The 110,763-nt window shown below is 47.0% G+C and overlaps 2 protein-coding genes, 1 long non-coding RNA gene, 1 other non-coding gene and 1 pseudogene across 33 annotated transcripts, besides 22 other annotated features; 1 reads left to right on the top strand and 4 right to left on the bottom strand.

Moving 5' to 3' along the window:
* Positions 3,860-4,159: an enhancer, noted in NCBI's record as "active region_2932". NCBI's record gives its function as "activates an Ori minimal core promoter by ATAC-STARR-seq in GM12878 lymphoblastoid cells {active_cell/tissue: GM12878}" and the evidence as "EXISTENCE:reporter gene assay evidence [ECO:0000049][PMID:35858748]".
* Positions 4,370-4,549: an enhancer, noted in NCBI's record as "active region_2933". NCBI's record gives its function as "activates an Ori minimal core promoter by ATAC-STARR-seq in GM12878 lymphoblastoid cells {active_cell/tissue: GM12878}" and the evidence as "EXISTENCE:reporter gene assay evidence [ECO:0000049][PMID:35858748]".
* Positions 4,830-4,879: an enhancer, noted in NCBI's record as "active region_2934". NCBI's record gives its function as "activates an Ori minimal core promoter by ATAC-STARR-seq in GM12878 lymphoblastoid cells {active_cell/tissue: GM12878}" and the evidence as "EXISTENCE:reporter gene assay evidence [ECO:0000049][PMID:35858748]".
* Positions 7,826-8,125: an enhancer, noted in NCBI's record as "active region_2935". NCBI's record gives its function as "activates an Ori minimal core promoter by ATAC-STARR-seq in GM12878 lymphoblastoid cells {active_cell/tissue: GM12878}" and the evidence as "EXISTENCE:reporter gene assay evidence [ECO:0000049][PMID:35858748]".
* Positions 9,740-9,789: an enhancer, noted in NCBI's record as "active region_2936". NCBI's record gives its function as "activates an Ori minimal core promoter by ATAC-STARR-seq in GM12878 lymphoblastoid cells {active_cell/tissue: GM12878}" and the evidence as "EXISTENCE:reporter gene assay evidence [ECO:0000049][PMID:35858748]".
* Positions 9,940-10,039: an enhancer, noted in NCBI's record as "active region_2937". NCBI's record gives its function as "activates an Ori minimal core promoter by ATAC-STARR-seq in GM12878 lymphoblastoid cells {active_cell/tissue: GM12878}" and the evidence as "EXISTENCE:reporter gene assay evidence [ECO:0000049][PMID:35858748]".
* Positions 16,138-16,187: an enhancer, noted in NCBI's record as "active region_2938". NCBI's record gives its function as "activates an Ori minimal core promoter by ATAC-STARR-seq in GM12878 lymphoblastoid cells {active_cell/tissue: GM12878}" and the evidence as "EXISTENCE:reporter gene assay evidence [ECO:0000049][PMID:35858748]".
* Positions 16,318-16,407: an enhancer, noted in NCBI's record as "active region_2939". NCBI's record gives its function as "activates an Ori minimal core promoter by ATAC-STARR-seq in GM12878 lymphoblastoid cells {active_cell/tissue: GM12878}" and the evidence as "EXISTENCE:reporter gene assay evidence [ECO:0000049][PMID:35858748]".
* Positions 16,502-16,671: an enhancer, noted in NCBI's record as "experimental_13451 CRE fragment used in MPRA reporter constructs". NCBI's record gives its function as "activates a minimal promoter by MPRAs in K562 erythroleukemia cells, with activity observed for both the introgressed and non-introgressed 10:5894714 or rs146468944 variant alleles {active_cell/tissue: K562}" and the evidence as "EXISTENCE:reporter gene assay evidence [ECO:0000049][PMID:34662402]".
* Position 16,587: a transcriptional cis regulatory region, noted in NCBI's record as "Neanderthal adaptively introgressed variant 10:5894714 (GRCh37/hg19 assembly coordinates) or rs146468944 in the experimental_13451 CRE". NCBI's record gives its function as "modulates activity of the experimental_13451 enhancer by MPRAs in K562 erythroleukemia cells {active_cell/tissue: K562}" and the evidence as "EXISTENCE:reporter gene assay evidence [ECO:0000049][PMID:34662402]".
* Positions 16,928-16,987: an enhancer, noted in NCBI's record as "active region_2940". NCBI's record gives its function as "activates an Ori minimal core promoter by ATAC-STARR-seq in GM12878 lymphoblastoid cells {active_cell/tissue: GM12878}" and the evidence as "EXISTENCE:reporter gene assay evidence [ECO:0000049][PMID:35858748]".
* Positions 17,468-17,668: a silencer, noted in NCBI's record as "peak856 fragment used in MPRA reporter construct". NCBI's record gives its function as "represses an SCP1 promoter by STARR-seq MPRAs in K562 erythroleukemia cells {active_cell/tissue: K562}" and the evidence as "EXISTENCE:reporter gene assay evidence [ECO:0000049][PMID:32103011]".
* TRV-TAC3-1 (tRNA-Val (anticodon TAC) 3-1) lies at positions 17,547-17,619 on the bottom strand. The gene has a single exon. It is a non-coding gene; the product is annotated as a tRNA-Val (tRNA).
* Positions 25,452-53,729, bottom strand: ANKRD16 (ankyrin repeat domain 16). Of its 3 annotated transcripts, NM_019046.3 has the most exons (8): positions 52,877-53,729; positions 51,683-51,903; positions 49,559-49,601; positions 47,805-47,913; positions 46,842-47,003; positions 44,134-44,212; positions 41,933-42,123; positions 25,452-26,527 (listed from the first exon to the last, which is right to left on the bottom strand). In NM_019046.3, the coding sequence occupies exons 1-7, from the start codon at positions 53,188-53,190 to the stop codon at positions 41,966-41,968; spliced, it is 1,086 nt and encodes a 361-aa protein (NP_061919.1). In that variant the 5' UTR covers positions 53,191-53,729; the 3' UTR covers positions 25,452-26,527; positions 41,933-41,965. The 3 variants fall into 3 exon arrangements, with proteins under 3 accessions (NP_061919.1, NP_001009941.1, NP_001009943.1); NM_001009941.3 differs by lacking the exon at positions 25,452-26,527 and having other exon boundaries at positions 41,925-42,123; NM_001009943.3 differs by lacking the exons at positions 25,452-26,527; positions 44,134-44,212 and having other exon boundaries at positions 41,925-42,123.
* Positions 26,034-26,507, bottom strand: RPL12P28 (ribosomal protein L12 pseudogene 28; annotated as a pseudogene).
* Positions 26,273-26,322: an enhancer, noted in NCBI's record as "active region_2941". NCBI's record gives its function as "activates an Ori minimal core promoter by ATAC-STARR-seq in GM12878 lymphoblastoid cells {active_cell/tissue: GM12878}" and the evidence as "EXISTENCE:reporter gene assay evidence [ECO:0000049][PMID:35858748]".
* Positions 26,623-26,692: an enhancer, noted in NCBI's record as "active region_2942". NCBI's record gives its function as "activates an Ori minimal core promoter by ATAC-STARR-seq in GM12878 lymphoblastoid cells {active_cell/tissue: GM12878}" and the evidence as "EXISTENCE:reporter gene assay evidence [ECO:0000049][PMID:35858748]".
* Positions 26,893-27,022: an enhancer, noted in NCBI's record as "active region_2943". NCBI's record gives its function as "activates an Ori minimal core promoter by ATAC-STARR-seq in GM12878 lymphoblastoid cells {active_cell/tissue: GM12878}" and the evidence as "EXISTENCE:reporter gene assay evidence [ECO:0000049][PMID:35858748]".
* Positions 53,012-53,291: a silencer, noted in NCBI's record as "silent region_2089". NCBI's record gives its function as "represses an Ori minimal core promoter by ATAC-STARR-seq in GM12878 lymphoblastoid cells {active_cell/tissue: GM12878}" and the evidence as "EXISTENCE:reporter gene assay evidence [ECO:0000049][PMID:35858748]".
* Positions 53,302-53,411: a silencer, noted in NCBI's record as "silent region_2090". NCBI's record gives its function as "represses an Ori minimal core promoter by ATAC-STARR-seq in GM12878 lymphoblastoid cells {active_cell/tissue: GM12878}" and the evidence as "EXISTENCE:reporter gene assay evidence [ECO:0000049][PMID:35858748]".
* Positions 53,408-101,429, top strand: FBH1 (F-box DNA helicase 1). 26 transcript variants are annotated; one of them, XM_047425900.1, is made up of 24 exons: positions 54,079-54,182; positions 57,813-57,888; positions 58,892-59,023; positions 66,856-67,011; positions 69,873-70,468; positions 72,761-72,891; positions 72,995-73,130; positions 74,774-74,964; positions 77,583-77,675; positions 78,014-78,105; positions 79,239-79,407; positions 80,070-80,292; positions 81,256-81,343; positions 81,426-81,512; positions 82,178-82,314; positions 85,094-85,193; positions 85,284-85,405; positions 87,457-87,532; positions 88,147-88,344; positions 88,587-88,637; positions 89,203-89,328; positions 91,271-91,377; positions 100,292-100,423; positions 100,946-101,429. In XM_047425900.1, coding segments are annotated over exons 3-24 (3,183 nt in total). In that variant the 5' UTR covers positions 54,079-54,182; positions 57,813-57,888; positions 58,892-59,022; the 3' UTR covers positions 101,117-101,429. The 26 variants fall into 26 exon arrangements, 25 of the variants coding, with proteins under 25 accessions (NP_001245381.1, XP_047281856.1, XP_047281848.1 ...); XM_047425892.1 differs by having other exon boundaries at positions 57,813-61,306; XM_047425896.1 differs by lacking the exon at positions 88,587-88,637.
* Positions 53,552-54,271: a silencer, noted in NCBI's record as "silent region_2091". NCBI's record gives its function as "represses an Ori minimal core promoter by ATAC-STARR-seq in GM12878 lymphoblastoid cells {active_cell/tissue: GM12878}" and the evidence as "EXISTENCE:reporter gene assay evidence [ECO:0000049][PMID:35858748]".
* Positions 54,462-54,511: a silencer, noted in NCBI's record as "silent region_2092". NCBI's record gives its function as "represses an Ori minimal core promoter by ATAC-STARR-seq in GM12878 lymphoblastoid cells {active_cell/tissue: GM12878}" and the evidence as "EXISTENCE:reporter gene assay evidence [ECO:0000049][PMID:35858748]".
* Positions 80,727-81,926: an enhancer, noted in NCBI's record as "BRD4-independent group 4 enhancer chr10:5958854-5960053 (GRCh37/hg19 assembly coordinates)". NCBI's record gives its function as "activates an origin of replication core promoter dependent on BRD2, P300/CBP, MED14 and CDK7 cofactors, and independent of BRD4, by STARR-seq in HCT116 cells {active_cell/tissue: HCT116}" and the evidence as "EXISTENCE:reporter gene assay evidence [ECO:0000049][PMID:35650434]".
* Positions 82,708-82,908: a silencer, noted in NCBI's record as "peak859 fragment used in MPRA reporter construct". NCBI's record gives its function as "represses an SCP1 promoter by STARR-seq MPRAs in K562 erythroleukemia cells {active_cell/tissue: K562}" and the evidence as "EXISTENCE:reporter gene assay evidence [ECO:0000049][PMID:32103011]".
* Positions 100,887-109,750, bottom strand: LOC105376384 (uncharacterized). Of its 3 annotated transcripts, none has more exons than NR_188180.1 (2): positions 109,491-109,750; positions 100,887-101,345 (listed from the first exon to the last, which is right to left on the bottom strand). It is a non-coding gene; the product is annotated as an uncharacterized LOC105376384 (long non-coding RNA). The 3 variants fall into 3 exon arrangements; NR_188179.1 differs by lacking the exon at positions 100,887-101,345 and adding an exon at positions 107,326-107,625; NR_188178.1 differs by lacking the exon at positions 100,887-101,345 and adding an exon at positions 107,326-107,751.
* Positions 108,951-109,509: an enhancer, noted in NCBI's record as "H3K4me1 hESC enhancer chr10:5987078-5987636 (GRCh37/hg19 assembly coordinates)". NCBI's record gives its function as "activates a minimal SCP1, AML or CMV promoter by ChIP-STARR-seq in primed H9 embryonic stem cells {active_cell/tissue: H9 hESC(primed)}" and the evidence as "EXISTENCE:reporter gene assay evidence [ECO:0000049][PMID:30033119]".
* Positions 109,751-110,763: the final 1,013 nt, after the last annotated feature.

Below are 110,763 nucleotides of genomic sequence, written 5' to 3' on the forward strand. Positions count from 1 at the left end.
CTCAAATTATCCTCCTGCCTCAGCCCCCTGAGTATCTGGCACCACAAGTGTGCACCACCATGCCCGGCTAATTTTTAAATTTTGTGTGGAAACGGAGTCTCACCATGTTGCCCAAGGTGGTCTCAAACTCCTGGGTTTACCCAATCCTCCCACCTCAGCCTCTGGAGTAGTTGGGATTACAGGCACACACCCCTATGCCCAGGTAATTTTTAAAATATTTTGCAGAGACAGGGTTGGTCTGGTCTAGTCTGGTCTGGAACTCCTGGGCTCAAGCAATCCTCCTGCCTCAGCCTCTCAAAGTGCTGGGATTACAGGTATGAGCCACCACACCCAGCCTCTAGAGGTTTTTGTTGTTGTTGTTTGTTTGTTTTTGAGATGGAGTCTTGCTCTGTCACCCAGGCTGGAGTGCAGTGGTGCAGTCTTGGCTCACTGCAACCTCCACCTCCCAGGTTCAAGTAATTCTCTGCCTTAGCCTCCCAAGTAGCTGGGATTACAGGCACCCACCACCATGCCTGGCTAATTTTTTTTTCTTTTCGTATTTTTAGTAGAGATGGGGTTTCGCCATCTTGGCCAGACTGGTCTTGAACTCCTGACCTCGTGATCCACCCAGCTCGGCCTCCCAAAGTGCTGGGATTACAGGCGTGAGCCACCGTGCCTGGCTTTTTTTTGTTGTTTTGTTTTAATAACAAGACTTTATTTATTTAGGGATTATTTATATTCAATAAAATGCATAAATCTCGAATATTCATTTTGATGAGTTTTGATAATTTTTTTTTTTTTTGAGACAGAGTCTTGCTCTGTCACCCAGGCTGGAGTGCAGTAGTGTGATCTTGGCCTACTGCAACCTCTGCCTCCCAGGTTCAAGCGATTCTCTTGCCTCAGCCTCCTGAGTAGCTGGGATTACAGGCATGCGCCACTACATCTGGCTATTTTTTGTATTTTTAGTAGAGATGGGGTTTCACCGTGTTAGCCAGGCTGGTCTCGAACTCCTGTCCTCAGGCAATCTGCCCGCCTCAGCCTCCCAACGTGCTGGGATTACAGGAGTGAGAGTTTTGATCATTATTGTATACACCCTTGTATCCTGCAGCCTAAACAAGATACAGAGCATTTCTACCACCCCAGAGAATTCCTTATCTTTTTATAATATGTCGCTTTTGGCATCTGGCTTCTTCCACTTAATTTTTTTTTTTTTTTTTTGAGACAGAGTGTCACTCTGTCACCCAGCCTGAAGTGCAGTGGTAGGATCTCGGCTCACTGCAACCTCTGCCTCCCAGGTTCAAGTGATTCTCCTGCCTCAGCCTCCCGAGTAGCTGGGATTACAGGCATGCACCACCATGCCCAGCTAAATTTTTGTATTTTTAGTAGAGACAGGGTTTCACCATGTTGGCCAGGCTGGTCTCCAACTCCTGACCTCAGGTGATCCACCTTGGCTTCCCAAAATGCTGGGATTACAGGCGTGAGCCACTGAGCCTGGTCTGTTTTTTGTTGTTGTTGTTGTTTGTTTGTTTGTTTGTTTAACAAAGGCCCAGGCCCTGCTCTTAAGGAACTCCCTGTCTAGTGGAGGAGGGAAGCATTTGAAAAATCAGAATGTGGTAAAAACAGCTGAAGCCTATGAGCTCATTCATATATAAAGAGCTCCTACAGGCCAGGCGCAGTGGCTCACACTGTAATCCCAGCACTTTGGGAGGCCGAGGCGGGCAGATCACTTGAGGTCAGGAGTTCAAGACCAACCTGGCTGACATGGTGAAAAAAAAAAAATACAAAAAAATTAGCCAGATGTGGTGGTAGGCACCTGTAGTCCCAGCTACTCGGGAGGCTGAGGCAGGAGAATCACTTGACCCCAGGAGGTGGAGGTTGCAGTGAGCTGAGATCACGCCACTACACTCCAGCCTGGGCCACAGAGTGACTCCGTCTCAAAAAAAAAAAGCTCTTACAACTCAACAACAAAAAAACGAACAATCCAACTAAAAACTGCGCAAAGAACTTGAGTGGACATTTCTCAAAAAAGATATACCAATGGCCAACAAGCACATGAAAAGATGCTCAGGCTGGCTGCAGTGGCTCACACCTGTAATCCCAGCACTGAGAGGATGGGGTGGCAGATGGCTAGAGCCCAGGAGTTTGAGACCAGCCTGGGCAACATGATGAAACCCTGTTTCTACAAAAATTACAAAAAATTAGCCAGGCATGGTGGCATATGCCTGCAGTCCCAACTACTTGTGGGGCTGAGGTGAGAGGATCCCCAGAGCTCGGGAGGTCAAGGCTGCAGTGAACCGTGATCACACCGCTGCACTCCAGCTTGGGGGACAGAGCAAGACCCTGTCTCAAAACAAACAAACAAACAAACAAAATCATCCTATGATCCAGCATCCCACTCCTAAAGAATTAAAAGCAGGGACTCAAACAGATACTGTGCACCAATGTTCATAGCAACACTGTCAACAGAAACCAAAAGGAAAACAAGCCAAATGTGCATCCGCAGATGAGCGAAGAAACAAAGTGTGTCCATCCATACAATGAAATAGGATTCAGTTATAAAAGGGAATCGAGGCTGGGCGCGGTGGCTCACACCTGTAATCCCAGCACTTTGGGAGGCCGAGGTGGCCGGATCACGGGGTCAGAGATCAAGGCCATCCTGGCTAACAGAGTGAAACCCCGTCTCTATTAAAAATACAAAAAATTAGCCGGGCATGGTGGCGGGCGCCTGTAGTCCCAGCTACTCGGGAGGCTGAGGCAGAAGAATGGCGTGAACCCGGGAGGCGGAGCTTGCAGTGAGCCAAGATCGCGCCACTGCACTCTAGCCTGGGTGACAGAGCGAGACTCTGATAAAAAAAGAAAAAAAGGGAATCGAGCATTAAAGTATGCTACATCATGGATGAACCTTTGCAATATTAAAATAACAGAAGCCAGACACAAAAGGTCACATATTGTGTGATTCCATTGATATGAAATGTACGGGATAATTAAATCCATAGAGACAGAAAGCAACTTGGTGGATGTCACAGGGACCTTTGTTTGAATCCCAACTTTGCCATTTATTGGTGGTCTAACCTTGAGCAGGGCATTTAACCTCTCAAGATTCCAGTTTGTTCATCTGGAGAATGGGGATGACCGTCAAGCCCACCTCAGCAGGGCATCGTATGGGAACTCTGAGCTTGGACCCGCTCAGCAGTGTTTTTTTTTTTCTTTTTGAGACGGAGTCTCGCTTTGTCACCCAAGCTGGAGTGCAGTGGCACAATCTCGGCTCACTGCAACCTCTGCCTCCTGGGTTCAAGTGATTCTCCTGCCTCAGCCTCCTGAGTAGCTGGGATTAAAGGCGTGCACCACCACGCCTGGCTAATTTTTGTATTTTTAGTACCGACTGAGTTTCACCATGTTGGCCAGGCTGGTCTTGAACCCCTGACCCTCCTCGGCCTCCTAAAGTGTTGGGATTACAGGCGTGAGCCACGGCGCCCGGCCCCTGCTTAGCACTTCTGTCATAGGCTCCTGTAACACGTGCCATTTCCAGTTGTTTTGTATCTGGATGTCACGTTAGACTGGACCCCATGTTGGCAGGGACTGCAACCGCTGTGTTGACCACTGTGCTTCTGCCCTGAGCACAGTCCCTGGCACGTTGCCGTCACAGTCTGGGAGGGGAGAATGAAGAGTGACTGCACATGGGTGCGGGGTTGTATTTGGGGTGAGGAGAACACTTTGGAGCTAGATAGCGGTGGTGCCTGCAGAACAGTGAATGTTTTAAATGCCACTGAATTATTCCTTTTATTTATTTATTTATTTTAGTTTTTTTTTGAGACAGGGCCTCTCTCTGTCACCCAGGCTGGGAGTGCAGTGGGACAATCATAGCTCATTGCAGCCTCAACCCCCACCAGGCTTAAGCCATCCTCCCACCTCAGCCTCCGGAGTAGCTGGGAACACAGGTGCACACTACCATGCCCGGCTAATTTTGTTTTTCTTTTTTCGGGGACAGGGTCTCACTATGTTGTCCAGGCTGGTCTCGAACTCCTGGGCTCAAACGATCCTCCCACCTCGGTCTCCCAAAGTGCTGGGATTACAGGTGTGAGCCACTGCACCCGGCCCGAATTTTTCACTTTAAATGGTTCATTTTACGTTACTTGAATTTCACCTCGATAAAAAAACAACAAGGCATCTGAAGTTGTCCACAGGCTTCACACAGCACGTGGAAAGGCGGGCCGGGGTGACTCACCCCTCTGGGGGTCAGGAACGCCGTTCTGGATAACTCGCATCCCCCTGGGGATGTGAGTCTGAGCTGCCCCGGCGAGCGCAGCTGTGTGCAGGGCCCGCAGTTCCTGTTTCCGTCGAGCCTACAGCCCAGAGAAGCGTGTGCTTCTCCCCACGGAGGTGGGTCTCCGTTTCAGGGTCAGACCTGAAAGCATCGGTTGCGTTTGCTGGAGTTGTTGTCAGCATGTTTGCCGCTTTGATTTAGAGGCCGGGATAAAGGGCGATTATCAAAGGACTGCATGTTCCCGGCATGGCCACGATGGGCCCCGGCAGTGTCCCTGGAGGCAGCAAGCTCACTGGACAGGAACAGAGGTGCCATTGTGTGTGGCTAAAGCAGCTAGAAAGTCAGTGCTTCTCTGCTGCACTGTGAGGCGGGAAGAAGATGTATTTCCACCTCGCGGGGCACCTCGTGTCCTGTCTGGGGGGTCTGTGGGCACCAGTGTCCACCCAGGTCCTGCTGCAGAAAGTGGGGAGGCCAGTGGCTCTGGGGCCCTCATTTGGATTTTTTGAGAATTCGTGCCTCCACGCTTTGTCCAAAGCTCTCCTGAAAACCCCTTCGAAAGTCAGGCACAGCCTAGTGAAGGTGCTGTTCCCACGGTTCATGTCATGTGGCCCTGGAAGGTCTCACTCGCTGCAGGTGACCGGGGGGCAGGAGGACATACAGAAAGGCTTCAGCCCACGACTGCCCTGGTGACGCGGGTCATGTCCTCACCCTCACGCCCCCTCATTGCCCCTTTATTTCTGGCATTTCCTTCCTCGGTGGGAGGCCCCCTCTCTGGTGCTGCAAATAAACACCAGACCCCGCCCATCAATCACACCTCTTCAGTGACACAATGACACCCTTTCTGTGCATCAGTGCCCTGTGCTGTCAGAGTCTCGTGACACAGATTCAAACTATTTGGGGATTCTATTTTGGCCAAGCACTGGCCAGTTATTTAACAGGTATGGATTATTTTAACCTTTGTAATTACTGCATAAAGCAGGTGTTACTAAATCCATTGTACGAATAAGGGTACTGACTCAGGTTGGGATTGGCCAAGGCAAGAAGCTGATTAGTGGTGGGGCAGGATTCAAATGTCTGAGTTACTGTTTTTTATACTGTAAGTTCAAAAAACAACAATAACAAAACAAAAACCAAAACAAACAAATAAAAATAAATAAGTAAACTGTAAGTTTAATAAGCTGGCCCTATAAGTAAACCAGTTACTGGAGGCATTCTCCCTCCAGAGCGAAAACAAGAGATTTCTGTGGCAGCTGTCGTATATTTGTAGAGATGGGAGTGATTTGGATAGATTGTTTAACGGTAGGCGCGGGGTCTTCACACAGCCCCTAAATCACCAAATGTGACTGCCTGGTCTACATGCACCAGAAGCTGCTATTTGACAGCTTTACTTAGCGAATGGCTTAATCACGGCATTTCCCCCTCGAATTGATGTAAAGGTGACTCCAAGAGCACAAATTCATTGAAAGTGTTTCTGCCACCATCCCCTTCATGTATACATCAAAGAAAATCAAGAGTAGGATGCCCCTGAGGCCATGGCGTGAGCTGGAATGCTCTTCTCCAACTCATGGTGTTGTCTTCTATATTAGTCTGTTCTCTCATTGCTATGAAGAAATACCTGAGACTGCATAATTTATAGAAAACAAGGTTCAATTGGCTCACGGTTCTGCAGGCTGTACAGGTCGCATAGCACCGGCAACAGCTTCTGGGGAGGCTTCCGGGGGCTTCCAATCATGGCGGAAGGCGAAGGGGAGCAGGCGACTGACATGGCGGGAGAGGGAGCGGCGGCGGGGGGCGCATTTTTAAACAACCAGATCTCATGACAACTCACTACTGTGAGGGATCCAACCCCACGACCCAAACACTTCCCACCACGGCCCACCTCCAACATTGGGGATTACAATTCAACATGAGATTTGGTGGGGACACAGACCCAAATTATTTCATCTTTTGTGAAGCCCAACCAGATCCCCCATCCCTGACACGAATTGCTCCTTCTCTGGTATTTCTCTCCTCCATTAGACTGTGAGATCCTTGAGCTCCGGCACTATATTTTAGCTATCCTTTTCAGTGCTCTTTCAGCGAGAAAAACATTAAAGAATGAAGAAAGGGAGGAAAGAGGAAAAGCTTCCAGAGGCTTACAATTCATTATTAACAAGATAATGTGGTGCTGGGCGCGGTGGCTCACGCCTGTAATCCCAGCACTTTGGGAGGCCAAGGCGGGCGGATCACGAGGTCAGGAGTTCAAGACCAGCCTGACCAACATGGCGAAACCCCTGTCTCTACTAAAAATACAAAAATTAGCCCAACATTCCTGGCTAACATGGTGAAACCCCGTCTCTACTAAAAATCCAAAAAAAAATTAGCCGGGCGTGGTGGCGAGCGCCTGTAGTCCCAGCTACTCGGGAGGCTGAGGCAGGAGAATGGCGCGAACCCAGGAGGCAGAGCTTGCAGAGAGCCGAGATTGCGCCACTGCACTCCAGCCTGGGCGACAGAGCTAGACTCTGTCTCAAATAAATAAATAAATAAATAAATAAATAAATAAATAAATAACATGGCCGGGCGCAGTGGCCCACACCTGTAATCCCAGCACTTTGGGAGGTTGAGGCAGGCAGATCACTTCAGGTCAGGAGTTCGAGACCAGCTTGGCCAATATAGGGAAACCCCATCCCTACTAAAAATACAAAAATTAGCCTGGCATGTTGGCGAGCACTTGTAGTCCCAGCCTACTTGGGAGGCTGAGGAAGGAGAATCCCTTGACTCCAGGAGGTGGAAGCTGCAGTGAGCCAAGATAGTACCACCGCCCTCTAGCCTGGGTCACAGAGGAAGACTCTGTCTCAAAAACAAACAAAAAAACAAAAAACACAATTAAAAAATAGGCAAAGAATGTGAATAGACATTTCTCCAAGCAAGATATAGAAATGGCCAATGAACTCATGCAGGGATTACAGGCATGAGCTCAGCTGGGCGCAGTGGCTCATGCCTGTAATCCCAGCAATTTGGGAGGCCGAGGTGGGTGGATCACCAGAGGACAGGAGTTCAAGACCAGCCTGGCCAACATGGTGAAACACCCTCTCTACTAAAAATACAAAAGAATTGGCCGGGTATGGCGGTGCGTGCCTGTAGTCTCAGCTACTCAAGAGGCCGAGGCGGGAGAATTGCTTGAACCCAGGAGGCGGAGGCTGCAGTTAGCCAAGATCGCACCACTGCACTCCAGCCTGGGCAACAGAGGGAGACTCTGTCTCAAACAAAACAAAACAAAACAAAAAACTGTAAGTCACTTATTTTAGCTATCTTTTTTGGGTAGTTTTATTTTAAAATCTAAGTCTTGGAACTTGTGATAAAGTTGAGCCTTACATATATTAAATTTTAAACCAGAACTGTATTTAGCTTTGTTTTAGCTTTGAAGAAGTTATCTATCTTTCACCATGGAAAGAGAAGCTGTACTATCAAAATAGCTCCTCCCCGCTCTCTGCTAAGTGAAAATGTGAAATCTCCCAGCTGACTACTTTCACCTGCATAAGTAATAATTTCCTTCTCTCCTTCTCTCTTCTCTCCTTTCTGTGTAGGGGGACAGAAGCCATATATATATATATATATATGCACATACAGTTTAGCTGTGTTTGGTAGTCAGAAAGACTAGTGACTAATTTCAGAGGAGATAAAATAAGAAGCTCTCATATCTTAAAAAAAAAAAGTCAAATGTGAGTCTTGATTGTCCTAGGAAACCCCCATTTTCAGGTCGGTGGTTTCTAATGATCTTCTCATCTTCCACGAAGCTTGGTCCAAAGGAGCCACATCGCTGAGGACTTTTGCTCTTCCCTCTTTGGAGACAGAAGCAAACAAAGAGACTATGATTTCCTTTTTTCTTGAGGGATCACCTTTTACAATATTTGCTCTAAATACATACTCCAAATCATAAACCTGAAACCAGGCACAGTGGCTCATGCCTGTAATCCCCACACTTTGGAAGGCTGAGGCGGGAGGATTCAGTGAGCTCAGGAGTTCAAGACTGTCCTGGGCAACACACGGAAACCCCGTCTCTACTAAAAATCAAAAAAATTAGCCACGTACAGTGGCATGCACCTGTAGTTCCAGCTACTAAGGAGGCTGAAGCAGGTGTATTGCTTGAGCCCCAGAAGTCGAGGATGCAGTGAGCTGTAATTGCACCACTGAACTCCAGCCTGGTCAACAGAGTGAGACACTGTCCCAAAAAAGAAAAATCATACACCTGGTCTAATTTTGATCAAAGGTTTTTTTGAGCCTTACTATAGGAATAGGCATTTCATTTGTTATATAACATATCATCGAAGATCTTTCCTTGCCAATCTGTCCAGGAGGACAATCTGTGTAGTCATTTGCCCTACGGCGACACAGGCAGCCTGAAACGTGCCTGGTGGAAATTCCTACACTACAGAATGGCATTTTGCTGCTTGCTGAAAATAACTTGTAAAGAAGAGCTGGTTCCAGATGTTTGTGGGTGAAACACGTTGAAAGCCATCTCCGAAAGCCTGCAAAATGATTTGCCTGCGAAGTGGACCACTTCGTCTTTGGGTGAAAAGAGGAAATTATTATTTACCCCTAAGGCCTGGGAAGAGTTTTTATTTCAGCTTGTCTCATTTTTGGATGCTGGCAGATGGGAAAAGCCAACAAAATAAATTGGCCGAGGTTGTTGCAATAGGTCACAAAGCTGGGGACATCTGATGGGTGAATTAATGTTACTGTCAGTTGCTTCTCTCTCCCTGACCACTCCTGTCACTTGGAAAAACACGGTAAAGATAAATTAACCCAGGCAGTGCGGAGCTGGCCATGGCCAATTTATAGTCACGTGAGCTCAGGGCCTGCTGCTGGCTCACTGCCATTTCAGCCTCCTTAGTAAGATCTTTTTTTTTTTTTTTTGAGACAGAGTCTCGCTCTGTCACCGAGTCTGGAGTGCACTGGTGTGATCTCGGCTCACTGCAATGTTTGCCTCCCAGGTTCAGGCAATTCTCCCATCTCAGCCTTCTGAGTAGCCGGGACTACAGGTGTGTGCCACCATGCCAGGCTAATTTTTGTATTTTTGATAGAGATGGGGTTACACCATGTTGTCCAGGCTGGTCTTGAACTCCTGAGCTCAGGCCATCCGCCCACCTCGGCCTCCCAAAGTGTTGGGATTATAGGTGTGAGCCACCTCACCCAGACTAGTTCTTTTTTTTTTTTTTTTTCTTTAATGGAGTCTCGCTCTGTGGCCCAGACTGGAGTGCAATGGCGCGATCTCAGCTCACTGCAACCTCCGTCTCCCGGGTTCAAGTGATTCTCCTGCCTCAGCCTCCTGAGTAGCAGGGATTACAGGCACCCATCACCATGCCTGGCTAATTTTTGTATTTTTAGTAGAGACAGGGTTTCACCATGTTGGCCAGGCTGGTCTAGAACTCCTGACCTCAGGTGATCCACCTGTCTCCGCCTCCCAAACTGCTGGGATTACAGGCATGAGCCACCACACCTGGCCTCTTTTTTTTTTTTTTAGACAGGGTCGTGCTCTGTCACTTGGGCTAGAGTGTAGTGACACAGTATCAGCTCAGTGCAACCTCCACCTCCTGGGCTCAAGCAATCCTCCCACCTCAGCCTCCCAAGTAGATGGAACTACAGGCAAGCCCCACACGCCTGGCTAATTTTTGTATTTTTTGCACAGACAGAGTTTCGCCATGTTGTGTAGGCTGGTCTTGAACTCCTGGGCTCAAGCGATCTGCTCGCCTCAGCCTCCCAAAGTGCTGGGATTACAGGTGTGAGCCACCGTGTCTGGCCAGCAAGTTCTTTTGTCATGGCAAAATGAAACCAAGTTGAAAACTGAAAAACAAAGCAGGGGGGAAGTGTGGTCCTTGCTGGTGGATTGTTCATTGTCATTAGCAACCCACTTTTGGTCCAGATTGATATCTGAACAGTAAAAGTGTCTGGTTATTATTGAACGGGTTGCTTTGTGTGCTGGAAAATGTGAGTCAGACCCCGGAGGGGAAATTCAGCCCCACTGAGAAGTCAAGCATGGTGTCAAGCCAATGAGAAAAGGTCAGTAAATTTCTAGACTTTTCTTTCACTGTACTATATTCAGGAAACTGGAATGGGAAGTTAAAATTCCAGCCTAGGCATAATCGTCACTGATATTTAAGAGACAGAAAGAAAATTTCCCAACTCTTTGAAGGAAGCTTTGCAAACACAGCCTGATCTCTTTATGTGGAAATGGTCCAGGTAACAGTGTGGACATTTGGAGAAGGTGACGCTCTGTTTACTAAGAGGGCAGGGGGCCAGGTGTATTTTAGGACCCTCATCTATGTGATCTCAGACAAGTTGCTGAGCTTTGCTGAGCCTCAACTGCATTGGATGGTTTTAGCTCTTAAATCTTTTTTTTTTTTTTTTTTTTTTGAGATGGAGTCTCACTTTGTCATCAAGCTGGAGTGTAGTGGCGCAATCTTGGCTCACTGGAACCTCCGCTTCTGGCCTTTAAGCAATCCTCCTGCCTCAGACTCCTGAGTAGTTGGGACTATAGGCACATGCCACCGCATCTGGCTAATTTTTGTATTTTTAGTAGGGACAGGGTTTCGCCATTTTGGCCAGGCCAGTCTTGAACTCCTGACCTCAGGTGATCCACTCACCTTGGCCTCCCAAAGTGCTGGGATTACAGCCATGAGCCACCTCGCCCGGCCTAGGTCTTAAATCTAAGATATAAAACAATCTGATACTATGGCTCCATGTTCCTATTGGGTAAACCAGGACTCCCCAGAAAGCCACGGAATTACCTTTAATGACAGATTACAAACAAAATAATACTACAGTAACAACTTGTCATCATGTACCTTCTGTGTGTGCCAGGCTTTCCTCTCACAGCCACATGGCAAGGTAGGTATTGTGACCTTTTTACAAGCAAGAAGATTGAAGGTAAGGGGCTAATCCACCTGGGCTGTGATTTATTTATTTATTATTATTTTTTGGATACAGGTTCTCACTCCTGTCGCCCCAGGCTGGAATGCAGTGGCACAATCTCAGCTCACTGCAGCCTTGACTTCCTGGGCTCAGGCAATCCTCCCTCCTTAGCCTCCTGAGTAGCTGGGACTACAAGCACGCACCACCATGCCTGGCAAATTTTTTTTTTTTTTTGAAACGGGGTGTTGCTCTGTCACCCAGGCTGGAGTGCAATGGTGTGATCTTGGCTCACTGCAACCTCTGCCTCCCAGGTTCAAGCAATTCTCCTGCCTCAGCCTCCCGAGTAGTTGGGATTACAGGCGCACACCACCATGCCCAGCTAATTTTTGTATTTTTAGTAGAGACAGGGTTTCACCATTTTGGCCAGACTGGTCTCGAACTCCTGACCTCAGGTGATCCCCCCACCTCAGCCTCCCAAAGTGCTGGGATTACAGGTGTGAGCCACCACACCTGGCCTAATTTAAAAATTTTTTGTAGAGACAGGGTCTCATTGTGTTGCCCAGGCTGATCTCGAGTTCCTGGGCTCAAGTGATCCTCCCTACTAGGCCTCCCATAGGATTATAGGCTTGAGCCACCATGATAGGCCACGCTGTGATTTAAACACAGAGCTCTCTGGTGTGGTCCATCCATTCTACCAACCTGTCCTTTACTGCCCAGAGCCCTGTGGCACACAGGAAAATAACATTTCTTTCTTCTTTCTTTTTTTTTTTTTTGAGACAGAGTCTCCCTCTGTCGCCCACACTGGAGTGCAATGGCGGGATCTCAGCTCACTGCAACCTCCGCCTCCCGGATTCAAGCAATTCTACTGCCTCAGCCTCCTGAGTAGCTGGGAATACAGGTGCATGCCACCACGCCCGGCTAATTTTGGTATTTTTAGTAGAGACGGAGTTTCACCATGTTGATCAGGCTGGTCTCGAACTCCTGACCTCGTGATCTGCCCACCTCGGCCTCCCAAAGTGCTGGGATTACAGGCGTGAGCCACCACGCTCGGCCTAGGAAGATGACATTTCTAGGCCCTCCCAGCATCTGGGTGGAGTCACACACCTAGTGTTGCTAATGGAACATGGCCAGAGTTGAGGCCATTGGCAGGCCTGCCCACAGAAGGGCTGTGTGACAGCTCCTGCTGTCTCTTTCCTCAGTTTGTGTGACTGGAAGCCAAGGAGTCCAAGCTGGTGACACTGCACAGCAGAAGGAGCCTGTGTCCTTGAGTTTACCGCTCAGCGGAAAACCATCTTGGTTCAGGGAAAACCCATGAACCAAGAACATCCACGTCAGACATTTCACAGACGAGAAATAAACATTTACTCTGGTAAGTTCCTGAGATTTTGAGGTTGATTCTTTCAGCAATGATTGAGAATCTGGGCTCCAAATTCAGTTTAACTCATTTTTTTTCCTGTGGTCAGCTAAGAAATAGAGTTCATTTATGCCCTTTCAGAAAGAGCCAAATTGCCACATGGATTAGCATCTCATCTAGGGTTGCCAGACTTAGCAAATAAAAATACAAGACAGGCCAGGTGCAGTGGCTCACACCTGTAATCCCCACACTTTGGGAGGCTGAAGTGGGCAGATCACTTGAGGCCAGGGGTTCGAGACCAGTCTGGCCAACACAGTGAAACCCCCATTTCTACTAAAAAACACAAAAATTAGCCAGGCGTGGTGGTGCACGTCTGTAATCCCAGCTACTCAGGAGGCTGAGGCAGGAGAATTGCTTGAACTCAGGAGGTGGAGGATGCAGTGAGCTGAGATTGTGACACTGCACTCCAGCCTGGGTGACAGAACGAGAGCCTGTCTCAAAAAAACGAAAACAAACAACAACAACAAAAATATAAGCCACCTAGTTCAACATGAATTCAGATAAGCCACAAATACTTTTTTAGAATAAATAGGTTTTGTGCAATTATTTGGGACATTACTGATAACAAGAAATAACTCATTGCTTACCTGAAATTCAAACATAACCAGGGGTCTGGCATCTTACTTGGCCAGCCAAGTTTCATGCTATCACATCCACATCTTGACTCTGCTCAGAAAGAGCTGCCCAACTTCTCCACCAATCAACTTCCTTCCATTCCTCAAGTCTTGGCCCTCATTCCACTTTCTCCAGGAAGACTTCCCTTCCAGCCTCGCCTTTCTAGCTCTCTGGTAGTCCTTATCACACTGCACTTGTCTTATGGTGATGCCAGTCTTGCTCTTCTTGTATTATTATTGTTGTTATTAATATTAGAGATAGAGCCTTGTTCTGTCTTCCAGGCTGGAATGCAGTGGTACAATCACAGCTCACTGCAGCCTCGACCTGGGTTCAAGCGATCCCCCCCGCTTCAGTCTCCTGAAGCTGGGACCACAGGTGTGCACCACCATGCCTGGCTGATTTTTTATTTCTTGTAGAGACAGAGTCTCCCTATGTTGCCCAGGCTGGTCTCAAACTCCTGGGTTCAAATAATCTTCTTTGAGCCTCAGCCTCCCAAATTGCTGGGATTACAGGTGTGAGCCATTGTGCCCAGCCCTGGCTCTTCTTGTTTTTGTTTGTTTGTTTTTTGAGATGGAGTTTTGCTCTTGTCACTGGAGTGCAATGGTGTGATATCGGCTCACTGCAACCTCCGCCCCCTGGGTTCAAGCAATTCTCCTGCCTTAGCCTCCCAAGTAGCTGGGATTACAGGCGCCCGTCACCACGCTCGGCTAATTTTTTTGTACTTTTAGTAGAGATGAGGTTTTGCCATGTTGGCCAGGCAGGTCTCAAACTCCTGACCTCAGGTGATCCACCTGCCTCGGCCTCCCAAAGTGCTGGGTGTGAGCCACCACACCCGGCCCTGGCTCTTCTTTCAGAGGTTGATTCTTGAAGGTGAAGACAGACTCTTTGTTCGCTGCTCCTCCCCTGTATCATTCATTCATTCAGCAAACATCCACAGAGGATCTCCTCCACGCCTGGCACACAGCAGGCATGGACACTGCTCTTGGGGACCTTCCAGTTTTGTAGGAAAGGATGCTATTCAAAAACCATATGAACGAATATTGTCAATACCTGGAAGGAATGTTACAGAGTGCTGAGAGAATTTGTCAGGAAGGGCCTGCTTTTATTTGTTGATATTTATTTACTTATGGTAGACATGGGGTCTTGCTATGTTGCCCAGAATGGTCTTGAACTCCTGGGTTCAAACGATCTTCCCACCTCGACCTCCCAAAGTGCCTGGCCTGATTTTTAGTTTTAATCCTTTATTTTTATTTTTATTTTTTTAGAGACAGGGTCTCATTCTGCTGCCCAGGCTGGAGTGAAATGGTGCAATCATAGCTCACTGCAGTGTCGAATTCCTGGGCTGGAGCAATCTTCCCATCTGAGTCTCGAGTAGCTGGAATTACAAACATGTGCCACTACGCATAGCTTTATTTACTGATTTTCTTTTTTATTTACTGATTTTCTTTTCTTTTTTCTTTTTCGAGACAGAGTCTTGCTCTGTCACCCAGGCTGGAGTGCAGTGGCGCGATCGCAGCTCACGGCAAACTCTGCCTCCCAGGTTCAAGCAATTCTGCCTCAGCCTCCTGAGTAGCTGGGATTACAGGCATCTACCACCACAGCCGGCTAATTTTTGTATCCTTTTTTTTTTTTTTTGGAGATGGAGTCTTGCTCTGTCACCCAGGCTGGAGTGCAGTGGCACAATCTCGGCTCACTGCAAGCTCCGCCTCCCGGGTTCATGCCATTCTCTCGCCTCAGCCTCCGGAGCAGCTGGGACTAAGGGCGCCCGCCACCACGCCCGGCTAATTTTTTTGTTCGTTTGTTTTTTAGCAGAGACGGGGTTTCACCGTGTTGGCCAGGATGGTCTCAAACTCCTGACCTCGTGATCCGCCCACCTTGGCCTCCCACAGTGCTGGGATTACAGGCGTGAGCCACCACACCTGGCCTATTTATTGATTTTTTACAACCACTTTATTGAAGTATGAGTGACATACAAATATGCGCATATTTAGTGTATACAGCTTGATGAGTTTGGGGATAAGTATGCACCCGTGAAACCATCACCAAAATCTATGTTAGAAACATACCCATGACCTCCAAAGGATTTCTCCTGCCATCTTTATTATTATTATTATTATTTTATTTATTTATTTATTTTTTTGAGACGGAGTCTTGGTCTGTCGCCCAGGCTGGAGTGCAGTGGTGCCATCTCGGCTCACTGCAAGCTCCTCCTCCCGGGTTCACATCATTCTCCTGCCTCAGCCTCCCGAGTAGCTGGGACTACAGCCACCCGCCAACATGCCCAGCTAATTTTTTTGTATTTTTAGTAGAGACAGGGTTTCACTGTGTTAGCCAGGATGGTCTTGATCTGCTGACCTCGTGATCCGCCTGCCTCGGCCTCCAAAAGTGCTGGGATTACAGGCGTGAGCCACCGCGCCCGACGTATTTTTTATTATTATTGTGATAAAAATACTGCAATGATCAGAATGTTTGTGTTCACAGGTGGAACAATTCATAGGTGGAAACCCTAACTCCCAAGGTGACGGTATTAAGAGGTGGAGCCTTTGGGAGGTGATGAGGTCATGAGAGTGAGGCCCCCATGAATGGGATTCGTGCTTTTTTTTTTTTTTTTTTTTTTTTTTTGAGACAAAGTCTTGCTGTGTCGCCCAGGCTGGAGTGCAATGGTGCAATCTCAGCTCACTGCAACCTCTGCCTCCCGGGTTCAAGCGATTCTCCTGCCTTAGCCTTCCGAGTAGCTGGGACTACAGGCGTGCATCACCGTGCCCAGCTAATTTTTGTATTTTTAGTAGAGATGGAGTTTCACTATATTGGCCAGACTGGTCTCAAACTCTTGACCTCATGATCCGCCCGCCTCGGCCTCCCAAAGTGCTGAGATTACGGGCGTGAGCCCCTGTGCCCTGCCAGGTTTGCTGTTTTTAGATGCCACATATGAGTGAGATCTTACAGTGTTTGTCTCTCTGAGCCTGGCTTGTCTCACCCTAACATCACGTCCTGCAGCTTCATCCACGTTGGCACAAGTGACGTGACAGGATTTCAGGAAGGATTTTTAGAGTGGAATCAGCGATGGTTCCTGTCCAGGGAGAGACATTCAGGCTGTGGCAAGAAGGGCGAATAGGAATCAAACTCATGACAAGTTGAGAAAAGAAATTTCCAGGAAGACACTGAGGTGGAAGGAAATCGGCTTGGTCCGTTTTGTTTGAGGAACTGAAAGGAGGCCTGGGGCGTGAAGAGAGGGTGAGTGAGAGGCGTCTGCGGTGACAGACTGGGCTGTCCCTCTGGCCTCCTTGGCAGTTCTACCCTGAGAAGTAAGAGGCAGGGAGGGGCACAAGCTAATCTGTTTCTAGCTTTCCCAGGCTGCTCTGTGAGAGTCACAGAAAGGGAAGTACAAAAGTAGAAGTAGGCTGGGCACGGTGGCTCACGCCTGTAATCCCAGCACTTTGGGAGGCTGAAGCGGGCGGATCACTTTAGGTCAGGAGTTAAAGACCAGCCTGGCCAACATTGTGACCCCCACCTCTACTAAAAAAAAAAACAAAAATTAGCTGGGCGTGGTGGCAGGTGCTTGTAGTCCCAGCTACTCAGGAGGCTGAGGCAGAAGAGTCGCTTAAACTCAGGAGGTGGAGGTTGCAGTGAGCCGAAATCACACCCCCTACACTCCAGCCTGGTGACAAAGTGAGACTCTGTCTCAAAAACAAAAACAAAAACAAAAGAAAACAAAAAAGTAGGGCCGGGTGTTGTGGCTCACGCCTGTACTCCCAGCACTTTGGGAGGCCGAGGAGGGCAGATTACCTGAGGTCGGGAGTTGGAGACCAGTCTGACCAACATGAAGAAACCACATCTCTACTAAAAACACAAAATTAGCCGGGTGTGGTGGCACATGCCTGGAATCCCAGCTACTCGGGAGGCTGAGGCAGGAGAATCGCTTGAACCCAGGAGGCGGAGGTTGCGGTGAGCTGAGATCACGCCGTTGTACTCCAGCCTGGGTAACAAGAGCAAAACTCTGTCTCAAAAAAAAAAAAAAAAAAAAAAAGTGGAAGTAGCAAGGCCAGTGATGAGGCCATCCCAGTAACTCAGCCAAGGGAAACATGGCAGAGCCCATGTCTGAAAGGTGCTCCCGCATTTCCACTCCCACCTGTTCTTCCAGAACTTTACCACTCCCATCAAGAGGTGGAGTCTACTTCCCTCACCTTGAACCCGGGCGAGACTTTGACTGCCTTGACAAATGGATGTGGCAAAGCGACGTTGCATGACTTTTTTTTTTTTTTTTGAGATGAGTTTCACGCAGTCTCAGCTCACTGCAACCTCTGCCTCTGGGTTCAAGTGATTCTCCTGCCTCAGCCTCCCGAGGAGCTAGGATTACAGGCAGGAAAACAACAGACCACACCATGGTTCCACTGGGGCTTGAACCCAGGACCTTCTGCGTGTAAAGCAGATGTGATAACCACTACACTATGGAACCACAGGCTAGCTGAGTTTCAAAGCTAGACTATGAGGCCATGAGGCTGGGCACAGTGGCTCACACATGTAATCCGAGCACTTTGGGAGGCCAAGGTGGGTAGATCACCTGAGGTCAGGAGTTCGAGACCAGCCTGGGCAACATGGCAAAACTCCGTCTCTACTAAAAATACAAAAAAAATTAGCCAAGCGTGGTGGCATGTGTCTGTAGTTCCAGCTACTTGGAAGGTTGAGGCAGGAGAATTGCTTGAACCAGGGAGGCAGAGGTTGCAGTGAGCTGAGGTCGTGCCACTGCACTCTAGCCCGGGCAACAGAGCGAGACCCTGTCTCAAAAAAATAAATAAATAAATAAATACATAAATAAAGTTAGGCTATGACAGGCAATATGGCCTTGCCTGGCGCTCCCTCCCTCTCTCTCAGCTCACACCAGCCCACATGGAGAGACCGAGGGAGAGGCCCATGTGAGGAGGAACTGAGGTCGTCAGCCAGCAGCATCTGCCAGACATGGGTGATTTCAGCCTTCAAATCTTCCAGCTGCAATCCCCAGTCCCTGGGAGCAGAGACAAGCCATCGCTGCTGGACCCTGTCTGAATTCCTATACATAGAATCCATGAGCATAACAAAGGGCTGCTTTACACGGCTAGATTTGGGGGTAATTTGCTGTGCAGCCACAGTACCTGGAACAAGAGGACAATGGCTGGAGTTGCCTAGTGGCTGTCGGTGGGCTTGTTGAAAGTGGACCTATTTGAGATGCTGAATAGAAATTGAATTAACAAGATGTAGTCATGAAAGGGACAGAAAATGTCTTAATTATAAAAAAATTATAAAGACCCAGCCAGGCGTGATGGCTCATGCCTGTAATGCACTTTGGGAGGCGGAAGCGGGCGGATCACCTGAGGTAGGGAGTTTGAGATCAGCCTGACCAACATGGTGAAACCCCGTCTCTACTGAAAATACAAAATCAGCTGTGCGTGGTGGCGGGCACCTGTAATCCCAGCTACTCAGGAGGCTGAGGCACGAGAATTGCTTGAACCCAGGAGGCAGAGGTTGCAGTGAGCCGAGATTGTGTCATTGCACTCCAACCTGGGCAACAAGAGTGAAACTCCGTCTCAAAAAAAAAAAAAATAAATAAACAAATATAAAGATACAAACCAGGCACGGTGGCTTACGCCTGTAATTCCAGCACTTTGGAAGCTGAGGTGGGTGGATTGCTTGAAGCCAGGAGTTTGAGACCAGCCTGTCCAACATGGTGAAACCCCGTCTCTACTAAAAATACAAAAATTAGCCAGGTGTGGTGGCACACACCTGAGTGTGTGTGTACCAGCTTCTCAGGAGGCGGAGGCATGAGAATGGCTTGAACCCAGGAGGCGGAGGTTGCAGTGAACCGAGGTCATGCCACTGCACTTCCATCCCCAGGGAGGGAAGGAGCAAAAGAAAACTAGGAAAAGGGGCTAAAAATGGTGCTTGTCTCACTGCTTTCTTCAGTTGAGCTCTTCTTGGTCTTGTGCTGGTAACTTGATGATTTTCATTCGCCTTTGACGACTCAGCCCATTAAGCCAAAGAGGCTCACCTGGTGCTACTCAGCCTGGGTGACAGAGGGAGACTATGTCTCAAAAAAAACAAAAAACAAAAAATACAAATAAAGATATGAAGGAAGGCCCAGTTAGAATACATTTTTGAAAATACTTCTTTACATTTTTAATGACGCATGCATTTCATATTGAGAGCTTCATTCTTTCGGTTTAATAATTTGATCCTTGTTAAAATGCAGACAATTGGCTGGGCATGGTGGCTCATATCTTTGGGAGGCTGAGGTGAGCAGATCACTTGAGCCCAGGAGTTTGAGACCAGCCTGGGCAACATGGTGAAACCCTGTCTCTACTAAAAAAAATACAAAAAAATAATTAGCTAGGTGTGGTGGTGCCTGCCTGTGGTCCCAGCTACTTGGGAGCCTGAGGTAGGAAGATCGCTTGAACTCAGGAGTCAGAGGCTGCAGTAAGCCGGGATCACACCCCTGCACTCCAGCCTGACAGTGAAATCCTGTCTCAAAAAAAAAAAAATGCAGACAACTCAAGGATTGATAAAATTTGAAATTTTTTCATTAACACCTTAGCATGAATGAAGACTGAAACCTAGTTTTCTTTTTGATAAAGACAATGGAGGCGTCCAAGGGCTAAGGACATACATCCCCAGGGAGGGAAAGAGAAAGAGAAAAAGTAGGAAAAGGGGCTAAAAATGGTGTTTGTCTCACTGCTTTCTTCAGTTGAGCTCTTCTTGGTCTTGTGCTGCTAACTTGATGATTTTCATTCGCCTTTGACGACTCAGCCCATTAAGCCAAAGAGGCTCACCTGGTGCGACTGTTACTCACAATGGCTCACACGTGTTGGGTGCACGTGCTGGGCCAAGCATCATGCACGCTGTAAGGTATATAGATGTGATTTGGTCAAGGTAGAGACCGAGGCGGATATACAGGCCTGCACGGCTCAGTGAGTTTGGTGCGCAGGCGCACACCTCCGCTTGTTACATAACCTGTTTGTGTAAGTTCATACTTGGCTCTGAGCCACTATTGTCTGTAAAAGGTATAACTGCCCTGCTGACGCCGTACAGGTGCTTTTGAGGCTCAGCTTGGCTCGACATGGCTTGATGTGGTGGGTGCGCTGGCGCCCAGAGAAAGGGAGACAGCCAAAGCTGTCCATCTTGTAGACAGACAGGAGGGAGCCAGGACACAGCTCTGCTTGCTTGTGCCAGAGAAAGAAAGAGTTAAGCTGCTGACCCTGAAGGCAAGGGAGAGCCGGGGGTCACAGGAGCCACAGAGCCAAAGCAAATAGCAGAGATAAAGGTGGACAGGGTGAGAGAGCTAATGTGAGTAAGCTGCTAATAAAAAGCCATTGATGAGAACTGCTGCTGAATAAAACCATATTCACCTGCCTAGGCCCCCTGCACCAAAGCGTTTCTGCTCATCCACCCCACTCACCTTGGACTTCAGCATGGGCTGGACCTGGACCGGGGTCTGACACACACCAACTCGGTTAATCCTCACAGTAAACCTGGGAAGGAGGTGCCATTTTGCCCATCGTTTACCAGGACACTGAGAGGCAGGGAGTGTGACCTGCATGAGGTCACTTGGAGCATCACTGTAGGGGACTAACACCCTACACGGCTATGCGGCCTTGTTCTCTGCTCCGAATGCCATCTTCACAGATTGTTCTCATGTCCCTTACAACTGCGTATCTATAAATAAGTGGATTTGCTCTCTGGTCTCTAAGACTTTAAAAGCTAAGGTTAAGGAGTGTGTGTGTTAGGGGAAGGGTGGGGACAGCAGCAAAGACTTGCACAGATAATTGTCCCCAAATAGTCTCAATGAAGGCACCTCTGATAAGGGCATATGGCAAAGCCCTGAACCATCCCTAAATTTCAATTTTCTTCTAGCAGTCATATGACTGATCTATGGTCAGGAGGATGTGAACAGAAATGATCTACATGCCTTCTGAAAAAAAGGGGGCATGCATAGCCTCCCTTTCATTCTTTTTTCTTTTATATATTTTTTTTATTTTATTTTTTTCGAGACAGGGTCTCACTCTGTCTCCCAGGCTGGAGTGCAGAGATGCAATCTCAGCTCACTGTAATCTCTGCCTCCCGGGTTCAGGCGATTCTCCTGCCTCAACCTCCCAAGTAGCTGGGAGTACAGGTGTGTGCCACCATGCCCAGCTAATTTTTGTTTGTTTGTTTTGAGATGGAGTTTCGCTCTTGTTGCCCAGGCTGGAGTGCAATGGCACGATCTCGGCTCACTGCAACCTCCGCCTCCCAGGTTCAGGAGATTCTCCTGCCTCAGCCTCCCGAGTAGCTGGGACTACAGGCATGTGCCACCATGCCCGGCTAATTTTGTATTTTTAGTAGAGATGGGGTTTTTCCATGTTGGTCAGGCTGCTCTCCAAGTCCCGACCTCAGCTGATCCACCCATCTCACCCTCCCAGAGTGCTGGGATTACAGGCAGGAGCCACGGTGCCCAGCCTAATTTTTGTATTTTTAGTAGAGGCAGGGTTTCACCATGTTGGCCAGGCTGGTCTCGAACTTCTGGCCTCAAGTGATCCACCTGCCTCAGCCTCCCAGAGTGCTGGGATTACAGGTGTGAGCCACTGCGCCTGGCCCTCCCCTTCATTCCTGTTCCCCTCCACAGGTTGGGGAGCAATCTTGGACCACATGGAAAAGGGCAACCTACTCAGGACAGCAGAACAACCAGCAGAAGGAACCGGGGGGCTGACACCTGGGGCTGGTTGAGCTCATCTGTACTTGGCTATGCCCAGACTCTTATGCGGGAAAGAAAATAAACTTTGGTTTAGTCCACTGTTATTTTTTGGTCTTTATTTAGAGACAGGGTCTCACTCAGTCACCTAGGCTGGAGTGCAGTGGTGTGATCATAGCTCACTGCAGCTGTGAACTCCTGGGCTCAAGGCATCCTCCAGCCTCAGCCTCCCAAAGTGCTGGGATTACAGGTGTGAGCCACCCCACCTCCATCTAATATTAAATCACAAAATGGAATTATCTAAGTCTGTATCAGCTGGAAGAGAGGAAAGGATGTGGTAGACCCAAGGCTCTGTGTTCAAGGGACAGGACGAGCCACAAGCTGGATTTTGTTCCTACGTCTTTTGCGTTCATTTACCTTTTAGCTAATCGTGGATTTTCAGCAACACTGGGAAAAATAAAGACCATGCATGTTGTAGGCTGGCACAGGTGGAAGCTCTAGAACTCTGAGAGCTGCTTTAAAGGTACCACATACTGTAATCTAAATAGAAACACCCTATCATATCCAAGGAATCTGTGCCATCCCACTCCCAGCATTGTAGTGAGTGCCTGTGTATGCCTGTATCTACTCACAAGAGCTCTTTTTTTTTAAAGGAGCTATAAAGGAGATTATTTCTGCTGTGCTGTAGTCTGTTTTTTTTTTTACTTGTAAATGTATAACCCAAATTTTGTCATTATTTGAAATTATGTGTAGAGCTAATTTACCCAATATAAAAATGACTCTTACAAATCAACAAGACAAAACAATGGTCAAAAGATGAAGCAAGAACTGGTTTCATTAATGGCCCCAATCAATGGCCTCTGTGTCCAGTCTGTGGGTTCTGCCCCCTACACTAATTCTGGGCATGACCATGCCTTGCTTTGGCCAATGGGATGGAAGCATCTACACAAACAGAGCGGAGACTGGAAAGCACATTTAAGTCTCTTTTCTCTCTTGAATCTCTGCCACTGTCATGAAAAATAAGCCTGGGCTAGCCGAATGGAGAGACCATGGGGAGCAGAGCCAGCTTGATCCACCCAAGGCCATCCTATACCAGCTCAGCAACTCACTGGCTGACGGGACGCAGGAGTGAGCCCAGTTGCGAGCAGCAAAGCCACCCAGATGCCCTACAGACTCCTGTTTCAACCCAGTGAGCTTTGGGGTGGTCTGTCATTTAGTAACAGCTAACTGATACAGGTAAAAATAGGAAAAAGGGCTATAATGGCCAAAAAAACAAATCTAAAGATCTTCAATCTGATTGAGAAATGCCAAGGCCGGGTGTGGTGGCTTATGCCTGTAATCCCAACACTTTTGGAGGCCAAGGTGAAAGGACTGCTTAAGGCCAGGAGTTCGAGACCAGCCTGGCCAACACAGTGAGACCCCCCTATAAAAGTGGAATCTCTACATAAATTTTAAAAATTAGCTGGGCGAGCTGGTGCGTGCTTGTGGTCCCAGCTGCTCAGGAGGCTGAGAAGGGAGGATTGCTTGAGCCTAGGAGGTCGAGGTTGCTTGAGCCTAGGAGGTCAAGGCTGCAGTGAGCTATGGTCACACCACTGCACTCCAGTCTGGGCAACAGAACAGGACCCTGTCTTTAAAAAAAAAAAAAAAAAGAAATGCAAAATTAAAATCATGAGATAGTACATCATGTTAGTGGCCATTAAAAGTGTGATACCGTGGCCAGGCGCAGTGGCTCACGCCTGTAATCCCAGCACTTTGGGAGGCCGAGGCTGGTGGATCACCTGAGGTCAGGAGTTTGAGACCAGCCTGGCCAACATGGTGAAACCCCATCTCTACTAAAATACAAAAATTAGCTGGAAGTGGTGGTGTGCGCCTATAATCCTAGCTACTTGGGAGGCTGAGGCAGGAGAATCGCTTGAACCCAGGTGATGGAGGTTGCAGTGAGCTGAGATTGTGCCACTGCACTCCAGCCTGGGCGAGAGTGAGACGCCGTCTCAAAAAAAAAAAAAAAGTGCGATACCACACAGCTTTGGTGATGGGTATGCCTGGGAAGGAATCTTGGCAAAAGCGATGTCTGTGGTGCTCAAGACCCATCCCAGCCTCCTGGGCATGTGAGCCCCACACTGCAGACACAGGGAAGTTACCAGCTACATGCCCCAGGCTCCCCTAGGTCCAGATTTTGAGATGTGAGTTGGATTCTGCTAATTGCTTGAGTTTCGGAAAGCAGAAGCGAAAGCCGTATTTCTGCTTCCACTGGCAAAGGCTGCAAGTGATTTTCTGTGGAGTGTTTTCTGATCATTTGGCCTCTCGACTGTAGCAGATGAAGACAGCAAGCTTCTGGAGTTGGAAGCGAAGGCAGCAGCTTCCTATACTGGCAAAGATTTTCCTGATTGAAAAGGCACTTCTTTTTGAGGCCTAGGTCTGAAGTACAGCCCTTGATATCGTCCCTGAAAGTTCAACGAGATTTGTTCTCGAGCCTTCCTGACAATTCTGCATACCATCAGGACCCCGTAACAAATCTTCTGCATAAGCTGGCTCCAATGAACGCTAGTCTCTGCTAACTGAACTGTAGCTGATACAGTTGGCAACCTAAAAAAATGGACAGATCCTTTGATCCGCTTCTAGGAATTTATCTTCCAGTCATTCCCATAAGGACACAAAGATGTGTCCGGCACTGCTGTTTATAATAACTTAAACAACCCCAGAATGTCCTAAAATGTCCAGAAATAGGGAACAGCTTAGACAAATTGTGGCACATCTGAAAGATGGAATGTCAGAAAGAATGCAACATTATGCAAAGTTAAAAAGAATGAGGTAGATCTTTAAGAACTAATGAGAAAATGAAAATAACAAAACAAAAAGAACTAATGAGAAACAATGCACTCAGTTTAAAGTTGCAAGAGTGTTATATGATCCTATTTGGAATAATCTTTATTTGTACTGTCTGAATTATTTTTCCCCAGAAGCAAATATTTTAGAATATAAACTCATTAAAAATGAAATAAAGCGCATGAGTGTTACATCATATATAACCTTATTCAAATCCATGGGTAATTCCTTGAAGGCATACCATGTGCAGGAGCTGTGTGCAGCCTTCTGGGGTTTGTAAGGTGCGTAAGATACAGTAACTGACCCAGGCGGGGTGCGGTGGCTCACGCCTGTAATCCCAGCACTTTGGGAGGCTGAGACGGTTGGATCACCTGAGGTCAGGAGTTTGAGACCAGCCTGGCCAACATGATGAAACCCTGTCTCTACTAAAAATACAAAAATTAGCCGCGCACGGTGGTGGGAGCCTGTAATCCCAGCTACTTGGGAGGCTGAGGCAGAAAAATCACTTGAACCCAGGGGGCGGAGGTTGCAGTGAGCCGAGATCGTACCACTGCACTCCAGCCTGGGCGGCAGAGTGACTCTGACTCATAAAAAGAAATAGTAACTGACCTCCAGGGATGCATGACTCAGTGGCCTTGACTACCACTTATATAAATAGTTCTAACATAAGGCGAACCATGGGATAATTGCTACAAAGTGCAAAGCAGGAACAGGGGCGGAGAAATTAATTCTTGTGAACCTGGAAGACATCTGACGACTCTGCTGGGTGTGGATGAAGAGATTATGCCAAGAGCTAATTTTTATTAAATGCTTTTTCTATTCCTGGGTTCTTTGAGAATCATTGACATTTATTATTTACTACACATCAGACACGGTGTTAAGTGGCTTAGATGAAATGTCTTTTTTTTTTTTGGTTATCAGATAACCCTTTGTGAAAATATTTTCCTTTGCATTCTTTAACTAGCTGGGCATTCCACAGCTTCACTGTTGGTATCATCTGTGATACTATCAACATGGCAGCTCACAGACTGGGCAGGCCCCAGGAATTCTTTTTTTTTTTTTTTTTTTTTGGAGACGGAGTCTTGCTCTGTTGCCCAGGCTGGAGTGCAGTGGCGCATATTCGGCTCACTGCAAGCTCTGCCTCCAGGGTTCACAGCATTCTCCTGCCTCAGCCTCCTGAGTAGCTGGGACTACAGGCGCCCACCACCATGCCTGGCTAATTTTTTTGTATTTTTAGTAAGAGACGGGGTTTCACCACGTTAGCCAGGATGGTCTCGATCTCCTGACCTCATGATCCTCCCGCCTCGGCCTCCCAAAGTGCTGGGATTACAGGCATGAGCCACCGCAACCGGCCCCCAGGAATTCTTTAATGGTTCCAGAGAGTTCTCTGGCTAAAGACTGCTGCTGCATCTGTTAGGCAATGTTGACAATCTCATCAGAAGTGGTGCTACCACTGTGTTTCATGTTTTTGTGTTTCTTTCTTTCTGTCGGTGGTTCCTGAGGGTTGTGACGATCAGGGCAGAGGCAGAAGGCACCACCTCAATCTGGGCCTGTCTGCTGTGGCTGGTCAGTTTCACTATCATCCTCAGACTCTTCCAGTCAATGGTTGGTGATGTCATCAGCAACCATTTTTGGAGACAGACCCAGGGAGCTGACCTTGGGGGCCAGTGCAGATGTGGCACTGACTTCACCACTGGTACACCTCAGATATACAACTTTGATCTCGCTGGGGTCAAACGTAGGTGGCTGCGGTTGGTTGAACTCAGGTTCAGGATGACTGAAGCAAGTTGCACTTGGCTTTCTCTGAGCCGAAAAACGAAAGGTGCTCAGGCTCCCAGCAACTCTGTGAAGAAAGAGTTATTATCATCTCAGTTTACAGATGAAACAGAAGCTCAGAGAGGGCAAGCAGCTAGCACAAGGTCCCACAGCTGGACTCAGGGCTGCTGGCTACAGGGCCTGGCTCTACATGCTGCACAGTCAGAGAGGGAGAGTCCCATGCGCAGTTGGAAGGGAGAAGGGAAGGGGAGGCTGGCGCTAGATAGTAACAAGCTGTGTGTTTTGGGCATTTCCCCTGTACCAGACACTGTGCTAAATGACCCTTCTGCTCTGTTTGCCTGGAAAAGTCCCCATCTTAGTGAATTCTGACTTTCCACCTACTGTCCCGGAGCAGCTGACTGTGGTGGAGAAAACTGCAGGACAGGGACCCTCAGCTGCTGCTATACAGCCAGTGATCCTGCCACGTCCCTGACTCCATGGGCTTTCAACACGAGGCCTCCCCAACGCAGTGTCCACACCAGCATTACTGTGGAACTTGGGAGACATGCAGATCCCACAGGAGAGGGAAGGGGGAGCTGCTCTCAATTCAGATCAAGTTTCCCCTGTGCCAGAAGAATCAGTCCTCCAGATGGGTGGGCAGCACTGGGCCTGAGGTGAATGTTACTGTGCTGTACGCTCACAAAGTTAGAGGGCAGAGCTCATATTAAAGGTTCATACTGAGAGGTGAAGCCAGCTGGACTTCCTGGGTCAAATGGGGACTTGGAGAACTTTTCTGTGTAGCTAAAGGATTGTAAATGCACCAATCAGCACTCTGTAAAAATGTACCAATCAGCGCTCTGTGTCTAGCTAAAGGATTGTAAACATACCAATCAGCACGCTGTAAAGTGGACCAATCAGCACTCTGTAAAATGGACCAATCAGCAGGACGTGGGCGGGGACAAATAAGAGAATAAAAGCTGGCCACCCCCTGCCAGCAGCAGCAACCCACTTGGGTCCCCTTCCACACTGTGGAAGCTTTGTTCTTTTGTTCTTCATAATAAATCTTGCTGCTGCTCATTCTTTGGGTCCACACCAACTTTAAGAGCCATAACACTCACCGTGAGGGTCTGCGGCTTCATTCCTGAAGTCAGCAAGACCACAAACCCACTGGGAAGAACAAACAACTCTGGATGCACCATCTTTAAGACTGTAACACTCACTGCGAGGTCCACGGCTTCATTGTTGAAGTCAGTGAGACCAAGAACGCACCAGAAGGAATAAAGTCCGGATACATTTTGGCGACCCAGATGGGAAACACTCAGGCATCAACAGGCTCACCCTTGAAATGCATCTAAGCCATTGGGACCAGTTTGACCCACAAACCCTGAAAAAGAGGTGGCTCATTTTTTTCTGCACTACAGCCTGGCCCCAATATTCTCTCTCTGATGGGGAAAAATGGCCACCTGAGGGAAGTATAAATTACAATACTATCCTGCAGCTTGACCTTTTCTGTAAGGGAGAAGGCAAATGGAGTGAAATACCTTATGTCCAAGCTTTCTTTTAAGGAGAATCCACAACTATGCAAAGCTTACAACTTACATCCCACAGGAGGACTTCTCAGCTTACCCCCAGATCCTAGCCTCCCTATAGCCCCTTCCTATTAATGATAAGCCTCCTCTAACCTCCCCTGCCCAGAAGGAAACAAGCAAAGAAATCTCCAAGGGACCACAACCTCCCCCCCACCCCTGCTATCGGTTATGTCCTTTTCAAGCTGTATGGGGAGGGGAATTTGGCCCAACCCGGGTACATGTCCCCTTCTCCTTCTCTGATTTAAAGCAGATCAAGGTAGACCTGGGTAAGTTTTCAGATATATCCTGATAGGTATATAGATGTCCCACAGGGTCCAGGGCAAACCTTCAATCTCACCTGGAGAGATGTCATGCTATTGCTAGATCACACCCTGGCCTTTAATGAAAAGAATGCGGCTTTAGCTGCAGCCCGAGAGTTTGGAGATACCTGGAATCTTAGTCAAGTAAATGACAGAATGACAGCCGAAGAAAGGGACAAATTCCCTACTGGTCAGCAAGCCGTCCCCATTATGGATCTCCAGTGGGACCTCAACTCAGACCATGGGTACTGGAGTTGTAAACATCTGCTGATCTGTGTTCTAGAAGGACAAAGGAGAATTAGGAAAAAGCCTGTGAATTATTTGATGATGTCCACCATAACTCAGGGAAAGGAAGAAAATCCTTCTGCCTTCCTCGAGCGGCTACGGGAGGCCTTAAGAAAATATACTCCCCTGTCGCCCGACTCACTCGAGGGTCAATTGATCCTAAAAGGTAAGTTTATTATCCAATCAGCCACAGATATCAGGAGAGAGCTCCAAAAGCGAGCCCTGGGCCCTGAACAAAATCTGGAGGCATTATTAAACCTGGCAACCTCTGTGTTCTATGATAAGGACCAAGAGGAACAGGCTGAAAAGGAAACGTTAGATCAGAGAAAGGCTGCAGCCTTAGTCATGGCCCTCAGACAAACCAACCTTGGTGGTTCAGAGAGCACAGAAAATGGAGCAGGCCAATCACCTGGTAGGGCTTGTTACCAGTGTGGTTTGCAAGGACACCTTAAAAAAGACTGTCCAACAAGAAACAAGCTGCCCCCTCGCCCATGTCCACTATGCCGAGGCAATCACTGGAAGGTGCACTGCCCCAGAGGACAAAGGTTCTCTGGGCCAGAAGCCCCCAACCAGATGATCCAACAACAGGACCGAGGGTGCCCAGGGCAAGCGCCAGCTCATGTCATCACCCTCACTGAGCCCCAGGTATGTTTAACTATTGAGGGCCAGGAAATCGACTTCCTCCTGGACAGTGGCATGGCTTTCTCAGTGTTAATCTCCTGTCCCAGACAGCTGTCCTTGAGGTCTGTTACCATCTGAGGCTCAGTGTTAATCTCCTGTCCCAGACAGCTGTCCTCAAGGTCTGTTACCATCCAAGGAATCCTGGGACAGCCTATAACCAGGTATTTCTCCCACCTCCTCAGTTGTAATTCGGATGCTTTGCTCTTTTCACATGACTTTCTTGTTATGCCTGAAAGTTCCACACCCTTATTAGGGAGGGACATATTAGCCAAAGCTGGAGCTATTATCTACATGAATATGGGGAACGAGTTACTGATTTGTTGTCCCCTGCTTGAGGAGGGAATCAACCCTGAAGTCTGGGCATTGGAAGGAACAAACTCAAGCTCCAGCCTTAAGCCTTCCCACAGGACAAAACTTCTCTTTATACATCACAGAGAGAGCAGAAATAGCTCTTGGGGTCCTTACTCAGACTCATGGGACAACCCCACAACCAGTGGCATACCTAAGTAAGGAAACTGATATAGTAGCAAAAGGCTGGCCTCACTGTTTATGGGTAGTTGCAGCGGTGGCCGTCTCAGTGTTAGAGGCTATCAAAATAATACAAGGAAAGGATCTCACTGTCTGGACTACTCATGATGTAAATGGCATAATAGGTGCCAAAGGAAGTTATGGCTATCAGACAACCGCCTACCTAGATACCAGGCACTACTCCTTGAGGGACCAGTGCTTCAAATACATACGTGTGCGGCCCTCAACCCTGCCACTTTTCTCCCAGAGGATGGGGAACCGATCGAGCATGACTGCCAACAAGTTATAGTCCAGACTTATGCTGCCCGAGATGAATTCTTAGAAGTCCCCTTAGTTAATCCTGACCTTAATCTATATACTGATGAAAGTTCATTTGTGGTGGAGAATTGGATACGAAGGGCAGGTTATGCCATTGTTAGTGATGTAACAGTACTTGAAAGTAAGTCTCTTCCCCAGGGACCAGTGCCCAGTTAGCAGAACTAGTGGCACTTACCCGAGCCTTAGAACTGGGAAAGGAAAGGAGAATAAATGTGTATACAGATAGCAAGTATGCTTATCTAATCCTACATGCCCATGCTGCAATATGGAAAGAAAGGGGGTTCCTAACCTCTGGGGAACCACATTAAATATCACAAGGAAATCATGGAGTTATTGCACGCAGTGCAAAAACCCAAGGAGGTGGCAGTCTTACACCGCCGAAGCCATCAAAAAGGGGAAGGAGAGGGGAGAACAGCAGCGTAAGTGGCTGGCAGAGGCAGGGAAAGACCAGCAGAAAGGAAGGAGAGAAAGAGACAGACAGAGAGAAAGAGAGGAAGAGACAGAGACAAAGGAGTCAAAGAGGGAGACAGAGAGAGGAAGAGACAGAGAGGCTGAAAGTCAAAGAGAGAAGGAGAGAGAGGAAGAGACAGACAAAGAAGAGTCAGAGAGAGAGAAACAGAAAGTCAAAGAAAGAGAGGGAGAGACAAAGAGGGAGTCAGAAGGAGAGAGAAAGACAAAGAAGAAGTCAAAGAGAAAGAAAGAGAGATGGAAATAGTAAAGAAAAAACAGTGTACCCTATTCCTTTAAAAGCCAGGGTAAATTTAAAACCTATAATTGATAATTGAAGGTCTTCTCTGTTACCCTATAACACTCCAATACCACCTTGTTATCAGTGTAAGCAAGGGCGTAGCCTGAAAGTACTGAGGCCACTGACAACCCATAGCCTTCCTATCAAAAATCCTTAACCCAGCAGGTTTCCTAACAGGGGATCTAACTCTTAACTAATTACCATACAAAGGTCCAACCAGACCTAGGAGGAACTCCTTCAGGACAGGACCATAGATGGTTCCTCCCCGGAGATTAAGGAAAAAAGACACAATGGGTATTCAGTAAGTGATAAGGAAACTCTTGAAGAAACAGAGTTAGGAAAATTGCCTAATAATTGGTCTGCTCAAACCTGCGAGCTATTGGCACTCAGCCAAACTTTAAAGTACTTACAGAATCAGGAAGAAGCCATCTATACCATTTCTAAGATAATATGGACTGAACGAGGTTTTATTAATAGCAAAGAAAAATTAAAATCCCAAACTTATAAGGTTTTCAACAAAAGTAAAGTTTGCTAAAATTTAACAGTGTAACATGTATTATCCTAACCTCTAATCTTATGGAAATCAGACCCTATCAGCGCCCCTCAAAGCTCAAGTCCATCAGTGCAGAGCCATCCACTAATACCCCTACTTATAGGGTTAGGAATGGCCACTGCTACAGGAACCGGAATAGCCAGTTTATCTACTTCATTATCCTACTACCACACACTCTCAAAGGATTTCTCAGACAGCTTGCAAGAAATAACAAAATCTATCCAGTAAGGATAGTAACTACGATCCCAAATAGACTCTTTGGCAGCAGCGACTCTCCAAAACTGCCGAGGCTTGGACCTCCTCACTGCTGAGAAAGGAGGACTTTGCACCTTCTTAGGGGAAGAGTGTTGCTTTTACACTAACCAGGCAGGGATAGTACGAGATGCCGCCTGGCGTTTACAGGAAAAGGCTTCTGAAATCAGACAACGCCTTTCAAACTCTTATACCAACCTCTGGAGTTGGGTGACATGACTTCTCCCCTTTCTAGGTCCCGTGACATCCATCTTGCTATTACTCACCTTTGGGCCCTGTATTTTTAACCTCTTTGTCAAATTTGTTTCCTCTAGGATCGAGGCCATCAAGCTACAGATGGTCTTACAAATGGAACCCCAAATGAGCTCAACTAACTTCTACTGAGGACCCCTGGACCAAACTGCTGGCCCTTTGACTGGCCTAAAGAGTTCCCCTCTAGAGGACACTACAACTGCAGGGACCCTTCTTTGCCCCTATCCAGCAGGAAGTAGCTAGAATGGTCATCACCCAATTCCCAGTAGCAGTTGGGGTGTTCCGTTTAGAGGGTGGGTTGAGAGGTGAAGCCAGCTGGATTTCCTGGATCAAGTGGGGACTTGGAGAACTTTTCTGTCTAGCTAAAGGACTGTAAATGCACCAATCAGCACTCTATAAAAATGCACCAATCAGCGCTCTGTGTCTAGCTAAAGGATTGTAAACACACCAATCAGCACTCTGTAAAATGGACCAATCAGCAGGATGTGGGTGGGGACAAGTAAGGGAATAAAAGCTGGCCACCCCCAGCCAGCAGCGGCAACCCACTCGGGTCCCCTTCCACGCTGTGGAAGCTTTGTTCTTTTGCTCTTCATAACAAATCTTGCTGCTACTCACTCTTTGGGCCCACGCCACCCTTAAGAGCTGTAACATTCACTGCGAGGGTCTGCGGCTTCATTCCTTAAGTCAGCAAGACCACGAACCCACCAGGAGGAACAAACAACTCTGAATGTACCATCTTTAAGATCATAACACTCACCGCAAGGTCTGTGGCTTCATTCTTGAAGTCAGCAAGACCAAGAACCCACCAGAAGGAATAAATTCTGGACACAATACCACAAAAAGACAAAGAAAGCAAAGGTGCGGGAAGAAACTTTTGGACAAGTTTGTCCAACCTGTGGCCCAGGTGGCTTTGAATGTGGCCCAACACAAATTTGTAAATTTTCTTAAAACATTGAGATGTTTTGCGATTTTTTTTTTTAAAGCTCATCAGCTATCTTTAGTGATAGTGTAGTTTATGTGTGGCCCAAGACAATCATTCTTCTTCCAATGTGGCCCAAGGGAGACAAAAGATTAGATACCCTGCTTTTGGAGGCGAGGGATGTGTTTATTGCCTTGGCCGTGGTGATAGTTTCCTGGGAGCACAAATATGTCTGAATTAATCAAACTGTATATATCAAGGATGTGCAGCTTTGTGTACCAATTATACCTCAGTAAAACCATTACAAAAAGGAAAAGAACAAAGGAAATGCAAATTCCTAGAGTCCACCCTGGACCTACAGGCCCAGCTCTCTGGGGCTGCCCAGCCACCTGTGTCCAGCAAGGTGGGGGCCTGAGAAGCACTGCCCAGGCCTTTGCTCCCCTAATGGACTATTTCACCCTTCCCTAACTCGTCAGACCTCCCATACCACATCCTCACTCTCAGCTGATCACCTGCTTTCCTATTTCACTGAGAAGTCGAAGCACCTAGAAGACAGCTTGGTGTTTCCCAGCACCAAGGGCCCCAGCTCCTGCTCAGCACCCTTCTGCTCAGCTTTCCCTCTTGAGGCTGGGGAGGAACCGGCAGGGTGAACGCGAGTATTTCTCCTCATGCACAAGAAGCTACTCAATGCAGCAGCTATGGCCGCCCCTGGGAACTAGCTGGAAGCAGCTGGGGGTTGCTGGGGGGAGGGGTGGGTGGGTGGGAATCTGCATCTTTAATAGTTTCTAATTTCAACTTTTATTTTAAATACAGGGGGTACATGTGCAGGTTTGTTACCTGGGTATATCGCGTGATGCTGAGGTCTGCAGTAAGGATCGCATCACTTAGCATGGTATCCAGTAGGTAGTTTTTTTGACTGGCCCCCGCACCCCTGGACTCTCTCCCTCTGAGAATCTGCATTTTTCTTTTTTTCAGGATCCCTAGGTTTGAAGGAATCTGCATTTTAACAAGACTCTAGTTGCTTCGTACAGACATTAGACTCATTCCTCCTCCTCACTTTCTGTTGGACCATTCTCTCAGCAATCTGTAAACTGTAATCTGCTCCATTAAAAAAACCAAAACATCGATCCACATCCCTCTCCACTGCTTCATTTGCAAGCTCCAGGTTCTGCCTTCCCATTCTCTCTCAAACCTGCTCTGATCTTTGTCCAGCTCCTCACCGACCCCTTCACGGAGGCCCCCAGTGCACCTGCGCAGTGAGGTCAGCTTCGCAGGGGCCCCCAGTGCACCCGCACAGTGAGGTCAGCGTTGGCTCTTGGCCTCTCTTCCCTGCGACTCTGCCCGGGCACCAGCCAGTCCTCATTCCCTCCCTACTGCTTTTTTTTTTTTTTTTTGAAACAGGGTTTTGCTCTGTCACCCAGGCTGGAATACAAAAGTGCAATCATAGCTCACTGCAGCCTTGACCTCCTGGGCTCAAGGAATTCTCCCACCTCAGCTTCCTTGGTAGCTGGGACTACAGGCACACCACGCCCAGCTAATTTTTTGTATTTTTTGTAGAGGCAGGGTCTCACCATGTTGTCCAGGCTGGTCTCAAGCCATCTGCCCGCCTTGGCCTCCCAAAGTGTTGGGATTACAGGCGTGAGCCACGTGCCTGGCCATTGCTATTTTTAAAATGTTGTTTCAATTACCCCCAGGGTGTCACTCCCCTTCAGGATGCTTTGGGCCTTCCAGAGTAGGAAGAGTAACAAGAGACCTGGTTCACCTGTGGTGAAGCCAGGAGAGGTGTCATGTTGGTTGAAATGCCTGCAGAACCCTCCTGTTGCTGTGCTCAGGCCAGAAGCTGCACAGAGCATGGGCCGATAAATGCATCCACTCCCCGTGCTTTCCCAGGAGCGCCCAGGCCTGTCCTCAGTATCAAGTCAATCACATTTTCAGCATGGTAGGAGGAGGCAGGTTCTGCAAATGCTGCAGGGTGGGTTAATCACACAGGCCAATCAAGTCCCTGTCGTCACCACGATTGGCAGAGGCCAGCCCTCACTCCCATCTTGTTTCCTTCTCAGTAAAAATCATGTCACGCAGCCAGGCTTGGTGGTTCACGCCTGTAATCCCAGCACTTTGGGAGGCCAAGGTGGGCGGATCACCTGAGGTTGGGAGTTCGAGACCAGCCTGACCAACATGGAGAAACCCTGTCTCTACTAAAAATAGAAAAATTAGCCAGGTGTGGAGGCGCACGCCTGTAATCCCAGCTACTCAGGAGGCTGAGGCAGGAGAATCGCTTGAACCCGGGAGGCAGAGGTTGCTGTGAGCCGAGATTGAGCCATTGCACTCTAGCCTGGGCGACAGAGCTAGACTCCAACTCAAATAAATAAATAAATAAATAAATAAATAAATAAATAAATATCACACCACATCACTCTTTCCAACTGAAAGAGTGTAATTTAAAAAAGTGTAAAAACTGCCAAATGTAAGTCCACATTATTATCCATTCTTGTAGGAAACGTAATAAATGTGCTCCACAAATCCCCCACCCTCCTAGATACTGGCATTGAATGAGGCGCCCACGTGGGCTCTGCCCTGAACTTTTCTTCCTTCTTGCCCTTCTTCTTTCCTTCATGCCTCTGAGAAGGAAACTCTCCTTCTGCATCTGGAGCTGAGCTCCCCAAGGGCTTCTAAGCCTACTTCCCACACCTTCCGAAGAGCCTTATCCCACAGAGCCCTCACTCCCTCACCGCTGGCTTCCTCCCTCTGTGGGCTCCTTTCCCAGTCTGTAAACATGCCACATGCTCATCCCCTCACTCACCCTCTCGGAGAAAACTACTGTCCTGTCAAACTGCTTTCTTCTTTCCTTTCCTTCACCACACAATGCAGCCAAGGGTGCAGAGAGTTGCTCAGGCCCCTGTGCAGCCCATATCTCCCACCCACTCGCATGGCCCAACCTCCAGTGATCAAATCCAACAGCCGTTTCTGTCCCCAACCTGCCGCCCTTGCCTCCAGTTGAATTTGACAGAGATTACTCTGTCTACATCTTAAAAAAACGGAAACCAATGAAAGAGGCAACACACAAGACTCAATATGGACAGTAATACGATGGAGCATAAGACGGCCATGAAACACGACATTCACAAAGTTTTAAAGAGCATTAGGATTTGCTTGTAAAATAAAGTTAGAGGGCCAAGTGTGGTGGCTCACACCTGTAAACCTAGCACTTTGGGAGGCTGAGGCGGGCGCATCACTCGAGGTCAGGAGTTTGAGACCAGCCTGGCCAACATGGTGAAACCCTGTCTCTACTAAAAATACAAAAATTAGCCAGGCATGGTGGAGGGCGCCTGTAATCCCAGCTACTCAGGAGGCTGAGGTATGAGAATTGCTTGAACCCAGGAGGTGCAGGCTGCAGTGAGCCGAGATTACGCCACTATACCCCGGCCTGGGTGACACAGCAAGACTGTCTCCAAAATAAATAAATAAACAAAGTTAAGGGAAAAACTGCACGTGCAGCATCAGCTCAACCGTATGCATTTTATTTATTTTTTATGTAGGTATTTTTTTTGAGATGGAATCTCACTCTGTTGCCCAGGCTGGAGTGCAGTGGCGCGATCTCAGCTCACTGCAAGCTCCACCTCCTGGATTCACGCCATACTCCTGCCTCAGCCTCTCGAGTAGCTAGGACTACAGGCGCCCGCCACCACACCCGGCTAATTTTTTGTATTTTTAGTAGAGACGGGATTTCACCGTGTTAGCCAAGATGGTCTTAATTTCCTGACCTCGTGATCTGCCCCCCTTGGCCTCCCAAAGTGCTGGCATTACAGGCGTGAGCCACCGCGCCCGGCCCTGCATTTTATTTTTTATTTCTTGAGAGGGAGTCTCACTCTGTCACCCAGGCTGGAGTGCAGTGGTGTGATCTCGGCTCACTGCAGCCTCTGCCTCCTGGGTTCAAGCGATTCTATGCCTCAGCCTTCCAAGCAGCTGGGACTACAGGTGTGCCCCACCACACCTGGCTAATCTTTTTTTTTTTTTTTTTCTGAGACAGAGTCTTGCTCTGTCGCCCAGGCTGGAGTGCAGTGACATGATCTCAGCTCACTGCAACCTCCGCCTCCCGGGTTTAAGCAATTCTCCTGCCTCAGCCTCCCAAGCAGCTGGAACTACAGTCGCATGCCACCATGCCCAGCTAACTTTTTTGTATTTTTAGTACAGACAGGGTTTCACTGTGTTAGCCAGGATGGTCTCGATCTCCAGACATCATGATCCGCCCGCCTCGGCCTCCCAAAGTGCTGGGATAACAGGCATGAGCCACCGTCCCCAGCACGCCTGGACAATTTTTGTATGTTTAGCAGAGATGGGGTTTCACCATATTAGCCAGGCTAGTCTTGAACTCCTGACCTCAAGTGATCTGCCCGCCTCGGCCTCCCAAAGTGCTGGGATTATAGGTAGGGGCCACCGTGCTCAGCCCTATATGCATTTTTAAAGACTAAGGGAAAATAAGAGTGGTTCCATCTGGGTGGTGGAACTATAGATTATTTTTGTTTTCTCCTTTACTATCTTCTGTATTTTACAATAGGCCTTACAAACAAAAGTCTGGGAGATTAAAAGGGACATTTTTCTGGTCTGCCACCTGCTGGTGGATTCTAGCAACGTCCTGGGTTAAATTAAATTCAGTGCTTGCTCCTCCCTCTTCTCACTGTCTGAGCACCCTCCCTATAGTTCCCTCCAGCTTCTTTAGCCTGACTTTTGCCATCTCGTTTCCATTTTGTGATCCTTTCCCTCTTGTCTTGTGTATTTTCTCGTGTAAGTTTTTTTGGTAATATATGTTAGGTCCTCGCTATTTTCAGGTCATTACAATTTTTACCTCTTTGCATCTCTTTTCAGCGACTTCTGCTTTTTTTTTTTGAGACGGCGTCTCGCTCTGTTGCCAGGCTGGAGTGCAGTGGTGATCTTGGTTCACTGCAACCTCCAACTCCCGGGTTCCAGTGATTCTCCTGCCTCAGCCTCCCAAGTAGCTGGGATTACAGGCGGGTGCCACCACGCCTGGCTAATTTTTGTATTTTTAGTAAAGACGGGATTTCACCATGTTGGCCAGGATGGTCTCGATCTCCTGACCTTGTGATCTGCCTGCCTCAGCCTCCCATAATACTGGGACTACAGGTGTAAGCCATCGTGCCTGGGCGAGACTTCTGCTTTGATTGAGCTTAGTAACACACACTCACCATGGGAGCGGGTGTGCTTTTAGGACAAGCTGACAGCCCTGGTGGAAGTGGGTGTTAGTTAAGGCAATCAGAAATCCTGGCAAGTGTAGTACGTGCTCTGGGAGGCAGGTTAAGCCACAATTGGCAATCAATGCCCTTGGTCACATTAGTGAGAACGCCCTGGCAGCCATGTGGAGGGTGGATTTGAGGACTTGGAGAGGTGTATTTAAGACATGGCTGCCACTCTCTAGGAGGAGAGTGAGAGAGCTTGGGCAGGAGTCGCAGTAGGGATGGTGTGGAACAGGCAGATTAGAGAGCCGCCCAGCAGCTGTCCTCTGCAGGGACTCCTTAAGAGGGAGGAGTCATGACTGACCCCCAGCTTTCCAACACAGGTTGGGTGAGCTGTGATGCCACCAACCAAGGCAGGAATGCAGGCCTGTATGTCAGTGGGTTGTGGGGAAGGCTGGGTTTTGAATAAACTGAATGTGAGATGGCCTCAGAACATCCATGCAGAAACGTAAGCAGGCAGTGGAAAGTAAGGGCTAGAGAGAGATCTGAGTGTTACTGACATTAGGGTGTAGCTGAAACCCGAGGCATGGACGACAACGCTTCAGGAGAAAATCCAGAATGACGGAGATGCTGGAGACAGAAGCTGGTACGCATGAGCACGGAGGGCCAGCCTGACAGAGGAGTGCAGAGGCAGAGAAGGAAAAGGCAGAAAGAAAAACCCAGGAGTGCATTATTGCATGTGGCAACAGTCCAGAAGGGGTAGTGATCAGTAAGTGAACTGAAAGGGTCAGTAATCTAAGGGCTAAAAGTACATCACTTGAAATGGCAAGCAGGACGTCACTGGTATCTGAAAGGAAGAGTCTGCACAGAGCAGCAACAACGACGCCAGACTGCGGGGGGTGGGAGGTGCCTATGAGCTGAGGGTATCAAGTAGAGACTCTTCATGAAAGTGTGTATGGGAAAAGATGCTCCAGAGGGAATAATAATGAGAAGGGGCTGCAGGGTGCAAGAGTCAGAGGACAAAATGAGACAATCTAGGTAAGGGCTTAGCACACTATCTCGCATTTACTAAGTGCTCAATGCACATAAAGGGCTTTTATCGCCCATTCATTAACTATATAATAATTTTAAATTTAAATGACAAAAATCAGTCCAAGGAGCCTGCATACCAGTCGGGGAGAAAAACAATCAACAAAATAAATAAATTATATGGTACATTTGCTAATAGCAAATGCTAAGAAGAAAAAATAAACTGGGGAAAGAAGATATCAAATGTTGAAGAAAAGGACACAATTTTAGATAGGGTGGCCTGGGCAGGCCTCGCTGAGAAGGTGGCTTGTAGGTAAAGACCCAAAGGAGGTGAGTAAAGTAACTATAATTAGGGAGTAATAGAAAAATATTAGTTATCATTGCCAGAGCATTCTTCATATATTATTGTTATGGAAACATCTGGTTATTATTCTATTATTGCTACTCTCTTTGCTGCAATTAATGTTCTTTTTTTTTTTTTTTTTGAGACAGAGTCTCATTCTGTCACCCAGGCTGGAGTGCAGTAGTGCAATCTCGGCTCACTGCAACCTCTGCCTCCCAGATTCAAGCGATTCTCCTGCCTTAGCCTCTCAAGTAACTGGGATTACAGGCGCCTGCCACCATGCCAGGCTAATTTTTTTGTTTTGTTTTGTTTTGAGATGGAGTCTTGCTCTGTCACCCAGGCTGGAGTACAGTGGCACGATCTCGGCTCACTGCAACCTCCGCCTCCGGAGTTAAAGCGATTCTCCTGCCTCAGCCTCCCAAGTAGCTGGGATTACAGGCGCATGCCACCACGCCGGGCTAATTGTTGTATTTTTAGAAGAAACTGGGTTTCACCATGTTGGCCAGGCAGGTCTTGAACTCCTGACCTCAGGTGATCCACCCACCTCAGCCTCCCAAAGTGTTGGGATTACAGGCATGAGCCACCGCGCCCAGCCCACGATTAATGTTCTTATAATCACTGCCATCTCTGGGTGTTTAGTAGTTTCAGCAGTGGCATCCAGTAACCACGGTTTCTATTACAAAGGTGCGTGGAATCTAGGAAAACCGGGGACAACAGTGTAACATGCTGTGTCATCATCATCAGCTGGTTTGTAAGGGCAGAAGCAAAGCCAAGTGGAAGCTGATCGTGCACGCAGCTGCTGCAAACACAAAGCTGCTCATGTGTGTGCTGAGGGGAAAGAGGGCAGTCCCAGACTGATCTTTCAGTCCCACCTGTACACGTGAAATAGCCGCACAACAGGACCATCTTCAGACCTAGAGGGCATTGACGCAGGCATCTCTGGAGGAACAGAAAAGTGGTAACTACATCTCAAATCAGTGCAGATGGAGAGTGTGTAATTTAGAGGTCACAAGACAGGAGTGTTTCTACCAGAACACTGATTTGGTGGTTAGAAACAGGAATCCGCTGATGCCATCTGGGAATAATTAAGACGAACGGGAAATTCTTGCTCTGTGCCAAACCGAGCCCAACGCTGAGAGTAAGGTGGGTGTGTAATAAGCACTTACTGGATCACACTGAATAAGAGGATTCAATGTTGCTTGTGACTGATGCATACAATGATTAAAAAGCCTGATCTAGACTAATAATTATTCTTTGCAATTCAGAGAGAAGGATCAAAAAAGGAAAAGAAAGAAAAGGAAAAAAAAGTAGAAAAAGAATCTAAATGCCTGAGGACTCATCCTATCTTTACTCCGTTTAAGAGGCTATAATATTTTTTAAAGCTAAATGTCAAGTGTTTCATTCCTTAAGTCACAGGCTTCCGTGGGTGGATGGGACAGGCCAGAAAAATGGGTTTTAAAGACAAAACCCCATTCTTAAACTCAGGTTAACAGAAGTTTTGTAAATATCTTAGTTACATTTTCTTTTTTTCTTTTTTTTTTTGAGACGGAGTCATGCTCTGTCGCCCAGGCTGGAGTGCAGTGGCGCTATCTCAGCTCACTGCAACCTCTGCCTCCTGGGTTCAGGCAATTCTCGGGCCTCAGCCTCACTGGTAGCTGGGACTACAGGCATGCACCAGCACAGCTGGCTAATTTTTGTATTTTTAGTAGAGATGAGGTTTTATCATGTTGGCCAGGCTGGTCTTGAACTCCCGGCCTCAAGTGATCTGTCTGCCTCAGCCTCCCAAAGTGCTGGGATTACAGGCACGGGCCACCATGCCCGGTCCTTAGTTACATTTTTTACATGTATTTATTACTTGAAGGGGGTCAATACTGAATTTATCTATTAAAACAAACAAAAACCCTCAAGATTAAAACTTGATAGCTTAACTAGCAGTGCTTAGAATATATAAAAGTTTTTATTAATTTCTTGTAAATGCCTGTGTAAACAGATTATAAGTATGTCCTTCTTGGCTACGAAACCAAAAGTGAACCATTGTAATGGCCAAGTAAAAGCTTATGAAGGAAGAAATTAAATGGGCCAACTGCATTTTATAGCTCAAGCTAATAGCAACGTATGTGATATTTTTGTTATTATTATCACAGCCTTACCATGCAGCAGTTACTATAAGATATTTCATATGTTTGTGAAAGTGTGTATGCTATATTATATTCATGCATGGTACATGCTTCTCTAAGGATCCCACAGCCTGATCGCGCAAACGTTATCTATTCTACTTTAAGAGTACAAAGAGTGAAATATGGACTACGGGAAGATTATGACTGTGCTTGGGACTCCATAATGTGCCTGTCATGGAGCTGGGAACTCAGCCCCCTGATCACTGGGAACTCCTCAGCAGGAGTGGAACATGCAGGATGAGGGAAGGGAGGAAGTGGAGGAGATGGAAAACTGGCTTCCAACTGGTTTCGCTGAATCTGTGACTGACTTAAGAAGCAGGATATGAATTACCATGCACTTTATTGCCTCCTCTTGGAAACATCCTTATGTCATTGCGCTATGGCCAGAGCCCTGAAGGACATCTGCTCTCCTTGGGAGCTGCTGAGCCAGGGTGCCCGTGATGTCTTCAGAATCCTTCAGTCCCGACTGCAGGAGAAACTTGGCACAGGCCAAGTGCTGACCTGCACAGGCCAGATGCAGGGCTGAGGGGTGACAAAAATCACATGGACTTAAAACACAATCCCTGGAGCAATACTGACCTCATGAGTTGATAGTGCCCAATAAAAATATCAATTCTTTCAATATCTTCCGTAATCCATCTTCACAACTTCACCTATACTAGATCAAAATATTTTTGTTTCTAACCTGATTGGGTTGAAAATAGTTTTAAAGATAACAAAACCAGTTAGAGAGGATTTAAGAAATTTATCTAGGCTGGGCGTGGTGGCTCATGCCTGTAATCCCAGCACTCTGGGAGGCTGAGGTAGGCAGATCATGAGGTCAAGAGTGTGAGACTAGCCTGACCAACATGGTGAAACCCCATCTCTAATAAAAATTAAAAAATTAGCCGGGCGTGGTGGTGCATGCCTGTAATCCCAGCTACTCGGGAGGCTGAGGCAGGAAAATCGCTTGAACCCAGGAGGTGGCGGTTGCAGTGAGCACTGCACGCCAGCCTGGGTGACAGAGCAAGACTCTGCCTCAAAAAAAAAAAAAAAAGAAAAAGAAACTTATCTAAAGCAAGAAGCAACAGAGCAAGTTAACAAGATATAGGATACATCCTCTTCATACGCCTGAATGCTCTGGAAACACACTTTAAATGGTACAAAAAACTTTCTAAAAGGCTTATTGAATTTGCTTTGTAAGTAAAAATATCACCACAAATAATCACGTAGCCAAAAAAACACTTTTGAACAAGCTTCCCACTCTGGGTGCAGAAATCAGCACTGAGGTTCCTGGTGTGCTGAGTTCAGGGGCACTGGTGATTCTGCTGCTTTCCCTCCAGCAGAGAAGCTGTGTCCCTTCCTGGGCAGAGCAGCTGCCCTTTCCAGCCCTAGAGTGAGTAGTTAGGTACCTGCGAGTCTTTGAAGCATCAGAAAGATCCCACTAGGCCAGGCGCGGTGGCTCATGCCTGTAATCCCTGCACTTTGGGAGGGCGAGGTGGGCAGATCACTTGAGGTCAGGAGTTTGAGACCAGTCTGGCCAACATGGTGAAACCCTGTCTCTACTAAAAATACAAAAATTAGCTGGGCATGGTGGTGGGCACCCGTAGTCCCAGCTACTTGGGAGGCAGAAGAATCGCTTGAACCCAGGAGGTGGAGGTTGCAGTGAGCCAAGATCGTGCCACTGCCCTCCAGACTGGGTGACAGAGCGAGACTTTGTCTCCAAAAAAAAAAAAAAATTCCACTAAACCCTTGCAAGATGGCCTTTGGCTCACAGAATGTTAGAGGGTTTATTTTAAAGTCCAAGTCTAAAGAATTTGCTCTCAGCAGATGTTTCTGAATATTCTAAATAAAAAAAATCATAATGAATATAGTTTCTAAATATACTCCAAAATGGATGACCTGTGAAGAATTGATACGATACCTGGCTAGCAGGTGTCATCATGGATTAGAAAGAAACTGCTTTTATGATGCATATATTGTTATGGTTTAAAATAACAACAAAGATTAACAACAGCAGTTGTAATGAGTGGCAGTCATCATCACTGTTATAATAACAATTATATGAAGGCTTTGCAGAGAAAAAGATATTTTAAGGAAAAGTAGCTGAGCTATTAGAAGAATAACATTAAGGCTGGTCACAGTGGCTCATGCCTGTAATCCCAGCACTTTGGGAGGCCAAGGCAGGTAGATTGTTTGAGGTCAGGAGTTCAAGACCAGCCTGGCCAACATAGGGAAACCCCATCTGTACTAAAAATACAAAAATTAGCCAGGCATGGTGGTGCATGCCTGTAATTCCAGCTACTTGGGAGGCTGAGACATGAGAATCACTTGAGCCAGGAGGTGGATGTTGCAGAGAGCTGAGATGGCGTGCCACTGCACTCCAGCCTGGGCAACAGAGGGAAACTCTTGTCTCAACACCACCACCACTAAAAAAAAAAAAAAAAAAAAAAAAAAAAAGGAAGAATATTAAAATCATTGTTTTAAATATAAAAGTGTATTGGTTATACTCAGTTTACTAATTTCCAAGGCATATATAAAATTAAACGGTACCTGATCGATTTTTTTCATCTTTAGAATTGATGTCAGCTCCCAAGGATAAGAGAGTCTGAATTGTACTTGTATGTCCTTCCTGAATTGAAACAAATTTGTTATCACTGTGATGAGGATAAAAGAAAACCTTTTGCAAACCAAAAAGTATCTGAGACAGGTCTCAATCAATTTAGAAGTTTATTTTGCCAAGGTTAAGGACATACCTGAGAGACAGGTCTGTGTCTCTCTCCAAAGATGATTTTGAGGGCTTCAATATTTAAAGGGGAAAAGAGGGCTGGAGTGAAGAGGAGGAGGGTATGGTCACATTACTGAATCCACATTGCAGGATAAAAGGAGCAGGGGGGGGATTAGGCAATGATACATTAAATATCTCTTTCCACTCAGTAAATTGGCACTTTACATAAGATAAGGTGAATATAAAGTAGCTACCTGTGGAAATATTTAACCCTTTATCTGTAGCTATCTGCTTAGGAACAAAAGGAAAGGCAGCTTTCTGCATGACTCAGCTTTCAGCTTAATTTTTTTTCTTTTGGCAGAGTGAGTTGGGGGTCTTACGTTTTTATTTTCCTTTCACACTTTAAACACAGACTCTAACATATATTAGGCACCTTTTCTAAAACAGTCGACTGCTAAAAGTGAATTTTCATCTTTTTTTCCCTAATTTATTCTTTTTTTTTTTTTTGTAGAGACAAGGTCTCACTATGTTGTCCAGACTGATCACAAACTTCTGGGCTCAAGGGATCCTCCTGTCTCAGCCTCCCAAAGTGTTGGGATTACAGGTGTGAGCCACTGCGCCCAGCCAAATTTTCATATCTAAAGTAAGATATTGTATCATTCTCAATTCTAATATAAATCATTAAATAAATATTTTGGTGACATTTAATTATTAGAATATAGATGATCAACTCTGTGAGCCAAATTACTGACCCAATGCAGTTAGTTTCCATCATTGTGAGCAGTACAAATCTTGTGATTTATACAGAACCCAAAACTCTAAAATTTCCCAAGCAAATATACTCTTTGTTGAAATCTTTAGGGGAGAGATAAACTAGAAAAGATCATAACCGCTCATAAATGGGAATTCCTATTACAGCTAGTAGGAATTATTATAATAAATATTTTATAAAATAAAAATATTATTTATATATATATATATATATATATATATATATATATATATATATTTGAGATGTAGTCTCACTCTGTTGCTTGGCTGGGGTGCAGTGGCATGATCTTGGCTCACTGCAACCTCCACCTCCCGGGTTCAAGCGATCCTTCTGCCTCAGCCTCCTGAGTAGCTGGGACTAGTGGCATGTGTCACCACCCCCAGCTAATTTTTTTGTATTTTTTAGTAGAGACAGGGTTTCACCATGTTGGCCAGGATGGTCTTGATTTTTTTTTTTTTTTTTTGACACAGTCTCACTCTGTCGTCCAGGCTGGAGTGCGGTGGTGCGATCTCGGCTCACTGCAAGCTCCTCCTCCCAGGTTCACACCATTCTCCTGCCTCAGTCTCCCTAGTAGCTGGGACTACAGGCACCTGCCACCATGCCCGGCTAATTTTTTGTATTTTTAGTAGAGACGGGGTTTCACCGTGTTAGCCAGGATGGTCTCGATCTCCTGACCTCACGATCCACCTGCCTCAGCCTCCCAAAGTGCTGGGATTACAGGCTTGAGCCACTGCGCCTGGCCGGTCTCGATCTCTTGACCCCGTGATCCGCCCGCCTTGGCCTCCCAAAGTGCTGGGATTACAGGAGTGAGCCACTGCGCCTGGCCTATAAAATAATTTATACACTCTTTGTCTAGCCAGTTAGTCTGCTACTATGTGATGAGACTACAGTTAAGGTTCCAGGTTCACTCTTCCTATGGGAGCACCCTGCGGCCACAGAGCACATCATGTGTATCTACCCAGCTGCTCGAAAGCAGGACATCAGGCAGGAAAATGTAATTGATCAGAAAAACAAGTAGGCCGGGCATGGTGGCTCACGCCTGTAATCCCAGCACTTTGGGAGGCCGAGGTGGGTGGATCACAAGGTCAAAAGTTCGAGACCAACCTGGCCAACGTGGTGAAACCCCGTCTCTACCAAGAATACAAAAATTAGCCAGGCATGGTGGCAGGCACCTGTAATCCAGCCTGGGCAAAAAAGCAAGACTTTATCTCAAAACAAAAACAAAAACAAACAAACAAACCAAAAAAAAAAAACAAAAAATAAGTAAAAGCATAAAGCCAATAGATAATGTTAAGGATAATATGCAAAACGCTCCTAGCATTTAAAACAGCTACTTTTCCAGTGAAAATGTTTGCTTATCTTCAATATACCCCAGAGAGCCTAGTAAATGCAATTCTCTTGCCCTGGCTGAAGAGTTCTTAACTTCTGAAATCCAGTATAAGAACAGAGAGCCAGGAATTTCATACAATGGGTATTTATAGCTTCAAATAACGTTATTCCTGAAAACAAAAACCTGTGTGTGAGGGGGAGGCACTTTATGGAGTAAAAGGCTTTTTTTTAAAGTTTTGTCTAGCAACAAATTCAAGTCAGGTTTCTATTTAAAGAGATAAAGCGCTTCAGAATCCTGACCATTTCAGAAGAATATCATGGGCAATTTCTTCCATAGAGATGGGGTCAAAGAAACCAGGCTGCAGAGCTACTGATCAAAGAAGTAAGGCAAGCCTCAGGGAAGCTCGGACAACGTTATAAGAAGTAACAAACCTTAGCTGCATAATGAAGTGCTGTGAGGTGGGTTGATGTGGCTCTCACATCTACATCGACGCCAAGTTCAGAGACCAAGAATCGGATGGCTTCGTCCTGCCCTGTGACAGCTGCCCTGTGCAGAGCCTGGGCACCCAGGCTGTCTTCTGCTGAAAGGCAAGCCTAGTGGGCAGAGGAGAGAAAGGAGCAAAGGTCAAAGATAAGAAACAGGGCAACTTAGATCTGGGCATCTGCTGGCACTTCAGCAAAACTGAGCTGTTTACGCACAACTCTCTGGGCAGAGGATATGTGGCTTTTGTCTGATTTTCAAAGGATTCTTTTTTTTTGAGACGAAGTCTCACTCTGTTGCTCAGGGTGGAGTGCAGTGGCACAATCTTGGCTCACTACAACCTCCATCTCCTTGGTTCAAGCGAGTCTCTTGCTTCAGCCTCAGGTGTGTGCCACCACACCTGGCTAATTTTTATATTTTTAGTAGAGATGGGTTTTAACATGTTGGCTAGGCTGGTCTCAAATTCCTGACCTTAGATGACCCACCCGCTTTGGCCTCCCAAAGTGCTGGGATTACAGGCATGAGCCATCACGCCCTGCTCTCAAAAAAGGGCTCTCTAATCAAAAAGATGGTTATGATTCAATGTTCCAGGCTATGGTGCCAAAAGCACTATCAGCAGAGACAGTTTGTTGTTATTATTGCTATAAAACAGCTACCATTTACTGAATATTTTGCTAACTGCTTTATGTACATTATATTATTTAATCCTTGTAAAACTTTCTGAAGAAACTACATTTCTCTCCATTTTACAGATGGGAACACTGGTGCTTAAAGAGGTCACCAAGTTCCAGAGAGAGAGTTTGGAGGGGCTGGGGAATGGAACCTGGGATCTGAGTAACAATGTGCTCTGCTTAACCTGTGACCTAAAATTTATAGGAAGAACCAAAAGAATAAAAACACAACCATTTTTATACCCCATGTTCATCGAGGAGCAGCCTAGCGACGTCGATGTGCCCACACTGGATTGCGTCCATCAAGGCGGTGACGCCACAGTTGTCTCTGTAGTCTGGTTCATATTGGCACCTAGAGCCAAAACCCCAAGTAAGAGCTGAGAAAATTCAATACCTCAAACCCAGGGGACAGTTGACACCTGATCACCTGCAGGTGAACTGCGTGTGTGCAAATGACCTGTGAGCATGGAGCTCTCTCTATTCTCCCCCATCTCAGTGTCCGAACTGAGCACTAAGCCTTCAGGAGCGTGATGGTCTTCCCTAGCAGACCTGCTGCTCCTCTAACCTTCTCCATCCCATTTGACAGCACTTGGTCTCTTCAGCTTCCTGCACCAGAGACCTGGAAGCCACCCCTTGCCACTGCCTTTCCTGCATCCTTCATAATCAATTGATTACCCCCATCCTTCAATTCCACAGCCAAAATATTTAAGACATCTGTGTCTGAGCTGGGCACAGTGGCTCACGACTGTAATCCCAGCACTTTGGGAGGCCGAGGTGGGTGGATCACCTGAGGTCAGGAGTTCAAGACCAGCCTGGCCAATGTGGTGAAACCCCGTCTCTACCAAAAATATAAAAAATTAGCCAGGTATGGTGGCATGCACCTGCAATCCCAGCTACTTAGGAGGTTGAGGCAGGAGAATCGCTTGAACCTGGGAGGTGGAGGTTGCAGTGAGCTGAGATTGCACCATTGCAGTCCAGCCTGGGTGACAAAAGCAAAACTCCATCTCAAAAACTAAAAAAAAAAAAAAAAAAAGGAAAATCCTCAATGTGGCTGATAGCATTCATTCTCCCACCCCTTCACTGTTCAGGCTCAGCATATTCTAGGCGTCTTTTGTTTTCTTAAATGTACCACAGTTGTTCCTGGTTTGGAGCATCCGTGGGTGCTGTTATTGCTGTCTGGAATGGTCCCTTGCCTCCCGCTTTCAGCTAATTTCTTTTTCTCCTTCAGGTCACAGCTTAAACACTGGCGCTGAGATTCTTTACTCTTAAGCCAAATTGGGTCTTCCCATTATTTGTTCTGTAGGGATCCTGCAAGTCCTTGTAATGCACAACAGACTTTCGGGACTCCTTCATGGTCTGTCTTTCCTGCCAGTCTGTTGAGTTCCAGGAGGGTAGAAACTACATGTGTCTTCTTTCTGTTGTGGCCCTTGCACCTGGTACAGGGCTTTATTTATTTTTTATTTATTTTTTTTTGAGACAGAGTCTTGCTCTGTTGCCAAGGCTGGACTGCAGTGGCGCGATCTCGGCTCACTGCAAGCTCCGCCTCTTGGGTTCACGCCATTCTCCTGCCTCAGCTTCCTGAGTAGCTGGGACTACAGGCGCCCGCCACCACGCCCGGCTAATTTTTTTTGAATTTTTAGTAGAGACAGGGTTTCGCTGTGTTAGCCAGGATGGTCTCGATCTTCTGACCTTGTGATCCGCCCGCCTCGGCCTCGCAAAGTGCTGGGATTACAGGCGTGAGCCACCGAGCACTAAATGAATGTATAAATGCTCGTTGAAAAAAATAGAGAAATGGATGATTTTGCCGCTGAAAACATTTTCCCCAGATATTTGTTATTTTTGTTTCATATTCTTTATCTGCTATGTCTTTTGTTCATTTTTCTTTTGAAAGCCTAATTTTTTTCTTAAAAATGTGTCTGAGCTCTTTATGTAGCACTGATATCAACTCTTTGTCATAGTTAGCAAATATTTTCCCTGACTTGCTGTATTGTTCTTACCTCTTAAGAAGCACCTTGACTGCCTCCAAATGGCCATGCATTGCTGGGAGGAGAAAGAAAGCTGAGAATTAGAGCTTTTTAGTGCACACACAAAATGCTTCCTGCCTCCTGGCTTTGCTCTCTGCCCCGTTCTATTAGTGATAGCTTACAAGAAGGAGTCATTAAATTGGGTACACTGTTACCGCCCTACACGAATAAATATTTAACTGGATAAAGCGGTAAACAATAATGTTTTCACTTTATATGTACACAGCCAACACTTGATTATCTTATCTTCACGTGCACTTTCATGGGAAACTTTCAATCCTAAAGTTACACTTCTGTGCTGTGGATCCCCAAGACTAGTCCATTTTTGCCCAGGAAATGCAAAATATTGTAACAGTAATCCATGGCAAAATAGCCTGGATTTAATTCCCCTACTAAAAGTAACTATACTCAAAGGTTATGACTATTTGTCTTCCACTATTTTGGGTGAATGATGGAGTGCTGATTGTTTCTCCAGGGGAGAAACTGGTCAAATAATTCATGAGCTAAAAAAAAGTTTTCTACTTACTTAAGAAGTTTTAGAAATGATTCCTTGGTCCCTAATTGCCAACTGTGGCTCATGCCTGTAATCCCAGCACTTTGGGAGGCCAAGGTGGGTGGATCACTTCAGGTCAGGAGTTCAAGACCAGCCTGGCCAACAAGGGGAAACCCCATCTCTACTAAAAATATGAAAATTAGCTGGGCATGGTGGCATGCGCCAGTAATCCCAGCTTCTCGGGAGACTGAGGCACGTGAATTGCTTGAACCTGCGAGGCAGAGGTTGCAGTGAGCCGAGATCGTGCCACTGTATTCCAGCCTGGGTGACAGAGCAAGACTCTGTCTCAAAAAAAAACAAAAGACAAAAAGCAACACTATAAAACATCACAAGTGATGATTTTTAGAGAAACTAAAAGCCCTCTATCCTAATCAATGTACTACCTAGAAAGCTACAAGTTATATTCTGAATTTCTTAATCTAGACTCTTGAGCTCCTTAATATCTAACTTCTGAAATTACAGTAATTTTACTTTTTACTAATTGTTTTCTTTTTACTTTCTTCAAACAAATGAGCAAATTGAAACTTTTTACTAAAATAATCTACAAATAGATAATTCAGAGTTAAGAGTCACTACTCCAAATAATAAAAACTGTAACCCAAATTTACATTAGATGTTATTGGGCCAAGGTATTTAATTATGAGTATCTATATTTATTTAAAAGTATAGCACTATGGTAGGTGTTACTAAGGCTATGAGGATATATATTTCCCTCCTGCCTTTAAGAGTAAGAATGTAAACATGATAAAGAAAATAGCACTAACCAGTTATTTTGTGCTATGTGCCAAGCATTGTCTAAAGGATTTACATACATCATGCTCTTTAAACTCTACAACAACCCTGAGACATACCATCACTGACATTATTATTTGGTTGATGAGGAAACTTGCTCAAGAGAGAGACTAATTTCCTTACCCAAGGTCAAAGACTATGTGCTACAGAACCAGCTCATGGGCAAATAATCTAGGGAGGATAACACAGATACACACGAAAAATAAATTAATACCACAGCATGCTAGCCAAGTTATGTTAACTTTAGAAATTGATTATATGCCAAAAGGCCCCTAGATGCTTTTTTTTTTTTTTTGAGATGGAGTTTTGCTCTTGTTGCCCAGGCTGTAGTGTAATGTAGTGCAATCTTGGCTTAGTACAACCTCTGCCTCCTGGGTTCAAGCCATTCTCCTGCCTCAGACTCTGGAGCTCCCCAGTAGCTGGGATTACAAGCAGCCGCCACCACGCCCGGCTAATTTTTTGTATTTTTAGTAGAGACGGCGTTTCACCATGTTGGCCAGGCTGGTCTTGAACGCCTGACCTCAGGTGATCCACCCGCCTCCGGCCTCCCAAAGTGCTGGGATTACAGGCGTGAGCCACTGCACCCGCGCCCCCGCCCCCACCCCCTCCCCCCCAGATGTTCTTATTCTCTGCCTTCTGTTTTCCAAAATCCTCCTTTCCCCTGAAGGTGACCTGAACAAGATGCGGTTGGGCAGTGCTGGGTGAAGCAGCCACATGTGTGTACTGCTCACCTGCAGAGCTGTAGGCTGTACCTGCAGTATGCAGAGGAGTCCTTCTAATTTTGCTCTCTGTCTTCCAGGCACCTGGGCAAACAGTGAGCAGGTACTGGAGGATCAGAGGGTCGCCTTCTCGACTGGCAATGTGGAAACTGTTCCAGCCATCTTTGTTCTTCAGGAGTGGATTGGCGCCATGTTCCACCAGCTCCTGGATCACCCCCAGGTTCTTCCTTGTGCAGGCCATCATCAGAGGAGTCCTAAGGCCAACCAGGAGAAGCTGTCAGATGGAGGCAGCTGAGACATTAGAAGCCAGGGGCCAGGTCTTCAAAACACACACATCCTTGGCACAGATGGAAAACCTAGAGGATTCAGGGGTCTGGCAGGCAGGAAAACAGCTTTGACCGGCAACCTCTGTGCCTTCTGTGAGGACCCTGGGAGAAATAATAAGGGGAAAATGATTGTAACGAACGTGTACCTAGAGGAGAGGGTGCCTGGGAGACAAAGCAGCTTATAAGCTAGTTCACAGGATAGCAGTGAATTGGAGCAGAGCTAAGAAAACCCACAGACAACCCTCAACACATAACGAAGTCTATTCCCCTGCCCCAGTGGGGAAGATGTACTTCCCTATGTTCCTAAAGATGTTCACGCCCTCTAACGAACCTGACCTAGTGAGTACTAAAATCAGTGTCAATCTAACAAACGAAATGCAATTGGCTTGTGTGATGGTGGAGCAGAGTATCTCTGACTGTGGTGGTTATGCAAGGCTGCACGTATGTGATACAACTGCACTGTGCTCTACACACACGAGCGCGTGTATAACTCAGGAATTCTGGATATTGATTGGAGCAATGCCACTTGAAACAATGCATTGGTGCAGAAGTAACTTAGCTAAATGTCCCCAGAACATCGCATCCGGAGGCTATCTGTATAGTGCACACACTTCATTGTTTGGTAACATTCTCTTTGGTTATATTCTACACTATTCCGTGCTCTAGAAAGGGAGGTGACTGCCCCGACCAGTTAACCCACAAGGGCAGGAACGAGGGACTCTGCAGGTCATCTGCGTTATAAGGGAAAGTTGGGCAGGAGGTCCCTGCCGCTGAGCAGGCCTGGGGTGAGAACTAGGAGCTGAGAACAGCTACGGTGTCCAAGGGGACGGAGAAGCACAGGGAACTCGCTACGACTCTGCGAGTAGAGGGGAGGCGGGGTGTCTTTCCGCTCCACACCTACCAGTCGGCCTTCTTCAGGCAGTCGACCGCTGCCCCCCGGCCCAGCAGGTAGCGCACGCAGTCTCGGTGGCCCATGGAGGCCGCCTCGTGCAGAGGCCGCTTGTAGTCTCGGTTGGTGGCCTCGATGTCCATGCCCCAGGCCTCGGCCAGATAGGCCAGCACGTCCCGATGCCCGTGGCGCGCGGCGCAGTGCAGGAGGGTATCCCCGGCCGGCCCCGGGCAGCCCCCGGCCGCCTGCAGCTCCTCCTTCAGGGCGCGCAGCCGGCCCTCCTGCACCAGCCTGCAGAGGCGCCGCGGGTCCCCGGGCTGGGCCATCGCCGCGGGTCGGGCCGGGCTGCGCGGGGAGGCGGCGGGCGGGACACCGGCGGCCGGGCAGGGAGAAGCCGAGGGCGAGTGGGACTTTCCGCCTCTTCACGCAACCTGCCCCGCGCGCCCCGAACCCGGCAGAACCGCCCCTCACGCCCCCGGCTTTGTCCCCGGCAGAGCCGCCTCCTCAAACCCCCGGCCTAGTCCGCAGGCGGGCTGCCCCCTCACAGCCCCGGCCTGCCCCGCGTGGGAGAAGCCGCGGTTCCGGGCACGGGGCGGTTTTTCCTCAGGGACGGAGCGGTCCGGGATGAGCACGGAGGGGCCTGGGGATCCGAGAGCGCTGGCGTCCGCCGTCCTGGAGCTGCAGCGGCCCGTACGTGATTCGGGACTGAACACGTAAGGGAGTGGGGCGCGCCGCTACACCGCAAAGCCCCAAAGTGGAGGGTCCGGGAGGGCGCGCACAGCCTCGCCCGGCGCCGTGCAGGGTGGCTCCTGAGGCAGCCAGGCCCAAGCGTGACCTGCCCCGCACGCGTCCTCAGGGCCGCCCCAGCCTCCAGCCCCTGGGGGCCGGCGTTCCTGGGCTCCGCCCCCGTCCCCGCCCCTCGACCGCCGCTGCTCCGCGGGGACTCGGGGAGCTCGAAGGAACTCTGGGAAAGTTTCCCGCTCCGCCCCGGCCCGAGCGGAAGCGCGGATGGGGCGTGGCCCGGTAGCTGTGGCCGCGCCCCCACCGATTGCGCATTTCGATTGGCGTTAGTGGCCGTCCGTCAGCACGCCCCCTCCGGTCTCGCGTCCCGATTGGTCGCGGGGGCCGTCAGTCCGGCTCCGGCGGCGGGCGCTTCCCGGGGCTGCGGCGGGGCGGAGCTCGCGGAGGAAGTCGGCGGGCGTCTCGGGCTCCAGGTCCCGGCCAGAGGAGGAGCTCGCTGCCGGGGGACGCTGGGCTGAGCGGCCGGCGGCGCGGGCCCGGCGGCGGCGGCAGCGGGGTCCGGGTCCGGAGCGCCACAGTGCGTGAGGCCGCAGACGTGGCAGGGAGTGTGGGAGGGGCTCCGCCGTGTGGAAAACTTAACCTCCGGGGTCCTGCGCGGGGGGTCCGGGCCCGGGGTGGGGCAGCGGGGGCCCCGGGGGCGCGAGGCTGGGCTCGGGCAAGCGCGGGCGTGGGGGCTCGGCCGTCCGGGCCGTGGGCAGGTGGAGGGCGCGGCGGGGGTGCGCGGGGGAGGCCAGGGCGCTCACTGAACTCGGTCGGGAGCGGCCCCCGCGCTGCCCCCCGAGGCCAGGAAGGCGCAGCGTGTGGGTCCTCGGGGCTGAAGGGGCAAGCGCGGGGACGTGGCCTCGGCTGCTAGGAGGCCAGGCTTTCCCGTCTACTCTGACGTTTTGACCTTGGGCAAGTCATTTTTCGCTGCCCTCTGCCCCTGTGTCATCGGTAGCTTCTCTGCCCCTCCTCTGAGCATGGGAAGCCTAAGGCGATGTGGGAGGCCTGGCGCTGGTGGAGGGCACGGCGAGAGCTGGGCAGGCTGTGGGTGATGGAAGAGATCAGTAGGTGTTGGGTTCCTTACCCGATCTGATTAGGTGCCAGTCACTTAACCTCTCCATGTTTTCGATTCCTTTAGGGAGTAGAATGGGAGTAGCTCCTATTTGCCAGGCCTAAAAACGAGTGCCGTTTACATTTTTTATTGCAGTCTGTGGTCCGAAGACAACCCTATGAGGCATCAGTAGGGTTTTACAGGTGGGGAAGTGGAGGCCTAACCAAGTCAGTGACTTTCTTACAGAATTACAGGTAATAAAGTCTTCTGGAAGGCAGGATGGTAGCATGTGTTGAGTGTCCGCCAGCGTCTGCCGCTGTGGTAAAATGAGCGGAGATAAATGAAAAGACTTCTGGAATGGGCCCATGAAGATAAGTCCGTTTTACTCATGAGCAGATTGAGTTTGGTTAAGGTAACAGTGATGTGGATAGCCTCTGGAGACAGAACTAGTCCAAGTACCAGCTTTGCTCAGGTTATTGTTCTGTCGTGCCTTGTCACTCCAGCAAAAGAAAAAAAGGAAGGCATAAAAGTTGTTTGAAATGCACAAAAGTGTAGGGCGTGCCAAGCAGTGTTCTGCTGCCGTTGAAGTTAGTGCAAATTGGAAGTTGAGGCATCTGGTAGCTTCATGCTTTTTGCTTTTACCCCTGCCCCTCTCCCAGTTTCAGATGACTATCTTCTCTTGCATTATGTCTCTAGTTTCCCTGTTTTTTAAACATAATTGGGACACACGGGTTCACAGTAGGTTGGAATATATATATATATTTTGAGACAGAGTCTCGCTCTGTTGCTCCGGGTGGAGTGCAGTGGCACGATCTCGGCTCACTGCAACCTCCCCCTCCCGGGTTCAAGCAATTCTCCTGCCTCAGCCTCCCGAGTAGCTGGGATTACAGGCGTGTGCCACCATGCTCGGCTAATTTTTTTGTATTTTTAGTAGAGACGGGGTTTCACCATGTTGGCCAGGCTGGTCTTTAAACTCCTGGCCTCAAGTAATTCACCCAGCTCGGCCTCCCAAATGCTGGGATTACAGGCGTGAGCCACCGTGCCTAGCCAGGTTGGAATATTTGAACCCAGGATAATTGGTTACTTCATTGGTGTTGCACATTCGATTCTGCCTCTTGTGTCTTCTCTATGAACCTTCTTTGCTCTGTATCCCCCTTTGGATAACTAAATGATAATGTATGTGAATCTGTCCCGCAGCTCCTGTGATTTTCTGGGCAAAAGCTTGGTCTAGAGGGGCGGGATCTGAACAGTAAGCTAATGGATGGAGCTGTTTCCTGGGTCTTGCTGTTTTCCGGTTGGGCTGCTCATTTCTTTCGTGCAGACTTTTGGAGGTTGTGGTCTGGCCTTTACAGTCACGTCACATGTAGTCGTCATTGGCACCGACTTGCTCCTTGGCTGCCCTTCCTTTTCCTCCTGTTTTTCATGGGTATGCTGTTGAGCATGCCCATTGGTACACTGATCATTTGACAGGTTTCGTGATTTGTGAGTGTGTGTAGACACCACTATTGGTATTAGATTTAGAATTCTAATTTTGGGTTTGTTGACATCATCTTTTTGCTGCTTATCTCATTCCTCTATCCCTCCTAGGCTGATTTTATTTGGAAACTGAATTTGGATTCCATCTTTGCCTTTCTGGCTGTGAAATTACCTACTTTTAGAAAGCATCTCAAATCTTATATCTGTAACTGTCATTCACATGCCTTTTGAAGACCAGTCTCAGATTTCAGAGGACCTCCTGGAGCATAAACATGGTATTCCACAGATAACTTAAAGCCAGAAATTATTTTTAAAACTAGGACTTTCAGCCTCCCTCTCACTCCGGGGGAAAAAGTGATTAAAACACAAACACTGTTTCTCTTTTATTCCTTAACATGGTTAATGACATTAACATCTCTTTGAATGTTCTACTAGAAATGCCAGTTATCCTTGTTGCTCTTTATCTTTTATCTTTCTGTCTTGTCAAACAAAGCCATGTTCTTATGCACCTGCAGGGTCTGCTACTCTCAGGCCTTTGCCAATTCTCACATAGGTTGATATGGTGGCTTTCTGAGTTGTTTTCCTGACAATCTCCATGTCTCTCCACCTTCTATCCTCTCTCCCGAGTCACTGTCCTAAAGTGTAAATTTGATTGTGTAATGACCCTGCTTTAAAAATTGGATGAGGCCGGGCGCGGTGGCTGACGCCTGTAATCCTACCACTTTGGGAGGCCGAGGCAGGTGTATTGCCTGAGCTCAGGAGTTCTAGACCAGCCTGGGCAACACGGTGAAATCCTATCTCTACTAAAATACAAAAAATTAGCTGGCTGTGGCGGTGTGCACCTGTAGTCCCAGCTACTCGGAAGACTGAGGCAGGAGAATCACTTGAACCTGGGAGGCGGAGGTTGCAATGAGCCGAGACTGTGCCATTGTACCCCAGCCTGGACCACAGACAGAGTGAGACTCTGTCTGAAAACAAAAAACAAACAAACAAACAAAATTGGATGATACCTTGAAGCCCCTACCTGATAAAGTCCAATTTCTTTTTTTGAAGCCCAATTTCTTTATCATTATGTGTAAGGACCTTTGTAGTCTGTGGCTCCAAATTCCTTTTCCAGCCTTATCTCCTGTCATTCCTCATCAGGGAACCTCTTGTTTTGATGAAGCCCAGCTTTCCTGCCACTCTAGTGCATTGTTAATGCCTCTGTATTTTTGCACACATTGTTTCCTTCCGCCTTACTGAATCCCATGATTCTTTCAAGACTCAACTCTTCGTGAAGCCTTTTTCAACTTGCCTAACTCTATTTATGTTTCTTTACTATCATAACACTTCATGCATGCATTTATGTAGTTGTTATATTACTTTATCTTTAGTAACTTGTGTTTGTTTTGGTAGCTGCCTTATGGGTAGGCTTATTCACTTTTGTATCACTAATGTCTAAAATAGCATTTAACACCAAGGATACCATAAGACAAAGCTCTCATGGAGTTTAAAATGAATCTGGGACATAGCAGATACGTAAAAGTAGTTGTGGAATGAATTGACTGTAGAAAAAGCCTTTCAAATATATAAAATTATATTCTAGACCATAAGTAGTGATCTTTCTCTTGTTTTTCAAACATTCCTTTCTTTCTTTAGGAAAAACATAGAACGGAAAGCCCAGCCCATCCTTGTTGGCTGTCATACACGAGTGCTGTCTCCAAGGGAGTCACAGGTGTCTCAGATGTGAGAGGATCCCGGGGAGATTGAGCTTACTGCCTGGGAACTTTTGGATTTCTGGAGAAGCAGGCTGTGGTAGCCTGGCTCTGCGTCAGTGAATACCTGGGAAAGGAGCTGGAGCTCTATTTTGCTTGCTTTCTGCATTCGTTTCTTTTAGAGCTAATGGGGACACAATATTTTGAAGTTTTTCCATTTCGGGTCTACAGCATTTAGTGGTATTTTCCTTATAGTTATGTTTTCCAAATACTTCTCAATTTCTTTGGTTCTGACATTTCACAATGATTTTAAAAAAATGTAATATGGAAATTAAACTTGAGGTTTTCAGAAGCTGCTTTCAAGGTGTCTAGATACAGAGTGAAGAATGTCACAGTAGGAAGTGCACTGGACTAGGGGAGTCAGGAGACCCGGGTTCTTGTGTTGGCACCATCACTCATGAGCTACGAGGTGACTTCAGGCAAGTCCTCTCTGAGCCCCAGCTTAATCATGGCACAATTGTAGGATTGCTTTGAGGGTCAGACGAGAATATAGGAAAGAACTGCAAAAGCTGTAAAGCACTTAGGAGCTCTGGGAGAGTTGAGAGCTTCAAAGCCAAGGAAGACAGCCCACACTTCAGAAGAAGTGCTGCAGCTGCACATTTGTTCGTTTAATCAGGAATTGTTTATGAAGCAATGTGTGTTACATGCTGGGTGTGAGTACCTCTCTACTCCTTCCCACTAGAGCAGAGAGCTTTTAGTCTGGGATGGAAGACGTATTAAATACAGACTTATACAAATAATTGTTATTAATATAATATGTAATACAGTGCAATTAAAAACAATAATTCATATAAGACACATGTTAAATGCACACTTACACAAAGAATTGTTACAAGTATCTCGGGTGTACAGGGCGGTTTTATTCCTGCGAAGTGCTTCCTGGCTTGAGTGAATACTTTTATGGTGCTGGAGTTGAGAGATAACACAGTTAACTGTTGAAATTGGGCCATTCCCGTTTCACAGGCTGCCATTGGACCTGTCAAGTGCCTGAGTCATGTGATAATGGGCTACATTGCGCAGGGCCCCTGGGCCATCTCCACAGGAGATGCCAGAGGACGAGTGCCCACTTGCTGGTCTTCACAGAGCACGCTGAAAGTAAGAGGCATGTGGGAAACTGACCAGGGCGGTTAGCTGACTCCAAAATTGTCCAGATTAGCAAAACTGCCCTCTGTGGATCTTTGTTAAAGTTGGGTATGGTATTGTAGCAGTTTCTCCAGTCAGGTACCTTGTACTAGCGAGTCAACTTGATTTTTTTTTGAAAAAGCAATTATTTAATAATAATATTTACTTCCAGGAATTCTAGGTACTTATTGTCTTCATCTTGTCCATTTAGGTCTGTAACCTAAAAGTTTTAAAGGACTTTTTGGTATGAATTCTGATTAGTAAAGGTAGAGGAAGAAAGGAAATTATTTGGTATCCATTTCAAATGATCCTGAATGGTTAGGGTAAGCTTTGCTGCAGTGACAAATAGATCCAGACATGTAATGGCCTCACAATAGACGTTTATTTTTCAATCCCATAACAATCTAAGGAGGCTACAGGTCATGGTGGTGGTTGGAGTTTGTGTGTGTAGGTGTGGGGAGGGAGGGTTCTTTTTAAAGCAGTAGTCCGAGGATTGAGGCTGCTGGAGGCTCTTCTATTTTGAACACCCGGCTTCTAAGGATGTCCTGGGAATCAGCTTCCCAGTTAAGGGGAAGAGGAGAAGAGTGGAGGGCAGGTCTGGAAGAGGCGTGTGCTGCTGCTGTTCCCATTGCATTGGCTGGCACCCAGCGGTAAGGCGACATCCACCTGCACGCAGGACTGGGAAGTATAGCCCAGCTGTGTGCTCAGGGAGAAGAGCAACAACATTCTTTGCAGCAAAACCTGAAACACTCAGTTTCACTTTCTGTGACTTGTTTTGTAAGTTGTTTTCAATAAAGAAGATTAAAAAAAGAAGCCAGGCAAATGAAAGCATAGGGGAGGAGTGGCAGACACGCAGTTCTCACTCTGCGACTGCAGGAGTGTCTCTTGTTTCCCCCTTGTGCACTTTGAGGAATGAGGGGATAGACGTGGTCCCTTCCTTTTAGTTCCCCGTAGCAGAGTTCTTGTAAGGACTCGTTCAGGGGAGACTGATAAGGGTCTCATCTCCATCGGGGGACCTCACCAGGGCATGGAGTGGGTCAGAGTGGGCTGGGAGGGGATAGACTGTCATCAAGGTGAAGAGATTTGAGGGGTGGTGGAGGGCTAAACTCCAGATCTGACCACTTCAAAGTCAGCAAAGGCCAGGAATTGCTGGGGTAGGGCTAAAAGCTGAGGGTTAGCAAAGAGAGGTGGGTCCTGGAATGGGGACCCCTGGGGTGGAGGACAGAGAAGTCACACTGTTAGAAAGCCGTCACAGAAAAGGCAGTGTGGGAATGAGCTTACTTAAGCCTAGGGAATATTCATTTGACAAAATGGTTTGTGTACATTCTGGTTTTTCTACCCTGACACCTGAGGGCTCTAACACATTTCTGTTGGTTATTGTGGAAGAGAGTGTCCAAGGGTGGGAGCACAGATGCCGAATTTGGTGTGTAGGAGACCAATTTCAACAACTCTGGGGGCCTTGTAGAGTTTGCAAAGCCCCGTAAGTGATTCTAATCTCTCTGCACCCACAAGAACCCCTAGTTTAGACACAGCTTCCCTTTATCTGTGGTCATTCACCACAGATAATTTCATTCCCTAAAGAATCACAAGCAGCTTCTAACAGTAAATGCCCTTTACAGGAGGTGTAAAGTGCACTTGCTGTGTAGAGAGGGAGGCATACCATGAGCTTTGCGTGACTCAGGGAAGGAGGATTTTTATGGAAGAAGTAGCATTTGAGCATTCTTATTTTGATAAAGTTATTTTTGAACTGCTTTTTAAAAAGGTATATTAATAAGAATAGAAGGGTGATTAGAATTCTAGTGTAGTGTTTTGGTTTTATTTTTAACCATTTAGCAAGAACATTAATGCTATTAAAACTGATGTGCCTTAGGAGACCCTCAGATTGGTGTGGTAGTCACATATTTCTTCTGACGTTTCTGTTGCTAGGTGTTGACATAGATTTAGAGATAGGTGTTGTCACCCTCAATGTGGGTGGCTTGAGTACTTACATATATATTGTCTCATTCTCTGAATTCAGCATGGCAGGTTATTATAATCCTCGTTTTCATAAGCAAGGCTTTGGCGATGAATATACCTGCCAAGTGTGGGTCTTCTCCTGCACCCCACAGCCTCGGAGGGGCTTTAAGGGAACATTAAGTGTAAAGCGTGTAATTGCAGAGGAGGTGGACACAGGGCTCCTGCGGAGGAGGTGGACACAGGGCTCCTGGCTCCCAGTTCAGAGCATCACAGCACCTCTCTCTGAGACCAGAGATACAGGTTAGTTTTCCTGACCTCCAGCTGACGTTAGAAAAGTTATTTTTGATACATATATCCAATAAGTCCAAGGGGTGGGGAATCCAATAAAAGTGTTAATAAAAATCCAATAAAAGTACCAGCTCTCCCGCCAGCCAAACTATGGCTGGTAACGCCATTCCAGTTATATAGGTTACTTATCTTAGTGCACAGAGGCCAGATCACCAGTCTAAGCGCCCCTCCCCCGGTACCGAACCTCAGTTCCTCCCAGGGTGGCTTCATGCCAGAACATATTGGAATATACCGGGACTCCCTTGAAGCAGAACACAGTGTTCCAACACTCCCATTAGCACTTTCTGTTACTCCTGTGTCTTTGTTAGATTTCTGCAAACACTTAATCTTCGCAACAAGCATTTTGGATTCAGACGTATTTTCTGAGATAAATACATAAATAAAAATCTATCCTGTTCATATTACCTTTTCCAAAGCAGTTCCCTTTGGGACTGAACATTTTTGATGTTCTGTCATCAGTCTGTTGTGAGCTACCAGGGAGGTCTCCCTGTGGGAGCAGTTCTGTAGTATATTCCTAGGGATTAGAGTGTAGGCTCCTGGACCTCCCAGCCGAATTCTTCTCCCTGCTCCTCATCCTTCTTGACCCACTCAGTATTCACAGAACGTGTGCTGCCTCAGTCCATTTGGGCTGGTATAACAAAATACCATAACTGGGCCGCTTATAAGCAGAAGTCTCTCTCACTCACAGATCTGGAGGCTGGAAGTCTAAGATCGAGGTGCCAGCAGATTTGGTGTCTGGTGAGGGCCGCTTCCTGGTTCATAGACGGCACCTTCTCTTTGTGTCCTCACATGGTGGCAGGAGTAAGGGAGCTCTCTGAGACCTCTCTTATAAGGGCACTAATCCCATTTGTGGGGACTCCACCCTTGTGACCTTATCACTTCCTAGAACCGCATTTTTTTTTTTTCTTTTGAGACACAATCTCTCTCCATTGTCCAGGCTGGAGTGCAGTGGCACAATCTTGGCTCACAGCAACCTCCACCTCCCGGGTTCAAGTGATTCTTGGGCCTCAGCCTCCTGAGTAGCTGGGGTTACAGGTGCCCGCCACCACACCTGGCTAATTTTTATATTTTTAGTAGAGATGGGGTTTCACTATGTTGCCAGGCTGGTCTTGAACTCTAGACCTCAAGTGATCCACCCACCTTGGCCTCTCAAAGTGCTGGGATTACAGGCATGAGCCACTGTGCCTGGCCCAGAGCCCCACCACTTCATACCGTCACCTTGCGGGTGAGGATTTCAGTGTGTGAATTTCAGGGACATGAACGTTGAGTACATGGCACAGACTATATGTCTGGCCCCACGCTATCTACATACAGAGTTACAGCAGTGAACCAGGTGGGCTAGCTGCTTACCTTGGGGCATGCTTACTGTCTTTTCGACTCTCAGGCATGTGATGAGACATCTCCATCTCATTGATGGTCATTATCAATGCACCGTTGTTACAGTGAGGTGGCTGCAGAAGGCTTCGATAAAGCCATTCTTACATACTTCACAAAAAACGTTCCAGGGTTCACCCTGCATGTGTAGGTACCTCTTCTATACAAATCTGCCAGCCTCTGTTTGTAGCTGTTTCCAAAAGCCAAATGTAGAAGGCCATCATAGATTTGGGTGGGCATCAGACCCTTCAACTGAGCCTGATTTTCTCACTGGTTATGTGCCTTTTCGTTGACTTTCAGAAGCCTTCGGTACCTGACACACCATTCAGCTAAGCAGGCCTGCAGCTGGCCTGAGGTCCTGGGTCTCAGATATGAGTGGTTTGATGTTGATCTTGCTCCTTTGTGATTTTTTGTTTTGTTTGTTTTGTTTTGTTTTGTTTTTTTCCTTCATGATTTTATCCATGAAAGCTTTTCTTCTCCAGGCCATTGTGGCAGTAGATGTTCACCTCCTATTTAAGTGAGATATTCACTCTTGGTAACTTTCTTTAGTGAGTGTCTCCAGTTATTTATTTTATTTTTTTCCTTTTTTCCTTACCCTTCATCAGGACACATAGTGTCTCCAGTTCTAATTGTAGATACTGTACTGACCAGCTCTGAAGCAATTGGGACTGTTTGAGGAGAGAGAAAAGCAGGCATGAGTCCACTCTGTTGGATCTATAGGGCCTGTGGATTTGCTGCCCGGAGTCCTGCAGCTGCTCCTGCTGTTGAGCATTGTGTGGGGCACCTCACCCAGGATTTTCGGGTGTTCTGGAAGCCATGTTGCCGCTCTACCTGTCTCTTTTGCAGATATGCCCAGAGGTCCCCATTCAGGCAAAATAGTCCTTGCGTTATATTTGTAATATGAAGGGTTTTGAACACAGGAAATAAAATTTCATCTTATTTTTTAAAAAGAGAACAACAAGACTTTGTTTTCTTTCCAATGTAGAAAACTTCAAATTTAGTTTTTAATGTAGAGAAACTTCACATTCATATTTTGTTTCTGTGTGAATAAGATGATTTGCTGTTGTTTTCCTCTAAATAAACTGGTCAGCAACATTACAGAACCAGCACAAACCAGCACAAAACCATCAAAGTGGAGGGGGTGTTTGCTTTTCTGTTCATAATAAGCGAGACATGTTACTGGTTAGTTTAGAAGGTATTTCCAGTAATACAGAATTGGCTGTATTTGGGCTGCTAATACACTTCCTGCTTTGCCATTAGGTGGCATCTTTATAATTTGAAGGATATTTCAATGTCTTAGGCAGGCTACTCACATAAGCCTTGTTAAATAGAGGAAACAGGTAAGTTTGTATGCATGCAGTTGGATAATTTGACAGACAGTTTTGAGCATATTTTCTCATCTGTTCCTGATGACACTTATCAGACTTAGATGAGATTGGGCGCGTTCAGGGTGGTATGGCCGTAGACCTATCAGACTTAGAGACCTGAGGTGCCCTGAAGCCATAGAGCAACCAAGTGGCCAGCTGAGGGTGCCAGCCCAGCCCTCCCGCCAGGCCCTCGCCGGCTCACCACGCTGCGCTGTGCTGCTTCGTGAGAGTGAGCGCATCTGTGATTGCTGAGGCCTGGCGCTCATGGGGTTGCACCCAGCTTCTGAGTTCAGGTAGTTAGACGATTTCCAGCGTCCTTTCAGAGGGGCTCTCAGAACTGCTTTTGTTTGTAGAATTGATTTTGGAAAAGTCTTAAAATATTCATGAAGTTTTTTTTTAAAAAAGCTGGTATTAAACCTTGAAAAAGTTAACTGAAATTTGGAAGGGTGATTTCTGAATTAGCTAGGGAGGAATAATGAAAAAATATTGTAAACTATATCAGCTAAATCACTGGGGTCTTGGCTTTATGTATTTTCAAGCTTAAAGGAAATGTCAAGCTGGGCACAGTGGCTCACATCTGTAATCCCAGCACTTTGGGAGGCCGAGGTGGACGGATCACTTGAGGCCAGGAGTTCGAGACCAGCCTGGCCAACATAGTAAAACCCCGTCTCTACTAAAGATACAAAAGTTAGCTGGGTGTGGTGGAGGGGGCCTGTAGTCCCAGCTACTTGGGAGGCCAAGGCAAGAAAATCACTTGAACCCAAGAGGTGAATGTTGCAGTGAGCCAAGATTGTGTCACTGTGCTCCAGCCTAAGCAACAGAGGGAGACTCTGTCTCAAAAAAAGAAAAAAGAAAAAAAAAGAAATGTTGAGTGAGATTCTGGCATTTGATACCATAGTTTAGTGGTGGAGTATTCTTTATTTTCTTTTTGAGATGGAGTTTCACTCTTGTTGCCCAGGCTGGAGTGCAATGGTGCGACCTCGGCTCACTGCAACCTCTGCCTCCCACGTTCAAGCGATACTCCTGCCTCAGCCTCCGGGGCATATGCCACCATGCCCAGCTAATTTTTTCTATTTTTAATAGAGACGGGGTTTCACTATGTTGGCCAGGCTGGTCTTGAACTCCTGACCTCAGGTGATCCACCCGCCTCGGCCTCCCAAAGTGCTGGGATTACAGGTGTGAGACACTGCGCCCGACCTACTGGAGTGTTTTTTAGGATCTGTGAAAATATGATACTGGTAGAACCTGATTTTATTCTCTTTTGACCATCTCCTATAAAGGCTAACTTTAATTCTTTTTTTTCTTTTTCTTTTTTTTTTTTTTTTGAGATGGAGTTGTACTCTCGTCCAGGCTGGAGTGCAATGGCACAATCTTGGGTCACTACAACCTCCGCCTCCCGGGTTCAAGTGATTCTTGGGCCTCAGCCTCCTGAGTAGCTGGGGTTACAGGTGCCCACCACCACACCTGGCTGATTTTTATATTTTTAGTAGAGATGGGGTTTCACCATGTTGCCAGGCTGGTCTTGAGCTCTAGACCTCAAGTGATCCACCCATCTTGGCCTCTCAAAGTGCTGGGATTACAGGCGTGAGCCACTGCACCTGACCTAATTCTTATTTTTTAAGAAGTGTATCTTTACATTTTAGTGTTTCATGCCATAAGGAGGTAGCTAGATCTTACATGCAGTAACAGATGCAGAAGCATGGAGAGTCTTGGTTACACATGGATAAGAATTACCTGAAAGAAGATGAGTAATACAAAACCAAGTATTTCAGTACCGTTGAAACAAAATTCTAGGCGCAATTGTTGCTGTAGTGTTTTGCTAAGGGAAGATATGAAGTTTTCTCCTCTAAAGGTCCTGAAAAGGAATTGGCTTCTCTTCCATTTGGGGGCTGGGGGAGTCGCTCCTGTCCTTTCAAGTCAGTTCTCAATACCAAGGGGCTCGGGGGGCTGAGACATGTGTGCCCTTTGGTCCTTCTTTCAAGGAAACTGCAGCCTGTTTTATTATCATGATGTTTTGCTTCTAGTTATGTGCTTTTCATGTTATGTGCTTTTTACTACAATTAAAAAAAATTTAACCATTTAACAAAAAAGAAAGTTATAAAAGTTTTTTGTTATTTAAAAAAATATATAGCCGATTCTTAAATACTTTTGATTATAATAGAAATATAAATGGCCTGGAGAAAGTTAAGGAACAGATGCCAAACCTCAGTATATCCACTAGTGACAACTTCTTTTTTTGCTGTGTCGCCCAGATTGGAGTGCAGTGGTGCGATCTCAGCTCACTGCAACCTCCACCTCTTGGGTTCAAGCGATTGTCTTGCCTCGGTCTCCTAAGTAGCTGGGATTGCAGGTCTGCACCACCACGCCCAGCTAATTTTTGTATTTTTAGTAGACTTACTAAAAATGTCTTGCCCCCTCCTCCACCTCCCAAAGTTCTGGGATTACAGACGTGAGCCAGCGCGCCCAGCCACAACGTTTTCTTAAATGAGCATTTCATGACCAAGTCTTCTAGAAAGTATAAGTAGAAAAAAAAACTTAAGATCTTAAAATGTCACTTAGGATTCTTCAATTCTAAGGAAGAAAAATGCGAAGAAATTGAAAGGACAAAGTTGGGGGGCAAGGGGAGGGGGGAACGGTTGGCTGGGGTGTTGACAAAATCGTGTCACTATGCAGAAACTTGAGTATAATGTGCTGGCTAGCTTGTAGAATCGGTGATAACTAATGAATATCCCCTTTCTTCTACCTGCTGGTATGAAACAGTGAGACGGTTTAAGCGGAAGCATCTTACTGCCATTGACTGCCAGCATTTGGCTCGGAGTCACTTGGCTGTGACCCAGCCCTTCGGTCAAAGATGGACAAACAGAGATCCGAACCATGGTCTCTATCCTAAACCGAGAACAAAAAGAGGGAGTAGGGGTATGTCTCCTCTAAAACTCTTGCATTTCAAAACCTGTAGTGTGTGGGTCCTTTGACTATCTCCTAGTTTAAAAGTATTTGTAAATGTTGCTGCTGTGAGTTTGTAGTCTTCATGCAATAGCTTGACACTTTTTTTATTGTGAGTTTTCCATGAAGTTTTTTTTTTTTTTTTGAGACGGAGTTTCAATCTTGTTGCCCTGGCTGGAGTGCAATGGCGCAATCTCGGCTCACTGCAACCTCTGCCTTTTGGGTTCAAGTGATTCTCCTGCCTCCGCCTCCTGAGTAGCTGGGATTGCAGGTGCGTGCCACCACCCCCAGCTAATTTTGTTTTTTAGTAGAGACGGGGTTTCTCCATGTTGGTCAGGCTGGTCTCGAACTCCTGACGTCAGGTGATCCACCCGCCTCGGCCTCCCAAACTGCTGGGATTACAGGTGTGAGCCACCGCGCCCCGCCGAGTTTTCCATGAAAATTCTATCCTATTATCATAGTTTGTAAAAGCTGTGGACAAGTGTGATGGAATGAATCCTATTAGCTTGTGTAATTATAAAGTGATAGAAGACATGAGCCAGTGTCACTCTTATTCCAATCCAGAAACACTGAGATTAGTTGACTCTTCATTCATCTTCTCTGTCCAATCTGTCACTAGGTCCATGTGTCATTGTTTTTCCTCCAAAATATTCCTTCATCCTGAGCTCTTTGTCACCTAGGACCTGGACTACTACAGTAACCTTGCTCCTTGACTTCAGATTTTATCTCTGCTAAATCAACTGGAATGTCCCCACTATGTACCAAATGAATTCCCACTTTAGTTAATAAATCTAGATTGCCTTATTTCCCTTTGATACAACTAATTTCAGAATTCAACTCAAATATTATCTGGTTGTCTTTTTTTTTTTTGAGGCAGGGTCTTGCTCTGTCATCCAGGAGTGCAGTGGCACCATTTCAGCTCACTGCAGCTCTGCCTCCCAGCTCAGCCTCCCAAGTAGCTGGGACTTACAGGCGCGCGCCACCATGCCTAGCTAATTTTTGTATTTTTTTGTAGAGACAGGGTTTTGCTACGTTGCCCAGGCTGGTCTCAAACTCCTGGGCTCAAGAGACCCACCTGCTTCCGCCTCTCAAACTGCCAGGATTACAGGTGCGAGCCACCTCTCCCAGCCTGGTTGTCTTTAACTATTGTATGTTTCCTGCTGTGGGAACTACTATAACCAACTGTATGAGGCAGTTTGAAACTTACTTATATCCTGTCTGATACTGAGTTTGTTCCATATATAGAAGTCTGTTTCTTCTCTATTTTGAGTTTTTTACTGACAAGGACTTGTGAGGTGGCCCTGACCACGTGGTGACATCTCAGTGACTGTGGGTGTGACTGGATTCAACAGTTGGAAGATACCAGGATTTGGCTGGGAGCAGTAGCTCATGCCTTATTTGTAATCCCAGCAGTTTGGGAGGTTGAAGTGGGAGAATTGCTTGAGCCCAGAAGTGCCAGCCCAGCCTGGGCAACATAATGAGACCCCGTCTCTATTTTAAAATAATAATAATATTTTTTAAAAAAGAAAATGCTAGGATTTAACCCTGATCATATGGATTTAACCTGTAGTAATAGTGAAGTCAAAACTCTGGGTTTCTATCAGATTGCCCAAGAAACAGTTAACCGTTATAATTTTTTTTTTAAATTTTACTAATATAGAAAAATATCTGTTTCAGTTTCATAAATTTTGTTAAAGGCTAAACCGAGTTTCAGTCCATTCTCTTCCAAAGTGAATATTTTGGATACAGCCATTTAGAAAGGAACTATGTATTATTGATAAAGTGTTTACTTCTTTGGCATTTAAAAATAATTTTTAGGAGTTTGAAAATGTTCCCTATGTTCCTGAAAAGTCTGTGAGGTTTTTCACTTTACATTTGTCTCAGAATCATTGGTGCTTAGTAAATGTTCACTGAACAAACATGTAGAAGAGATTAGGTACCACTCTAACACTATAAAGAGAATTCTGAGTCCCGACTTTTTATTTTAAAAATAAATTAATGTGTCACCTTCACAGGAAGAAATACAAATAAAAGCTGGGCGCAGGGGCTCACGCCTGTAATGCCAGCACTTTGCGGGAGGCCGAGGTGAGTGGATTACTTGAGGTCAGGAGTTCTAGGCCAGCCTGGCCAACACGGCGAAACCCCATCTCTACTAAAATACAAAAATGAGCTAGGCATGGTGGCATACGCCTGTAGTCCCAGCTACTTGGGAGGCTGAGGCAGGAGAATCACTTGAACCTGGGAGGTGGTGGTTGCAGTGAGCCAAGATCACACCACTGCACTCCAGCCTGGGCGACAGAGTGGGATTCCATCTAAAAAATAAATAAATACATAAATAAAAAAGAAATAAAAATAAAAGTTTTAGCACTGTCAAATGAGAAGAGTGAGATTTTCCGAATCCTGATGACCCCAAGCATGTGAATTTCTGCTTAAGCACATGTAGACTTGCTGTTGTAGAGTTAGTGGGAGCGGGGCACTTTGTGAGTGGCGGTGTGGTTGTGAGCAGTCACCTCCTTTTTGTCTGTCCATTCAGATGTTCCCTGTGCAGCGTGTTTCTCTGTACTTGTTTTTACTGCAGGGAGTATTGCTGGCCATCACATCATGTGAAGACTGGTCTCTGTCTCTTTGCAAATGTGTGTCTGGTAATATGATAGAGCCAAATATAAATATTGTTTGGATTAGTTATTTATATAATCAGTTGGCCCATAAATGTGTTTTTATCTCTTTCCACTATTAACATAGATAATTGAAAATTAGTGTGTCTTATATGGATTAACAGCAGGTCAACAGTCATCGTTCATTTCTTGTCCATCCTGTTTGGGTTCTCTCTACAGGTCAGGGAAGTCAAAGATGCATCCCTGAGTTCTTCCTAGCAGGCAAGCAGCCGTGCACCAATGACATGGCCAAAAGCAATTCTGTTGGCCAGGACAGCTGTCAGGACTCTGAGGGTGACATGATCTTTCCTGCAGAGAGCAGCTGTGCACTGCCTCAGGAAGGCAGTGCAGGGCCGGGCTCACCAGGGTCTGCCCCGCCCTCCAGGAAGCGGTCTTGGTCCTCTGAGGAAGAGAGTAACCAGGCTACCGGGACCAGCCGGTGGGATGGAGTTTCTAAGAAAGCTCCACGGCACCATTTGTCTGTGCCATGCACAAGGCCTAGGGAGGCCAGGCAAGAAGCAGAGGACAGTACGTCTCGGCTCTCTGCGGAGTCTGGTGAAACCGACCAAGATGCTGGGGACGTGGGTCCTGATCCCATTCCTGACTCATACTATGGGCTTCTTGGGACCTTGCCCTGCCAGGAAGCACTGAGCCACATTTGCAGCCTGCCTAGTGAGGTCCTGAGGCACGTGTTTGCCTTCCTCCCGGTGGAAGACCTCTATTGGAACCTGAGCTTGGTGTGCCACTTGTGGAGGGAGATCATCAGTGACCCGCTGGTGAGTGAGTGCTGGAGTCGGGAGATGTTTCCTCTAAAAGCACGTAACTTTGCTTAATGCACGCTTATAATCAGAGGATCTTTTCAGAAATGGTTTCCATTTGCCTTCAGAAGACATTCAGACTCCTTAGAGGCATTTAAGGCCTTCCGTGTCTGCCCCACCCTATGACTCTAGCCTCTTTGTTCACTTCCACTCAACACAGCTTCCCTGAGTTCTGTCTACAGCTCATCTGCTGTGCCCTGACCACAGACTGCACATTCCTTCCCCTCCCTGGGTTGCTCTCATCCTCCCACCTTCCCCACCTGGAGGGTTCCTCATATCTCCCTTGACTTCTTTTTTTTTTTTTTTGAGACAGAGTTTCCCACTGTTGCCCAGGCTGGAGTGCAGTGGCACGATCCTGACTCACTGCAACCTCTGCCTCCCAGGTTCAAGTGATTCTCCTGCCTCAGCCTCCCCAGTAGCTGGGATTACAGGCGTGCGCCACCACACCCGGCTAATTTTTGTATTTTCAGTAGACATGGGGTTTTACCATGTTGGCCAGGATGGTCTCTGAAACTCCTAACTTCAAGTGATCTGCCTGCCATCAGCCTCCCAAGTGCTGGGGTTACAGGCGTGAGCCACCATGTCTGGCCCATTTTTTGTTTGTTTGTTTGTTTGAGTGTAAGCATTTATAGCAATAAACCCCTCTCTTAAAACAGCCCAACAGCATTCATTGCATTTCATAAGTTTTGGTATGTTATGTTTTCATTTTCATTTGTCTCAAGATATTTTCTACTTTTCTTTGTGATTTCTTCTTTGACCCATTGGTTGTTTTAAGAATGTGTTTTTTGTTGTTGTTGGTTTTTTTTTTTTTTTTTTTGAGACAGAGTCTTGCTCTGTCACCCAGGCTGGAGTGCAGTGGCTCGACTTTGGCTCACTGCAACCTCCACCTCCCAAGTTCAAGTGATTCTTGTGCCTTAGCCTCCCAAGTAGCTGGGATTACAGACATGTGCCACCATGCCTGGCTAATTTTTGTATTTTTAGGAGAGATAGGGTTTCACCATGTAATCCAGGATGGTCTCAAAGTCCTGGCCTTAAGTGATCCGCCTGTCTCAGCTGCCCAAAGTGCAGGGATTACAGGCATAAACCACTGTGCCTGGGCAAGGGTATGTTGTTTAATATCCATATATTTGTGGATTTTTCAGTTTTCCTTCTGCTATTGATTTCTGGTTACATTCCATTGTGATTTAAAAAGATACTTCATATAATAACTTAAGTGGTTTTTAAGTTTGTTGAAACTTGTTTTGTGGCCTAACAGGTGATCTATCCTGGAGAATGTTTCATGTGCCCTTGAGAGGAATGTATATTTTGCTGTTGTTGGGTGGAGTATTCTGTATATGTTCGTTCAGCCCGCTTAGTCCATAGTGTTGTTCAGATCCTCTGTTTTCCTTATTTATCTTCTGTCTGGTTGTTCCATCCATCATTGAAATAGCAGTGTTGAAATCTCCTTCTATTATTGTGTTGCTGTTGGTTTCTACCTTCAGTTCTGTCAGGGGTTGTTTCCTATATTTAGGAGCTCTAATGTGTGGTGCATATATATTTATAGTTATTATATCTTCTTGGTGAATTGACCCTTTTATCATTATGTCCTTCGTCTCTTATAACAGTATTTAACAGACAGAATTGACTTAAAGTCTGTTTTGTCTGATATTAGTATAGCCACAGCTCTCATATTATTTTGTTCCCATTGAAACCCTGAGTTACGTGTACTAATGTTTCAGACAGGGAAACTGAAGCTATAGTTTTTCCCAGATTCTTTAACTATAACAAGTTAGTGTTAGAACCAAGACCAAGACCCAGTTCTCCTAGTTTCCAACAAAAATTTGTGTAACATTTCTGCCTGATTTTCCTGGCTTTTGAATTGTGAGCTGTGATTGCTTTTCACTGGTAAAAGGTTATCTATGTGTTTGTGGCTTAATCTGCTTTTTTTCTTTCTTTTTTTTTTTTTGAGATGGAGTCTCACTCTGTCACCCAGGCTAGCGTGCACTGCAGTGGCTTGATCTCGGCTCACTGCAACCTCCGCCTCCCAGGTTCAAGTGATTCTCCTGCCTCAGCTTCCTGAGTAGCTGGGACTACAGGCATGTGCCATCATGCCTGGCTAATTTTTGTATTTTTTTTCAGTAGAGACGGGGCTTCACCATGTTGGCCATGCTAGTCTCAAACTCCTGACCTCAGGCGATCTGCCCGCCTCATTAATCTGCTTTCTAATGGCCCTTTGCCTCATGTTATTTTGTTTGTTTTTTAACTGCATAGTTCATTCCTTGGAAGAAGCTGTACCATCGATACCTGATGAATGAAGAGCAAGCTGTCAGCAAAGTGGACGGCATCCTGTCTAACTGTGGCATAGAAAAGGAGTCAGACCTGTGTGTGCTGAACCTCATACGGTGAGCTTTGCCTGTGCTGTAAAGAAGGCGTCTTTGAAGTCTTCCTTGTACATCAGTGCTTATGGTCACCCTACTCATGGCCTCTCCTGTGAATGTCTTACAGATACACAGCCACCACTAAGTGCTCTCCGAGTGTGGATCCCGAGAGGGTGCTGTGGAGTCTGAGGGACCACCCCCTCCTCCCCGAGGCTGAGGCGTGTGTGCGGCAACACCTCCCCGACCTCTACGCTGCTGCCGGGGTAGGTCTGGAGGCTGCGGGAGAAGGCGGCATGTTATTTCACTGGAGGAAAGTGTACTGGTGATTCAGTTCAATTGAGGATGACTTTATATTTATTTTTAATGTCTGTATTTAATCTCTGAATGCTTTGAAGCATTCATGTTGTCATTGTCCCCAGTGGAGAAATAAAAGGCCATATAATTGTAGAGTCTTAGATGTAGATGAAATTTTAACAAATCATTTAGTCTGATTTCCCATTTGGTTGAGGAATCTTCTCTGAAATATTTCTGAAAAGTGGTCATCTAGCCTCTGAACACTTTTAATAATAGGATTTCTTTACAAGACAGCCCACCCCATTATCAACAAGTTTGCTTATTTGAAAGGGACAGAAAAATTAGGGGTCTTGCTATAGTCACACAATGAGGTAATGAGAAGCTGGAAATAACCCTCAGTCTCCTTGAATCTCAGCCCTGTTGCTCCTTTTCCAGTTCAGGGATTCCCAGATTTTATCTTCGAAGCTACGTGCAACCTCTGCGTGTGTTTTACTGGCCACAGAGGGCTGGGAACCCAGGCAACTGCATTTCTGTTTCTCTTGAAGAAGATGATTGCTGATGGTGGTGGAGTGGGTCTTCTTTCACAGGATGGTTGAAGTGAGAGGGGATGGGATGTTCCTTTCTTGGAATGCATTCTTTAACACAGAGACGTGTAGTAACTTAAGAATGGTAAAGGCTGGGCGTGGTGGCTCACGCCTGTTATCCCAGCACTTTGTGAGGCCAAGGCGGGTGGATCACCTGAGGTCAGGAGTTCGAGACCAGCCTGGCCAACATGGTGAAACCCTGTCTCTACCAAAAATACAAAAATTAGCCGAGCATGGTGGCATGTGCCTGTAGTACTGGCTACTCTGGAGGCTGAGACAAGCAAATTGCTTGAACCTGGCAAGCAGAGGTTGCGGTGAGCTGAGATCGCGCCACTGCACTCCAGCCTGTGTGACAGAGTCAGACTTTGTCTCAAAAAAAAAAAAAGATGAAGATCTGTGTCCACTATTGACTGTTTCTGTGTAAGCGAACATTTACAGAGACATTGCTAAGAGGAGCATGCTGTCTTCACAAAATAAACTTTCCATAATTTCATATTTATTTAACTTACAATGAACAGTTATTACTAATAATAAATAGCAAGTTAACACCGTCATGCTGGAGAACTGCCAGATTTTATTTTCCCCACAGCCTGCGTGCGGCCCTCTCCTGTGTCTGCGTCTCTCATGCCTCTTGGGTGGGCGCCCCTTGCTGGCTGTTTTGCTCTGGCCCTGCCAAGCACATATGGACCTGAGAGCCCCCATGGCCTGGAGAGTAGGGTGGGGAGATGACAGGGAGCTCATATTTTTAGACTGTCTCTCTGTCCAAGGTTCTATGTTAGATACTTCATCCGTGTTATTTAATTAAAGAAAACTAAGATCTCAAATCCAAAAGTGATGAGAAGGAGTCCAGGGCGAACAGAAGGGCTCCCCTGTTTCCCAAATACAACTTGGAAAGTTTGGATTCAGTCCAGACAGTCTGTAGCCAGCAGCTGGACCCGTGGCTCGGCTTTCCTGACTCCTTCCTGCTGTGATTCGTATTAACCATGGCCTGTGGGCTGTCCCTCCCTCCCTGTGCACCTGGCTTGCAGGGTGTCAACATCTGGGCCCTGGTGGCGGCTGTGGTGCTCCTCTCCAGCAGTGTGAATGACATCCAGCGACTGCTCTTCTGCCTCCGGAGACCCAGCTCCACGGTGACCATGCCAGATGTCACCGAGACCCTGTACTGCATAGCCGTGCTTCTCTACGCCATGAGGGAGAAGGGGATTAACATCAGCAATAGGTAATGCCCCGGGAGGAGGGGAGGGGATGCTGTGATAATGGGAGAGTCCCAGACACAGCAGCAGGTCCAGCCCTGCCACTTAGCAGTGTTAGCACCTGGCAGGCTGTGGGACCCACCTGCTCCACCTCAGTGTCATCTTCTGCAGGAGCCAGGGGCTGAGAGTTTGATGTGGAAAGGCTGGTAAGAGCGCCTTATGAACGTGCAGTTCTGAGCGGCTGCGAGATACCACTAAGGCTGATTTTACCATCATGGGTCCTGCAGCCTTAGGGGAAGCCCCTCGCCAAGAGAAGCCTTTCTTATTCACCCGTGGCCTCGCTTCCCTAGGAAAATGTTAGGCTCTACTTCCTCCATATCCCACTTGTGGGATGGAAAAGACTCATCCACCTTATCCTCCATGCGGGAGAGGCTATGGCGTGTCGGCTGCTGATTCACAGGGGCCCCGATGGTTTCCTCAGCAGGGTGGGGAGTGCCTGGGGGGTTGTGCATTTGACAAACACTGAACACCTGTGTGTGTCCGACAGTTGTCCACGAGCCGGTCCACTGTGACCGGCTTAGAGGAGTTAGAGGAGATTCCTGATCTAGTGAGGGAAGACAGGTCCTATGTAAGTAAATGTGTGAAATGGCATTTTAGTGAGTAATGAGCATTGCAGAGAAAATAGAACAGAGAGCTGTGGGGTGAATGCTGCTTTAGAGGGGTGGAAAAAGCTTCTCTGAGCAGGTAGTGTCTGAGTGAAACCTGAGTGTGGAGGAGGAACCGCCGTTTCACAACTGTGGGGAGAGCAGTTCAGAGAAGGTATAGATGCCTTAAGGGCCTGAAGATGGGAATGAATTTGGGACATGTGAGGAAGAGAAAAAGTGCAGTGTGGCAAGGGTGGGAGGGAACACAAGATTGTGAAGGATGGACAGGGACAGTTGAGGGATCTTACAGGCCCCGATTAGAAGGTAGAATAAGGCCAGGCTTGGTGGCTCACACCTGTAATCCAGCACTTTGGGAGGCGAGGCGGGCAGTTCGCTTGAGGCCAGGAGCTGGAGACCAGCCTGGCCAACAAGGGGAAACCCCATCTCTATTAAAAATACAAAAATTAGCCAGAAATTTCTGGTGGTGCGTGTCTCTAATCCCAGCTACTCGGGAAGCTGAGGCATGAAAATTACTTGAACCCAGGAGGCAGAGGCTGCAGTGAGCCGAGATATGCCACTGTACTCCAGCCTGGGCAACAGAGTGAGGCTCTGTCTAAAAAAAAAAAAAAAATGTAGAATAAAACTCAGGGTTTGCTGGGCAGCTGGGAAGGGCCTTGTCCCTGAGCTGGAGTGATGGGGACAGGTAGATCAACTGTGCAGCCATCCTGGAGAAGCAGAGACCGTGGGGGCTGGGGGCCGGGGGAGGGGGGTCCCTTCCCCAGGGAGACTGGCCCCTGGAAGTTGCAAGCCCTTAAAGGAAGGTGGCTAGTGGCACCAGGGGAGTGAGTGGTGGCCAGGCATCGGTGGCAAGGTACCAGGAGGGGACAGGATTCCCCAGAAATGTCCAAGAGTTTGCTGATGGCTGCCTTCTTGCCGCATCCCCACAGGGTGGAGAGAACACTGGCGTCTCCTCTTAGGAGGACCCCAATTCTTGTGTATCAGGGCCCTGCCCTTGTACTCTCACCTAACATTAACTACTTCCTTATTCCACACACCACATTGGGGTAGCGCTTCAACACAGGAATTTCAAGGGACACACTTCAGTCCATGGCAGTATGTATGTTGATTTTTGTTGCGTTTCTTTGTTTCTTCCTGTTTTTTCTGGGAGATAATATAATCACATCTGAAATGTTGGATTATTAAAGGTATTTGTTGCATTGGAGAGGTCGAGGCTTGGAGATGGGCTCTTTTCGCTCTGGGGATGGGGGGCAGTGCACTCGATTGTTGGGGGAGCGAGTCCAAGCTCACCCCCGGTCTCCCCCACAGTCCAGGGGAGACTTGGAGAGGCTTTGGAACGGCGTGTGCCAGCTGAGTCTGACGAGTCTGACGATGTCCTGTGCCTCTGCTGATTGAACTTTGTCATCTTTGGTCCCTCTTGGTGACTTGGAGCCTACTGTTTTCAGGTCCTTAGTAGTCAGATCTTGTTATCCATAGTGTAGTCCCTTTTCTTGGGACCTTAAAAGATAGAATGTGTTCATGCGTCTAAAGCAATGTCATGTCATAAGAGGTAGACAGTGGAGCGACCGAGGCTCAGAAAGAGGCTGGTGTTTTATCCACAGGTGTAGTAAGTATCATTCAAACAAGAGTCTCAGTGCTAGGAGCAGTGTTTCCCTTTGCCTTCCACTGGTCCTTACAGTTTTTCAGGTTGTTTGTCTCTTCAAGTCACAGCTGGCGCCCCTCATTCCCTGAAGAGCCCGTCCTGGTCTCTTCCTCCTCTTGGAGATATACATAGAAACTACACCTTTCCCAGGACTGTGTTATCTGAGAATGCTTTGCCAGCCATAGATATATTTAAATCCTTTTCTTTCTTTTTTCCATTAAATGGTGGTAGGTATTTTCTTTTTAGAAATGGGAAGGAGTTTAAATCCATCTGAGGAAAAATAAGATGCAGATTGTGACTTGAATTTGAGACTTTCTAAATCTACTTTTTTTTCTGGTAGGATTCACTACAACATTTTCTATTGCCTATATCTTCAGGAGAATTCCTGCACTCAGGCCACAAAAGTTAAAGAGGAGCCATCTGTCTGGCCAGGGTATGTGTATATGTGCGTCAGCGTGTGTTTTGTCTTCTGTCGACTCTTCCTCATACTTAAGGAGGGAGATGTTTTGCTTCACTTTAGCAACATCATTGAGGTTAATAATGTAAATTGTGTAAAACTCACCCATCCTAAGAGTGTGATTCAGTGACATTGCCTGAGCTGTGCATCAGCATCATAATCTAGCTTTAGAACATGTTTATTCTCGTAAGGGGAGGCCTTTTTTTTGGTCAGCTTTTGTTTATCCAGTTTGTATGTTTGGTTTTTGGACTGTCTATCCCCTGGACTTTTCACGTCTTTCTGTTTTTCTTACTTCTCTTTTGTAATGATTATAGCAAGAAAACCATCCAACTTACACATGAACAACAGCTGATTCTGAATCACAAGATGGAACCTCTCCAGGTGGTGAAAATTATGGCCTTTGCCGGTAAGGGAGCCCACATCAGGTTCACGAGGTGGTGGTTTTCTGCCTTTTCTCCCTACATCCCCTTCCCGCTACCTGCCAGGGCATCTTTGCTCTGATCTGTCATCCAACTAATAATTCAATAACAGATCAAATAATCAATCTCAAAAGCAATTGGCCAAGGAATACTTACTTCCCCGGACCACTCCATGAACATCCACAGAATTCCTGTTGAGACAGGTAGTTCACAGCAGTTAGTTGGTCGGGCAGATGCCCCCGGGATTGAGCCCAGCATTGTGATGTTTGCTCAGGCACTGATTGCTTCTGGAGAGGGAGGGCATGTTAATCCCCAGCCCAGGGTTTCAGGAGCTCCCCAGTTTTATAGGGTGATGTCTAGAGGGCCTGCCTTAGATTGGCTTTTAACTTACATTCATAAATATATTATCTACAAGTGTCCTGCCTCAGTCAGCCACGCCGATCCACTCACAGCCTCCTGAAGTACTTGGTTACTCTTTCATCACAGCCTTTGCTCGTGCTATTTGCTATTTTTTTTCTGCCTGTAATCCCTTCCTGCTCCTTTTGTGGCTAAATACCCTGCTAACAACAACAACAACATTTTGAATGCCTGCAGTGTGCTTGGCATTGTGCTGATCCTGATAGCATTCCGTAAGGTTGCTTAGTTATTCTTGTTTTATAGAGGAAGAAACTGAAGCACAGAGAGCCTTGCCCGGGGTTGAATAAGTGGATAGGTGGTGGAGGTGGAATTCAAAGCTGGACCTGTCTCTCTCCAGAGACATGCCTTCCCCCTCCCTAACCCTACCCTCCTATCCTGAGGGGTCCTTTTTGCCCTCGGGAACCCTACCTCTAATGGATACCCACTTATTTCTGAGAAGCAAACTGAAGCTCATGAGGTCAAGGGGTCCACCTGTCCTTTGCCCCTCGGCTGGAGCCTGCCCCAGCTGAGATCCCAGCCCACCTTCACCTGGCTTTGAATCTGCTGCTCTTTTGGTGGCACTACTTTTACCAGCACTGAAAAACTTGTTACTGTCCTGCTCTCAAGACAGAGGTGTGATAAGCCTGGACAAGGCCTGATTGGGGATCCCTGGGCATGTCTTGTCTGGTCAGAGGGTCACCTCCTTTCCTCCTGGCTTCCCCAGGCACTGGGAAGACCTCAACGCTGGTCAAGTATGCAGAGAAGTGGTCTCAGAGCAGGTTTCTGTATGTGACATTCAACAAGAGCATCGCAAAGCAGGCCGAACGCGTCTTCCCCAGCAACGTCATCTGCAAAACCTTCCACTCCATGGCCTACGGGCACATAGGGCGGAAGTGAGTACTGCTGTCACTAGTGGCACTGTTGCTGCTGGCACGGTCGCGTCTTACTGTTTTCCCGTGACGATCACATGTGAGCTTACACCACAGTGACCCCGAGGAGTGTAGTGCTGTTATCTCCACTTACAGGCAGGAAACAAATACATAGGTTTAGCCATTTGTACTTTTATCCTGTAGCAACATATTGTTTACATATAATGCCGTCTTGCCAAGAGGGGTGTTCTCATGGAAGTGAGGCACAGAAAGTCAAAATGACTTGCTTAAAGTTCAGAGTCTCACAAATCCTGATCAGTTGTAGGCTTTTCTTGGAAGGGAGTGAGGAAGACTCAGCCGAGGCACACTTGACCCAGGTCTCCTGGATGTAGAGGCATCAGGGAACTCCAAGGGTCCCTCCGGGGACCTTCTGGAGCCCAGCTTCATGGTGGAATAGCAGTGTCTGCCGAAAGCTGGTTCCTATTCTGGGTTGGTACATGTGAGTCCTGAAAGCCATTTCCAGTCAGACATGGACCATGCAGAACTTTTTCGCTTTAAAACATTAACACTCGCCTGTGTGTGGCACTTGAAGCTACCTCCTGGTGACATTAGAGAGAATGGAGGGGACGTTCAATAGCACCAAGCCAGGAGAGCCACGTGCTGTTCATTTGGGATGGGTATTGCAGGTACCAGTCAAAGAAGAAGTTGAATCTCTTCAAGTTAACACCCTTCATGGTCAACTCCGTCCTTGCTGAAGGGAAGGGTGGATTCATAAGAGCCAAGCTTGTGTGTAAGACTCTAGAAAACTTCTTTGCCTCGGCTGACGAAGAGCTGACCATTGATCACGTGCCTATTTGGTGTAAGAACAGCCAAGGACAGAGAGTCATGGTTGAGCAGAGTGAAAAACTGGTGAGTGTCTAAGTGTCTGAAGTGTTAGGGATCTGAGGATGGGGGAACAGGGGAAGTGTTAGGGATCTGAGGATGGGGAAACAGGGGAAGTGTTAGGGGTCTGAGGATGGGGAAACAGGGGAAGTGTTAGGGGTCTGAGGATGGGGAAACGGGAAGTGTTAGGGATCTGAGGATGGGGAAATGGGAAGTGTTAGGGGTCTGAGGATGGGGGATCAGGGGAAGTGTTAGGGATCTGAGGATGGGGGAACGGGAAGTGTTAGGGATCTGAGGATGGGCAAACAGGGAGTGTGGGACAGCATTATTTCTTCTTTCATTTCTTCAGACCTGGTCATAGGAGGTTGAAGGTGGGAGGGTGAGGCTGTAGGCCCATGGTGATGGCTGTGAATTGTTGGGTATTTTCTCCTGTGAAGGACACTGGTGACCATCTCACTTAAGCCTCGGAATAGTCCTCCCATTTAACAGAGAAGGCAGACATGGAACGACCCGCCTCAGTTTATAAGAGCTTGTCACTGGGGCTCCTGGACCTCAAAACTGATCTTAACTGAAGGCTGGAATCTCTCCTGATTTTCTTGGGTTATTGGTTCTATGGAATAGATTTTGCTAGTGGGAAAGTCTGTTTCTTTTTTTCATCAAGTCTTTTCAATCATGTGCCATTGTTTTTGTGAATTAAGCATCAGTCATAAATCTAGAAGAACAATTTGGCCTTTTCTGGTTCACCTAACTGTTATGATCTCTGTCCTGTCACGGGCATGGCACGGCCCGGCTGCTTCCTGTCTCAGCACTGGAGACCCTCTGGCGTGGAGAGGCTGTTGAGGAGACCCAGGAGGTTAGGGTGGTGTCTGCGGTCCCCCTTCTGTGAGGATGCCCTGGCTCCACTGCTGTATGGGAGTTGACAGTGTGACCGCAGGGTGCTGCCTTTGCCAGGGTCTCAAACTCTGGGTTACCATATGCTTTACTTCCTAGAATGGTGTCCTTGAAGCGAGCCGCCTCTGGGATAACATGCGGAAGCTGGGGGAGTGCACAGAAGAGGCGCACCAGATGACTCATGACGGTAGGCGGCTGCCGAATGGCGGGGACTGGCCAATGGGACTGCCTTCCTGGCGTTACAACTCCTGCGTCTCTCCTTATTTTAGGCTACTTGAAACTCTGGCAGCTGAGCAAGCCTTCGCTGGCCTCTTTTGACGCCATCTTTGTGGATGAGGCCCAGGACTGCACACCAGGTGATACACTGTTCAGGACATCAGTAGTGTCAAATACGTAGAAACAGCGCCATGATTATGTAAGAGGACACCTGTGTGAACTAAGTTGATTATTATTATTTGTGATAAAGAAGAGGATCTTCATACTTACCTTAGGATTTCAAGCTGCCCCTTCCCCTCACCCAAGCAGATTTCTCTGTCACCATAGGTTTTGCTTAGGTTGTTCTTAACATGTTGACCAAGTTGTAGACCAGCAGACGACAGGGACCTAGACTCATGCTCTGTGGGAAGAGATCGTCCATTGACAGGGAAAAGCTTGTGTTGTCTACTTCTCAAGTGGCTAGGAGAGAACAGACAGTGTTATCCGTCTGACTTTGTAGGTCAATTTTGAGTGCTATAATATTAGAGAAGACACTGCCTCATTTTAGATTTGCCTGTGTTGTTTTCTTATATTCCAACAATTCATCCAAGGCGAAACATAATCTGCATTCCTAGCACCAGAAACTGTTTCTTTTGTCCATTATAAAATGGCTGCTTTTGATGGAGTGTGCCTGTCCTACAGGAAAAGGCGACCGTGAGGTCCAGTGTGCCCTGGCTTAGCTTCGTGGAAGTGTTTTTGTCCTTTTCTTTTTGCTGCCTGGGGTGGAGGCCTCAAGGTTTCTCACTTTTCCTCTCGTTGGTTACAGCTATCATGAACATAGTTCTGTCTCAGCCATGTGGGAAAATCTTTGTAGGGGACCCGCACCAGCAGATCTATACCTTCCGGGGTGCGGTCAACGCCCTGTTCACAGTGCCCCACACCCACGTCTTCTATCTCACGCAGGTAAGTGCGCACTCTGCATGGGAGGCATTGCATCTCTCTCCCAATGTCTTACGTGCCAGGCCCTGTGAAAGGTGGTATGCCAGGCTCACCAGATCTAGCAAATCCTTGCTTCTAAGCCATGGTTCTCAAAGTGTGGTTCTCAGGGGTCTGCCAAGTCACACTGTTTTCATAAGAGGTGTGTGCACAGCGGTCGTCTGAGGAAGAGCTGCTGCGGCTGAACTGTGAACCGATGGCTGCTGCCGCCTTGTACATTTGTGCTTAGAACAGTTGTTAGACCAGCGCTGGTTGTTCAGACTTGTGTATTTGGCACTTTTTCAAAGACAAGTGAAACAAGCTGCGACTTCAGGGAAAATAACTGACAGTGTTTGTTGTCAAAAGTAACATCTTTGCTTTCAAGTGAAATTAAAATGTTGGCAAACTCTCCCATAATGAATGTGACAACTCACAGTGTCCTTGATTATGCGAAAAGTTTATTATGCGCTCCTTCCTTTCCAATCACATGTCTGTGTGAGGTTGAATTTTCTTCATGTGTGTCAGCCAAGACAGTATATCTCAGCAGGCAATGCAGATGTGAACACAGGAAGCCAGCAGTCTTCTGTTATGCCAGGCATTGAAGAGATTTGCAAAAATGGAACATGGTGCCACTCTTCTTGCTGCATTTTTTTTTGTTCTCGGAAATATGTTTCAAAAAATATGTTCTTTATGTCATCATATAAGAGGCTTTTGGCTGGGCATGGTGGCTCATGCCTGTAATCCCAGCATTTTGGGAGGCCAAGAAGGACAGATCACTTGAGGTCAGGAGTTCAAGACCAGCCTGGCCAACATGGTAAAACCCTGTCTCTATTAAAAATACAAAAATTAGCCAGGTGTGGTGGCTCCCGCCTGTAGTGTCAGCTACTCAGGAGGCTGAGGCAGGAGAATCACTTGAACCCAGGAGGCAGAGGTTGCAGTGAGCCGAGGTCGCACCATTGTACTCCAGCCTGGGTGACAGAATGAGACTCTGTCTTAAAAAAAAATAGTTTTTAATAGTTATTTTTAAATGAATTAAAATTTATAATATGGTAAATATAGATAGATAGAGCTCATGTAAATAAAAGCTCTTTGGAGGCTTTTTAAGTGTGATTTTTAAGTGTGAAGCATCCTGAGACCAGCAGTTCGAGAACCACTGCTTTTAAGAAACTTATTTCTGATTAGAAGAGATGTCTCACTTGGATGAAAGTATCAACTGTGCTGTGTTTTGTGATGTTATTGAAAGTTCCGTAGACGCCTCTGTGACTCTTCCCTTGAGCTCCTACTGCTGTGGTGATTTAGGGTAGCGTCACTGCAGAGGTGATTTGTTCTTTTAATAGATGGTATTTTTTTAGAACAGTTTCAGATTTACAGAAAAATCGAGAGGAGAGTTCCCATATATCCTGTACTCAGTTTCCCATTACTAACATCTTATCGTCTTATATTAATGTGGAACACTTGTCACGATAATGAACCAACATTGATACATTATTATGGACTGAAGTCCATGGTTCATTTGCATTTCCTTAGTTTTGAAATAATGTCTTTTGTGACTTCAGGAGCCCATCCAGGATCCCACATTACATGTAACCATGTGTCATGAGGCTCTTCTTGGCTGTGACAGTTGCTCAGACTTTCCCTATTTCTGATGTGACCTTCACATTTTCCAGAAGTTCCAGTCAGGCATTTGTAGGCTGCCCCTGTGCTGGGATTTGTCTAATGTCTTTTCTCATGGTTAGGCTAGAGTCCTGGGTTCTGGGAGGAAGACCACAGAGGTGAAGCGCCATTTTCATCACATGGTGTTGAGGTGCATACTGTCACCATGGCTCATGACTTGATGTTGACCTTGACCACCTGGCTGATGTAGTGTTTGTCAGGTTTCTTCACTGTAGAGTTCCACTTTTTTTCATCCTTTCCTTACTGGATGCTTTGGAAGGAAGTCCCTATATGCAGTCCACACTCAAGGAGTAAGTGTTGGAGAATCTTCCCAAATTATTTGGAATTCTTCTGTAAAGGAGATTTGTTTTTTCTCTCCCATCTATTTAAATATTCAATCATTTATCTATCTTAATATGAACTCATGGATATTTATGTTATAATTTCGGTTATGGTTCACTCAGAGTAGTTTTATAGCAACAAAGTAGTGTTTGTTTAAAGTCTAGTTTTCGTTTGACTGTTACTGCTATTCACCAAAGCACATGAAGTTGTGTGTGCATGGAAAAAGGCTGTACACACCCCGAGTGTAGGGAAGAATGATATCTTGCCAGCTGGAGGGGCGAAGGAAGCAGGGTCTTGGGCTGAGTTTTGAAGGTTAGGAAGTGACTTTGGTGGATGAAAGTCAGACAGAAAACCGCGTGGGCTGAGGCAGGGCAGCACGGACAATGTGCAGGTGCTAGTGCTTCTGCCATGGCTGGTTGGTGCAGGGCAGTAGTTTTAAAGGTAGTGTGGAGAGGGATCTCAAAGGCAAGGGGAGAAGCCCTCCTTACCCGATCTTCATCTTTTGTATGATTTAGACTTCACTAGATTTGATTTGGAGAAAAGGGTAGATTTGCTTAAAAGAAAAATTTACTATTGGTGTTGAGAATAATGGAAAATAAAGACTGCTGAGTTGTGAAGGACCTTGAAAGTGAGCCTGTGAAGTTCGCTTTCCATGCGGGGGGTCAGGAACAACTTGTAGGGTCTGGCCCGGCCAGGCTGTGGCAGCAGTGATGGAAATGCACGGACACACCACAGGGCGGGCTGCTGACTCCCTCTGTCTTGTTGTTTTCAGAGTTTTCGGTTTGGTGTGGAAATAGCTTATGTGGGAGCTACTATCTTGGATGTTTGCAAGAGAGTCAGGAAAAAGACTTTGGTTGGAGGAAACCATCAGAGTAAGGCTTTTAGTTACTCTTCTCTTTTGTGTTACAAAAGTTTTCCTCTTTATTTCAATTTGCCATAGAGTTTGTGCTCTCTCCCTAAAGGTGGCATTAGAGGTGACGCAAAGGGGCAAGTGGCCTTGTTGTCCCGGACCAACGCCAACGTGTTTGATGAGGCCGTACGGGTGACGGAAGGGGAATTCCCTTCAAGGATACATTTGATTGGGGTAAGAGTACATTTCTGTTGACCACTTCATGCACAGAAACGTTGTAGACGAACATACCCAATGGAAATGTTCACCTTCCTTGGGATTATCATGCAAGAAAGCATTTGGGTTTTTGACTCTTTCCACCAGGCTGCACCATGAGTGGTCTCTATCCCAGGCCATTCTGATTATGCCAGCGAAACATTCCTGGAAAGGCAGACACAAGAAGGGCTGGGGACCTTAGTTTCCACTCTTTTAACAATGAATGCCCTTCTTCCCTTGGCAATGCCAGTGAGGCCGCGGGTTACTGGAAGCTTTTCTAGTCATGTGTTGTCATTAGTGTGAGAACAGCTGAGCTGACAACACGCAGAGTACACACCTAGGCTCTAGTTCTGACTGGTCACTAACCGTGTGTGGCTTGGGGCAAGTCACAACTTCTGTATGCCTCATTCTCTCCATCTCAGATAAAATAATGCCTTGCCTTACCTGTTTCACAGGGAGTTAGAAGGATTCAGTGGCATGTTTACAGCATTTTTAACCCTGAAGCACAGTTATATGATAAAAAGATATTCACTCATTCATTTATGGAAAGATTTTCAAGAGCCTACTATGCATTAGGCACTCAGTGAATATAGTAGTGAATCATAATCAAAAGGTGTTTTAAGTTTTTTGTTTATAAAGACTATATAACAATGGTATAGAAATTTTGGAACCTAAAAAAAGAACACATAATCCCAGTATTTCATATAATAATTCTCATTTTTGCTATTTTTGTCTTTGTCCTTATAGATGTGTATTTTTGCATAATTGCAATTGTAGGGTACACAGAAATGGATGCTGTTTTTCACTCAACACATAGGCATATTTTCTTTCATTAGTACTTTGATGACCTTATAATATTTGGTCTGGTAGATATAACATAATTTAGCCATGGTCATTGTTGTAAGAGTAGTATTTTTGGAATATCATACACACTGGCATGATATAAAGTAAGTGGTTCTCTACACCTCTCTTAAATCCACTTACTAGCTGTACCATGTGTCATTACACGTGATCACACACCTGGTTGTGGGTTATAATGTCAACTGTGTTATTTTGCCCGCTGTTTTATGTGAGTGTTTTATGTGTCCCTCCCTAAAAGATGACAAGCTCTTGGAGTGTGGGGCCCTGGTTGTGTCTGTCTTCTATGTGGGGCCTGGTGCTGTGTGAGTGCCGGAGCCCAGCCAGTGCTCAGCAGATGCTTTTGGAAGATCTGAGCTAAACAGGGCACAGTCAGGCTGTCTCCTCCAGGAGCTGACCTGTTAAAATGTAGAATAATCTGGACCTAGAGACGTTCTGTAATTTCTTTTTTTTGAGACAGAGTCTTGCTTTGTCACCCAGGCTGGAGTGCAATGGTGTGATCTCGGTTTGCTGTAACCTCTGCCTCCCAGTTTGAGAGATTCTCGTGCCTCGGCCTCCTGACTAGCTGGGACCATAGGCGCCTGCCACCACACCCGGCTAATTTTTGTATTTTTGGTAGAGACGGGGTTTCACCATGTTGGCCAGGCTGGTCTTGAACTCCTGGCCTCAAGTGATCCACCTGCCTCAGCCTCCCAAAGTGCTGGGATTACAGGCATGAGCCACTGCGCCTGGCCTGTAGTTCTTTTCTCACAAGAAACAGTGGTAAATGTGCATACCCAGCACTTTGTATTCAGGTGCCATTTGTGTTCTTTGGAATCGTCTTATGTTCTTGGAAGATGCTTAAATTGCCTTTTTATTGATGGGAAAGCAGTATGCAGCTGTAGGTCTTGCCCTTTTTAAAAGCGTAGGAAGAGTTTGAGGTAGCAGCTGTAACTTAGAATGTGGTCCCTGTGAGTGTTCAGGCCACGTGGCAGCCTTGCGCTTTCTGCTTCATGAAGTTTCCTGCTTGCCGCCTGTGCTTTGGGTGTCACTCAAGATCCATTTCCAAGAAACCATCTCATTTCAAAACCCCATCCCTGCATTTGCTTTATTTTGTTTTGTTAAAGCAACAACAAACAAAACAAAACAAAAAACAACAAAAAAACAAAAATCCCACCAAAAAACTTTTTCAGGGGATTAAATCATTTGGATTGGACAGAATCATTGATATTTGGATCCTTCTTCAGCCAGAGGAAGAACGGAGGAAACGTGAGTACCCACCTGGCCTTGGTGCATTGGAAGGACGCACCCAAGTGACAGGGACGAGAAAGAAGCAGGCCCAGTCTGAGTCAGGGACCCGTTTCCCTCCAGAGAAGGGCGAGCTAGTGTTGCTGTCTTCCCATGACGAGGGGGGTGCCTCGGGCCTCCTGTTTTCATAGGTACTGACAGATTTTTCCAGATCCTCCTCACAGGAGCCTCAGTCTCTTTCCAACACTGGTCCCATAGACTGTCTTCCCCTGCATCCTTCTGTCTGCCTGGGCCAATTTATACGTTGATACTTCCACGTGGGCCCCAAGTGATAGCGTCGAGCATTTCTATAGCGCTTTTCTTTTCCTGTTGACTGCACTATTTCAAATCCCTGTGAAGTAGGTGAGGATCTTGAGCCGAGGGCTTTGCTCCTCAGTCGGAGACGGAGAGGCTACTGCACTGCACTGACTTGCCCAGGGACACACAGCGAGTTAGTGATGCAGTCAGGCCTGGAACCCGGGTCTCCCCACTTTAAGACCATCTGCTCTTGCGCAGCTGCTTAGGAACGTGCAGCACCTGCCACCATCTGTTAGTGGAGCTTGTGTCACCTTAATTTGTGTGTATATTCTTCTTAGAAAACCTCGTCATTAAAGACAAATTTATCAGAAGATGGGTGCACAAAGAAGGCTTTAGTGGCTTCAAGAGGTATGTGACCGCTGCCGAGGACAAGGAGCTTGAAGCCAAGATCGCAGTTGTTGAAAAGTATAACATCAGGATTCCAGAGCTGGTGCAAAGGATAGAAAAATGCCATATAGAAGATTTGGACTTTGCAGGTAAGGGAAGCAGTTGGTTTTTACCTTCCCCCTAAGAGGAGGAACAGATGGTCTTCTGCTGTTCTTTTTTTTTTTTTGAGACAGAGTATTGCTCTGTTGCCCAGGCTGGAGTGCAGTGGCGTGATCTTGGCTCACTGCAATGCCCACCTTCTGGGTTCAAGCAATTATCCTGCCTCAGCCTCGTGAGTAGCTGGGACTACAGGCCCCACCACCAGCCCGGCTAGTTTGTGTATTTTTTGTAGAGATGGAGTCTCACCATGTTGGCCAGGCTGGTCTCGAACTCCCAACCTCAGGTAATCTGCCCACCTCGACCTCCCAAAGTGCTAGAATTACAGGCGTGAGCCACTGCGCCCAGCCTCTTCTGCTGTTTCTTCCCTGTGTGGAATATCTTTGAGCAAGGATGGCTTTATTGCTTAAGGGAAAGGGGAGCAGAGTCCTGGTTCTTCCTCAGGGGCTCTTTATTCTGTTCTACTTTCAAGCCCGTACAATGGGATTTTCTAGTCCCAGCTCTGCCACGTGTAATGTCAGGCAAGCTGTGCAGCCCTCTTCTGGGCTCTGTCCCTTCATGTGTTAGATCCAGACGGTGGGTGGAGCCACTCTGTCCTCTGGGATGTGATTCCGAGAGGCGTTAACTCTCCTGCAACTAATTTTCGACTTTTCCCCTCGTCTTTTTCTTTTTTCTGTTCCCGACAGTTGTCTGTTCCCGACAGTTGTTTCCTCTTTCCCCCTTTTCCTACAAAACTGCACTGAGGCAAGAAATGTTCGAGTTCAGAGTCAAGTGGGAAACATGTATGTTTTTGTCATCTTGTTTCTTTCCCTTTGAAGCACCATCTAACGTGTGCTGTGTTTTTATCCTAGAGTACATTCTGGGCACTGTGCACAAAGCCAAAGGCCTGGAGTTTGACACTGTGCATGTTTTGGATGATTTTGTGAAAGTGCCTTGTGCCCGGCATAACCTGCCCCAGCTTCCGCACTTCAGAGTTGGTAAGAGGCCGCCGGGTAGTGTCAGGTGCTGCTGTATGTAGTGAGTGGTGACTGGAATGCTTCCTTTGCACGGCCTTGTTGTTTGTTGGATGGTGTGGCCTCCTGGTAGGGCACTTCTGGAAAAACTAAACCACAAAACACCTCCTAGTCCTAAACTTTTGATTCTTATACTGTGGTTTTTTAAAAAACAAAACTTCCTCAAGGTGCACCCCTCTGGGGGCTGCGTGTGGGATGATGATGTTTGTGGCGGCCCTGTGAGCCCTGCACTGCCCTCAGCTCCAGGTTCTTCGCCATCAGACTTTGAGTCTCCAGCCTCATGAAAGCTTTAAAATATAGTTTACTTGCTTACCATGGCATTTTTTTCCTTTCATTAATTCCTCTTCATTTTATTAAAGAGAGAAGAAAACCACAAAAGGAGAAATAGTAAGCATTCTTTATCATTTGTCTGGTGTTTTTTGGTACAGACAGGGGTCTCACTATGTTGCTCAGGCTGGTCTCAAAGTCTTAGGCTCAAGCGATCCTCCCACTTCAGCTTCCCAAAGTGTTGGGATTGCAGGCGTCAGCCACCACAGACATTTGTCTGCTTTCTTGTTGTTGTTGTTATTATTATTCTTATTCTTATTCTTCTTATTATTATTATTATTTTGAGATGGAGTCTCACTCTGTCACCCAGGCTGGAGTGCAGTGGCACGATCTCGGCTCACTGCAATCTCCACCTCCCGGGTTCAAGTGATTCTCCTGCCTCAGAGTAGCTGGGACTACAGGCACGTGCCACCACGCCCAGCTAATTTTTGTATTTTTAGTAGAGACGGGGTTTCGCCATGTTGGCCAGTCTGGTCTCGAACTCCTGACTTCAGGTGATCTACCTGCCTTGGCCTCCCAAAGTGCTGGGATAATAGGTGTTAGCCACCATGCCTGGCCTTGTCTGCTTTGAAATAAATTTGTACTCAAGGCTACTTTGTAATAAATTTGTACTTTTAGCATCAGTGCTATTGCTTTGGTTTTAAATCTTAGAATAAAACTGTTTGAAATTTCTGTACAAACAAACAAAGCTGTCTGTTAACTGTGGACTGGAAATTTGGGGCCTAGCACACATCGGCATGCTGAAAATGGAAACCACAGTATTTGTGACCATTGGCAAACATAGACCATGGTTTGGAGTGGAGAGAGGAAGGGAGGCAGCCATGGAGAAGTTTACTATAGTACCACCTTTTCCCTGCTTCTGGTTTACATGTTTACAAATGTAATTTTTTTGGGGGACATGTAATTTACATGCCACACAACCCACCCATCCAAAGTGTACAATTCAGCAGCTTTTTGCACGGCCTCGGGTCTGCTGTTCTTTGTTGAGTTCCTGCCATTGTGTAGTGAATCGAGATGGGAGATGAGAGGTGCGGTTGAACAGCACAGACACACAGCACATAGCACACCTGTGTGTCTTCCTTGTTGTCCTGTGACAGTGTCAGGCTTTTCCAGATGGGACTCTGGCAGTCCAGAGACAGTGTAAGGAAATGGAAAGAGACGAGCAGACTCGGTCCTGCTCCCAGGCCCTTGATTAGCCATGGGCTTGTTTGTGGGAGTGACTTAACCTGTCTAAGCCTCGGTTTCCCCGTCTGTCTCACGGGCTTGTTGTGGGAACTGGCATAATGACTGTAAACAGCCATCTGTCACATCGCGGGTGTCAAATAACCAATTAACACATTCCCAGGATTTACGTAGCAGGACTAAATAAAACCCGGTATTTTGTGCCACTAGTCTGCTAGGATTTGGTTTGTTTTTGGAATTGGCATTTGTAGGAAAATTTTGTATTTACAGCCAACAAATGTTGAGTGGTTTTCTGCGGGGAATGGGTGGGGGCTAGTAAACATTTAGATGAGACATAAGGTTTTGTAAGCTTTTCTAAGGCTTTTTAGTTGATTTTTTTCCCCTTTACTTTGTTTAGAGTCATTTTCTGAGGATGAATGGAATTTACTGTATGTTGCAGTAACTCGAGCCAAGAAGCGTCTCATCATGACCAAATCATTGGAAAACATTTTGACTTTGGCTGGGGTAAGCAGAACGGGCAGCATGAGCTAACTTGATGCCATTGAATGTTATTTAGTCTGCTTGAGGGGCTGACCTGGAGCCTTCAGAGGCCTTCGGATCAAGATCCTGGGTTGGAAGAGAAACGCTGCTTGAACGTGCAAAGGCCGATGACCAGTATAAGAAGTGTTCTAACCAAGGAAACAAAAATGTGGTTCTTTTCTAAGTCATTTCCTAATTCAGTTTAAAAAGCTCTGTTTAAGATACCAGCAGTGGGCCAGGCACAGTGGCTTATGCCTGTAATCCCAGCACTTTGGGAGGCTGAGGTGGGAGGATCACTTGAGGCCAGGGGTTTGAGACCAGCCTGGCCAACATGGTGAAAACCCATCTCTACTAAAAATACATAAATTAGCCAGGTGTGGTGGCATGCATCTGTAATTCCAGCTACTCGGGAGGCTGAGGCAGGAGAAATCACTTGAACCTGGGAGGCGGAGGTTGCAGTGAGCCAAGATGGCACCACTGCCTTCTAACCTGGGTGACAGAGCGAGACTCCATCTCAAAAAAAAAAAAAAAAAAAAAAAAGATACCAGCAGTGGTCATGTATTTCTTAATTTCTCCTTTACTCAATTAGTTCTTTTTTTTTTTTTTTGGTTTGAGACAGGATCTCACTGTGTCACCCAGGCTGGAGTGCAGTGGCACAGTCATCACTCACTGTAACCTGGAACTCCTAGGCTCAAGCGATTATCTTACCTCAGCCTCCTGAGTAACTGGGACTACAGGTGCATGCCACCACACCTGACTAGTTTTTAATTTTTTTCTAGAGACGGTGTCTTGCTATATTGCCCAGGCTGGTCTCGAACTCCTGGCTAAAGTGATCCTCCTGCCTCAGCCTCCCAAAGTGCTGGAGTTACAGGTGTGAGCCACCTTGCTTTGCCCCTATTCTCAGTGTTCACAGGGAAAAATGCCAGGAAGGTTTTGTGCACCCAGCCTTCCTCCCTCTCACTCTTTAGTCCCTTTTGAAATGGCATTTGAAAAGTAGACTTTCCAGAAGAACACATCCTTGCCGGGGAGAGTAAGTGTTCAGGCACCTGGCCTTTGTCACAGACATGTGGAAAAGTGAGCTGGTCAGCACTCACTCTTTACCCTTCCCACAAACCATCTTCTCACACTCTACTTATTTTATCTCTTTTTCTGCCTAAACAGCTGGAGTATAAACCATTTAGTCTTTTCAACCCTGTCAGAAACTAGAACAGAAATTTGAGCTAATAGTTACTACTTAGTCCATCTTTCCCTGAACCCAAGATATTTAAGCCTGAAACCTAAAACTTAAGTGTAAAAGTTAATATAAATACTCTTTCTTGCTTAGCTGTCTCCAGAACAAAGATTGTGTGTAGCAGGATGGTTTATTCTCAGTGCCATATTGCCTACTCTCGTGGGGTGAGCCGCGCCGTACTGCCCTATGTGCTCTGGGGTTGAACCACAGGGTGCAGGCAGGGTGGGCGGTCACCACTTTTGAGTAAATGATATTCAACTCTCAGAGGTGTTAAGTGCAGTAGAACCCTGATGCTCATAATGGAATATTTATTGAGGGCCTAACACTTGCCAAGCACCTTTCTGGGTACTGGGGCATAACAGTGGGCAGGGAAATTCCTGCCCTCATAGAGCCCATCCAGGCGAGGAGATGGACAAGAAAGTGAACGAATAGGATTTTGAGGAAGATAATATCAAAACTTAAAAGAGAGAAGCTTTGCAAATAAATACTCTACATGACACATCACAGGGCAAAGGTTTCCTGCATAAAACTGATTAGCTTGCATGTGTATCCCATTTTTCATGCCTCCTTTGTCATTTTTCCTCCAGGCCTCTCTTAGGTAGGCTGACTTGGCCATAGGAATGTTTCCAGAATTTGAAATCTGATGCATTTTTCCCAGAACAGCTTTTCACCTGGGCTTCACCGAGTGCAACAGCTTAAGCGTCAGAGCTTAGAACTGAAGCCCTTTTTCTTTCGTTGCATCTTTAGCCACTAAAGCACATGGATCGTCTGTAGACTTTTTCTGTAAAGGGCCAGGCAGTAAAGATTTCGGACTCTGCAAGTCACATGATCTCTGTTGCAGCTACCCAGCCCCACTGCTGTAGTGCGAGAGCCCCTGTTGACAGTACATTAGTGAACAAGTATGGCTGTGTTCCAGTAAAATTAATTCACAAAAACGGCCATTGTCTGGATGTGGCCCACGTGTAGTTTGCTGACCTCTGGTTTAAAGAAAAGTGTGACTTTAAAAAATCTCTAAACCAGTACCCCCAGGAGTTAAGCAGAATAAATCATTATGTACAAATAGTCTCTACCTATACAAACATTTTTGTATAAACTTTGGTTTATAAGTACTTTTTTAGACCCTCCAGTATGGTTTTCTCATGGAAGTCGTGTTACAGAAGTGGTTAGGCCTGTCACAAAACCACATTGTCAATTGGTAGAACTGTGCAGGGTATTACAGAGCAGTGATATCATCTCACAACATGGGCTACACAGGACTTTTTGTTTTTGCTTATGAAAATTTTGAGACATTAAAAAGTAAAGAAAGCAATACACTGAACATTCATATACAAATCATACCTATATGTACACATCTCCAAAAAATATGTACTTTTTTCCCCATAACTACCATGCCATTTTCGTATTTTATAAATGTTATCATATGTGGCCTCTACTACCCGATCCATAATTATACTTTTATGATTGTCTCAGAAATGCCTTTTTACAGTTGATTTGTTCAAGTCAGAGTCCAAACCAACATTTGGTTGCTTGTCTCTTAAGTTAAATAGAGAGCTGTACGGGACTCCCTCCCTGCTTTTCCCATGCTCTTGTCTCATTGCATAAACTGGGTCATTCGTCCTACAGAGCGTCCCCATTCTTGGTTTGCTTCCCGGTGTGGTTGTGTAACTTGTTCTGCCATCATTACCTGTCCTGGCTTTCCAGTAACTGGAAGTTAGCCGTAGAGGCTTGATTCGATTCAAGCCTGAGTCTTGGCAGGCGTGCCCCATGGGAGGCCGGAGAGGGCTTCGTGCTTTGCCTCGTCACATGAGGAGGCTCACAGCCTCCTTAGGAGTAGGTTAGTTTTTCCCCGTTAGTGATGCTGATTGCTCATCTTTTGAAGAGGCACAGCTAGGAAATGTGTATTTTTGAAAAGAAAGAAAAAAAAACAGTGGTTCATACTGATAATCCCAATCCCAGTTTTTAAACTTTATTTGTTTCAAAGAGACAGGCTCTCACTCTGTTGCCTAGGCTTTAGTGCAGTGGCACGATCATGGCTTACTGCAGCATCAACCTCCTGGGCTTAGGCACAGTCCTCCCACCTCAGCCTCCCAAGTAGCTGGGAACACGCATGCACCATCACACCTGGCTGGTTTTTTTTTTGTTTTGTTTTTTTGTACAGACAGGGTCTCACTCACTATGTTGCCCAGGCTGGTCTTGAACTCCTGGGCTTAAGTGATCCTCCTACCTCAGCCTCCCAAAGTTCTGGGATTATAGGTGTGACACCAGGCAAATTTCAACATTTTGTTGTTAAATATAACACAAGTATATAAAACAGCATATAGCAGTTTAAAATGATGATGTTGTGAGCATCCACCAGATTAGAAGATGGGATCTGCCAGCCATCACGGAGCTGTCCTGGTGGCCCCTGGCCATCCTAGCACCCTCCCTCCTTTCTGAGGGTAACTGCCATCTCAGCAGATACGCATTACCTTGCTTTGTTGCACAACGGCACCTTTTTCTTTTTTCTTTTTAACCAGGTATGCAGCACCATCAGTAAGTGCTGAAAAATGATACTGTTTACACATGTTCTCTTCATTCTCCTGGGTTTCAAAAGCTGCACCGTATCTGCATTGTCAGAGGCTTTGGCCCTTCACACGTTCAGCCATCATAAATTGTGTTCCATAATCTAATTCACATTTAACACGAAAGGAATTTTACTTCTTTTCTCACACTTGAATCTTTTCTCATACACTGAAATCTTGGTTCCTAATAGTATTTATTACTTATTGATACTATTCTATGTATTTAAAAATAATATTCAAAATAATGCCAGTATTAATGGAATACTGACTGGACTTGAAGATTTCCTAACAGCTCCATTTCTCCATGAATGATGTATTTATTAGTCAAAATATCATGTTCTGAAGTCACTTAAAGTAAGTCCTTTTTGCTTTTGTGGTTTTATTACCAACTTAATTTGCAGTTAGACATGTAGTTTATTCATAATACCTACAGGGGTTGCTTTGCTTCTTTTTGATTTAATGATCTTTCTTGATGTGTAAGGCCTGTTAATGTTTTCAAAGTCAAAACCTTGCGCCTGGGCACAGTGGCTCACCCCTGTAATCCCAGCACTTTGCGGGGCTGAGGCAGACAGGTCACTTTAAGTCAGGAGTTAGAGATCAGCCTGGCCAACATGGCAAAACCCTGTCTCTACCAAAAAATACAGAAAAATTAGCTAGTCATGGTGGTGCATACCTGTAGCCCCAGCTACTTAGGAGGCTGAGGTGGGAGAATCGCGTGAACCCAGGAGGCGGAGATTGCAGTGAGCTGAGATTGTGCCACTGCACTCCAGCCTGGGTGACAGAGTGAGACCCTGTCTCAAAAGAAAAGATCAAAACTTTGTGATAAGAGAAGTCTCATTACCTCCCTGTTCACTTCAGACTGTTCTCTGCCTCCACCATTGGTAGTTATTTTAAACAATTAGCGATTAATCCTTCAGTATTTCTTTATGCAAGTATTAGCAAATTCGTAGGTATTTTCATATTCTCCTTTTCCACAGAAGGTAGCATTTCAGATACACTGTTGTGTACTTTGCTTTGTCACTTAGAAGCCATGGGAATCACTCTTTTATTTATTTTTTACTCTTTTATTTTTTGCCCTTTTATTCTTTTATTTGTTGTCCTACCCAAATTAGGAAATCCCTCTTTATCAGCTCACAGAGCTCTCTCGCCTCTTGGTCAGCTGCATAGTGTTCTGTGTTGACGCACTGTGATTTATGCCGTTCTCGCTCATGGACGTGGTCACTTCCAGCCTTTTGCTTTCATTAATAATGCTGCATTGCACAATCTTGTGCACAGGTCATTTCTGTTTTTGCCAGTGCATCTTCAGCATGCATTTCTAGAAGTGGAATTGCTGGGTAAAGATAAATGCAAGTGTGACTTTTCTGTTGTTTTGTTTTGTTTTGTTTTTGAGACAAGGCCTGGCTCTGTCACCCAGGCTGGAATATGGCGGCACAATCTTGGCCCACTGCAACCTCCGCCTCCCAGGCTCAAGCCATCCTCCCACCTCAGCCTCCCGAGCAGCTGGGACTACAGGTGTGTGCCACCACACCTGGCTAATTCTGTATTTTTTGTAGAGACGGGGTTTTGTCTGTTTCCCAGGCTGGTCTCAAACTCATGAGCTCAAGTGATCTGCCCTGCCTTAGCCTCCCAAAGTGCTAGGATTACAGGCATGAGCCACTGCACCTGGCCAAGTGTGACTTTTCTAGATGTTGCCAATTTTTTCATGGAGATTGTTATCACTTTAGAGTCCCACCAGTTGTATGCATAAGAGTGAAATAGGCCCGGCGCAGTAGCTCACACCTGTAATCCCAGTACTTTGGGAGGCCTAGGAGGGCGGATCACTTGATGTCAGGAGTTCAAGACCAGCCTGGCTAACATGGTGAAACCCTGTCTCTACTAAAAATACAAAAATTAGCTGGGTGTAGTGGCGTATGCCTGTAATCCCAGCTACTCAGGAGGCTGAGGCAGGAGAATCACTTGAATCCGGGAGGCAGAGGTTGCAGTAGGCTGAAATCGTGCCACTGCACTCCAGTGTGGGCAACAAAGTGAGACTCTGTCTCAAAACAAACAAACAAAAAAGTGAAGTAGACTTTTTAAAGCTGATTGGAAGGTTGTCAGTTGGTTGCTGCATGCATTTTGTTTTCCCCATAGAAGAAAAGAATACAGAATCTAGAGAAATACTTCCCCATTACTGAGACTGGGGTGGGCTGTCTGCCCTCAGGGGTCCTGCGAGGAAGTCCCAGAAAAACTGCCTATTTGTGGGAACAGATTTTTTAAGGCTGTAAGACCTTGTTAGAAGTGGAGGCACTCTGCTGTTTTTTTTTTTTTTTTAAAAAACAGAGTCTCACTCTGTCGCCCAGGCTGGAGGGCAGTGGTGTGATCTTGGCTCACCGCAACCTCGGCCTCCTGGGTTCAAGCTGTTCTCCTGTGTCAGCCTCTCAAGTAGCTGGTAGTACAGGTGTACACCACCATACCTGGCTAATTTTTTTTGGTATTTTTTTTTTGTTAAAGACGAGGTTTCACCATGTTGGCCAGGCTGGTCTCAAACTCCTGACTTGAAGTGATCCACTCGCCTCGGCCTCCCAAAGTGTTGGGATTATAGGCGTGAGCCACCATGTCCAGCCTTTTTTGTTGTTGTTGATCACAGCCTGTGAATAAATTTGGGGATATCCTGTTTCAGAAGTGTCGAGTCCAGTCTCTGCCCAGGAGGGAAGGCCATGGGGATAATGAAGATCCCGAGTTGGGCAGTAATTCAGAGGCTAGGAAAGCGTGTTAAAAATAGTGGAGCCACGGACGGGGGTGTTTTGGAGATAAAAAGCGAGCCATTGCTTCCTGCGCTGCCTAGAACGATAAGCCCCTTTATCTCCCAAGAGTAGGGCAACCTTCTTTTTCTTTGACCCCTCCCCCTTAGAAAATATAGCTAATAGAATCACCAGAAGCCATTTTGTTCATTTGTTTCTTTAAGTTTTGGGAAAGTGAAGGAAATTATTACATTGTTGAGGTGTTAAGTGACATGAAGTTATGTTTCAAAGACAGGTTTTTTTTTTTGTTTTTTTTTTTTTTTGAGATGGAGTCTCTCTCTGTAGCCCAGGCTGGAGTGCAGTGGTGCCATCTTGCTCGGCTCACCGCAACCTCCACCTCCCGGGCTCAAGCGATTCTCAGGCCTCAGCCTCAGAGTAGCTGGGATTACAGGCGTGTGCTACCATGCCTGGCTAATTTTTGTATTTTTAGTAGAGATGGGGTTTCACCCATATTGACTGGGCTGGTCTCAAACTCCTGACCTCAAGTGATCCGTTTGCCTTGGCCTCCCAAATTGCTGAGATTACAGGCTTGAGCCACTATGTCTGGCCAAAGACAGCTTCTTGGTCTCACAGAATCTTAGATTCTTTTTGTTTATTTGTTTAGATACAGGGTCTTGCTTTGTTGCCCAGGCTGGAGTGCAGTGGCACGATCTCAACTCACTGCAACCTCAGCCTCCCGAGTAGCTGAGACTACAGGTGTGCACCACTATGCCTAGCTAATTTTTGTATTTTTGGTAGAGACAGGGTTTCGCCATGTTGCCCAGGCTGGTCTCGAACTCCTGGGCTCAAGTGATCCTCCCACTTCAGTCTCCCAAAGTGCTGGGACTACAGGTGTGACCCCCACCCCTTAAATTTATATAAATAAAAACAGTTAATCTGGTGGGTTATGAGAGGCTTAAAAAGAGTTAAATGGCATAAAATCTAAAGAAATCAGAGAACACTGCATGTTAGGTTAAGTCATGTTTTGTGAAACTTTTCTTCCATGTGTGTTTCTTACATATGTGCGTATGTATAGCATTATAATGGTAACTGCGTCAAAAACGGCTTGAGAGCCTAGCCCTGGAGAAACTTCTGGAGTGGACAGGGAGTCAGGTACAGGATGTTCATTGCTGCATTGTTGGAAATAGTTTGGAAACAACCGAGTAACCACAGCAAGGGAATGGGTAAATGAAATACAAGAGAGCGCTGTGACTGAGTCCTCTACAGCATTTTAGAAAACCTAGGTGAGGAGGAAGCCAGAAGCGTAACATTCATGTAAATTAGACATCTATAAAAGGAGACCTGTGTCCTTGGACACGTGTAAACGAGAAGCTATTTCACCGTGGGTTGGAGGGACCTCGCCAGGTTCATGGTCTTGGCTGTCTCTCGGGAAGGAAATTGAGATGACAGTCCAAGGGACTTCAGCAAAATCTGTGACTTCAGACAGGATTTCACCTCGTCAGCTGTTAGTACTTGTTGGCCATAACTGGAGTGTTTGCCTGGTGGTTTTCTGTTCTTTTTCATAGCTGGTAGGCAGGCCGTCTAAGAGAAAAGACCAAATAAATCAAAACGTAGGTTACAGATTGTAGAATAAGTAGATCAATAGCTGGTCATAATCCAGAAAATACGAAACCGTCCTTTCCTGGGCAGCAGATGTGTGCGGTCCTGCTAGCATATCAGTCTGTGATGTGGAGCCCCACAGGGCAGCAGCGAAGCTGACAGTGCCCTGTCCTTGTGGTGTTTCCAGCCTGGGAGGTCACTAGTGCTTCCTCTGGGTGCTCCCTGCGTGCCAGGCGTGAGTGCTTTGCATGCATTGAAGGGTTTCTTCTCCTCAGCAGCCACCTGAAGCAGGCACCGTGCCATCTGCATTTATGGATAAAGACACAGGCTTAGCGAGGCTGTCATTTGCTCACTAGCACAGCCAGCAGCACGGGACGGTGGAAATACGCAGGGATGTTTGGGGCAAGTTTTCTTCATGTCCTCTGTGTTGCCTGCCTGGCTTATAATGTGAATACACAATAGTTTTCTGAAGATTGAGCTGGGGATACCTTAGCATAAAATAAAATCCAGAAATATTCTGGAAATGTCATTACAGGCAATAGTTTTGCATGTTTATCTGTTAAATATATATATATTTAAAAAGCAATTGGACTGTCAGTTGGACTGTCGATAGCTTTGGAGGCAGGGAAAAGTTAGAGGAAGTAAGGGAGAACGGGTTAGGCGGGGTTTTTCTCTCTGGGACTTACAGTGCATCTAAAGGGTTCTCACAGAGCCGCCGCTATCAGTGTTTCCAGTAGACCCTAACGGAGGTGTCGCCATGACTCTCTTTCTCGCTCTTTCTTTCTCAGGAGTACTTCTTGCAAGCAGAGCTGACAAGCAACGTCTTAAAAACAGGCGTGGTGCGCTGCTGCGTGGGACAGTGCAACAATGCCATCCCTGTTGACACCGTCCTTACCATGAAGAAGCTGCCCATCACCTATGTACGTCTGCTGTCTGTGGAACTTAATTCAGCCATTTGCATTTTTTGCTTGTGAGCTCTGTGCTTATCTGGGTTGTAGGTGAGGAGATAAGAGAGAGCTGTGTGATCCTTTATTAGGGGCTTTTCATATGAGAGGCACAAGAGGTGTGTGGTCTGTCCCAGGGTCAGAGGTCAGGGCACGTGATGCTGCCTGGCTGTGCTGAAGCCGCAGGTCTGGGAGGCTGGGTTGTGATACACGCTTAGAGAGAGAGCTGTTCCCTGGGGTCCCAGCGCAGCTTTTCTTGGTTCTTTATCTTGACTGGATAAATGACTGTTTCTGAGCTCAGGGAATTTGGGGGTGTTGAGGCCACCTAGTTGGTGGTGCTGTGGGAGGTGTTACTCTGAGGATGTGCACCCCTCTGAAAACATCAGAATCCAAATGCGTTGTCCCTGGGCAGCTGTGATGATAACTCCATGCTTTTTGCTGGAAAATCCATGTTCTTTGGTTGTTCCCCTTAGCTCTCTCTCTTGTCCATCACCACAGAGCAACAGGAAGGAAAACAAGGGGGGCTACCTCTGCCACTCCTGTGCGGAGCAGCGCATCGGGCCCCTGGCGTTCCTGACAGCCTCCCCGGAGCAGGTGCGCGCCATGGAGCGCACTGTGGAGAACATCGTACTGCCCCGGCATGAGGCCCTGCTCTTCCTCGTCTTCTGAGGACAAGGCGCACGTTCTCCGCAGTGCAGAGCAGCTTGCCGAGGACCCCGCGTGAAGAAAGCCAGCGAGGGGGGCTTCTGCTCCCTGAGACTCTGGGTTCACCCACAGCACTTTCTGAGGAAGAGGACACCAGCCCAAGCTGGACCTGCCATTTCTCCACTCCCTACAGACAGCCAGTCTCCACTTGCCTCCCCTCTGGATGTATCTGGTCAGGGAAGTGGGGGATGTTCTTTTGATAAAAAAAAAAAAAAAAATTTATGTATTTAAACTTTTATTACAAGATTTCAATTAAACAGGCACCATAGCACTGGCATACCGCTGTGTGATGTCTGCGTCAGCACTGTCGTTCTGAACCTTCTCTTTTTCCAGCTTACTCTTTCCTACAGCACTGTCACTGTTCACAAGACACAGGAAGCAGAGTATGAGACGTGATGTCTTGGGTGGGAACTGAGGCATCAAAAATGAGACTTTGGCCGGGAGCAGTGGCTCACACCTGTAACCCCAGCACTGAATCCAGCCAAGGCAGGAGGACTGCTGGAGCCCAAGGTTGAGGCTGTGAGCCGTGGTCACCTCACAGCTCACTGTACTCCAGCCTGGGTGACAGCGGGACACTGTCTCAAATAACAATAATGTTTTAAGGAGGTCAGATAAATTACAAGGCTAACAGGATCATAATCTCAGCAAGAAATGACCCCAGATGGGCTGGACCACAGCGCCTGTGGGGCCTGGTGAGGAGGGAACGGATGCGAAGATCAGTGGTTCTCAAAGTGTGGTTCCAGCAAGCAGCGGCAACATCACCTGGGAACTTGTTAGAAATAAAAATGTTCAGTCCCCACACCAGGCCTACAGGATCAGAAACTCCAGGGTTGAGGCCCAGCTGTTCGTACATAACAAGCCTGACAAGTGATGCTCATGCATGCTAAGTTGGGAAACTTCTGCTCTTGATGTTTAGAAGGTAGAATCGGTCGGATTTCTGGAGTACTGGGATCATGATAGGGACACTCAGTGGTAGAGGTCATCTTCACTGAGACAGGGAAAATGGGAGCTATAGCAGGTTTGTGTAAACGCAGTGATCAGTTTGGTTTTCAGCATGTTGAGTGGAACCGTCTAGGAGGCTGTTGGGTGAACACATCTGTCCTGCAGCAAAGGGCCTGGCTGGACCTGGGGACTTTATAGAGTTGTCGGTGTGTAGGTGGTGGTGCAGTTTGAAGGGTTTCGCCGAGTTAATCCAGGAGAGTTTAGACAATGAGAAGAGCAGAGGGCCGAGAAGCAAAGCCGGCGGACACGAGGCTTGGGGTGAAGAGAGGAAGAGGGTTTAAGAAGAGCGACAGCTGATCCAGAGGAGCCTCGTGATGGAGCACCACTGAGCTCCGGAGAGGAGGGAGTTCAGGAAAAGGGGATCTTCAGCATCCAGTGCAGTAAATAGACCAAATAAACAAGGGTGGGCAGGTGTTTAACCAGCACTATCAAGGTCAGTTGACATTAGCTGATCAGTTTCAGTTAGGTGAGAAGCCGACCACTGTGGCCTAAAATGTGAGTGAAAAATTTGAGGGCTAAGAAGTATGTGTTCATTTATGGTTTCTTTCTGAAGCCATACTGTAAGGGCAGTAAAAGTTGTGTGTGTGTGTATGTGTGTGTGTGTTTTAACCCTTAAGGGCAAAGACAACAGGAAGGAGGCAGCAGTGATCCTGGAGGCATCAGGATCATCAAACATCTGAAGATGACCCGGCCCCTAAGATGAAGGCTAGAGGTCAAAACCAAAGAATCAACTTGGAGCAAACTGTCTGTACAGGGAGAAGAAAACATCTAAATATCTTTAACACATTCAGAGAATGGAGGAGGTAGTGCATTCCATAGAGTAGCAGGATAGATATGTATAAAATAATATTTGGGGCCGGGCGCATTGGCTCACGCCTGTAATCCCAGCACTTTGGGAGGCTGAGGCGGGTGGATCATCTGAGATCAGGATTTCGAGACCAGCCTGGGCCAACATGGTGAAACCCTGTACTAAAAATACAAAAATTAGCCGGGTGTAGTGGTATGTGCCTGTAATCCCAGCTACTCAGGAGGCTGAGGCAGGAGGATCTCTTGAACCTGGGACGCAGAGTAAGACTTCGTCTCAAAAAATAAAAATAAAATAAAATTTTGGAGCAAAAAATATGAAAAGAAACCCAGTAGAACTGTTAAAATAATAAGTTGAGAATCTAGAAAGTAGAGCAAAAACAAAGATTGAGAAGTAGTTAGAGGCTGGACGTGGTGGCTCATGCCTGTAATCCCAGCACTTTGGAAGGCTGAGTCAGGTGGATCGCTTTGAGCTCAGGACTTCAAGACCAGCCTGGCCAACATGGCAAAACCCATCTACAAAAAATGACCTGGGTGTGGTGGTGCACGATTGTGATCCCAGCTACTCAGGAGGCTGAGGCTGGAGAATGGCTTGAGCCCGGGAGGTGGAGGTTGCAGTGAGCTGAGATTGTGCCACCACACTCCAGCCTGGGTGACACAGCGAGAGCCTGTCTCAAAAAAAAAAAAAAAAGAAAAAAAAAACTAGGGAACCAATTTAAGAAGTTGAGCATCTGTGAATGGGAATTGCAGGAAGAGAAAATGGACAACAGAGTTAAGGAATTTTTAAATTTAATTTTTTTTCAGACGGAGTCTCTCTCTGCTGCCCAGGCTGGAGTGCAGTGACTTGATCTCGGCTCACTGCAACCTCCACCTCCTGGGTTCAAGCGATTCTCATGCCTCAGCCTCTTGAGTAGCTGGGACTACAGGCACATGCCACCATGCCCGGCTAATTTTTTGTATTTTTAGTAGAGATGGGGTTTCACTGTGTTGGCCAGGATGGTCTCGATTTTCTGACCTCGTGATCTGCCCACCTCGGCCTCCCAAAGTGCTGGGATTACAGGCGTGAGCCACCGCACCTGGCCGAAACATTTTTTTTAATTATGAAAATTACCTGAAACTGATGGTAAGGGTTTCTGGATTGAAATGACTCATTAAATGCCCAGGACAATGGGTGAAAATAGGCCCACATTGGCCGGGCGTGGTGGCTCACACCTGTGATCACAGCACTTTGGGAAGCTGAGGTGGGAGGATTGTTTGAGCCCAGGAGTTCAAGACCAACCTGGGCCACATAGGCAGACCCCATCTCTACAAAAAGTATAAAAAATTAGGTGTGGTGGCGCATGCCTTGTTCCCAGCTACTTGGGAGGCTGGGGCAGGAGGATGGCTTGAGCCTGGGAGGTTGAGGCTGCTGTGAGCCATGATTGCACCACTGACCACCACAGCCTGGGTGACAGAGCGCAGGACGTAGCCTGGGGGGAAAAAGGCAATGATTAGTCCTCTGGAAGGCGACAGGTTGTGTAGGAGAGAACTGTAATTGACCCCCCCCACCACCAGCTCAGTGGAGTGTACCTGCTTTCATGGCCTTCATAAGGGTGGGCGTGTTCTGCAGGTAGGAGCTGTGTGCACATGTGGAGTGAACGAGCCGAATCTTAGCCTCTGCGGCAGGAAGTCAGTCACAGTGCCTGAAACTCAAACATGGAAGCAGAAGCCCATGTGAGCCCATCATTTAGAGATATCTTGGAGATGCATAACACACACCGAGACACTCAGCAGAAAGATTTCTAAAAGTTTCCTTTTGGGAGGGGGAACGGGCAGGTGGAGGAGCTTTTTGGTAGGTGTCTTACATAACTGTTGGCTCTAAACTATGTGTCTGTATGATAGAACCATAAAATACCAGTGGGAGGTGAAGATACGGACACCACGTAGACTAGTTCTCAGAAAGCAAGGCTGGCAAGAGGCAAGAAGTGGATAGGGGATGACGTGGCCTTAGGGAGGGGTTTTTGCTTTTAAAACGAGAGAGGTTTGTGCAGGGTTATGTGTTGAGAGGAAGCAAATTCAGAGAGGAGAGATGGAAGCCAGATGAGAGGGATTGGGACGGGAGAGATGAAGGAGAAAGGGGTACGTTGTAAGTGGTTAGGGAGGAAGTTTAGGTTGCTCTCACCCAATAATTTTCTGGTTTTTTTGAGACAGGGTCTTACTCTGTCACTCAGGCTGGAGTGCAGTGGTGCAGTGACAGTTCACTGTAGCCTTGACCTCCAGGCCCAGGTGACCCTCCCACCTCAGCCCCTCAAGTAGCTGGGACTACAGGTGCATGCCACCATGCCCGGCTAATTTTTGCTTATTTTTTGTAGAGATGAGGTGTCGCTCTGTTGCCCAGGCTGGTCTGAAACTCCTGGGCTCAAGCTGTCCACCTGCCTCAGTCTCCCAAAGTGCTGGGTTTAGCGTTTGGGATGGACATAGAAGGGAATGGAGTGGAAGGTGACGGAAAACACAGGTGTGCCGGGCAGCACCCTCCCAGTTGACATCAAACACCATCCTTTTAGCTGGTATTTTTCCTTTAGCAGCCCAGGCATGAGGGCAGAGACGTCGCATGGTGGACTCAGACACAGCTTAATAAACTTAAGGCAGTGCAGCACCCCCGTGGGACCTTCCTGCCTGGGAAGCTGGTCACTGTCACGCTGCCTGCCCAGCTTCCGTCCTGTAGTGGCATTTGGTCTGTGTCTGGGAGCAACTCACTGTATCACAAAGGGACTTTGACACCCCTAGAATCAGACTATTAGCAATTTAACATGTTTTTCAAGTCTGATCCTTGCCCTTCAGTCCTTCCTAGTCACCCTGAACCCCTGGCTTTAGCAATGTGGGGTACACCGAGAGCCTGGAAGCTGATCACTCTACATTTGCAGTGAGTGGGTGCGGTAGAGACGTCTGAACCGAGGCAGGCAGGGTTCCTCCAGCTCCTTGCCCAGACATGAAGACAGTGCTACACGCACGCCCCTGGCCAAGGCACCTCTGCACAGCTGGGCTGGTGTGGGGGGCAGGGCTCCCTTAGCCGGCAGGGGCTCTCCCTCTGCCTGGCCTACTTAAGGGACAGGTTCTCCATGAGGGCCCAGGAGGTGCCGTCCCCTGCGATCCTCCTCACTGGGGACCTGTGTGTGTTTTATCCCTAGTGGCGTGGGCTGAGAGGTAGGTTAGGTGGAGGGAGGGGGGCTTCCCACTCAAACGCCAAGGTCGCCAGTCGATCACTCCATTTGCTGTCTTCGTGACATCTCAGCCCTGCCATGTCCCACATGCAGCCCCTGATTTCCTTCCGAGCCTGGCTGGCTCCTCCACGCACCCTTCCCCACCTCCAGAAACAGCACCACCATCGGGCTGTGATACTTTTCTTCATGCCAGTTCACTGGGAAGCTCCACGCGGCCTCCAGGGTGCACCACCCACCCGCCCGCGACCCTCCACCGTTCTGCCTCCTGGACCAGTTGTAGTCTATGTTGCTCTGTGCCTCTGCCCTGGCCCAACTCGCTCCCATGTAGAGGGACCTGCAATCTTACAATGAAGACTAACGCCGGTCACCCTCCTGCCTCAACCCTGCAGGGCTCTCCTGTTGCGATGAGGGCGTCAGCCCAAGTTGGACCGCAGCGGAAAGGCTGGCGTTTCCTGTCCATTTCCAGGCTGGCCTCTGTCACCCTAAGCCTGTCTTTTAAAGGAACTCACTGAGGGCCCCAGGAAGCGGCCAGCACAGTGCTGACATCCTGGATTTTTCTTTTCTTCCTTTTTTAAATGTACAATTCAGTGGTTCTGATTTTTTTTTCTTTTCTTTTTTTTTTTTTTTTTTGAGACAGAGCCTCACTCTGTCACCCAGCCTGGAGTGCAGTGGTGAGATCTCCGCTCACTGCAACCTCTGCCTCCCGGGTTCAAGCGATTCTCCTGTCTCAGCCTCCCAAGTAGCTGGAATTACAAGCATATGTGACCACAACCAGCTAATTTTTGTATTTTTGGTAGAGACGGGGTTTCACCATGTCGGCCAGGCTGGTCTTGAACTCCTGACCTCAGGTGATCCACCTGCCTCAGCCTCCCAAAGTGCTGGGATTACAGGCGTGAGCCACTATGCCTGGCCTGAATTTTTTATTTTTTTTAAAGTAATCATTTTCCTAATACATGTCTTCCTAATCTGGACCCCACAGATTAAGAAATGCTTTAGTTTTTAATACCCATGGTATATTCTACTACCACTATGTGAAGAGTTGCAGTTAGAACTCTTCCAAAAGATCACATTAAAAAAAAAAATAGCATCAGCCTTTGGAGTCCAGGATGAACAATAAAATAAAAAATAAGTAGCATGGAGGTCACATGGAGAGAGCTTCACCAAGAATTGGCGACACCTGGTGACAGGTAACACTTTAATCAGCCTCACACACACATAATGGGGTCGGTCCCGCGTCCTCAGCCAGCTCCACGTATTTTAGAGTCTCTTACAACATCCCCACTTAATTGGCTGTGAGTGGCCCCAGAGCAAGGCTCTCAGGGGCGGGAAGCAGAAAGTGCTGATTCCACGGGCGTGCGGAGGAGGCTGGTGGCAGGGGCTCGGCTCAGCTGCTCCCAGGCATTCCTTCCTCCCCTGCTCATGTTCGGTGCCTCAGCGTCGCCGGGCAGGCTTCTCTTGGCCAGCCACCTGCAGGGCAGTGTCACGGGAGGCAAGGGAAGGGTAGGCTGGTCTTCTGTGTCTCTTAGGAGTGTGGCAGGCCGGGTCTCTCTTAGCAACCAGAGCAGCCAGCCTCACCAACACCTTACTATAACTCTGAGGAATATATAAATTAAACGAGGAAAATTGGAGAAACTGGTGCCTTAATACAAAGGCTAGAGTGTAAAAACAAGTCGATTAAGACCCCACCTGGGCTTTCTCCCAGACCTTAGAGTTTAATTAAAATAATGGAGGCGTTCTTGTGGACCTTGTACCATGATCCACTTTAAATTAAGTAATTGGGCCAGGAGCAGCGGCTCACGCCCGCAATCCCAGCACTTTGGGAGGCTGAGGGAGGAGGGTCGCTTGAGCCCAGGAGTTCAAGACCAGCCTGGGCAACATAGTGAGACCCTCCCTCTAAAATAAGAAAGAAAAAAAATGAAGTAATTGTTTCAAGGCTCTGAAGTAATTTTCCAGACCCCAGACCCTAGTGAAAGATTAAACAGAGGAATATACTTCAGCTTGGAGGTGTACTCCTGCACATAGGCATATGGTTTAAATGTGTATAAGCACTGAAAAAAAACTTATAATTTTAAATTAGTCTGGTGAGTTACTCTGACCTTCTCCCTGTAACCAGAAATAAACTCCCTTCTTCCCCACTCTGTCTGCAGCTTGTTATTGGACCATGAGAACAAGCAGCTGGACCTGGTTTTGTCTGGGAAGAGGCGCAAGAAAGCCTTTCCCACAGGCTTCTCCAGCTGACTCACATATTGTTGGTCAGAACTGGGCTACCTGCCCACTCCTAAGCCAATCATAGTAAGGAAGAATGGCTTCAAATCATCAGGGTTTTATTTCCTGGAGCTTGGGATGAGGTCAGCTTTCCATGATGCACACGGCTGGGTGAAATAATAAATCCTAAAAAAGTGGGAATGTATTTGCGAAGGAAGGGGCAGGTGCTGATTACCATGTAAGTAAATATACCTCATTAAGGAAGTGAACTCAACGTTTATTAGGAGCCTCCTGCAGGTAGACGCTATCAGGCCTTTGTGTATGTGAATTCCTTCAGTCCTCACAGCAAACCTGGGAGGCAGATGACAGCCGCCATTTGCAGATGAAGAAACAGGCTCTAAAGAGTCACGGGGCTGGGCCCACTGTGCTCAGTATCACAGAGCAGAGCTTGGATGAAAACTCAAGTTCAATCCCAAACCCATAGTATTTCCACTACCACTGTGTGAAGAGTTGGAGTTAGAACTCTTCCAAAAGATCAGTTTGTTTGTTTTTTTAAAGCATCTGCCTATGGAGTCCAGGATGAACAATAAAATAAATATTTAATAGCATGGAAGGCTTTCAGATGTTCTTAGCCATGGAATTCTTTAGGCTTAATTTTACTTCCAGTTAACAAATGCAGCCGCTGTGGTCACTCAGGAGGGGGATGGGCACCCAGAGTTCCTTCTCCGCTCCCGCCTGTGGTGGCCCCTCAGGTGCCTCTGCAGCCACCAGGGCTTCCCAGAACACTTGGAAAACACCTGCAGCCACTGCAGCCCCGGGACACTGACAGCAATTTGAGTACCCTCTGGGTGGCATTAACTCCAAGGAGATTTTGAAGATTACACCCCATTTTTGAATTATTTTGGAGACAAGAGTCCCACTCTGTCGCCCAGGCTGGAGCGCAGTGACGCGATCACCGCTCACTGCAGCCTCATGCTCCTGGGCTCAAGCGATCCTCCCACCTCAGATTCCTGAGTAGCTGGGACCCTAGGTGAGCCATGGCACCCAGTTATACACTTCTGTAACTAGGACTGTTGGCTCTCTGCCCAGAGGAATGAAGACACAGCTTCAGAAAGAGAAGCACTAACCTTCATGGTGAGGGCGTCCACCAGGAGGGAGTGGTTTTGCCAAGCGGGGACTTGAGGCAGACGGCCCAAGTTTCACCAACTGTGTTCAATCCTACGGGACCCTTGCTCTTTTTCAGTTTCATTTTCCTTCCAGTTACTGAGCAGCCCTCCCAGGACCCGAGGATGCAGGGCATGCAGGGGCGGCGCAGTGCTTCCCCGGCCAACCCCTGCCTTGCCGTCCGGTTGACCTGGCTGCCCAGCAGCCATGCTCTGTCTTTCCTGAACGTGTTGCTCAATTTCCTGTTTGGGTTTTTGCCTCCACCGCCCCCCCCCACCATTTAGAATGCTCCCTGCCCGTTTATTTAAATTCCACCCATCCTTCCAACTCACATCCTGCATTCCTCAAGCTTCCAGGCCTTGGAGCCATTTCTGCCTTTACTGGGCTCGTGTCCCATTAGTGTGTGTGCTTGTGGTGTAAGGTTTTGTTTCATATTTGTTCCGGTATGCTTCTCTTTTTGACCAGGCTGTAAACTTCTTGAGGATTAGTACCAGGCTTAACTGTCAGGATCTCTAGTGGCTAGCGAGGGGAGAGACAGACGCCAGGGTCTCCTGTGACCCTCACGCCTCTGGGAAGGGAGTGCATGTGCCGTCATCCCCACTACAAAGATGAGGCAATGTCCGTGTGTGTAGTGTCTCCAAGTGACAGGGCCAGCAAAGGGTAGAATGGATGCTCAGCAAAGGGTAGAATGGATGCTCGACACTCAGGCTTTTAAGTTCTATCTTCTTTCCACTGCACAAAGATAGTATTTTGCAGATGCCACATGAATAGCACCGATAATAAGTGTTATGAAGGCTCAGAGGCAAATGATTTTGTACAACTGAGTCATTAGCCAAGGCTCCGGGGCTGGGCATGGTGGCTCACGCCTGTAGTCCCAGCACTATGGGAGGCCAAGGCGGGTGGATCACTTGAGATCAGGAGTTCCAGATCAGCCTGGACAACATGGCGAAACCCTGTCTCTATCAAAAATATAAAAATTAGCTGGGCATGGTGGCACGCACCTGTAGTCCCAGCTACTCAGGAAGCTGAGGCAGGAGAATCGCTTGAACTCGGGAGGCGGAGGTTGCAGTGAGTGGAGATCGTGCCACTGCACTCCAGCCTGAGCGACAGAGCGAGACTCTGTCTCAAAAAAAAAAACCCTCCAAAACTGAAACAACAGAGGCTCCTGGAGAAGGTAAACTTGATCTGGTTCTGGAAGGTGAGTTGGATGTAGGAGACTGTGAAGGAAGGACAGGG

This window comes from Homo sapiens, chromosome 10 (genome assembly GCF_000001405.40).
Source record: "Homo sapiens chromosome 10, GRCh38.p14 Primary Assembly".
In the NCBI taxonomy this organism is placed as follows: Eukaryota; Metazoa; Chordata; class Mammalia; order Primates; family Hominidae; genus Homo; species Homo sapiens.

Excerpts from the sequence above, each read along its gene's own strand:
- ANKRD16 (NM_019046.3), bottom strand. The coding sequence starts at position 53,190 with ATGGCCCAGCCCGGGGACCCGCGGCGCCTCTGCAGGCTGGTGCAGGAG. Across the intron at positions 51,904-52,876 it reads TGCCTGAAGAAGGCCGACTG|GACTCCTCTGATGATGGCCT; the intron begins GTAGGTGTGGAG and ends GGTTGGCCTTAG. Across the intron at positions 47,004-47,804 it reads TGCTCCTCGATGAACATGGG|GCTTGCCTTTCAGCAGAAGA; the intron begins GTATAAAAATGG and ends TCTGCCCACTAG.
- FBH1 (XM_047425892.1), top strand. The coding sequence starts at position 60,895 with ATGCTATTAAAACTGATGTGCCTTAGGAGACCCTCAGATTGGTGTGGT. Across the intron at positions 67,012-69,872 it reads AACAAAAAGAGGGAGTAGGG|GTCAGGGAAGTCAAAGATGC; the intron begins GTATGTCTCCTC and ends TTCTCTCTACAG. Across the intron at positions 81,513-82,177 it reads GGCCCAGGACTGCACACCAG|CTATCATGAACATAGTTCTG; the intron begins GTGATACACTGT and ends CGTTGGTTACAG.